The following is a 115,347-nucleotide window of genomic DNA, read 5'->3' on the forward strand; positions in this document are numbered from 1 at the left end:
ACCCTGATTGTGTTGCGAATGCCCTGGCCAGGGCTGCGAGCGGCTGCTGAGGCCATAGCTCAGAGGTTGGCTGGTACCTGAATTGGCGTTATGCCGAAGCCAGCATAAAGATCCACCAAGAGCAGGTCAGCACAACCAAACGATCCTCCAACATCCAATCACGATCCAGCGATGGTCTCCAGCAGCTCCGACGACTCGCAGGACGATCCCCGTGGTTTCTCCCCCGCCAGCACACGTCCGCTGCGTCGAACCGACAGCACTCGAGCAGAATCTCTTCCTCTGGTCCTCAGGAACTACACATATTCCGAGCCAAAAGGCAAGGGCAACCTCCCATACCAAAGGCGATTGGTCACAATTAGGTATTTAATCAGGATGTTCTCAGTTACAGGGTCTGTGACTCCTGACTAAGTGTGTGGAACTGCGACTCAACTGGGTTTGAGTCACAGAAAGTTTTGTGGTTCCATAGTGACCAGTCTGAGGAGTAGGATGAATGTGGACTGGAAATGTACAGGGATCTGGGCACTTCTTACCGGGGGCTGTATATTTGGTCGATCAAGGGAGTGAGCCGTGGCTATTTCATTGGGTGAGTCCATAGTAAAGTAAGGGGAAAGGGGAATGGGGACACAGGGAGCCACTGCTGTAGGAAGGAGAATTGTGAATTATTCAGAGTAATAGGCTGTGGGCTGTGGGGAAGGGAGTGATGACAACTGTGAAGGAAGGCAACAATATCTGTAAGGTGGGGGCAAAGTAAACCACGGATATGCATGGACTCATGGGAATGGGTGTTTGTCCTTAGTCGGTAGTTCTCTGGCTTCAGTGGGAGGTCACATATGGCTTGGGCATCTCAAATGCCAGGGCTGTGGGTGACAATGGTGGGCAGGGCCAGGCTCATATAGCCAGGTTGGGTGGGGACCTGGGGAGTTGTGAAGCCAATGAGGTTAACAAAAAGGGTGACTAGAATCTGGATATTCACGGTCTCTCTGAGGCAGAGTCTGCAGGCCACTGACCACCATCTCTTCCCATCGTGCTGAAAATCAAAAATATACAATAGGAAGGAAAATGGCTGAAACCACACTTAGAGATTGGCGAATCAAACTATGGGGGAGAGGGCTGTAAGTCCAGGCTCTTTAAAGGGAGTAACACACAGACTCATGTACTGCTCAGGACACAGCCCTGCGGGTTCCTAATTTCAGGCCTTTCTAATGCATTCTCTCCTTGCCCCATTTTTGGGCACATAAGCCAGGGAAAGTGAAGTAATTTTGAAGGGGAAACAGGACCCATTGTCCTATACATGCATTATTCATCTGGCTTCCACATGCTACAGCTCAGATATCAATCCATGGCATATCCTGTATTGACGTGAAGTTAGGTATCATGGCAGTACAGTTAGGTTTAGGGCTACAGAGAGACTCAAACACACAAATCAAAACACTGAACCTTATGCAAACATGAGAATTCATATGTAGTGCATAGTCACTGTAAGTGGCCTCAATAGGTTTTCTTCTTCCTCCCCTCCCACTATGTCTAAGTGTCATACCTAGTCCTGCAGCTGGGGTGGAGAGACACTGCTTGGCAATGGAGCACATTATCCCTTGAGGTTTGATCAGGCAGATCGCAGGGGCTTCAGTGACTGGATGTCCCAGATATACCAGGGCTCTTATCAGAGGCTAATGAAACCTCCTTGGCTATAAGTTCGAAGGTTTGGAGGGGGCCCTGTTAGTGTAGAGGTGTAGGACCTGGCCACCTAACATAAAACATGGGTGATGATCCTATTGAAGGCTATAGAAGACTGGAAGGGCCAAATGGTCTACATCTGCTCCTATTTCTCCTGTAGTTAGATACCAAATTCTGTGCTATCAAAATTGCAATGCTATTTGAATGGTGAAAAATGTAAACAGAGCTTGGGGTCTTTTTTACTTTGAAACAACTCTTACATTGTTTAATTTAACATAATGCAAAATACAGTGGAGGGTCAGTCAGCTGACCCTTGGGTCTACTTCTAAAGGTTATCTGGTCACGAATAAATCATCATTAACGTTTATAGTTAGACACCTAAAAACATCCAAGTGATAACTTATCGGCTTTTCATCAGCTAATGCCTGTTGGAAATTTAGAAAATATGTTGCTAATATCCAAACATCGAAAAAAATTCAAAGCAAGACTCTTTACTTATCAAACAGCAGCATCTAAAACTCCATAGGTATTGCAGGTCGTGGTACTCCACTAGAATAAATGTTGTATTTAATTCTATCAGCATATGCTAGAGGTATCGCTCCAGCAGAAATAATGATGGTATTCATCCTTACATTGTACAACAAGTTTATATTTGCCTCAAGAAGATAATTTTGCTCAATTAAGTGGAGGAATTTGTTTATTGAAAACATGGCTCTAGGTGCGGTTGGAAATAGTGAAAGAAATTATTCTGAGTATTATAATAGATTTGTCATAATAAAAACGTGATATTTTAAATGAGGAACCACAAAGATATGTTCTGAACGGTCATGTCAGACTCAAAATGTTAACTCTGTTTCTCTCTCCATGGATGCCACCAGACCTGTTGAACTTCTCCAGAGGCTTCAGTGCTTTTTTTTCTAACTTCCAGCATCCACAGTATTTTATTTTTATTACAATAAGGATCTCCATGCAGGCAGTGAAGAAGGAAAAAGATATGTTGGCCTTTATAGCGTGAAAATTCAATAGATGTAACAGTGTTTTGCTGGAATTGTACAGGCTCTTGGTGAGAACACAGGCGGAGCATTGTGGAGTATTTTGGTCACCTTATCTGAGGAAGAATTTTCTGGCTATGGAGGGAGTGCAACACAGGCTTTCCAAACTGATTCATAGAGTCGAGAGTGTGGTGCTGGAAAAGCACAGCCAGTCAGGTAGCACCTGAGGAGCAGGACAATCGGAGTTTTGAGCATAAGCCCTTCTTCAGGAATGGCCTGGACTTACGCCTGAAATGCCAATTCTCCTGCCTTTGGATGCTGCCTGACTGACTGTGCTTTCCAGTACCACACTCTCAACTCTGATCTCCAGCATCTGCCATCCTGTCTTTCTCCTGATTCCTAAGATAGCAGGACTGAAATATGAGGAGACTGAATCAGTTAGGATTACATTCACTGGAGTTTAGAAGAATGAGAGGATCTCCTCGAAACCTATAAAAATCTAAAAGGACTAGATAGGATAAATGTAGGAAGAATGAGCAGAAATTGCCGGAGAAACTCAGTAGGTCTAGCAACATCTGTAGAAAAAAAGACTTTTTTCCAAACCCTGGGTCAATGGACTTGAAACATTCACTCTGGTTTTTGCTCCACAGATGTTGCCAGACTTGCCAAGTTTTTCCAGCAATTTCTGTTTACGTTTCAGATTTCCAGCCTCTGCTGCTTTGTTTCATTATAAATTTGGGAAGGATGTTCCCAATAACCAGGGAGTCCAGAACCAGAGGTCAATTTAAGGATATGGTGTAAGTCATTTAGCAACAAGACGAGGAAATGTTTCTTCATCCAGACTGTGGTGAGCCTGTGGAATTCTCTGTCGCAGAAAGTGGTTGAGGGCAAAACATTGAATATTCTAAAAAAGGAATTAGACATCGTTCTTAGGGCTAAAGGGATCAAAGGGCTTGGGGAGAAAGTAGGTACAGGGTAGTGAGTTGGATGATCATTTTGAATGGAAGAGCAGATTAAAAAGGGCCAAATGGCTTACTTCATCTCCTATTTTCCAAGTTTCTATGACTACTATATCATAAATGCTGGTAAGATAAGATTAGCTATTCAGAATAATTTTATCGTGTTTAATCCTCGTCATAGATAAAACTGAGCTAGACCATAGGCAGGAAAATGCATGAGAACAATTGCAGTAGTTTATATAATATTTTGAGGCTGCTCCTTGGGTTTAACACACGACATGGTCAGAGTAGATATTTTCTCATCAGCCTGTTTGGAGATGTTATTAATCATCTCAGGAGCAGGTGGGACTGAAACCCGAGAATCCTGGATTAGGATTAAGGGATGAATTCTTGCAGCTTTTAATGCAGGGTTGCATAAAAATGGCTTGGTGGAAAACAACCTGATTTAGCCATTAGGTATTGCTGTATTAGAGAGGATGGAATCTCAGCAATACAAAATACCATAACAGCATTATGGATATGTATAAAGGGGTCTTTCAAAACAATGTAACACATCACCTAATTTTGGGACAATAGTGAGGAAGAAAATTTACAATGGATTTTAATTTGCCACAAAAATTGTACAAAGGCATGACAAAAGCTTAATCCTAGTTTTTGTCGCTTCTCTAGCAACATTCTGACTGAAGAACAATACAGTAAGAGCTGACTCAGAGTAGCAGTGGGAGGGAAGCAGATCGAACTCAGTTGGAGCAGGAGAAAGAGAGGATTGAGATCAGTTAGAGAGGGAGAAGAAGCAGATTGAGCTCAGTCAGAGAGGGAGAGGATCAAGTTCAATCAGAGAGGGAGAAGGAGAGTATCGAGCTCAGTCAGAGAGGGAGAGGGAGAGGATTGACCTTAGTCAGAGAGGGAGAAGGACAGGACCGTGCTCAGTCAGAGAGGGAGAGGAGGCGGATCGAGCTCAGTCTGCTGTGAGGATGTGGGCGTTGGAACCTTTAAGAAAGTTAAAAGCTAGCAGAACTACCTGACAGCATCAAGTGTTCTGAACAAGATATAAGTTAACATTTTGGTCCAGCAGCTTATGTAGTTGATTGTCTGGAGACAAAAACAAATTTGAATTAGGCCAATCAGTTTAAGATATATGCCAAACAAAAAAAAACCAAACTCCAATCAAGTTTGAATTTTGTATATTGACAATATTAAAAAACAATGACATAATCCGATGCTTTGGGGGTATAAGATCGTGAAAACATGAACGGTTGAGAGGAGAGGGAGAGGATCGAACTCAATCAGAGAGGGAGAGGGAAAATTTCAAGCTCAGTCAGAGCTAGAGTCATAGAGATGTACAGCCAGATGTACAGGAAACAGACCCTTCGGTCCAACTCGTCCATGCCAACCAGATATCCCAACCCAATCTTAGTCCCACCTGCCAGCACCTGGCCCATATCCCTCCAAGCCCTTCCTGTTCATATAACCATCCAGATGCCTTTTAAATGTTGCAATTGTACCAGCCTCCACCACTTCTTCTGGCAGCTTATTCCATACATGTACCACCCTCTGCGTGAAAAAGTTGCCCCTTAGGTCTTTTTAATATCTTTACCCTCTCACCCTAAACCTATGCTCTCTAGTTCTGGACTCCCCCACCCTACACCCATGCGGACCAGAGATCCCAACCCAATCTAGTCCCACCTGCCAGCACCCGGCCCATATCCAACAGTGGCCTAACCAATGTCCTGTACAGCTGCAACATGACCTCCCAACTCCTGTACTCAATACCCTGACCAATAAAGGAAAGCATACCAAATGCCTTCTTCACTATCCTATCTATCTGTGACTCCACTTTCAAGGAGCTATGAACCTGCACTCCAAGGTCTTTTTGTTCAGCAACACTCCCTAGGACCTTACCATTAAGTGTATAAGTCCTGTTAAGATTTGCTTTCCCAAACTGCAGCACCTCACACTTATCTGAATTAAACTCTATCTGCCTTTTCTCAGCCCATTGGCCCATCCGGTCAAGATCCCGTTGTAATCTGAGGTAACCTTCTTCGCTGTCCAATACACCTCCAATTTTGGTGTCATCTGCAAACTTACTAACTGTACCTCTTATGCTCACATCCAAATCATTTATATAAATAGCGAAAAGTAGTGGACCCAGCACCAATCCTTGAGGCACTCAACTGGTCACAGGCCTCCAGTCTGAAAAATAACCCTCCACCATTACCCTCTGTCTTCTACCCCTGAGCCAGTTCTGTATCCAAATGGTTAGTTCTCCCGGTATTTCATGATATTTAACCTTGCTAACCAATCTCCCATGGGAAACCTGGTTGAACACTTTAGTGAAGCCCATATAGATCATGTCCACCGCTCTGCCCTCGTCAATCCACTGTCATTTCTTCAAAAAAAGCTCAATCAAGTTTGTGAGTCATGATTTCCTACACACAAAGCCATGTTGACTATTCCTACTCAGTGTTTGCCTTTCCAAATACATTTACATCCTATCCCTCAGGATTCCCTCCAACAACTTGCCCACAACTGACGTCAGGCTCACTGGTCTACAGTTCCCTGGCTTGTCCTTACCACCCTTCTTCAACAAGATGGAGAGGGAGTGGATCAAGCCCAGTTGGAGAGAGAGAAGGAGAGGATCGAGCTGAGTTGGAGAGAGAGAAGAAGAGGGAGAGATTGAGCTCAGTTGGAGAGGGAGAGGGAGCGGATTGAGCTCAGTTGGAGAGGGAGAAAAAGAGGATCAAACTCAGTTGGAGAGCGAGATGGAGAGGCAGAGTATTGAGCTCAGTCAGAGAGGGAAAAGGAGAGGCAGAGGATCGAGCTCAGTTGAAGAGGGAGATGGTACGGGAGAGGCTCAAGCTCAGAGTGGGAGAAAGAGTGAAACGAGCTCAGTCAGAGAGGGAGAGGATCAAGCTCAGTCAGAGAGGGAGAGGATCAAGCTCAGTCAGACAGGAAGAAGGAGAAGATCGAGATAAGTCAGAGAGGAAGGAGAAGATCGAGCTGCATCGGAGAACGAGAAAGAGAGGGAGAGTGAGAGGGAGCAGATCAAGCTTAGCCAGACAGCGAGAGTGTGAGGATCGAGTTCAGTCAGAGAGTAAGAGGGAAAGGATCGAGCTCAGTTGGAGAGGGAGAGGATTGAGTTCAGTCAGAGAGTGAGAAGGAAAGGATCTAGTCAGAGAGGGAGAGGATCGAGCTCACTCAGAAAGGGAGAGAGCAGATCGAGCTCAGTTGGAGAGCGAGAAGGACAGGGAGTAGGATCAAGCTCAGTTTGAGAGGGAGAGAGAGAAAATCAAGCTTAGTCAGAGAGTGAGAAGGAGAGGATCGAGCTCAGTCAGAGAGGGAGAAGGAGAGGATTGAGCTCAGTCAGAGAGGGAGAGGGAGAGGATCGAGCTCAGTCAGAGAGGGAGAGGGAGAGGGAGAGGATCGAGCTCAGTCAGAGAGGGAGAGGGAGAGGGAGAGGATCGAGCTCAGTCAGAGAGGGAGAGGGAGAGGGAGAGGATCGAGCTCAGTCAGAGAGGGAGAGGGAGAGGGAGAGGATCGAGCTCAGTCAGAGAGGGAGAGGGAGAGGGAGAGGATCGAGCTCAGTCAGAGAGGGAGAGGGAGAGAATCGAGCACAGTTGGAGAGGGAGAGGATTGAGCCCAGTCAGAGAAGGAGAGGGAGAGGATGGAGCTCAGTCAGAGAGGGAGAGGATTGAGCTCAATTTGAGAGGGAGAGAGAAAGGATCAAGCTCAGTTAGAGAGGGAGTGAGAAAGGATCAAGCTCAGTTAGAGAGGGAAAAGGAGAGGGAGAGGATCGAGCTCCATCAGAGAGAGGGAGCGGATTGAACTCAGGCAGAGAGGGAGAGGGAGAGGGAGAGGGAGAGGGAGAGGGAGAAGCAGTGGGTTTAGCCTTAACTGAATCTGGAGGCAGAACTCTTGACATGCTGTCAGGATTCAAATGTTACATAGGGCAAGAGGATTGGCTATTTATGAACCAGTTTTAGAGACTGAGTGAGTATCACAGAAAGGGAGACAGAATAATGTCTTTACTTTTGTATTTTGTACTTTGTTAGGAATAGATAGACAGAGACAGTGGAAGAGAGAGAAGTCTGATTTTGGTATGTAGTGGATAAGGTTAAGTGATTGTTTCCTACTTTATTGTTTGTAGTTGGCAGGAACACACTGGCCAATGAAACACTCCTCCCGCAATATGTGGGAAGTCAGGAACATGACCAGTGTCCATGGTGACCGTGCATGCAGAAAGTGTGCTAAAGCTCTCCCTCTACCTCCCTCTACTGCATGGTGTAGCTGGAACTGCAGCTGGTCTCAGGATGGAGCATCTGTGATGTTGGGAATGTCATGGATAGCATGTTTAGGAGCTGGCCATGCCACAAATAAGGACTACACATTACAGAAAGGTTGGTGAACCACAAGGAAGTATGTGCAGTCAGAGCAAGAGCCCATTGTGGTCATGCCTCTCTCAAACAGATATACCATTTTAGAATAATGTTTTTTGGGGATGTGTGGGGCATTCTCAGGTGAAAACAGCAATAGCCAAGTTTGTGGTACCACAGTTGGCTCTGCTGCACAGCAGGGAAGGAGAAAGACTGGGAGAGCTTTCGTGATTGGGGGTTCAATTATCAGGGGGAACTAACAGGCCATTCTGTGACAGTAAACAAGACTCTCAAATGGTATATTACCTCCTTGTGGCAAGTTCAGGGATATCTCAGAATATCTGCACAGCATTCTGATCGAACAGCCAGCAGTCATGATACATGTCAGTACCAATGACATGGGTAAAAAAGAAATGAAGTATTAGCAGGAATTGAGAGAGTTAGCAAGTAGACTAAAGAGGAAGACCACTAAGGTTGTGCATTAATTCCATTGCAACTATTACAGCAGGAAGATAGGTCAGATGAATATGTGACTAAAGAGATGGTCGAGGAGGAAGGTTTTTAGGTTTTTGGATTATTGGGACAACTTCTGGAGTACCTATACAAGCTGGATCAGTTGCATCTGATCTTGCTGGGAGATTTGCTTGTGCTAATTGGGGAGGTTTTAAACTGAATTGGCAGAATGATGGGGCACAGACTAGCATAAAGTCAGGAGCAAGGACCAATTAGATATGAAGGGAATGTGAAGACAGCCCAGTACGTGGAGAAGACCTGGGCAGGATAAGACATATAGAAGGTCTAGAAAGCTAAATTATATCTATTTTAATCAAAGGAGCTTGACTGGTAAAGTGGATGAACTTTGAGCATTGATCAGCATGTGGGTATTTGATATTGTTGTAATCACAGGGATGTGTTTAAAGGAATGCCAGGGCTGGCGGCTGAATATTCCAAGATTTAGAGGTTTCAGGTATGATAGGGGGAGATATAATGGAGGTGGTGCATTGCATTATTGATAAAGGAAACCATCACTGCAGTAATCAGACTGGATGTCCAAAAATGGTCTTCAAATGAAGCCATCGGAGTAGAACTTATAAATAAAGAAGGGGCAATTACTTTTCTGGGATTATAATACAGGCCTCCCAACAGTCAGAGGGAGGTGTAGTAATGTAGGCACTTGGTTTTAGAGGTTTAGATGGAGTAGAATTTATAAGGAGCATGAAGGTGAGTTTTCTAGATCAGTATGTAAACAGTCCAACTCGGGAAGGGGCTATACTGGACCTGGTGCTGGGGAATGAATCTGGCCAGGTGGTTGAAGTTTCAGTATGGGATTACTTTGGGATAGTGATCACAATTTCGTATGTTTTAGAATACACATGGACAAGGACGCAAGTGGTCTTTAAGGAAGAGTGTGAAACTGGGGAAGGCCAACTATACCAAAATTCGGCAGGAACTGGGGAATGTGGATTGGAAGTAGCTGTTTGAAGATAAATCCACATTTGATGTGTGGAAGGCTTTTAAAGAGAGGTTGATTAGAGTGCAGGACAGACATGCCTTTGCAAAAATGAGTGGTAGAAATGGCAAGATTAGGGAACCATGGATCACAGGTGAAAATGTGAGACTAGCTAAGAGGAAAAAGGAAGCATACATAAGGTCTAGGAGACTGAAAACAGACAAAGCTTTGGAAAAATATCGGAAAATTAGGACCAATCTGAAACAAGGAATCAAGGGGGCCAACATGGTTAAAGAAAATTAGATTAGATTCCCTACAGTGTGGAAACAGGCCCTTTGGCCCAACCAGTACACACCGACTCTCCGAAGAGTAACCCACCTAGACCCACTTCCCTCTGACTAATGCACCTAGCACTATGGGCAATTTAGCATGGCCAATTCACCAGACCTGCACATCTTTGGACTGTGGGAGGAAACTGGAGGAAACCCACACAACAGGGGGAGAATGTGCATGCTCCACACAGACAGTCACCCGAGGCTGGAATCAAATCTGGGATCCTGGTGCTGTGAGGCAGCAGTGCTAACCACTGAGCCACCATGCTACCCATTCCCAAAACTTTTTATTCATAAATAAGAAACAAGAGGGTAGCTAGAGAAAGGGTTGGCCCACTCAAGGGCAAAGGAGGAAAGTTGTGTGTGGAGTCAGAGAAAATTGCAGAGATGCTTAACGAGTACTTTGCATTGGTATTCACCGAAGAGAGGGACATGACGGATGTTGAGGTTAGGGATAGATGTTTGATTACTCTAGATCAAGTCAGCATAAGGAGGAAGGAAGTGTTCGGTATTCTAAAAGGAATTAAGGTGGACAAGTCCCCAGGTCAATCAATCGCATGTTACTAAGGGAAGCGAGAGAGGAAATAGCTGGGGTCTTAACAGATATCTTTGCAACATCCTTGAACACGGGTGAGGTCCCTGAGGATTGGAGAATTGCTAATGTTATCCTCTTGTTTAAGAAGGGTAGCAGGGCTAATCCAGGTAATTACAGACTGGTGAATCTGACATTAGTAGTAGGGAAGCTGCTGAAAGCCTACAGAAGAATAGGATCTATTCCCATTTGGAAGAAAAAGGGCTTATCACTGATAGGCAAAATGATTTTGTGCAGGGAAAGTCATGTCTTACCAACTTTATAAAATTCTTTGAGGAAGTGACAAAGTTGATTGCTAACAGAAGGGCTGTAGATATCATACACATGGACTTCAGTAAGGTGTTTGATAAGGTTCCCCATACTCGGCTGATGGAGAACGTGAAGTTGCATGGGGTCCAGGGTGTACTTGCTAGATGGATAGAGAACTGGCTGGGTAACAAGAGTCAGAGAGTAATAGTGAAAGGGAGTTTCTCAAAATGGAGAACTATGACCAAAGGTGTTCCATATGGAACCATGCTACTACCATAGTTTGGAGATACTGGTGTTGGACTGGGGTGTCCAAAGTTAAAAATCACACAAGTCCAGGTTATAGTCCAACAGGTTTAATTGGAAGCACTAGCTTTCGGAGCACCACTCCTTCATCAGGTGGTTATGGAGGACACAATTGTAAGACACAGAATTGAGAGCAAAAGTTTACAGTGTGATGTAACTGAAATTATACATTGAAAAATACCTTGATTGTTTGTTGAGTCTTTCATCTGTTCGAATACCATGATAGTTTCATTTCTATCATATATAAATCACCAAACTTTTAAAAAAGAATTACATTCTCAGGTGAACTGTAACAATTGGTGTTAGCCAGATAATATGTTGAAGGTGTTAGGCCCCTGTGTTCTCTGTCTGTGCCATAATGTTTAAACTGATTCTAATCCAAAAAGTGAGTTAACAGAGTCTTACATGAATTCATGCAGATTTTGAGCAAAGTACAATGTAACTCTGCAAGTACAAATTCACCCCACAACACGACACTACAGATTGCTTACAGAAGCTCAGCACCCACGGTCCAGTCGAACCGGGAACATTCCTCGTCGACGTGTCAGCACTCTACACCAGCATCCACCATAATGACGGTATCGCGGCAACAGCCTCAGTACTCAACACCAACAACTGTCAATCTCCGAGCACCGTCCTACAACTCATCCGCTTTATCCTCGATCACAACGTCTTCACTTTTGACAACCAGTTCTTCATCCAGTCACATGAAACAGCCATAGTGAACAAATCTGCACCCCAATATGCCAACATCTTCATGCACAGGTTTGAACAAGACTTCTTCTCTACGCAGGACCTCCAACCAACATTATATACCAGATACATTGAGGATATTTTCTTCCTCTGGACCCATGGTGAGGAGTCACTGATAAAACTACACAGTGACATCAACAAGTTTCATCCCACCATCAAACTCACCATGGACTACTCTCGACTATCTGTCTCATTCTTGGACACATGCATCTCCATCAGGACGGACACCTCAGCACCTCACTCTACCGCAAACCCACAGACAACCTCACAATGCTACACTTCCCCAGCTTCCACCCAAAACATATTAAAACAGCCATCCTCTATGGACAAGCCCTACACATACACCGGATCTGCTCAGATGAGGAGGAACATGACAGACACCTGGAAGTACTCAGGGATGCCCTCATAAGAATGGGGTACGATGCTCAACTCATCGACCGCAGTTCCGACGTCCCACAGCGAGGAACTGTAATGATCTCCTTAGGAGACAGACATGGGCTGCAACTGACAGGGTGCCCTTTGTTGTCCAGTACTTCCCAGGAGCTGAAAAACTACGCCATGTTCTTCGTGACCTGCAATACATTGTCAATGAGGGTGAACACCTCACCAAGATCTTCCCCACATCTCCACTGCTCACCTTTAAACAACCGCCAAACTCAAACAGATCATTGTTCGTAGCAAGCTGCCCGGCTCTCAGGACAACTCCATACAACCCTGTCATGGTAGGCGCTGCAAGATGTGTCAGAGTGTGGACGTGGATACCACCATTTCACGTGGGGACACCTCCCTTGTACATGGCAGGTACTCATGTGACTCAGCCAACGTTGTCTATCTTATACGTTGCAGGCAAGGATGCCCTGAGGCATGGTACATTGGGGAAACTGAGCAAAGGCTACAGCAACGGATGAATGGGCATCGCACAACAATCAACAAACAGGAGGGTTCCCTCCCAGTTGGGGAACACTTCAGCGGTCCAGGACATTCGACCTTGGAATTTCAGGTGACCATCCTCCAAGCCGGACTTCGGAACAGGCAACAGCGAAAAGTGCCTGGGCAGAAGCTGATAGCTAAGTTCTGTACCCATAGGGAGGGCATCAATTGGCACCTGGGGTTCATGTCACACTACAGGTGACCACCATTGCACTATACAAAACACACAGACACACATACACACACACAGGCACTCCTATACACACATACACACGGACACGTATACACAGACACTCACACACACCCCTACAGACACACACACTTCCACATGCACCCCCTCACAGACTTAGACACTCTACACTCACATACACATATACACTCTCACACTCACAATTGCCCACCCCAGACAGACACACAGACAAAAACCCACATGCACACATATACATATATGCTTGTGGGGTGAATTTGTACTTGCAGAGTTACATTGTACTTTGCTCAAAAACTGCATGAATTCATGTAAGACTCTGTTAACTCACTTTTTAGATTAGAATCAGTCTAAACATTATGGCACAGACAGAGAACACAGGGGGCTAACATCTTCAGCATATCATCTGGCTGCCACCAATTGTTACAGTTCACCTGAGAATGTAAGTTTTAAAAAAAAGTTTTATGATTTACAAATGAAAGAAGTAAAACCATCATGATATTCGAACTGATGAAAGACTCAACAAACAATCAAGGTATTTTCCAATGTATAATTTCAATTACATCACATGTAAACTTTCGCTATAAATTCTGTGTCTTACAATTGTATCCCCCATAACCACCTGATGAAGGAGCAGCGCTCCGAAAGCTAGTGCTTCCAATTAAACCTGTTGGACTATAACCTGGTGTCGTGTGATTTTTAACTTTGTACGACCACAGTTGTTTGTGATATACATAAATGATCTGGAGGAAGGTATAGGTGGTCTGATTAGCAAGTTTGTAGATGACAATAAGATTGGTGGAGTAGTAGATCATGAGGGGGACTGTCAAAGGATACAGCAGAATATAGATTGATTTGAGAGTTGGGTGGAGAAATGGTAGTTGGAGCTCAGTCTGAGCAAACGCGAAGTGATGCATTTCGGAAGATCCAATTGAAAGATTGAGGTGTTCAGGTCTATTGTACCCTGAAGGTGGCAACACAGGTTGACAGAGTGGTCAAGAAGGCATACAGCATGCTTTACTTCATCGGAGGTGGTATTGAGTGTAAGAGTTGGCAGGTCATTTTAGTTGTATAAGACTTTGGTTCGGCCACATTTGGAATGCTGCGTACAGTTACCAAAAGGATGTGGATGCTTTGGTGAGGGAGCAGAGCAGGTTCACAGGATATCGTCTGGTATGGAGGGCACTAGCTATGAAGAGAGGTTATGTAGATTAGGATTATTTTCATTCGAAAGAAGGAGATTGAGGGTGGATCTGATTGCAGTCTACAAAATCATGAGAGGCATAGACAAGGTGGATAGTAAGAAGCTTTTTCCCAGATTGGGGGCCTCAATTATTTGGGGTGACAAGTTCAAGATGAGAGGGGAAAAGTTCAATGTGTGTGGAAAAGTTCTTTACACAGAGGGTAGTGGGACCTGGAACACGTTGTCAGTGGAGGTGGTAGAGGCAGGCACGACAGCGTCATTTCAGATTTATCTAGACAGATACATGAATGGGCAGGGAGCAGAGGGATACAGATCCTTAGAAAATAGGTACCAGGATTAGATAGAAGAGCTGGATCGGCACAGGCTTGGGGGGGCCAAAGGGCCTGTTCCTGTGCAGTAACTTTCTTTGTTCTTTCTTCAAATCACAGAGAGGTCTGAGAGGAACAGGTTTATATTGCGGGATACTTCAACTTTGCTAAGGTTAACTGGGATTGCCTGAATGTGAAAGGATTAGAAGGGGTGTAATTTTTACAGTGAATCTAAGGGAGCCTTTTGCGCCAGTATGTAAATAGTCCTACTGTAGATGGGGCACTGCGAGATCTAATTCTAAGAAATGAAGCCGGTCGAGTGGTTGAGGTTTCAGTGGGCGTGCACTTTAGGGCTAGTGATCATAAGTTTCAAAATCATTGTGGAATTGGTTAAGAATAGTGCAGAAGTCCTGTCTAAATTGAAGGCTGATTTCAATATCATTTAACAGGATCTGACAAACACAGACCAAGAGCGGCTATTTACAGGTAAGTCTGCATTTGGAAAATGGGAGTATTTTAAAAATAGTATAGTGAGAATTCAGGGCCAGCATGTTCCTCTAACAGTGAAGGATAAGGGCAACAAGTCCAGGGAATCCTGAACATCAAGGGATATCAAGAATTTGATAAAGATAAAGGAGGAAAAGCGTATGTCAGGTATAATGCATTAACTGCAAGGGAGGCCCTTCAAAAGTCTAGAAAATGTAGGTTACATAAAAAGGAAATTAGGAAGGCAAAGGGGGGTCATGAAATATCTTTGGTAAATGGATCAAGGAAAACCCCAAGACTTTTTATAAGTATATTAAGAGTAAGAGGATTACCAATGTAAGTGCAGGATCTATTAGGCGACCAAAGGGGAAACCTACGCATGGAGGCAAAGGGGGGTCATGAAATATCTTTGGTAAATGGATCAAGGAAAACCCCAAGACTTTTTATAAGTATATTAAGAGTAAGTGTAAGTGCAGGATCTATTAGGCGACCAAAGGGGAAACCTACGCATGGAGCCAGTGCATGTGCTTGAGGTCTTAAATGAATGCTTCACATTTGTATTCACAGAGGAGACAGACATTGTAGCCAGCAACTTCAGTTGGGATGGTGAGGTTCTACAACACATTGAGGTCAAAAAACTGTAGATTTATATTCATTCAAATTGAGATATATTTAATATTGTCACTTATGCCTAGGTACAGTGAAATGTGTATAATATTGTCACTTTTTGGTGCCATCTTGGATTACAGAATAAATTACTGAATAAATTGTACAATTGGTAAACTTCTGAATAAATTATTATTAATTGATGTTACTGAGGATGAAACAGTTTCATCCTTTCCATAGATTTCACCCTCTCTGCTCCTCAACGTTTGACATCATCCCCAGGGTCCTGACAATGTGATCCTTTCCTGCCACCACTGGCGCCACCACTTCCATTGTCTGCCACATCTGAGCTGGAGACGGTCATGCTGCACGCGTCCTGCACTGCCTCCACCATCTGAGATGGAGACACACAGTGCCCCAGCCTCCCGCCAAAGGACATCAGGAGGATTACTCAGGGTAATCAAAACCAAAACAAAAACAAAAACTTTATTGAGCTGGAAAGACAATGTGGAAGCTGTGTGTTAGATGTATCAGCAGACATACAAGTGCATAAATCCCCAGGATCTGATTGCCAGGCTGCTTTGGAAGGCAAGGGAGGAGATTGCTGGGGCCCTGGCCCCAGATACTCCATTGGCCACAGGTGAAATTCCAGATTTTTTGGAGGATACCTAATGTGGTATCTTTGTTCAAGAAGGGCAGTAGGGGTAGGCCAGGTAATTACATACTATTTAGTCTGACATTAATTTTTGGGAAATAATTGGAAATAAATCTGATGGGCAGGATTCATCGATACAGTCAGTTCTGCTATAATGCATGTTTCTTCAATGCGAATTGGCTTTAACGCGATTGAAGATTTTTAGACTGTTATTTGTGGAATGCAAACCTTCCTTACCTGTATTGGCTATAATATGATTCTGGCCCCAGTATTTTAAATGGTGTGGCTATAGTGCGATTTTCATATAATACGAGATCGCACAGAACTATCGCATTATATCAGAACCAACTGTACTCGGAAAGGTGATGATTGATCTGAGATATTCAGCATGGATTTGTGAGAGGGAGATCCTGTCTTACTTATTTGAGCTTTTTGAAAAGGTGAATCGATATATTGATGAGGGTATGCAGTTGATGTGGTTTTCATGGACTTCAGTAAGGCTTTTGACAAGGTCTCATATGGAAGGCTGGCCCAAAAGGTAAGAGTCTATGGGATTCAAAGCAAATTGGCAAACTGGATCTAAAATTGGCTTAAAAATAGGAAGTAAAGGGTGATGTTGGAGGGTTTTTTTGTAATTAGAAGCCTGTGACCAGCAACTTACCATAGGGTTCAGTGCGGGTCCCTTGCTGTTTGTTAGATACATTAACAACTTGGATGTGAATGTAGAAAATGTAACTGGTACATTTGCAGATGACACAAAAATTGATGGTGTTGATAATGAAGAGAATGGTCTCAGGCTGCAGTCAACTGGTAAATTGGGCAGGGCAATGGCAGACTTTAATCCCAATAAATGTGAGGTGATGCATTTTAGGAAGTCTAATATGGGAAGGACATACCCAGTGAAGGGTAGGTCTCTAGGGATTGTTGAGGAACAAAACGACCTTGGTGTACAAGTCTGTGGGCTTCTGAAGATGTTAGCACAGGCCGACAGGGTAGTGAAGGTGGCATACGGAATGCTTGCCTTCATTAGCCGGAGTGTAGAGTGTAGGAGAAACAAAGTCTTGTAACTACTCTATAAAATTGGTTAGGCCACAGGTGGAATATTGTGTGCAAATCTGGTTACCATAGTATTGGAATGACATAATTACACTGGAGTCAGTGCAGAGGAGTTTCACCAGGATGTTGCCTGGGATGGAATGACTCAGTTGTGAGGAGAGACTCGATAGGCTAAATTCATTTCATTGGAGCACAGGAGGCTGAGGGGGAAATATAATTAAGGCATACAACATTATGAAGCATAGACAGAGTAGATAATGAGAATCTCTTCCCAATGACAGACATGCCTAAGACATGAGGGTGTAAGTTTAAGGTGAGGAGCAAGTGATTTAGAGGAGATATGAGGAAACCTTTCTCACCTAGAGGGTGGTAGAAATACTGAATGTGCTACCTGAGAGGATGGTGGAGGCAAGTATACTCACAACTTTTAAGTTACATCTAGATGAGTACTTAAAATAGCAGGGCATAGTAGGTTTAATGGGATTAATGTAGTTTGGCGCTTGCCAGTTGACATAGTTGCCAAAGGGCCTCTTTCTTTGCGGTATGACTCTCTCTATTGCAGTGAAGTTTTATAAGTATTCATATTTCTGAACTGACAGGTATAATTATGTTTTAATGGCACATAGCTCGATTTAGTGTTGAGCATGTTGCCTTTTAGATATAGCAAATGGCCAACACCAAGTACTTTAACAATGCACAATTTCTTCATGCTTCCTACTTTCTGCCCACACAATCACTGTAGGTGTCCATCAAAAAGTCAATATGTTTGCAGTGCCACAAGTGAAATATCACAGCTTTCACCAGACGGAGCAAGGTAAACTATGATTATCTATGCTTTCCACCAAGGCAAAAATCATTTTGTGCTGCTCTCTACTCTTAATCCAAAAGTAATCCCATGGTTTATTTTCTCACCATTGCTCTAAAATCCATGGATTTGGGGAAAGTGATGGACACATAGCTGGAACATAACTCTACCACCCTCCACTCTCCTCAGCAGTTTCTCACCTATTTTATTCAATGGAAGAAAATCTGACAGCCTGTATTTTTGTGTGAAGTCTTTCCCATCAAACCTTTGTGTTTGTTCTTTGCCAAGACCATGATTAACACCTAAACAGTAAAGACTGAAAATTTCCCCATTAAATTAAAAACACAGCCCTCACTGATTTTAGTAGTGGTTATTATACTGAGAAGTAACCAATATAAAAAATCTAATACACCTATTGAAAACAATAGACAGACTTTCGGACAAAAACAAACTCTTCATGTTCACACTGTTTACAGTGCCTCACAAATTTTACAGCTGTCCAGTGTAAGGGGTACTTTAACTCAGAAAATACTTTCAAAATCAGCAAGATTGCATGCTATATTAGTCACACATTCTTGCATATTTATTATGCTTCAAGAGCAAAGCCATTCTGAAAGTGAGGCTACGAAACAAGATAGGCCTAACAGGTTTGAATAGTAACTAACTAGTAAATAGTGAAAGAACCTGTGAGAATGAAGATGCAAAATGCATATTTTATATCTTTCAGCAAGTATTTTGGTTGAATCATGATTGAAGTTGTGCCAATATTTGTTGAAGCTGAGTATTCTGACTGGATTTGTCACAGATTCTTGAAAATGCATGTTCATAAAGAAGATACAATGTTCAGAAAGGAATTTAATTCTCCAGCTTGTGTTATTAATGGCAGCCTGAGGCATTTGTGGTCATATTTTCCACTCCATGGTTATAAAAAAAAAGAGAAGTTTCCTAAGGTTTGTAAGAATAGAATTGTTAACATCACCTAAAAATAGCTTCAGGATTGTTGACTTAATTAAGTTAAATTTGTTTTGGCTTTCTTTGTTTTCTTTTCTGGTCAAGTTTTCTGCTTAGTACAGGCGAGAATGTCAGTTCTGTGAACAGGAAATCAAAACATTATTTCATTGTGGGTATTATCATGGCAGAGGCAAATAGAGTTGAAGTGAGTCGTGCGTTCGTGGAATGCCCTGCCAGTAGCAGTGGTGGACTCTCCCTCTTTATGGGCATTTAAACGGGCATTGGATAGGCATATGGAGGATAGTGGGCTAGTGTAGGTTAGGTGGGCTTGGATCGGCGCAACATCGAGGGCCAAAGGGCCTGTACTGCGCTGTATTTTTCTTTGTTTCTATGAATGTAAAACAATACCATCATAATCATGAACTTCACAGTAATTTTCCTTATTGCAACTCAAGAATACAACAAGATGCTGCCAATGTGAGTTCAGTGATGGCATTGAGACAACCTTTCTAGGAACAGAGTAAGCCATTCAGCCACTTAACCAAGTTCAATTTCATTAGGTCATGCATGATCTGGACTTCAATATTGCAGCAAGGAGTTGTACAAAAGGAGAAAAATTTGAATAAACTTAAAGTTTGTAACTGAATGTGTGAAGCATTTGGAATAAAATTAATGAATTAACAGTGCAAATAGAGATAAATGGGTATTATTAAGACATTGTTACAGGAAACCAGGTTTTGAAATTGAATATTGAAAGGTACTCCGTGTTTTGGAAGGATAGACAGCAAGGAAAACAAGGCGGTGTAGCTTTGTTTGTAAAGGATGAGATCAGTGCTGTAGTGAGAAATTATATAGGCTCTGGAGATCAAGGCATAGAATCAGTCTGGGTAGAAGTAAGAAATAGCAAAGAAAGTAATCTCTGGTGGGAGTAATTTATAAGTTCCCAAACAGTAGCTCTGCAGTGGGGCTCAGTATAAACCAGGAAATACTTGGGGCTTGTAAGAAAAATATGAAAACAATCATGGGTGATTTTAAAATTTACATAGACTGCATTAATCAAATTAACAAGCATAGCCTCTTGTTCACAGCTCCAAGTGTTCAGTTACCTGAGAACTAATCACATGAATGCTGGTAGGCTGGAGGCCTTTGTCATCAATAACTGGTCACTAGTCCATAAACCAATCAGCTTCTTGTTAACAACCAAACCTCTATTCCTTCACAACCCCCTGACACTAGCTTGTCTATAAACTGCTCTCAATTACTAGTTCACAAGCAACTGTATAAATGATGCTTGCAATGAGTGTCAGTCAGATTACTTGCTTGCAAAAATGCAAGAATCCTCCAGCCATCCTTGTTTTTAAAAGTGATTTTCTCGTTTTAGTCTACAATTAAAAAAAAGTTAAAGAAGAAGTCTTTATAACACACTGAGTATTAGTAAAAGGAGTTGTACAGTGATAAAGATAGAAAAATGAAGTGATTAGAAGTTTAAGAGTTCATCTATCATTTTGGTGGTATGACAACTTTTTCTGATCTTGTTTTAATATAACTTTCTGGAGTTGTGGTTACTGTCCTTGGCTATTCATTGTTTGCAGACATGTTGTCAATGTGCTGGTTATTGTCTTGGTGTTTTGTCACACCATCATCATTTGCTGGTGTTCTTTCATGTCTACCTTGTGCAGCTGGCACTTTGTACATTTCCCTTAACTGACTTCTCTTTCTCCTTGGCGGTGTTTCATTAGGCATCAAGATCTAGGCTCACTGCATTCTTTGAATACCTATGTAGGCAACTAAGTTCCCATTGTGGGGTGTCACAGAAATGTTACATAAAATGCCAGATATCAGAAAAGGTTGTGACAACTTATCAAGTAATCATAGATAACAGAAAAAAAGTCATCACAAGATACCCGTCTGTGCTACCAGATTAGGGTTAATGTACTGTTCATTGTTAAGCAGTTTACTTTGTTATTATTATATTTAATTAATTCAATAAATTGGAAAAATGTGATAGATCAAGTAATTGTCAGTATATTAAAAAGATAAATACTGTACTGGTGGTAAGGAAAAGTTGTTGTAAAATGATAATGAACTTAAGCAATCATTGTCTCTAATTTTTGTCTCCTCCCAAGGCTCTATATTCAGGTAATGACAATTGATAACAAGAAAGCATCTAACATTGCTCCTTGGTGTTCAATGGCAATACTGATTCTTGCACTACCAACAACTTGGGAGTTACCATTGGCCAGAAATTAAACTCTACCACCAAATTAATTCTGTGACTACAAGAAAAGATCAAAAGAAAAGTGAGTAACTCACTTCCAATCTCCCCTATGTCTTTCTACTATCCTCAAGGCACAAGTCAGGGGTATGGTGGAATATTCTCCACTTGCCAGGATGGCTGAAGCTCCAGCAATATTCAAGATGCTTGACACCATCCAGGACAAAGCAACCCACTTGACGGACACTCCATTCACCAAATTCAACATTCACTCCTTCTGCAACTGATTAACAGTGACAGCAATGCATACCATCTATAAAACACACTGTGGTAACTCCTTAAGTTTCCCTCAGTGGCACTTTCTAAACTTCTGACCTTTACCACCGAGACAGAGAAGGTAGCAAATGCATGAGAACACTACCCAATGCAAGTTCCCATCAAGTCACACCCATCCTGACTTGGAAGTATAGAATCATTCCTTCACTGTCACTGGGTCAAATCCCGGAACTTGCTTCTTAACAGCACTGTGGGCATTCCCTGTGCATTGCTCACAACAAGATTTCTAGACTCTGATCTTTTTTTGTAGTCACAAACTTAATTTGGCTGGTAGAGTTCAATAGGATTCCTTTACCCTAAATACTGCAGCAGTTCAAGAAAGCAGCTCACCATCATCTTCTCCAGGGATGTGCAATAAATGCTTGCCTAGCCAGTGATGTCCATATCTCATGAGTGATTTTAAAAAAAAGACAGAAAAAAGTCTTCCAGAAACTGATCCAAATCCACACACAGTTTTTGCATTCTGGGTGTTATCTTAAGCTGAGTAGTGCCTTGGTACAGGCCCATCAGAAAAGTAAAACGTCTAACAGTGGCTCACAGGAATATTATCTGACAAAATATGATGGCAAGCTACATGAAGAAGTATTGGGAGAGGAGGCCAAAATCTTGATTAAATGCGATAGGTTTTATCTTAAGCTGAGTAGTGCCTTGGTACAGGCCCATCAGAAAAGTAAAACGTCTAACAGTGGCTCACAGGAATATTATCTGACAAACTCTCTCTTCACAGAAAGAGCGGGAGCACCAGGGGGAAGTGACGACGACCAGAGGGGGAGCCGAGACCCGGAAGCAGTTAGTGTAAGCTTACCTGGGTAGGTTTTTTCCCCCTTTAAAAGCGCGAAGGAGAGGAACCCGAGGCACTACACGGGTAGTGCCTCCCACCCGCCCTCCTCCTCTAACCTAATAATAACACCTGTTGTGGTAAGTAGGTAAGTGCTGAATTTTGCTTGTTGTATTCTTTAGACCCAGTTTTTTGAAAAGAAAAGTTAGCTTTAGAGGGATGGCAGTGAAGGCAGTGCAATGTTCCTCCTGCAACAGGTATGAGGTGAGGGATGCCATCGACGTCCCTGCCGATGACACTTGCAGGAAGTGCACCCATCTCCAGCTCCTCCAAGACCGTGTTAGGGAACTGGAGCTGGAGTTGGATGAACTTCGGACCATTCGGGAGGCAGAGGGGGTCATAGATCAGAGTTATAGCGAAGTAGTAACTCCAAAGATGGCAGATAGATGGGTGACAATGAGGGGGACTGGGAGGAAGCAGCCAGTGCAGGGACCCCCTGCGGAGCAGTGGTGGACTTTCCCTCTTTATGGGCATTTAAGCGGGCATTGGATAGGTATATGGAGTATAGTGGGCTAGTGCAGGTAAGGTGGGCTTGGATCGGCGCAACATCGAGGGCCAAAGGGCCTGTACTGCGCTGTATTCTTCTATGTTCTATGTTCTATGTTCTAAAATATGATGGCAAGCTACATGAAGACGTATTGGGAGAGGAGGCCAAAATCTTGATTAAATGCGATAGGTTTTAGGGAATGGCTTAAAGGAGAGAGTGATCTAGAGAAGCAGAGAATTTCAGAACATCAGCAGTTGAAGGCAAAGTTGCAAATGATGGAATGATGAAAACAAGACAGAATCAGAAGAGAGCAAGATCTCAGGCAACTAGAGGACTATCATAGGTTACAGTGTTAGAGTGGAGTGAGTTCATCGAATGACATGATGCAAGTAATGGCATGGGCTGTAGAGTTTTGGATGAACTGAAGTTTAGTCTGGATTGCACAAGGTCTACTAGGATAGCATTTTGCTTATCAAGGCTGAACACAACAAAGACATAATTAAGGCTTTCAAGCTGTCATGAGTGGAGGTTGAAGCTGGAGGATGATACAAAGCTGAAAGTAAAAGGTCTTGGTAATGGAAAAGACATGGAGGATCTGTGTGGAGTCAAATGTGATGCCGAGTTTGAAAAAGTTCACAAATAATGCATAATAAGTCCACCTGTGAAACAAAAGATTGAAACTAATCTGCATGGTAAAAACATTTAACCATCTATTTATTGACACAAATTCTTTTATGATTGTGGTTTGCTTTTTTTATGCCTTATCTTTGCATTTATTTACCTATCCATACTTTTGTGTGTATTACTAGTCTGTAAATCCTTCCTCAGCCAATCTGAAGGTCTTCCTCTTTGTCTGAAGTTCTCTCTCCTTCCTGTTTGAATTTCCTCATCACTGCTTGACTGGATTCCCTCCAATTTTCCACACCTATATCCTTCATGTGAAGAACCTGTGCAGGTGGGAGTTTCATCCTCCTTCTCCAACTTCCACTAATGACACCTGAAAGCCTTAACCATGTCTTTATTGTGTTCAGCCTTGATAAGCAAAATGCTATCCTAGTAGACCTTGTGCAATCCAGACTAAACTTGAACATGGTATTACAATTTAAAAAAAAAATCATTCCACAATAGAATATGCCCAATTCAAGTGAGCTGAGCAACAAAGAACAAACTTTGCACAACTTTTCATGCTTTCAAGATATGCCAAAGCATTTTACGGTACATTAGGTGGATTTATGGTGTACTGAATACCCTAATATGAAGCATAGCAGCCAATTTCAACAGAGGAAGATTTCCCAAACAGCTATGAATATCTTAATCATCAGTTTCAGTGTTCCTGATTAATTGTCAGACAGGGAATTGGATAAGATAAATAGTACCATGAAATTACTTATGTCACCGAAGGAGCAGATATTTGGGCCTCAAGTTTAATGTCTTGAAGTTAAAGGATGGAACTTTGTCCAAATTAGAAGACAGTATCTTCAACAAGAGAGTACATACTGAAGTTGTAGCCTAGATTAAATATTTAGGCTGTGGAGTGAGACTGAATCAGAAATGAATTGGAGGTGCCAGTGTTGGACTGGGGTGTACAAAGGCTGGGATGGATAACCACCTGATGAAGGAGCAGCACTTCGAAAGCTCGTGCTTCCAAATGAACCTGTTGGACTATAACCTGGTGCTTTGCGATTTTTAACTTTGAATCAGAAATGAGTGCTATTCAAAACAATGTAACCTTTTCACCTGCAGGTGGCACTAGATTCTCTTCATATTCAGCCTGAACTATTGGAAGATACTGTATTATTTATTTTTCAACCCGGTCAGTAAACAAGTGAAGCAAAAACTTTCTAAGTTGCATATAACTGAACATGTAGCTGTACAGTGTCTGTGTGACCCACCCTGACAAAAAACTTAAACTTTATCATACAGCAATTATTAAACTTTAAAAATATTTTTCAAAATTATTGATTTCTGCTGTTAATCACAACTTCATAAGTAAATTGGATCTCAGAGATTATGACTTTTTTTTAAAAAGGTAGGACATCATAGGATCTTAAAGTATTTCTTTAACAATTACACTTGAAAAACCTTTCTTAGTAAAACAATGGACTGAATCTTACAGTTTTTTTTAGCTAAGTCTGAGTTAGATTGAGTTTTCTGGGACATTTCTGCCATGCGACCGAGCAAGTTTTCTTGCTGTATTATACCAAACTTACCTCATTAACTACACACCATACCTTTATGATGTTCCTCTTGTCTGACTGACTTCCCACTCTACCATGTATCATTTCAAATAGAGCTCACCACTCATTGAATATCCTGGAATTCACTGACATTTCTTGCGATTATGCCATCCTTAAAAGCCTTTCCTGCAATTAGACAAGCACTATCAGTCCAGAGATGCCCTGGACATGATAGACGTGGGGAAATTGGGATCCTGCTTTGCAGACAGGGACCTGGAGGTGCTGCTTGCCAGGTGTTGAACCTGCAGAGTCAGGTCCTGTTCTTGCCCCAGGACCACCAGTGGAGGCCTGGACACCAGATCATGCCAGCCTGGTCCAAGGCTGCCACTTTAATCTAAGCACTCTCAGCCATCTGCAGGAATACATAGTAATGCAGAAAAAGACCTTCTCCAGTTCGCCAGCAAAGTGCTACCATCTTCTCCCTGATACCTCAGACTCACTCTATCTCTGCCACTGTACCTACCCCACCAAGTCTCATGCTCTACCCTTCTCATTTTTGTATGCAACATCTTCCTTCACTCGCTGTCACCCATTCCAACCTCCGACATCAGTAACCCACATGCCCTCTGGGTGCTGCCTACTCAGTCAGGACACCTCTCAAGTTGCACAAAAGGTAACAGCTATGCCACAAATTTTAATTGCTCATAATAACTGTGTCTCTCTCATTCCTTGAGTACAGCTCACAAAAAATCTGATAAGTGGTAGGCTGCCAGGCATTTACCTTGTCACACTTTATGTGGACTGGATCCTGATTCTGCCTGTCCCAATGGGTTGACTGACTGCTAAAAGTCCTGGACAGGTACTGGAGGCTATCGTTAAATTACTGTGTAGGACTCCTGACCGATGGTCAACCCCTTGACTTGACTGAGACATGTTGACAACTAAAACAAGCTTCCCTCCTTTTCATCTGCACAAAATGACAAGGTAAGGCAGAAGTAATATGAGCTTGGTATCGCTGGCTGGAGAGGAAATTTGCAAGAAGTGAAGGCAAGGCAGGGATACTGTGAGCATCCACGTATGCTCAAAGTGAGCGAGTGCTGTGATAGTGATCAAAGATGCAGGCTGGTCCAGTCCATGTGCTGGGCATGTATCCCTGAGAGCACAGTACCCTTGTTGCAGCATTGCAATAACAGTTGACGTTGCAGCCTGAGATGCATATTGAAGTGCAGAAGCATCTGGTCAGTGGATCAGAAACATACCGAGAGTTTCTCAGAGGCAGGCACCCAGCGAATGCCAATGTTAATGGATGTCAGGTACACACAGCTGGTGTTCATGCAACATACCCTGAAATGTGTTTGCCCAGTGTACATTACAGAGATTATTTGAAACAGTTGGCGAGCTAAATTCATGAAGATTCCATGTTGAGTTTTCACAATGCCTGGCTTTTTTGGTGCATTTGGCACAATAGAAAGCTGAATGTTAATCAGATGAGTAAGGCTATCAACATTTGTTTACCAGGCAATAATTTGGCAGTCCGCTGCTGCCTGGAGAGATAATTGCTTCTCCATTTGTGAAAGGCATCAAAGATGGAGTGAGCTCTTGATGTTGAGATTGGCCTCGTCAGACTTCTCTGTCTGATTCTGCTGCCAATCACATCATAGCCCACATCATTCAAGCACCTGTAAGATTGATTTTGTTCAGTGTGTGCAGTGATTCGATGATATTCTGTCCACCATAGAAATCCTGCAACAAACACAGAGGAGGTCGGAGAAACTCAGCAAGTCTGGCAACATTGGTGGAGAGATAACCAGAGTTAACATTTCAACTCCATATGTTTCTTCAGACCAGTTCTGAGGATGTCATACTAGACTCGAAATGTTAACTCTGTTTATCTCTCCATGCATGCTGCCAGACTTGCTGAGTTTCTCCACCATTCTCCATGTTCGTTTCAAAGTTCCAGCATTGGCCATATTTTGCCTTCTTTGAAATCCTGCACTCTTGATGGCACAGAAAAAGGGAAAAAAGATACATCTCACCATTGCTGATAACTTTTTTGATGAGTTGATGGATTATGGTAATGTCATTGGACTAGCAATTGAGAGGCACAGGCTACCTTTATCCAGATTCTGAAGATATCAAGTGCTATGGAGATGGAGTGGAAAACAGTATTAAGGTAGAAGATCAGGAATAATCTAACTGAATGGCAAAACAAGCTTGATTGGCTGAATGGCTTTTCCTACTCCTATTTTTTATTTTCCCATACTAGCAGCACTTATCCTGATGTGTAACAGCAAAGCACCAGTAACAATTTCACTGTGGGTTTCAGATGTCCTGCTTATCTTCAGAGGAAGACTAACAATAAAACAGAGTTTCATAATTTAGTTGACTGTTAGATTAGAACTTGTTCAGCAAGAGAGATTCTTTGCTACATTTGAAATGTTTGGGAATGTGTATGAATCCAAGCAGGAAATAAGATAAGGAAAATAAATGTTGCCAGCAAAAAAGTGATTTTTTTTTGGTTGATAATTTACATTGTTGAAGTGGAACAATGATCAAAGAGAATAGAACATTTCCAGTTCAGCAGTGTATGCACTTAAATAAACATTCCTCACCCACCATTACCATCTGTTCTCTTCGGAGTGTGATACAGCATAAAGAATATTCGTCATTGCAAAGAATGATCACACTGCCAGCCTTTGGCCCACTGTTTTCTCATGTGAATGCTTTACATGTGTGAAATATGAAATGAAACAGGAAACTGTCCCAACAACAAAGCCCCTCATTCCTCTGATTTAAGCAGACTAAGTACTAGAGGATGAATTTCACATTCTCAAATTGGGTGCATCCCCCAGTCCTTATGCAAGATCAATTCACCCACCTCATATCATCATGCCCATGTCTAATAATACAGAAGATGAGCGGGTTGCCAATCTCACCAACGCAGCTGTCACTTCCAGTATGATGCTAGTTATGTGACCATACATCCGAAAGATTGGGGAATCCTATCAAATAGTACATTCCTTTGGTAGTTCAGGATAGGAAAAATACTGATCACCCCCAACCACCCAGTATTTGCAAAACTTTAAATACAGTGTCAACATTAGATGTGATTCCATGATTAGGCAGCACTGATAAAATAATCAGTGTGGGAAAAAAAACACAGAATGGATTTAAGGCACTTGTACATACCAGAAACTAAATATGCATGAACTAGAGTCTACATACGTTAATACACAGACCTCTGTCCTTTGCAGACAGAAATAACATGTACACAATGTGCACCTTTTCAATTCAACAAAATGAGTGACAACTATTCTCTAGGTCATAACTTAGGGCAATGCTTTGACTCATCACAATCAATCTTCATGGTTTAAATTTAAACAAAAGTTGGCAGTTCACTGTCAGTCATCAAATAGCTGCTGATTCTACATGGCAACACCTCTATCAAAGTAAACTTGCCAACCAATAAACTTGCATTACTTCATTCAATACAAAAATGTAATTTCCCTTTATAGTAGAATTATTGGGAATGTCCTGATAAGTGCAAGACAAATATCTTCAACAAAACATTTCTATTTTCATATATACTCAAGCCCTGATGAGATATAATCAAAATGCCCAATGCTTACTCTGGAGTTAACTTTTTCTAAGTAATTATTTACTGAGCAGCAGAATTCTTGGAATTTGCCAATTTGAATAGATACTACCAGAGCGTTCAATGTGCAGGGGAATTGCTGAACAAAAGCTTCAATCTTCTGGTCAGTTCCCATTTTCTTTCCTCATACTTAAAGAGCAAGTGACTCAAAATAGTTCAGATTGTGAATTTAAACAAACCTTATCTGCCTTTGAATAGCATTTCAGTCTACTCCATCAACTCAGGACTCTCACATGACAGGCAAAGCCTTAGCAACAGCCAAATTGGGATTTGTTTGAACTTGGCATAGATTTCAAATAACCTGTTGATTTTGAGCTTTCATTGTGTGTTTCATGTCCTGTCCTCTTCCCATTATTTCCAAAAAAAAATTGATGTGCTTCACATGTGGATGGGATTTTTTACATCTGGATCCTGCCCATCACTTAATGTCCACAGTGCCGTTCCAACTCCACAAAGATTTGATTCTGTGCTTATCTAGATTATGCCATTAGGTGCAACATGTGGGCTGGGAAAATGCACCAAGGAGAGATACTTTAGTGTGGGAGCAGGAGGAGAAACCAGTGCAGATGATATTTTTGGTCAAAAACAGATTTTTAAGGATGGGATCAGGGAAGTGCAGCTTCCCAAAATGGCTGACAGTGGTGAGGCATTGGAGAAAGATGGCTTGATTAACCACGTTAAAGGTTAAAGGCAGACACAGGGTGAGTTCACCTTTGCCACAATCACACAGGATGTATTGTGACTTTGCTAATGAGTTATTTTGATATTATGCTCAGACAAACAACTGGAGAATTCATGCACGAGTTCAAGGAAAGATGAGCATGAATTTGGGAAGAGACAACATAGTTAAGGTACGGGAGGTTGAAAATTGAATAATAATTTGAAATGATGATGAAGTCAAGAGTTTGTTTTTTGAGGAGAGGGACCTGCATGTGGTGAGCCACCAGGCCCAACTCAGCAGCCAACCAGGCCACCGTAATGGACTATTCATGTGTCGGGCTCCAAGAGGACAAGATCAGAGATGGGTTCTGCTACAGAGGATGTAGACAATGACTTGGATAGTGCAAACTGTTGTCAACTTGGCATGACTTCAATTAAGAAATGGCACCTATTCATTTGACCAATGATGTGATGGTCAATTCCACGATACCACATGTGGAGTCACCCATGATGGTATGTCTCAAGGTCTCAAATTTCTGTCACAACACAAAAGCCATCCAATATCTCAGTGTTGCAATGGAAATTTAGACTGATTTAGGACTGTGAAAGTCATTGCTTACAGTGGCACCGAGGCTTTCAGAGCAGTCCAGCAATCCGTCCTGCAAATTGCTGAAGTCTAATGGTACATGAGCCTACTTAGCCATGTTAGGATGAGAAAGTTTGTGTTCCTATTGTAAGATTTTGGGTTACACTTTAAGTTAAACATAAATCAATTACAGCTATTGACTGAGTTTGAGAGAGTTTATTAGTTCTGATTAGCTACAAGGCACAATCCAGATACAATTATATTTTCACAGGTTTTATAGAATGTATTTGTTTCAACATTACCCAGTGCAAGCCCATGTCCTGGTGGTGCAGCCCAAGGCTAAGGCCTGGGTCCAGAGCTTCGAGAGGACATCCTGCAAGCTATCTGCAGTTTCTACCAGCTATACTGCATTGGAGCATTAGGTTACCCAAATACAAAGACAGCCGTTAAGTGAGTTTTGAGAAGATTTGCAGCTCCGGTTGAGGTTCTGGATATAGGTTTGCTTGCTGAGCTGGAAGGTTCATTTCCAGACATTTCATCACCCTACTAGGTAACATTTTCAGTGGGCCTCAAGTGAAGCTTCAAGAATCAACCAATTTGGAAGTATTATGAAATACCTCCATGCCATTACATTCTAAAGTGGGACTTGAATCTGATCTTTCTCTCTCTCTCTACTGCTGTTCAACAAGACTCCCATTGAACCAGTGGTTGCAATGGAAATGTCAATGTTATACCACAGGTACAAGCAATTACAAAGATATCCACAGCACACAATTTCAAAAAAAATTAATTTCCTGATCTAATCACTGGGACAGTTGTTGAGACCAGACAAATAGATTGTTATTCGGATATGTATATAATTTGATATTGTCAGACAGTACCAATCCCTAGTCACAATCAATTGAGTTGCAACTCAGGGCCAAGCAAGTGGGAAAGGATAATTTTCCATTAATGCAATGGTCTTATTTCAGTTGTAAGTTCCAGGAGTAGTAAATGTTACATATTTTTAATCAACCTGTTCAAGTATGTCATGACACACCTTCAAAAGAAGGGAGACTTGAACTCAGACTTTCTAGGTTAGAGGCAGAGATAGTATGCCACAAGTAATAAGCAGTATTAGATCACATGCAGAAACCAACAAGATACCTGTGTCAATAATTTTAGTCACCACAACCGCATTAAATTGAAATATAGTCTCAGAATAAGATGTTGAAATATATCATACAGTGGAAGTGGCTATTTTAAAAATCTTCATTACATTCTAGTTTTGATCATTTGGATAAACAAATTTAATCAAAACAGTGCTGAAATCTAGCAAAAACAAGAGAACTGCAATCTTGAGATCTTAGAAGGTTCACTGGACCCGAAATATTAATTCTACTTTCTCTCCACAAATGCTGTCAGATTTGCTGTGTTTTTCCAGCAATTTCTGTTTTTGTAATTGAAATCTATCATGTGGTTAACTTGCGCTAATTAAATTTAATTCAATACCAAAATTCAATAAGATGAAATAACTGAAAACAAATCAATGGTTTAAAGGTTGAGATCAAATCTAGAATTAATTTAATTGCAAACTGCCATTCAGTCTGACTTCAGTCTTTGTTCTGTGGTTATGACAGCTCTCATTTCACTTGTTTCATCTGCATTAAATACACTCAAACGTCGACAGGATCTATACTGATACGAGAGCCATTAGTCCACCAACACAGCACTTACTTTAAAACAATCAAAACATATTTTTGATAAGACCCCAGGTTAAGATAGGAATTCACTTAGGTAATTATCTTAGCAGAGATTATTGTAATTCCATGTAAATTTCTCCATAGCGACCAGATATACAATAACTGGTCTGTGTCTGAAAAACAGAGGTCTTATTTATTTTCTCTGTGGTTTATTGTTGTATCACACCTGATTATAATAAAAGCATGATTAAATCAGGTTTTATTGATTTGCACAATTGCCTCACAAAAACCAGGTAGGAAAAAAGTGAGGTTAATTACACTTCCAAATATACTCTCATAACCTTCAAGACATTACCCGTGTATTAATTCTTATATTTCTCCATGCAGAAATAACATTTCACTCAGCTTCTTGTCACAATGAGCTTGACGATTCATAATTAATTGTAAAACCTATGTATTTTGTACTCCACTTTGCAAATAAATTATCTGGGTTGAAATTTGAACCTTGACAGAAATCTGCAACACAAGAGACACAGGAGGACATTTTGAAATGATATTTATTCATGAGATAAATATAGTTATGTCACAAAAGCAGCAAGGCTGGTCCTCAGTAATTTATATTGGAAGAACCTTTGCATTACCCAACAGCTCAACAGATGTCCTTCTTCGATCATACAGAGACAAATGTAATAGTTATTAATTCAAATGTCAGAAAACAAGGAAAACTAAAATAGCACATGCTGGCATCATGGAAGGTTAAAAAGAATGGTTCAGTCATGATCATACTTGCAATTCCACGGAATGTCTTATTTGGTCAGGTTAACTTTTCAGCCCCCAAAAAAGTATACTTGCCAGTCAAACACTGGCTAATGTTGCTTAAAGCGATATTTTCTTCAGCATGTGGATGGAAAAACTGACTACTATATACAATGTCCAAATTAGAATGAAAAATAATTTAATGAAAATTGCACCTTGTGAATGGGGGAAGGAAAGAGTAACAATCTTTAATGAGAATAGCACATATTGATATTGTGTACCTGTTGAACAAATGCAAAACAGGCTGTCACACAAATTCAGGAATATAGCACTTAAAAATTTGTACCAGATTCACATTTTAATAGCTATTTTACTTATAGTGAACCATGCATTTTTAACGAGTGAGGATAACGGAAATGTCAACTCTGAACATTACTTCATATCAACAAAACTAGCACATTTGGTTATATATTGCCAAGTGCATTGTGAGCAGAAACTTCATACCGTAATGTCCAAGTTTTGGAAATAGTGAATAGGAATGTTGCATAAACTGAATACATTACTCCCTCTTTAAAAAAAAACTCCTATGACATTTTCTAATAACTGCTCTGCTTTCAATGTAGATTGAAACAACCAGCAGCTCTTGTCCCTGAACCAGAAAGCTGTGGGGTTTAAACTCCATTGTACGATTCAAATAAATAATTGAATCAGACAAATCAGTCACTAATAGACATGCAGATTTTCAAATGTTTGACCAATTCATCTGATCATTTAACTATTCTGGGTATCGTTTGCAAAGTGGCATTCTCTTTGACAAATATTCCTTCTTTAGCCAATATCAACAATGGAGTAACTAGTTAGATATTTACTTAGCTGTGGCATATTGCTCAATGCAAGTTTACTATCTCATTTATCAAAATCACAAAAATAATTGGGGTTAAAGTGATTCATTAGCTGCTAATTATTTTGTGACAAATTGATACTATGAAACATTTCTCTGTAAATGCAAGTCCTTGAGTTAAGATTTGAGTTAGTATACAGTATTTGAAGCGATGCAACACTAAAAACTGCTAGCACAATCTCTAAAACAAGAACTCCAGAAAACATCTTAATGCAAAGATTAGCAGAAATGTTATAGGTAGAGTAACAGAGTGGCTACTTTACTGCAATGAGTTGAATTATACAAGGTGCTAGATTCCCAACTACCAATCTCTCTCAGCTAAAGAGTTGATGACAGTGTGCAAAAAGGCCAGCCACAGGGACCACTGGTTATAATGCAGCCATTTAATGCCCAATTGACTTAATTGTCAGGAGGTGAGACTTTTGTTCCTCAGCCAAAGTCCAGTAGTTACAACAAAAACAGAAACTGGAGAAACTCAAAGGTTTGACAACACCTGTGCAGTTTCTCTCTACAAATGTTGCCAGAGCTGTTGAGACTCTCCAGCTGTTTCTGTTTTCCAGCATCCACACAAAATAAAACAGTTCTTCATTTTGCTTTAAAGTCAAACAGCTCTTCAGCACTTTGGAACAGTGGTGTGTGGTATTGGATCTGAATTTGAATAAATGTTGAAAACGTTGCTTTTATGAAGATGGCTGGAGAGGTTCTATCATGGGAAGGTGGTGAAGGGACTAACCATGTGGGGAAAGAGATCTGGGCATTACGGAGGGAGTCTCCTGTTACTACCAACCTGCACAATGAAATCTGCCAGGCTGTATACATTACATAAATATCTTCTTCCACTAGTTAAGTCCTGGTGATGAAACTTTTAAATGGAACTATTACTCAATTTAAACATCTCAACAGGCTGGCCATGCTTTCTAATTTCTGGACCCTGTAATTTGAGAATTTGAATTCATTTCCAACATATCTATTATCAGTGGAAATGACCATAAAGCTGCTTAACTGCTAGCAAAACCTCAACATGCTCACCACAGTATTCTAAAGAAGGAAGTCTATGATTATTATGTGACTCTAGTATTACAAGAGTGAATTATTCTTAACTGCTTACTCAAGTAATGTTGCAAACAATTCAGATGCGATCAAATTCTCAGACCAAAGAGGGACAGGCAGTAAATGCTGATAATGAACAAGAACACTTTTTCTCCCACAAGTTATGAATTAATCTTATTCACAAAATTGCCTCGTTAAGGGAGTTGAGGAATTGCAAGATGATTCGATGGGATAAGCAAGGCTGATTTTATATGATTAAAAACAGAAAAGGCTGGTTGTGCGCACATGTTTACAATTTGTATGATATTATTCCAATGCCAACATCATCTTGAAACACAAGTCAGTTTATATTCACTTTGAAATAATTCAGCTAAGATTCAAATAAGTATAGCATTTATACATTCTCCTCAGCAAGACATTGCCATGGACCTATTATTTCATACAATCTGAAACATTAATGTAATGCCAAAATTTTACAGTTTACATATTTATGGACGGTTCCCTTAGCTACCAATATGAAGAATATAACATGCTGCCACAGTTATGTTGAATCTATTGAGGCTGTAATTAATATCAAAACTGAGCCGATTTAGAGGAAGCAATACCAAAGAATCTGAACATTTCCACAATAGAATCAATTACTCTTCATAAGTGTTGGTTTGTAGCTCAAGATACATCAGTATGTACTGCTGAATAGAAATTCCTAATTTATTGATCTGGTATCACCATTGAGCCACCACCAGATGTAAAATCCCTCTATGCCTCAATCCATCACACCAATATGAATATTTCATTTCTCTGTATCCACCAGCATACAGGCCTTTCTGTGAAATTGTCTTTTGACATTTATTTATTGATTTGCACTGTAGGGTCCATCATTAGTAATTTGAACTTATGTTGGCCGAACAAGTTTGGCAGCAATTTACTTTCAGTCATATGACTGTCAGTGTGAATTGACATGGACAGTTAATCCCATGAATGCAAAGTTTGCAACTTATAAACATGTTATGTTATTTTGAATTGTTTTCATTTATGATCACTAAGACATAAATGTTACCTCTGCCAGATCGGCAAAGCTACAATAATTCTTTCATAAACTGAATAGATAATTATAGCAGTCCTAAGTGGCTTATTCCCATCAACAAAATTATACCTGAAATCTATCACACTTATAACATCTTATTTATTTATGGCCTATCATGTCTTTTCTTAGACTTTCAATGGGAGAACATATTAGAGGCTGACAGAATTTCAATGAATGTCATTATCCTGCTGTTGATTAGAAAGTGAACCTGATTGAATTAGCATGGCCAATTCCCCAACCTGCACACCTTTGGACTGTGAGAGGAGAACTGAGCACCTGGCAGAAACTCAAGCAGACACGGAGAATGTGCAAACTCCAACAGGTAGTCTCCCAAGGCTAGAATCAAACCCAGGGTCTTGGCACAGTGCTAACATTCCAGAAATCTTCTTCTCTCATTTAGTGGGTAAGTGTACAATTATTTTAGTGATTTATATTAGTTCATATCCAAATTTACAATTTGGTATATACTAATATTGAAAGGAAATGGGGGTGTAATTAGACATTGATAAAAAGGGCAGACAACTGAGCATCATTTTGATTGCAATTTCTTGATTTAAAAATTACAACTGTGACCAGGTTTCAAAAAATATTTAATTTGTTGTAAATGTTTTTAGGTCGGTCTGAGGTTTGGAAGGTAACGGCACGGTGGCTCAGTGGTTAGCACTGCTGCCTCAAAGCATCATGGTCCCAGGCTCGATTCCAGCCTCGGGCAACTGTCTGTGTGGAGTTTGCACATTCTCCCCGTGTCTGCATGGGTTTCCTCCGGGTGCTCTGGTTTCCTCCCACAGTCCAAAGATGTGCAGGTTAGGTGAGTTGGCAATGCTAAATTGCCCATAGTGCTAGGTGCATTAGTCAGAGGGATTTGGGTCTGGGTGGGTTACTCTTCAGAGGCTCGGTGTGGACTGGTTGGGCCGAAGGGCCTGTTTCCGCACTGTAGGGAATCTAATAAATGCCCCTCTCTTGCTTTAATCCATCATATGGAATCGCATGCCTGCAGTGGCAGGGCACCAAAAAGTGTGTTGCTGAATGTTTTAATGTGTCCTGACCGCACTCAATGAAGTAAAGTTGGGTGACATGGTGGCTCAGTGGTTAGCACTGCTGCCACACTGCGCCAGGGACCTGGGTTTGTTGATGTTTGCACATTCTTTGTGTCTGCGTGGGTTTCTGCCAGGTGCTCCCTTCTCCTCCCACAGTCAAAAGATGTGCAGTGAGGTGGATTGGCCTTGCTAAATTACCTGTAGCATTTATAAGTGTGCAGGCTAGATGGTCAGCTGTGCTAAATACAGAATTACAGGGATAGTGCAGGGGTAACTTGCTTTTCAGAGAGTCAGTGCAGATTCTATGGGCCGAATGGCCTCTTTCTACACTTAGAGATTCTGAGAGTTCCAGTCAGTTTTGTACCATGGCTGTCTTTTCAAATCCAATGGCTGGAGCTCACTCAGCCTGAACATGAGCAGGACCATAATGTAGATCCCAACCTGCTTCCAGGAGGCAATGCATAACATCTTCTACTGCCACCAACAAAAGTACAATCTTACATCTCCAAAGCTACTGAGGTTGGAAATGTTTTCACAAAGTCAACTATTTCCCATTCTGAGGCAATCGAGAGAAAGCGAGGTCACAGTTTTAGGTGAAAGGGCAAAAGTTGTAAAACAGAAATGAGGAGGAATTAATTCTCTCAAATTTTCATTAAAATTCATTACCACAGACGGGGTGGACACTGGGAGACTGAATACATTTAAGATGGAGATAGACAGACATATTTTTAATTTGTAATGGGTTAAAAGGTAATGGGGAGCAGGCAAAAAATTGGAGTTGAGGCCAAGATGAGATCAGCCAGTATGGTATTAAAGGGTGGTGAATGCTGAAGGGCCAAAATTGCCTGCTCCTGTTCCTAGCTCTTATGTTCTACCAAATAAATTCACAAAAAATCCCAAAAGTAACAAAGAGTCAAATATTTGATAATCCAAGTATTTAAATTAGCATAAGAACTATGGCAGAAGAATCACTGAACACAAAAACAAATTAAAAAATAATTCTGTCTTTGGACAGGCAGTACTTATCAGCAATCCACAAATTCTGCTTGAAGGTGTCACAAACAGTTTCAAATTAAGGTAGCTACGTGACTCTGGTCATATCCTCAAGATTTGAAGCCTCGATTTTGTGTATTTATTTTTCCTTTTTTTTTATCCCTGCTTGACAACTTAACTCTTATTGAGTTACACTCTATGGAAAGGCGCTCAAATACAGGGGACAACACTTTAAAGTGTGAAATAATTGTAAACTGTAGGTAATGGCACACAATCAAACTTCATTTGAACAGGAGCAGGAATTGGCAACCCTATCACGCAGCTACATTAGAATTTCTCCATTAACAGCTTTTTAAAAAATCCATATTTTCTTTCCCATAACCATTTTCTCCATTGTAATTGTTCAAATCTAAACAGAGTCCTATTCTGAAAGGTGTCGGGTAACCTCAGATTTCTAATTCTCTATTCACATGTAGTTTTAATTACTCCATATTTCAAACACTACAATTTACCTGCCGGTAAATTATTCATGGCACGATATGCATGGGGATTAATCCATGCAACACCACTGGTAACAGGTCGTGCAATCAATTGGATAGAAATTCAAAGACCGGTTGAACAGGTATGCATCCAAATGTAAAATATATGGGAATAAATTGGTGTCAATGCATTCATGTATCATTACGAACAGCAGCTTGTTAATGGTTACCTTTGGTTTGAAAGTTAATACCTTATTCTCAGCTGAATGGGATTATTGGAAGTATATATTAAGGGCAGTTAAAAAAATTGCAGTCCATTTTCTATCATCACCAATCACCTAAACCCCCATCTACCTGTCCGATTCTTCAGCAAATTTACCTCTGCATCTCTGAGTAATTGGTTTCATCCTTTCACCAAGCACCATAGAAAGTAGTCAAATTCGATTTCCTAGGACACTGTCGTTCCTCTAAGCTTGAGCCCATGACCCTAAGCTCCTGAATACGTGGTAATCATGGTTGTATCATGAATCAGTTATTGTTTATTTAAGACATGTGAATAATTAAATAGCTCCAATGAGCTTTTCCTTCTCCAGCATAAACAATCCTGGAATTTTGAGAATCTCATTCAAAGGTCGTGCACTAGCCGTGAGACAGATATTAAGTGGCAGTTCTCAGAATTAAGATGCTGAGCACAGTGGGCTATTTTTGCTCATTTTATAGGTGCACAATTTTGTCAATACAATATTACTGGTTTATCACTGCTTCATACAATATGAATGCAGCAGAGTTTCATAAAATTTTTAAAATGAGATCCCTGAACACTGGAGAGACACGTCTCATTCACATGCTGCAGATTTTGGTGGAAATCTGCTTCAGAAATTGGTCTGAAGGTGTTGCACAATTCTACACTATTTAAACCTAGCTCTGGCAACTCAGCAGGGCATTCAGCTGTTCCATTAGCTTTGACGATTTGATGACTCAGCATTACTCATGGAACTTTAAGCCGAATAAAAAATTAAATCCATTGCTATTTATGTATTATTGGCATGTATATGAAATACAATAGTAATTTGTAAAATGAAATTCCTGACTCAAAGGTTAAGTAAAGAGGTAGGAAGCTTACCCTAATAGAAATGCAGGGAAACAGATGTGAGTACACAAGCAGGGCTACAAGACAGTCTAACAGTTTTCAGAAAATAAAAACATTATTTGTGATAACAGTCCAAAGTTTTATCATAACCTGAAATCAACATACTAAAAACACTATAAAATTTAACCTCAAATTGAGATATTTAAGAGTAAGTTTGCATTAAACCATTTCACAAATCACATGCAACCATAGTAAGACAATAACCTTTTCCACAAACAATGAAAGACTGGTTATTCCTTCAAGCCAAATATATGAATTTCCAATTAAGCATGCTTTAGTAAAGGAAAAGCCAATCAAAATGATTGGGACAAAAACCTTTTTATAACATCAAACAGAACAATTTCTATTTATAGTTGCATTCAAAATAATATATAAAATCACAAAATAAAAGAGCAAAGTAGATAGCTGATGCAGGTACATTTTTCTAGTCTCTGCAAAACCATATTTTTAAAAGCATTTGCAAAGTCCATGTTTGCTGACACCTTGACACATGTCCATTATCCTTCTCTTCCCAACCTGTGCATGCGCTTTTAGTCAAAAGCCCTTACAGTAGAAGGAATAATATGCTAACGTAATACGCATGAAAGCAGTGATCACAGAAACTCGTTTGTGTTGGTAGCGGATTGAAGCAGAGAGGCCATGAGGGAGGAAGGGAGGTGAGTTGAAGGTTTGGGAGGGGGGGGGGGGGGTGAAACATGGGCATGGCAAGTGAAAGGGCGCTGGGAATGGGTATATGGAGATAGAGGAGAGGGCAGGAGAAGGGAGAAGATCTTGAGGAAGACTGTTGAGGTCAGTCTAACTCCTGACCCCATCTCCTCACCATCTCATTCCCATGTAACACTCTTGCTCTGAACTCTCACCAACCTGCCTTCTTTCTCCCTTGTCTCTTCACCCCGAGTCTCCTCGCCTTTTCTATCTGTCTCCTCCCAACACCCCCTCCCTCTCTCCCCCTCCTCTTGTCCTCTCTCTGGTACCTAGCCTTCACTCTCTTGTTCCTTGCCCCTGATCACAGCTTTCGTCACTCTGTTTCTCCTCACCTGATTGCCCCCACCCTCCCCGCCTTCTCACCTCTACCTCCTGGCCCACTCTCTTCTCGTCTGCCTCTCCCTCTCTTCCCTTGAATCTCTACCACTTCTCACCCTCTCTCATCTTCCTCCTCACCCTTGCCATCCCTTTGTCTGTCTCTCTCCCCTTCTATCTCTCCTCTCCCTCCCCCTCTATCTCCTCTCCCTCCCTTCTCACCCATTCTCTCTCAATTTAAAAGTAGTTATGGAATTATCAAATAAAATGGTGTCATAAAAAACAGCAGTGCAGCTGTCAGGTGCACATTACTGTGAAGCATTCATTGATGTCAAGTTGAACAGAAATATAATTTCTTGACATGACTATCTAGTTAGTTCTCAATTAGTAACTCACAAGTAGAAAAATGAAAATAAAACAATGAAGTGGAGGAATGCAAGATCAGCTAAAATCTTCAGCTGTCATTTTATGGAAGACAGCAAATGGATTAGTACATTTCTTCATCACTACTTCTAAGTATTCAGTGCGAACACATTTGTCTTACTTTAAGAACCACTGATAGATACTTCTGAGCATATGGATGATATTTTTATCAGCGTCTCCACTATAATCAAGTACATAATACTGGTCTATCAATGATGAAAGGTTTCACCAGTGGTGATGTCCCTATCTTATAGACCTTTTTGCTGCAATTCAGCCTTCACAACACATATCACTGGCAGCCCTGCACTTCAGCCGAAGTGAGACGAGCTAGAAGGAAATAAGGTAAGGATTCAAATGAAATTGGATACAGTGATATAAATGACAAGTGCAAGGAACCTTCTTGATGAGCTGTCTATCATTTGCACTCCGTATCTTTCAATCAGCAGAAAGAAGGTTGGCAATATTGCAATACAGCAGACTGAGTAACCAGTCTCACTTTATCTCGTCATTCAATATGATATGCTCCTCTTGTGTCAAACAGCATTTGACTATGTATCTAAACATTTTTCACAAAGCTAACTACAACTTGGCTTTTATGATTAGGCACAAGGTTTTAATTTAAAATAAGTAATTGGAAAAATAAAATCTTATATTGTGCATTAGAAAAAGAATAACAATTTTAAAATATGATATCTTTTTAATGCTTCCTTTAGAAATACCATTTGTTTCAGGTTATTTTTATAACAATGCAATCTTCTTCTAGTTAAAAATTGCAAACTATTCTGAATGAATTGAAAATCTTGTACAGCTCTCTGTCCAAACTCTGCATATTAGGGTGCAATGAAACAGAATCATATTGAAAAAAATTGTAACACTTACTATGACTCTTAATACTTGTGTTCTATTACTTTGCAAAAAACCTTGTGCCATTTCGATCTAAGCTACAATAAGCTTAGCTAAAACTTCACAATCATTTACAACATGATGTACACATTATCTTGCATTTGATTTATCTACATTTATCGCAAATGATCTATCTGAACATTTTGCATCTCCCACAGCAATTTGTAACAGTCTTCTTAGATGGCAAATAGCCATAAGCAGACCAGGTTTCGTTCTGAACTTGGTGTCTGGAAGATTGATCTTGACAAATCTGAGAATTTAACAAAAAGGACAAAATCTGAGAGCAGCATTGTTTCTTCAAGAAAGACTTTCATTTGGTTGAATTGGTTATCAAGTTAAATATTATTTTCCAGCTTTCAACAATAATATATTGAAATAATCTACATCAGTCTAATTTGTCTCGATAGTAATCTAATAATGCTTACATTTATAACAAACTTCAAACATGCTTTATTCTCAAGGATGGTACATTGAGCAGAAATGGAAATTCTGGCTGATTTTCCATCCCTCCCATGGTGGTTAAAACCATCACAAAGCTCAAAGGAAGGGAAAAAAGGATTCATATTCATGCAGTCCTGTTCACAACCTCAGGTCACCCTAAAGCATTCCATGTTTTGTTCTGAAGTTTAATCACTTGATGTCAGATAACATTACAGCCAATTTGCATAAAAGCAAAGACATTCATGATCACAATTTGTTTTGTTAGTTGAAGGAAAAGTTTTGGCCAAGACACAGGAACTACTCTCTTGGCACTCTGCCACAAGCTCTTTTATATCCATCTGAGGGGGGAGGAGGGACCTCAGTTTAATGCCTCATTCAATAGACAGCACCTGCAACAATGCAATATTTCCTCAGCACTACACTGAAGTACCAGGTTGGAAACTATATACAAATTCCTACAATGGGGCTTGAATCCATGACAGTCTGACTTGGTTTAAGTATTACTAACGGTCAACATGACTGGTACCGCAATGTTTACATCCCCTTTATTGGTACATAACTAATTTTCTCTCTCCCCTTGCAACCCCTTTACCTTTGTTATATTTCAATCAAAATATTTTGGACTCCCTTTCTAGCTAACTCCCATTAACCTTTCAAACTTTTCGGTTCCTTTACCTGCTTTTGCATTGGCTCTCTGAATTTCCAATTTTCACTTGATCATCAGATTCTCTGACATCGAGCAGAAGCACTCTTTTATTACTTCATCTTACCCTCCAGCTTTTTTATCATTCAAAGCTCTTTTGGTTTTGCATGCCCAACCCTCTCCTTTTAAGAATGCAGCCTGACAGTGCTGGTGCAGGTTTTCCTGCCAACCTTACATTCCAATTTACACAAGTTTTTTTCAATGCACTAAAATTATCCCTCTACCAATTCAATGTTACTCCGGCTTGATCCCAGACAATTTATTAGCGTTAATTTTTTTTCTTTCCCTGCTGATGCTCACTGTCCTTAGCCCATCATATCCTCAGAACCAGATTCAACAATGTGTCTTGTCTTGAGCCTGAATGTATTAACTAAGAAGATTCTCCTGAACACATTCAAGAAGCTCTTTTCCATCTCTGGTGTCAGTAATACTATATCAGTGCTATTAGGATAACTGAACAGCTCCATTACTATGGAATTCAAGTTTTTGTATCTCTAACTTCCTTGCAAATTTGCACCTTTTTTCCTTCTCCATTAGTTGGCATCCTACAGAATATATCTAGATCTAAGCAAATTAATTTAGTCTTCGATTTCTCCTGCAGCCACCTCATCTTTGGAGAACTGTAATATTGTCATAGAAACGCTATAGTGTGGAGCAGGCCATTCAGCCCATCGAGTCCACACCAACCTTCTGACGAGCAACCCACCCAGACTTACACTCCCAATCCTATAATCCTGCATTTCCCATGGTTAATCCACCTAGCCTGGACACTACGGGCAATTTAGCATGGCCAATCCACCTAACCTGCACATCTTTGGATTGTGGGAGGAAACCAGAGCACCTGGAGGAAACTCATGCAGACACAGGGAGAATGTGCAAATTCTATACAGACAACCACCTGAGGCTGGAAGTGAACCAGAGACCATAGTGCTGTGAGGCATCAGTGCTAAGCACTGGGCCACCCTTTGTCCTTGAGCAATCCTGCCTCCTATGTTTCCTTTGATATCTTTCCTAACATGTGCATCTTTATTAGTGAAAGATGGATGCTAGATGTGAGAATATGAAACAGAACAAACTTTATTGAATATGAGAACGATGTAGGCTTGACTTTGCTTGAAATTTGTAAATAGAATATACATACATAAATTGAAAAGACAACAACCATTTTTCTCAAGTCTGCTCCATCATTCAATAAGGTCATGGCTGATTTGTGTTTCAAATTCCACGTTTCTACCTTTCCCAATTACCTTTGATTCCCTTGCTTAATAAGAATCTACAATCCTCGACCTTCAAAATATTATATGACCTGTCTTCATTGTCTCTGAAGAGAGATTTCCACGTTTCTACCTCTCCCAATTACCTTTGATTCCCTTGCTTAATAAGAATCTACTATCGACCTTCAAAATATTATATGACCTGTCTTCATTGTCTCTGAAGAGAGATTTCCAAAGTCTTACAACCCTCTAACAGAAATAAAAATTCTCATCTCTGTCCTAAAAGGGCAAGACCTAATTTTAAAATAGTGCCGTCTACTAGTTTTGGAGTAACTCATGAGAAGCAACCTTTCTACATCCATCTTGTCAAGACCATGAAAGATCATAAACTTAAATAAAGTCATCCCTCTTCTAAACTCCAGTGGAAATAAGCTCAGCCTGTTCAACTTCTCTTCATAAGACAACCTACCACATTCCAGCTATCAATCTAGTAAACTTCTGAATGCATTCCACCTTTAAGAGGACCAAAACTGCGCACACTATTCAAAATGTTGTCACACCCACACCCTGTAGAAGTGAAGCACAACAGCACAACAAGTGTTCAATTCCTCTTCTAATAACGAATAGCATGCAAGATCAAGGACTTACTGAAGGCTGGGATAATGTACATTGCGTGAATAACCAAAGAACCATATATTTCCAATCTAGAAACATACACTGTTTGTCATATAATTAGAGTCATAGAGATATACAGCAGGGAAACAGACCCTTCATTCCAACTCGTCCATGCTGAACAGTTACCCTAAATAAATCTAGTCCCATTTGCCAGCACTTGTCTCATTTCCCCCTAAACCCTTCCTATTCATATGCCTAACCAGATGCCTTTGAAATGTTGTAACTGTACCAGCCTCCACCACTTCCTTCCATACATGCACCACCCTCTGCGTGAACAACTTGCCTCATAGGTCCCTTTTAAATCTTTCCCCTCTCACCTTAACATTATGCCTCTGGTTTTGACTCCCTACTCTGTGGAAAAGACCTTGGCTATTCACCCTACCCATGCCCCTCATAATCCTCTAAAAGGTCACCCCTCAGCCTCCGATGCTCAAGGGAAAATAGCCCCAGTCGATTCAAGCCTCTCTCTTCAGCTCAAAACCTGCAACCTCATCAAGTTCCTTGTAAATCTCTTCTGAACTCTTTCAAGTTTCACACCATCCTTCCAATAGCAGGGAGACAAGAACTGCATGCAGTATTCCAAAAGTGGCCTAATCAATGTCCTGTACAGCCATAACATGACCTCCCAACTTCTATACTCAAAGCACTGACCAATAAAGACAAGCACACCAAACGCCACCTTCATTATCCTATCTATGTGTGACTCCACTTTCAAGGAACTATGAACCCAGATTCCAAGTTCTCTTTGTTCAGCAATACTCCGCGGACCTTACCATTAAGTGTATAAGTCCTGCTAAGATTTGCTTTTCCAAAATGCAGCACCTTAAATTTATCTAAATTAAACTCCATCTGCCACTTCTCAGTCCATTGGTCCATCTGATCAAGATCCATTATACTCTGAGATAACGTTCTTCACTGTCCACTAAACCTCCAATTTTGGTGTCATCTGCAAACTAACTAACTATACCTCCTATTCACATCCAAATCATTTATGTAAATGACGAAAAGCAGTGGACCCAGCACCGATCCTTGTGGCACATCACTGGTCATGGGCCTTCAGTCGGAAAAGCAACCCTCCACCACAGCACCACCCTACCCCCAACACTCCACCATCTTCTACCTTTGAGCCAGTTCTGTACCCAAATACCTAGTTGTCCCTCTATTCCATGTGATCTAATCTTGGTGTAACCAGTCTACCATGAGGAGTAACAATAACTGACCCTTTGGCCAAAACAGATATTGCAAAGCTGTCTGTCAAAATCTGTGTGTGCATTAATGCATACCTCACATTGTATGTGAGGCTATGTAAACTGACAATGCTAGATATTAATGATTGGTTTAGTTGTTTGATGTTTTTGATCAACACTGAGGACATAAAAAAGGTACAATTTTGTGTACTTCTGGTGTATTGAACTCTACGCTTTGACGAAATAAAGTTGTCTCTTGAAAGTATGTGCATGGTCATTACATCAACATAGTCAGATGCTGTGGTGAATATCACTAGGAAATTATATATGTCTAAACTCCCAAGCTGAGCACATCTCTTGAAATAAAGATGAATATTCTCACCTACGACATATGATTTTGTTGGATTTGCTGCTGTTGCTGTTGGAGCAGAAGTTGTTGTTGTTGTCTGCGCCGGGCAGTTCGCAGCTTCTCAAATCTTGCTTCCATTTCCTCCAACACCTTGGGCGTGTAACGAACTACCAGTTTAACACTGTTCTGAGCAGCCTTTAGTAATTCAACTGCCTTTTCATGGTGTTCCCCTTCAACACTCTGAAAGAACAAATACATTTTATTCCCTACACTCCAAATCGAAGTCCAGAAAACCTGCTTTGTGCCAATGAATAATATTGTAAATTCACAGCTATGATTATTTTAATCAACCTGCATGGAGAGGTTATTATATATATATCTGCCAGGGGTGGGGCTTGAACACAAATCTTTTGACCAGTGGTAAAAGAAAGTTTACAGCTGCATTGTTGGCATTCACAGTTCCACACCAAGACAACGGTGCAGAGTAAGCAGAGGAGGTAGTCGAGGCAAAAATAATTTCATTTCAGGGATGGCCTGAAGCAAACACATTTGTTCCCAATGGAAAATATATAAATTTCAAATATGTTGGCAGTCCCTTCTAAAAAAAAATACTTTTTTTTCAGTCATTTAGCACCAAATTGATGTTTAATGTGAAAACAATATAAAACTGAATAAAATTTCATTATGTCATGAAAAACAAATTCTTGACTAAATTCCTGAGCTTTGAGTATAGGAGTGCCAGCAAGTCAACTCAGTATATTATCATGAAATGCACAAAAAAGAAAAAAGACTTTTTGCTTTCACTCATTTTTGAAAACTGGTCAAAAACAAAGAAAGGTTTCAAACAAATTAGCATGACATGATACAATGCATTCAACAAGAGCTAACAGGCTAGAACAAAGTTACCATGACTAAATTCTGGACCAGATTCCTACCATTTGTCATTTTTGGAAAATTGCTCTATGGAGGATTTATTTGGTCTTGGTTCTGGTTTTGTTACACTTTGATACATTTAACATGATATGTTTGGAAAGGGATTGTGTACTCTACTTTTGGAATTTTAAAGCAAGCTATTAGCCCTTGGATTGCAGGGTGACCGATGGGGCATAATAATATTCACAACTTTTCACTTTAATATCAATATGGTCACTGACCTGTAACACTTTGTTATATGTTAAATGCCAGCTGTTATTTTTGCTCCAATTAATAATACTGAATTTCTAGTTAAATCAGCAAGTTGCTCATGATATATTCAGCCTTATGTTTGTTTTTCTTAATTTTAAATTAAATAAATGTTAAGCTTTTGCAACAAACAGTAGATAATAAAAATTCTCGTTGGAGGACTGATAAACAGAACTCCACAGATGACTATGTTCAGCCCTTCTTTCATACTACTCCAAAATGATAGATCTTTCTTGTAATGTAAAATTGGATGAATTAAATGGAATAGTGATGTAAGTAGTACAAAATAGACTGATCACATTGAAATTATTCCAAAAAACCGCATGACTCAAGTGTAAATGTCTACTTTAGCTGAACGAGGTCATTGACTTACCACTCCATTGACAGACAATAATTGATCACCACGCTTTAAGCCCCCATGTCTATCGGCAACACCTCCAGGAATAATACGAGAGATGTAGATTGGTGAATTTTGTTCCTTTCCACCCATTACATTAAAACCAAGACCTTCTTCAGTTTTTGGCAATTCCACAACCCGGGGGTGAGAATGACCTTCACTTGCAGCAAAAGCAGCAACAGTGGCCTGAAAGAAATTCTGAAACTCAGTTCCATAGAAACAAAATCAAATATTGACTTTTCCTATAACACACAACCTACGTCTATATTTTCACCTCTGTACATTGTTTCAAAAATGTTAACTGATAGCAATGGTCAATACTTCTAAAATCAGCCTGTGATAAGTTCAACATTTTTGTCTTGAAATGACAATAAAATATTTGTCTTTTCTTTACTAGAAAGTTCTGAAACAATAGAAGTCAAAACATGTGTCAACTTTCATAGACTGTAAAACTGACTTGAGACCTCACCTCAGTTATCTGAGACTCTGGCTTTTCACTCATCTAACTTCCATGTTGCAAATGCATAAAGTTACAGAGTGAGGAAACTTGGTTTTGGGACAGTGGGTAGATATTACCAATCGGACTGTTTAGAGATGTTATGGCACACATCTGGAGCAAGTGAGGCTTGAACCCAAGCCTACGCATTGCAGACACAGGGACAGTACCACTACACTTCAATAGCCCTTTGAATAATATTGATTCTAGCTGCTGCTCAATCAAAAAATGTGCTTTCAGTTGCTGGTAAATGTGTAAGCTGACAAATAAATTAATTATGCCTTAAACGACTGAGCGAGAAAGGCCTTTGTTATAGAGTCATAACCCATAGAAACAGACCCTTTGGTCCAACCAGTCCATGCTGACCATAATCGCAAATTAAATTAGTCTCATCTGTCTGCACTTGGCCCATATCCCTCTAAACATTTCTTATTCATGAATTATCTATATATCTTTTAAACATTGTAACTGTACCTGCATCCATCACTACCTCTGGAAGTTCATTTCACACAATTTCTCACATTTCACTCTTAAAAAAAATTGCTCCCATTGTCTTTTTTATATCTTTCTGCTCTCATCTTAAAACTATTCCTGATAGTCTTGAAATCTAAGAGAAAATCTAAGTTCTAAGTGAACTTCAGTATCGACATATTTGCAAGAGCTAAACATGATACAATTTCAAAGGCTAGGAGGTGTCATTAGCATGGGCCCAGTCTTTACATGAGATAATGCTCACAATTTCAGAATTGAGCCATAATTTTCACTTCCCCACTTTGCACTGATTTCACCATGTCACATGGCTAAATGAAAAGCAATGTCTTGTGATAACTGACATTGGCATCAATAGGGAACAGTGGGGAGATCATCTTTCAGGTTAATTAGATCTAGTACAGAGACATGTCTCAATACAGAAGTGAGAATGACAGACTTTGACTGCAAGGCAGTAGTTGACTGAATGTGGCATCAAGGAACCTCGCAAAACTGGAATCAATGGGAATTGAGGGCACACTCTCCACTGGTTGGAGTCATAACTGGCACACAAAGATGATTGTGCCTGTTGGACGTTAGTCATCTCAGCGCCAAGGCACACTGCAGGAGTTCCTCAGGATAGTGTCTTAGGTCGAGCCATCTTCAACTGCTTCATTATTGACCTTCCCTCAACCAGAAGACAAGAAGAAATAGGAACAAGAGTGAGCTGTTGTGCCCCTCAAGCCTGTTCCACCATTCAATTAAGGGGCAGGTGATGGCCTAGTGATATTATTGTTAGACTATTAATCTGGAGATACAGGTAATGTTCTAGGGACTTGGGTTCAAATCACACCACAGCAGATAGCAAAGTTTGAAATTAATTAAAATCTGGAATTAAGAGTCTAATGATAACCCATGAAACCATTGTTGATTGTCAGAAAAACCAATCTGGTTCACTAATGTCCTTCTGGGAAGAAAACTGCCTTCCTCACCTGGTCTGGCCTACATGTGACTCCAGACCCACAGCAATGTGATTGACTCTTAGCTACCCTCTGGGCAATTAGGAAAGGGCAATAAATGCTGACCTAGCTAGCAATAGCCACATCCTGTGAATGAATAAAAAAAAGATTATGGCTGCTCTGATAATCCCTACATCCACTTCCTTGTATTCTCCTTCTTGATTCCCTTGCTGATCAAGAAGTTATCATAGCCTTGCATACACTTAAGAACTCTGCCCAAACAGATCTCTGTGGCAAGGAGTTCCAAAGATTCATAAAATTCAGAAGCAATTCTCCTCATCTCAGTCTTAAATTGGCACCCCTTTCTTCTGAGACTCTGTCATCTGGTCCTAGACTCTACCACAAGGGAAGAGAGATTCTTCATATTTATCCTGTCAAGCATCATAAGATCAGAAGTAGGGGTGTTCACCGATGATCACAAAATGTTCAGTACCATTCGCGACTCCTCCGACATTGAAGCAGTCGATGTCCAAATGCAACAAGTCCTGGACAATATCCAGGCTTGGGATAAAAAAGTGGCAAGTAACCTTGTGCCACACAAATCCCAGGCAACGAGCATCTCCAGCAAGAGAATCTAACCACTGTCCTTGAGAGTCAATGGTGTTGCCATCACTGAGTCCCCCACTATTAACATCCTGGGAGTTACTGGTGATCAGAAACTTAACCGACCCCACCACCAGGGATATATTTCCCTCCTGACCCCTTTCCGTTTTCCGCAAAGACCGTTCCCTCCGTGACTAGCTGGTCAGGTCTACGCCCCCCAACAACCCACTCTCCCGTCCTGGCACCCTTTCCTGCCATGCAGGAATTGCAAATCCTGCACCCACACCTCCTCCCTCACCTCCATCCAAGGCCCCAAAGGAGCCTTCCACATCCATCAAAGTTTCACCTACACATCCACCAATATCATTTATTGTATCCATTGCTCCCGATGCGGTCTCCTCTACTTTGGGGAGACTGGATGCCTCCTCGCAGAGCGCTTTAGGGAACATCTCTGGGACACCCGCACCAATCAACCCCACCGTCCCGTGGCCCAACATTTAAACTCCCCCTCCCACTCTGCCGAGGACATGCAGGTCCTGGGCCTTCTCCACCGCTGCTCCCTCACCACCCGATGCCTGGAGGAAGAACGCCTCATCTTTCACCTCGGAACACTTCAACCCCAGGGCATCAACGTGGACTTCACCAGTTTCCTCATTTCCCCTCCCCCCACCTTACCACAGCTCCAGCCTTCCAGCTCAGTACTGTCCCCATGACCTGTCCTACCTGCCAATCTCCCTTCCCACCTATCCGCTCCACCCTCCTCTCTGACCTATCATCCCCACCTCCATCCACCTATTGTACTCTTGGCTACATTCTCCCCAGCCCCACCCCGCCTCCCATTTATCTCTCCACCCCAGAGGCTCCCTGCCTTCATTCCTGATGAAGGGCTTTTGCCCGAAACATCGATTTTCCTGCTCCTTGGATGCTGCCTGACCTGCTGTGCTTTTCTAGCACCACTCTAATCTAGAAACTTAACTGGACCCACCATATAAAAACAGTGGCTACAGAAGCTAGGAATCCTTCAGTGAGCAACTCTGAGGACTCCCCAGAGCTGTCCACTATCTACAAAACACAGGGCAGGAGAGTGATGGAGTACTCCACACTTGGCTGGATGGGTGCAAACTCCAACAACACTCAAAAAGCTTACCATCATCCAGGACAAAACATTCCCTTGATTGGTAGCACATTCACAAGCATCCACTTGCTCCATCACTGATATTCAGCAGCAGCAGTGTGTACCATCTATAAGATGCACCGCAGAAATTCACCAAAGCTCCTGAGACAGCACCTTTCAAACCCACTTCCATCTAGAAAAACAAAGGTGTAAAATGCACGGGAACTCCATCACCTGCAAATTCCTCTCCAAACCATGCACCATCCTGTCTTGGAAATATAATGACATTCCTTCATTACCATTGGGTCAAATTCCTGGAATTCCCAACAGAATGGGATCACGGATCTACCTAAAGAATCTGGGCTGCAGTGCTTTAAGGCAGCAGCTTACCATCACCTCTTCAAGGGCAACTAGGGATGGGCGATAAATACTGACCAGCCAGCAACACTGCGTAAATAAAAACAATGAGAAAATAAAGTTTGCTCAAGGAAGGATATAAAATATAAATAACACAACTGATAGGTGGGGTTGTGCTTTTGTTCCCAAGTTCTACAAACAAAAAGCTTTTAAGCAGATCCAACACTCAGATTAGTAAATTATCTGCTGCTGGAAAAGAAACAGCAAGCAAAATATTACAGCAGCCAGAGTACACCTGCAATCCTGCATGTTAGAAATACTGATCACACCCCTGCCACCATTACGTCAGGAATCAAACAAACTGTTGAACTTGGCCTCATTCGCAACTTATCAATTCTATGTTCAGCCCTTCAAAACTTTCACAAGGCAAACAAACCAAAGTAACAGCTGGCAGAATCCCATATCCCTAAAAAAAAATGCATTGTCAATAACTCTTTGCTCAACACTCAGACAACAAGCAATGTCAGATATTACCCCAGAAGGAAGCAGAAAATTCAACTTCCAATACAACAAAACAAACTGTTGTGCTAAGACAATACATACAATATTATTAAAAGAGGTGGGCACTGTGATTTTTAACATTCCCAACAGTCATTAGTTGACAACTTACCCCAAAACTTCACACTATAAGATTAAAGTCCTATCTGCATCTTCTATTATAGGCTGGGTATGCAAATTTTCCTGACTCTAAGTTGAGCTTTTTGTGTGAATAATCACCATGATTGTAATTTGCACAAATCGTATTGACTTTTCCATGAAGACAATTATGAGTCTTATAAACATACTGGTACATATTTAGGTAGCCTTTCTATCAGCAATTGTTTAATTTGCAAAGCAAGTTATACAATCAGCAATATAAAAACAAAATGAAGCTACACTACAGTAAGAAAGAAACGTCTGGAAAGCCCAGAAGTGACCAGATCAAATTTGGTGTATCTATATAGAAAGTGTGAAATTAATTTCACTGTCTTGTTCTGACAGCAAGTCATCACACATTAATTTCCATTTTCATCCAGCACTATCTGCTGCATTGCAAGGAAGTTAGTACCATTGACCATGAAAGGAATTTGTTAATCTAATCAGAAAAATCAGTGAATACTGGGTCCTATTAAAGATATTACCTGGGTAGTAGCACTGGCTCTACCTTCTGGGCTGCCACTGATGTCTAAATTCTCATATATACTCTCGAACACCTGAAATACACATGTACACAAAATTAAAACACAATTACAACACATTATCTGGTACCTCCACATGGCATACCTTTGCGGTTGCGCGAGCTCTGAATTCTGGGCAGCCACTGATGGTTATTGTCTCATGCATGTACTGATAAACCTGAAAAATTATTTGCAAATCACAGAAGAATTAATTACTCACAGCTTAAAGCAGTACAGATCTTGCTTAGATCTTGAAAATATTTTCAAGCAGTTTTGGTTTTATATTGTCATTTATCGCAATGTATATTCGAGAAGTTTAGATATTATATGCAAATAATTGGGAAATTAAGATGTTCAGCAACAGATTCCCTTAATGTAAAAAGCATTTTTCTCTTGAATTTTTTTCTCTTGAATTGTATTGTTTGTAAGGTGAGGTAATGCCTCTTTCCATCTGTGGTGAAACGGTTAAAAATTATGTCCCAATACGTGTGTGAATCTAACCGGATGCCTCTTCCCATCTCAGATAAAGAAGGGCACTCTAGAACAGTGTTAGTTTGAGAGATAAAGAATGATCAAGAAAAATTGCAAAGTGAGAGCGTTAAAAAAAGTGTGAAAGAAGATAATGAGAAAAGACAATAAAGTATGAGAAAAGATGGAAACTAAAAAGATATAATAAAGCAAACGGTGTAGAGAAAAAGTGGACGATAGTAATGCTTTTTTAGTTGGTAATGGTAAATAGACGTGGTTTACAAATGTAATTGCATTTGGGTATATGCCTGGTAGAACATTTTGTTATCCAACATAAAATACAGCTGGAAATCTGAAACAAAGATAAACTGTTGAAGATACTCATCAAGTCTGACATCATTTGGGAAGAGAAAAGCACAGTTAACATTTCATAGCTGTGACATTTCATCAGAATGAGAAAAAGTCAGAATTGCAAAAGGTTTTGCGTAAATGAAAGATGGGATGTTGAAAAGAATAAAAGGGAAACTATAAGTCAGGGTGGATGGTAGGACAGGTTAAATAGCAAAAGGTTTCACTGTACAAGAAAATAACAAATTGAGTAAAGATCATCGAATGGCTACAGACAGAGAGAAAATAAATCAGTTACTGTTCTCCTCCTGGTCCACGCCACCTAAGCGAAACCCTGACCCAAACAGTGGCACCTATGAGTAGCGCATATTGGGCTGCCTAAAGCCCTGGATACTGCTTAATGGGCCCTAATTTACTGTCCTAGCCTGGGCCTTGTCTAGAGGATGTGTGAATAGTAGGACCCTGAATAGCTGCCAATAACTAAAAGCAAAGGCAATAAGAGAAAAATAAGTGAGAAAAATAACTGCAAAGAAAAGAATAAAGGGACATTATTACCATCATTGAAAATTTTTGAACTCAATGTTGAGTCACAAATACTGAGTATTGCTCCTTGACCTTGTGTTCAGCTCTATTAGTACACTGTAACAGGACAAATAGAGAAAGGCTAGAAAGAACGCTAGGTAGAGAACGACTGAAAACCGAAAGTGATGCTCAGATTGAATAGAAGTGTTTCACAAAGTGGCCATCCAGTCTGCATTTGGTGCCATTGAATTAGAGGATAATACATCATGAGCAGTGAATATAGTGCACTACATTGAAAGCAGTACAAATAAAGTTTCAATTGAAGGGAGAGGTAAAATGAAACTGTATGTTCTGGTGAGAAAAGGTGTAGTAGGAAGCAGATGGGGTTGTAGGGGTGATTGAAGGATGAATTGTTATGTCGTAGAGAGAACAGACCCTTCAGAGTGCTAAAATGGGAGAAAATATCGGTATGTTGTGTGGCATTACACAGAAAATGAAGGAAATGTCTGAGTGGTTACTGGAATCCACCATGGGAACATGGTCACATTATCTCATGTTGGAGATGGACATCACATAGAATGCTGGTGGTGTGAACATTATAGGCTACTTTTTTTTGTTATTTAGGCTGGTTGCTTCATTGGGTGGGTCAGTATTTATTGCCCATCCCTTACTGCCCTGGAAAAAAATGTTGTCAGTTGCTTCTTGAACCACGACAGATGACTTGGTTTAGGTACATGGCTTTGGGAAGACAGCTCCAGAATTTTGACCCAGGCACACTAAAGAAATGGTGATATATTTGGAAGTAAGGATGGTAAGTGGCTTTGAGGGGAATTTGCAGAGAATGGTATTTTCAAATATCTGCTGTCCTTGTCATTCTCAATGGTAATGTTCTTGGCTTGGAAGGTGCTACTTAAGAAGCTTTGAAATTCTGCAGTGCACCACACATATAGTAGTCTGCCACAACTGAGTGTTGGTGATCAAGGGCTGAAGACCTATGGATGTGGTGCTAATCACATCTGGAGATTAGTAAACACTGAGATTTGTTGAAGTTGTATGCATCTAGGCAAGTGCACAGAGTTACATTACACTACTGACTTGAACTTTATTGCTGGTTGATTGGCTTAGGGAGTCTGGAGGTGACTTAATTGCTGAAGGATTCCTAGTCTCTGACTGTCTCTTCTAACTATACTATACAATTGGTTGGTGCTGTTGGTGCCTGTTTGATTCCGCCAATCACCAACTGCAGCTGCAGGCATGTACAGAAAGAGTCAATTCTCATAACTTCACAGGTTACTTTATTAATGCATTAAACAATGGACATATTTCTTGTATGTTTTATTACAAACTAAAACTGACATATTTTCCCACAAACTGAACTAGAACCTATTTATACACCCATTAGTTTTCTGACACTCCCTGAGTAGTCACAGCATATGAAACTAATACTCAATCAAGATAACTGCTTGTTGCTGCTGATGAGAGCTAATGCTGGCCAGACTGTGCACTCTCTCCCTCTCTCTCTCTTGAGATGTCACCACATCCTTAACATAGAGTCTGCTGCTGAGATAGTTGGTCTCCGAGGTTTTGCTGGTTGCATGCCTCGAGAATCTTCTTTTTACCTTTTTCCCTTCTTTGTCTCTCTCTAGTTGTGGTGTCTTTTTCCAGTTGGCTCAGCGTCATCTGCTTATTGCATGTCTTTACCTTCCTGGCTCTAGACCAGGGACCAAGGTAGCATTAACTCATTGCTCCTCACCCAAATAAGGCATTACTTCATTTTTCTTATTTTTTTTTGCAGAATATATTTGGTCCCAAGAAGTATCTGGACTCTGGTCATCCTCAGTCCACAAGAGATTTCCCCCAGCGTGTCAGCAGTTTTTACACTGAGCATTTCTAGCCTATCAGCGACTGGTACCTCTATCTCACTGCAGCCTCCTGGCTAGCATCTCATTTTCAGCAGTATGTCATTGACTTGTACCAATGTCTCTCTCCGTGCAGCAGCCTGACTAACAGTACAGTTCATATCTGGTCAATGATGAGCTCCTTGATGTCAATAGTGTGGAATTCAGCAGTGGTAATGCCATTGAATGTCAAGGGGCAATGTTTGAATTCTTTCTTGCTGAAGATGATCAACATCAGACGTGTTGTGAATGCTACTTTTCATTTGTCAGACTAAACGTGGATATTGATCAGTTGTGCTATTGTTGGACATGTACAGCTTCAGTATGAGTAGTTTTGAATGGTTTTGAACATTGTGTAGTCATCAGTGAACAACCCCATGGTGTGAACTGAATTGGCTGAAGGCTGGTATTTATGCAGTGAAAGATATTTCAATTGCTCAGCACTTCCAGTTGAAGATATTTGCAAATACTATGCCTTTTATATTTTGCACCAATGTGGTGGGTTACCTAATCATTGAGGCTGGGGATTTCTGTGCAGCATTTTCCTCCACTGAGTTGTTCATTAATTCACCATAATTCAAGATTAGATGTGACAAGATTGCAGAGCTTAGATCAGATCCATTGGCTATGCAATTGCGTAGCTCTACGACTCACTGCATATGCTGTCCGACATAGAAGTGTAGTAGCTTCACCAGGTTGACATCTCACTTTTAGGTAGCCTGATGCTGTTCCTGGCATAACTTCCTTTTGAACTAGCGTTGATCCTCTGTTTTGATGATAATGGAGGAATTGGGGATATGCTGAGCCATAACACTGACAATTCCCCTGCTCTGTGGATGCTGCCTGACCTGCTGTGCTTTACCAGCACCACACTTTCGAGTCATCTACGACAGAAGGAAAATCTAAAGTATTTCTGCGGGTATAGGTGATACAGACATTACATTTTGGCAAGCTGATATTTATATCAATAGTCATCTCATGAATTTCAAGTCAGTGTTTTGTGATATTATCAGACAGTGACTCATAACTACCAAAGCACTCTGAGAAAAATATAATAATACTAGCACCAATGTGCAGTCAACGGTGCATCTATGTAACAAAAACAAAAAGGCTCAGCATGTCTGGCAGCATCTGTGGAGAGAAATCAGAGTTAACGTTTTGGGTCCAATGACTCTTCCTCAGAACTGGTGGTAGCTAGGAAAACATTTTCATAATGCTGAAGATAAGGTGGTGGTGGGGGTGGTGGCAAGGGGGGCATAACGAGCAAACAACAGGTGGAGATAGAGCCCAAAAGAGACCAATAGGGATAATTACTGCCTAGCAATAGGTTCTGTGTAATAGCAGACCAAATCATAGCAAGGCCACGTGGGTGGGGGTTGGACACAGGAGAAGATGCCTCAAACCTTACAATTGTTGAGCTTGATGTTAAGTCCAGAAGGCTGCAGAGTTCCCAGGTGGAAAATAGGTGCTGTTCTTCCAGCTTGAGCTGCACTGGAGTAGTCTAGCAAGCTTGAGATCGATATTGGCCAGGGAACATGGTGGTGTGTTGAAGTGGCAAGCAACTAAAAGCTCAGGGTCTTCTTTGCGGACAGAATGTAGGTGTTCTGCAAAGTGGTCACCCAGTCTAGGCTTCATTTTTCCAACATAGAAGACATGACGTTGTGAGCAACAAATGCAGTGGACTGGAGTGAGTGAAGTGCAGGTAAAAGTACTGCTTCACCTAGGTGGCATATTTGGTCCTTGGATATTGAGGAAGGAAGGAATTAAATGGGCAGGTGTTACACCTTCTATTGCAGGGGAAGGTGCCACGGGTCTGTGGGTTATTGTGAGTGAAGGAGGAATGAACCACAGTATCCTGGATGGAATGGTACTTGTGGAAGTCTGACAGGGGAGGGAAGGGAAGGGGAGAGTGTATCTGGTGGTGGCATCCCACTGCAGATGATGGAAATGGGAGCTAATGATCCTCTGGATGTGGGTGGTGGTGGGGTGGGAGGTAAGGACAAGGGGGAATCTATTGCTGTTGTGGGAGAGAAGAAAGGGGGTGAGGGCTGAAGTGGGGGAGATGGATCAGACCCAGCTGATAGCCCTGTCACCTATGGGGAATTCTCATTTGAGGAAAAAGATGGACATTTCAGAGGTCACTTCATCGAAGTTGACATCATCAGAACAGGTGTGATAGAGACCGAGAAACTGTGAGAGTGGGATAGAGTCTTTACAGGAAGTAGGGTGTGAGGATATATAGTCAAGGTAACCATGGGGGTCCTTTGGTTTGTAGTGGATATTATTGCTTAAAAATGTGTTGCTGGAAAAGCTCAGCAGGTCAGGCAGCATCAAAGGAGCAGGAGAATCGGCGTTTCGGGCATAAGCCCTTCTTCAGGAAAACCTACTGCGAATCCTCTTGCATTTAACCTACTGCGAATCCTCTTGCAAGGATACCTTCCTTGAAGAAGCTCTCCTCCTCCCCCTTTGATGCTGCCTGACCTGCTGCGCTTTTCCAGCAACACATTTTTAAGCTCTGATCTCCAGCATCTGCAGTACTCACTTTCTCCTAGTGGATATTATTGGCCAGCCTATCCCAGTACAACTAGTGCAACAACATAATCCAGTATTCAAGGTATGAAAAATTATTCAATATAAGGAAAGCCAAATAGTAGAAAGCCTGTATGTACTTTACAATCAAGAATTCACATTTTTTACACAGAAATTTCTTTCACAACATCAATGAAATGGGAATCTGTGACTGTATGGAATGGCACAAATATTTTCCACTGCTGCCAACATTAAAGAGGGCTTTGGACTGCAATGTTTGGGGAATATTTGCAAGCAATGTATTTGACTTTACCTTCTCACCTTGACCTTCTGTTACTCGAGTCAGCAGCAAAGTGGTGTAGCTGGAGCATGCTGGGCACATAACCCAGTGGTTGATGGGTCAAAACTATTCTTCAGCTATTTGGCACTGCAAGGTGGCCATGGTTAGCATTGCTGCCTCACAGTTTCGATTCCACCCTCGGGTGACTGCCTAGGTAGAGTTTACACATTCTCCCAATGTCTGTGTGGGTTTCCTCTGGGTGCTCCAATTTTCTCCCACAGCAAAAAAGTGCAGGTTAGGTGGATTGGCCATGCTAAATTGCCCAAAGTGTCGAGGAATGGATAAGTTAGGTGAATTAGCAATGGGATATGCAGGGTTACAGAGACTGTCTAGGAGGTAGTTATGGGCTGGATGCTCTTTGGAGGATTGGTGTGGACGTAACGGGTTAAATGGCCTGCTTTCACACTGTATGGATTCTATGATTCTCAATAAAAATCCTCAGTAATTTAGGACTGAGATCATGCTAAGCCAGATCAACCTACATGGCGACAGGGATGGTGCAGGAGGGTGGGTTTCGGATACTTTGGATAATTGAGGCTTATTCTGGGACAGGTGGAACCTCTACAAACAGGTTGGTCTACAACTGAACCAGAGGGGTACCAATATCCTGGGGGCGGAAATTTACTAATGCTCTTCGGGAGAGTTTAAACTATTTCAGCAAGGGGATGGGAACCTAAATTGTAATTCCAGTGTCCAGGAGGTTGAGAGTAGTGAGATCAGAAATGAGGTTTCAAGGTCACAAGAGTTCCCGGGCAAGCAGGAAGGTGGTTTGAAGTGTATCTACTTCAACGCCAAGAGCATCCAGAAAAAGGTGAGTAAACTTAGAGCATGGGTTGGTACCTGGGACTTCGATGTGGTGGCTATTTCGGAGACATGAATAGAGCAGGGACAGGAATAGTTATTGCAGGTTCTGGGATTTAGATGTTTCAGTAAGAACAGAGAAGATGGTAAAAGAGGGGGAGATATGGCATTGACGGTCAAGGACAGTATTATGGCGGCAGAAAGGACTTTTGAGGGCTTGTCTACTGAGGTTAGAAACAGGAAAGGAGAAGTCACCCTGTTGGGAGATTTCTATAGGCCTCCAAATAGTTCCAGAGATGTAGACGAAAAGATAGCAAAGATAATTCTGGATAGGAGCGAGAGTAACAGGATAGCTGTTATGGGGGACTTTAACTTTCCAAATATTGACTGGAAATACTAAAGTTTGAGTACTTTAGATGGGTCAGTTTTTGTACAATGTGTGCAGGATGGTTTCCTGACACAGTATGTGGACAAGCCAACAAGAGGCGAGGCTGGGTAATGAACCTGGGCAGGTGTTAGAGTTGGAGGTAGGACAGCACTTTGGTAATAGTGACCACAATTCAGTTATGTACACTTTAGCAATGGAAAGGGATAGGCGTATACCACAGGGTAAGAGTTATTGCTGGGGGAAAAGGCAATTATGATGCGATTAAACAAGATTTAGGATGCATAGAATGGGGAAGGAAAGGCAGGGGATGGGCACAATTGAAACGTGGAGCTTATTCAAGGAACAGCTACTGCACATCCTTGATAAGTGTGTACCTGTCAGGCAGGGAGGAAGTGGCTGAGCGAGGGAACCATTGGTTTACTGAAGATGCTGAATCTCTAGTCAAGAGGAAGAAGAAGGCTTATGTTAGGATAATATGTGAAGGCTCAGTAAGGGCACTTGAGAGTTACAAGTTAACCAGGAAAGACCTAAAGAGTGAGCTAATAAGAGGCAGGAGGGGACATGAGAAGTCGTTGGCAGGTGGGATCAAGGAAACCTTAAAGCTTTCTATAGGTGTATCAGGAATAAAAGAATGACTAGAGAAAGATTTGGGCCAATCAAGGACAATAGTAGGAAGTTGTGCCTGGAGTCCGAGGAGATGGGGAAGCACTAATTGAATATTTTCCATCAGTATTGTCATGAAGATGTGGGTGTACTGTACCTTTTAAGAAAGTTAAATGCTGGCAGAACTACCTGACAGCACGAAGTGTTCTGAACAAGACATAATGTAACCTTTTGGTCCAGCAATCAGTGTAGCTGTTTGCATGGTGATAAAAACAATTCAATCAGTTTAAATTATACCCCAAATTACCAACCTCCAATCAAGTTTAAATTTATTGTAGTGACAATATTAGAAACCAATGAAACAATCTGATGCTTAGGGGTAGAAGACCGGGGAAAATTTGAACAGTTGGAAGAGAACTGCCAAGAGACCGACTGATGTAGACTGCTAGTCCGAACTGTCTGAGAGGTACCTGTCAGAGAAGGAGTTTGCACAGAGGAAAACACTGACACCGACTCAGAGAGCAAATCTGCTAAGAGAAGATTTGACAGCTGGCTAGTTTTGAAATTCAAATTTTCCAGTAAATATTAATCAGGGGTTTTATCGGACTAATATTATAGAAGGGAAAGTAAAAGATAGGTTACAGGAAGGAGTGGTAAATAGTTGTTTGTTAATTATTCTGTTATGTTTTAAGAAATAAATTTGTTAATTTTTACTTTAAATAGTTCCTGTCCTCTCGGATTTTCACAGATTACTGCACGGGATAAACCTTTACTGTGTTGCTGGTTTAAATTAAGCAGGAGGGTTTACCTGTGTCATAACAGTACTCACTGGGGGAAAAAAAACAATGTTGTTGAGGAGAATACTGAGATATAGGGTACTAGACTAGATGGGATTGATGTTCGCAAGGAGGAGATATTAGCAATTATGGAAAGTATGAAAATAGATAAGTCCCCTGTGCCAGATGGGATTTATCCTCAGATTCTCTGGGAAGCCAGGGAAGAGATTACAGAGCCTTTGCCTTCGATCTTTATATCAGCATTGTCTACAGGAATAGTGCCGGAAGACTGGAAGATAGTAAATGTTGTCCCTTTGTTCAAGGAGAGTAGAGGCAACCTTGGTAATTACAGACCAGTGAACCTTCTTTCGGTTGTCGGTAAAGTGTTGGAAAAGGTTATAAGAGATAGGATTTATAATCATCTAGAAAGGAATAAGTTGAATAGGGATAGTCAACATGGTTTTTTGAAGGGTAGAACATGACTCACAAACCTTATTGAGTCCTTTGAGATGGTGACCAAACAGGTGGATTAGGGGAAAGCTATTGATGTGGTGTATACTGCAATCCATGTACACCACATCAAACACTTTCCCCTAATCCACCTGTTTGGTCACCATCTCAAAGGACTCAATAAGGTTTGTGAGTCATGTTCTACCCTTCAAAAAACCATGTTGACTATCCCTATTCAACTTATTCCTTTCTAGATGATTATAAATCCTATCTCTTATAACCTTTTCCAACACTTTACCGACAACCGAAAGAAGGTTCACTGGTCTGTAATTACCAAGGTTGCCTCTACTCTCCTTGAACAAAGGGACAACATTTACTATCTTCCAGTCTTCCGGCACTATTCCTGTAGACAATGCTGATATAAAGATCGAAGGCAAAGGCTCTGTAATCTCTTCCCTGGCTTCCCAGAGAATCTGAGGATAAATCCCATCTGGCACAGGGGACTTACATATTTTCATATGTGGATTTCAGTAAGGCTTTTGATAAGGTTCACCACAATAGGCTACTGCACAAAATATGAAGGCAGGGAATTGAGGGTGGTTTAGCAGTTTGGATCAGAATTTGGCTAGCTGAAAGAAGACAGAAGGTGGTGGTTGATAGGAAATGTTCACCCTGGAGTTCAGTTATGAGCGGTTCACTGCAATATTCTGTTTTGGGGCCATTGCTGTTTGTTGTTTTTATAAATGACCTAGATGAGGGCATAGAAGGATGGATTAGAAAATTGGGATTGTGGATAGTGTTGAAGGATGTTGCTGGTTACAGAGGGACTTAGATAAGCTGCAGAGCTTGGTTGAGAGTTGGCAAATAGAGTTTAATTCAGAAAAGTGAGAGGTGATTTTCTTTGGAAGGAGCAACAGGAATAAAGAGTACTGGACTAACGGTAAGATCCTTGGTAGTGAAGATGAGCACAGAGATCTCAGTGTCCATGTATATAGATCCCTGAAAGTTGCCACCCAGGTTAAAAGGGTTGTTAAGAAAGCACATGGTATGTTAGCTTTTATTGGTAGAGGGATTGAGTTTCAGAGCCATGAGGTCATGCTGCAGCTGTGCAAAATCTGGTGCGGCCACACTTGGAGTATTGTGCACAGTTCTGGTCACCGCATTATGTGGAAACTTTGGAAAGGGTTCAGAGGAGATTTACTAGGATGTTATCTGGTATGGAGGGAAGGTCTTATGAGGAAAGTCTGAGGGACTTGAGGTTGTTTTCATTTGAGAGAAGGTGGTTGAGAGGTGACTTAATAGAGACATATACGATAATCAGAGGGTTAGATAGGGTGGGCAGTGAGAACCTTTTTCCTCAGATGCTGATAGCTAGCATGAGGGGACATAGCTTTAAATTGACGGGTGATAGATATAGGATCAATGTCAGAGGTAGTTTCTTTTTTGAGAGTAGTACGGGTGTGGAATGCTCTACCTGCAACAGTAGTAGACTCGCCAACTTTAAGGGTATTTAAATGGTCATTGGATAAACATATGGATGAAAATGGAATTGTTTAGGTTGGATGGGCTTCAGATTGGTTCCACAGGTCGGTGCAACATGGAGGGCCAAAGAGTCTGTACTGCGCTGTAATATTCTATGTTCTAACCCTCAAATAGCATAATCAAGGAAGTGAACATAGTGGTATCATAAAGACTGAATTGCTGAGGGTGAATTAGAGGAATGAGAGAGTTGAAAGCCATCATGCTGAACTAACATGGTTACCTGCTTCAGTATAAATCTACAGGCAGATGGAGAATAAACATCTGCTAATGCACATCAAAGATGTGGTGCATAAAACCCCATGGATACCACCACCACCAATGAGAACAGATGACTGATGTCCAATGATTAAAAAAAACAGCAAGGAAGAAATTGCATGTTTCAGCAGGGAAGATGTCTTCGGTGAAGGAAATCCAAGAGTGGTGAAGTTCTCCAGTATAAAGGGATCTATAAACCTCAGACTGTAAGAAGAGAATCAAAGCTTTCCATCCAGTCTTCCAAGTCCAGAAGATGTATTCTGCAGGGATTGTGAAACCTCCAGATCCTGTGTATTTGTAAAATCAGAGACCTGGTAGAGGTGTGGGTGCAAAAATGAAATTATTCATTTGTAAGTATAATGAAAACAAAAAAGAGGGTAATGTTGCATAAGTCTGAAAGTATTCATATGAAGAAATGCTGCACTTTGAAGGTCACGCAGACTAGTTTTAGATTTTGAAGGAGTGAGACTAAGGACATGACCCTCCTTAAAATCTCCAGAACAATGTTCACTACATCAATGTAATCTGTAACTTCCTCTACCACAGTAAACTAAGCAGATCCAGTGGTTTCCTACATTTAAAGAGAATGGTGGAATGAATGTTTATTATGAGCAGCAACTCATAACATCACCACAAGCTGGTCAAACAAATCTCCCAGTCTACAATGCTCCAAGACCAGTCTGCTCCTCTAGTTCTGGCCTCCTGATCATCTCTAATCTGAATCATTCCACCAAGGGCGGCTGTCCCTTCAGTTACCTAAGCCCTAAACTCTGGAATATCTACCCAAACCTCATGATTTAATTTCCTGCTTTAAGACGCTTCCTAAACTTGCCTGTTGTTACTCTTAAATCTCCTTAGGTGCTTGGTGTCATATTTTGGTTTATAATGCCTTACTATAAAATAAATGCTAAAATGTATAGGCTTTTGTTGTATATACGCATTTAGGGTTATGTTCCATGATTTTCAGGTTTTCCTTCAAGTGGTGTTCCCAGGGATCTGTGTAGGGACCCATGCTTTTCCTGAAGTAAACAAACAATTTGGAAATGGGTGAGGATGGCAAATTCTTTAAATTTGCATTTGATACTAAGTGAGGGAGAATATTGAATTGTGAAGATGATGCTAAGTGACTTCAGAAATAAATATTGACAAGTTTGTCAAATGGGAGACATCTGGCATATGAAATTCAGTGCAGAGAAATGCAAGGTAATACATTTTTGTTAAAGAAACATGGAGGCACAATACAGGCTCAATGGTACTTTGAGGAGAGTACAGATGCAGAAAAAACTCATGGTTCGAGTACCTAATTCTCAGAGGGCAACCAGGCAAGTTAAATCAGTTGTTAAGAATAGGATTCTTGGGTTTCTAAATAGAGGCATAGAGTATAAAAGCGTAGAAGTGATGTTACATCTCTGCAAGTCATTGGTCAGACAACATTTGGATTATTGCGTTTAGATCTGAGCAGCTTATTTGAGGATAAATGTCAAAGCTCTGGAATGAGTCTAAAGGAAATTTAGTAGTGTGACGATACTTTGGCTTTAAGTGGTGTATTTTGTCCTTTTTCTAAAATGTAGAAAGTTTGAGGCAGAGGTGTAGAGCAGTCTGCCCAAAGCCAATAAAGTAAACAGCTTGTCAGGCCTTGTGTTTTTTCAAGACAATGTGGAACCATAGCAGCCTGAATGGGTTCCGTCAAGAATGGTGATTTTTAATTTTAGCTTCCAGCAGTTGCTGGGATCTTGAAGCTGGCTGTGGAAGCTCTTATTCCTCTCTCTGAAGCTAAAAGCTGGGATTCTCTTCCTATTGCCACAACTGCATGTAAGACAATCTATATTACTGAATTTGCCCCTGACAAGGGTCTGTTTATGGGATGTTACTATATTGGAACAATTAATTAGTAGTGGTTAATATATATTTTTTGTTAGGCATTTTGATAAAGTTAGAGTTAAGCCAATTCTTTTATTTTTCTTTTTTATGTTACAGCTAAAATACAAAGTGTGTTTTGCTTAAAGTCAAGCAGTTTGACCAATCAAATTGCATCTGGAATGCAACATCTTACATTTAACTTTAAAATAAGAAAAAGGTCGGGTCTATGCTATCTTCTTTATATATTTTGGAAGGTTTGGGTCTGGTCCACAACTCTAACATGATACCAGGAATGAGGGATTTTCGGTACATGGAAAGATTAGAGAAATTGGGATAATTTTCTTTCAAACAGAGATTAACAGATGGTCTTAGAGGTGTTGAACATTCTGAACAATTTGACAGGATAGAGGAGGATATTCAGTTTCCAGTAGCTGGTATATCAGTAACTGGGTGGTAGGGGGCGGGGACACAATTTCAAGATTGACAGCGAGAGATTTAGGAGTAAGATGAAGAGAAATGTCTTTATTCAGTTATTAAAATTTGGAATGTGCCACCTGGGAGAGCCGGGGACAATTCCAAAGGAGGCTTCAAAAGAGAGATGGATACATATTTGGAAGTAATGAATTTAAAAGGCTATGGCCATAGGGCTGCAGAATGGTATTAGCTGAGTAGCTTTCAGGAGCCAGTACACACATGATGGGTCAAATGGCCTCCTTCTGCACTGTTCGATTTTTATGATTCTATCATTTGAAGCAGAAAGAGAAAGATTCAGAACTAGCAAAACTAAATCAATCATAATGATGATGATTATTATCCCTACTTCAATTTTAGCTTTTAAAATTAATTTTTATTGTTTAATTTGGGTTAAAGAGTGAAGCCTGGTTGCTTGCCAGAACATTAAGTATAATAAATGAAATAGTGGAATTATTCCTTATGGCACTTGTCTGTGATTCGCTGTGAAATATGTTAACTTCAAGAAGATATAATCATTGGTGTATGTTTCCTTTATGTCATCTTCATGCTGACACAGATTTATCTGTATCACATGAATGAACACCTGATTCACCAAGGATGAGCGAAATGCTTCGATGGCAGAGTTTGTGAACAAAACTTTCAAAGAAAACTGCAATTAAATCACAAATTTTAAGGCAATTTTAAGAATAAGGATTACCATCTCTAGATAATATGCATTTCTAGTGCTATTGATGAGACAGAAGAAATGCTCTTTCTTGCCAAGAATTCTTCTGTCACAATAGTGAATGTTTCATAATTCTATTTTAAGGTGCATCATACTTCTGGAATTCTATCCAACGTATTTCATTACGCTCTATTGAGAACGCCAGCTCATATTGGCTCATTCTTTATTCATTCAAAGGATGAGGGTGTCACTGGCTGGGCAGCATTTATTGCCCATCCTTAATTGCCCAGAGGGCAGTTAAGAATCAACCACGTCACTGTGGGTCTGGAGTCACATGTAGGCCAGACCAGGTAAAGGACATTAGTGAAACAGATCGATTTTTTCAACAATCCATAATGGATTCGTGATCATTAGATTCTCAATTCCAGATATTTATTGAATTCAAACTCCACCATCTTCCATGGCGGGATTCAAATCAGGTTCCCCAGAATATGATCTGGATCTCTGGATTAACAGGCCAGCGAGAATAGTATTCTGCCATCACCTCCTCATCCTCCAGTTTCCACACTCTCTGAAAGGTAATAGCTTGATATGAGTTTGCAAGATTGGCTTCCAGTTATGATTGAAAAATGTGATAAAGGTTCAAACCCCATAACAGTCCAAATCTCATGTAGAAACTTGAGATTGTACAATTACTTTATTATTTCACTTTTTGAATGAACATTACTTTGTTATTTCAGTACATAATAGAGAATGAAGTTGGAACTTTTCCCATTATACTGTTGGAGGATATATTAATTGGATTGATCCTCCCTGCTTCTAAAATGGCATATTTGAATCGAGGCAAGGAGTGAATAGCAGTTGCTCGAGAGATTCACTGGGTGGTTCTAGAGCTATGTGTTTAGATCAGAGTGGTGCTGGAAAAGCACAGCAGGTCAGGCTGCATCTGAGGAGCAGGAAAATCGATGTTTTGGGCAAAAGCCCTTCATCAGAAATAGTGTCTATTCCTGATGAAGGGCTTTTGCCCGAAACGTCGATTTTCCTGCTCCTCGGATGCTGCCTGAACTGCTGTGCTTTTCCAGCACCACTCTGATCTAAACTTTGGTTTCCAGCATCTGCAGTCCTCACTTTTACCTGGTTCTAGAGCTATCAAGAGAACAGGATTCTGATCTCAACAAACAAACATTTACTCTATGTTAAACATCAGCGGTTAAAGGTTGTTTAGATTTTTTTTCTAGTTAGTTTAATTCCAAGTTAAGCATCTCAAAAAATCCAACCTGATGACTTGCTCACCACGTATATACATCCAGTCAAGTGTTCACCTAATTATACCATAGCTAATACATAAGGATATATAAAAACACTATCTACTGTTGCCTAGTTTCATTTAAAAAAAAATCGCTTGCAGGTTGTAGACATCTCTGGCTGGCTAGTATTTTGTTTTATATTGTCCATACCCTCTGGAAAACTAAGGAGACTTGCTGTCAAACAAATCCTCCTATTTCTATACCAACATTCTCACATCTATTCTTCCTCTGTTCCTTAACTATTAATTACTTGACAGCTGCCATTGAACCACTCTCTTACTAGCTCTCTCCAAGGCAGACTTCAAGGGTTACCAGACCCCTGATTTAAATGTTGCTTCCTCAGCCACAAAACAGCAGTGTTATCCTCAGTAGGCAAGCACCTTAACCTAATTAAGAATGGGAGTGACTGTCAGTGTTATGTTTCAAGTTGATATAATGCATTGCAATACTCAATTGCCTAGCTGCAATATCAATTATCATTTGATATAACCCTGGCATGGGGACTTTAATTACATCTGTCTCTTTAATGCTGTTGATAGCCTTTCTGAGTCAGTCTGTATTTGTACTTCCTCGTCTCACTGGCATAGATTGAATATCATGCCTTCATGCACACAAAAGTGTACTGGCAAAGAAGTCATACAGTATAACCAAGCACTAAATTCCAACCCCCAGCACAGCAGCCTTTTGATGCATGGAACTTGCTGTTCAGGAACAGTCAACCCTGTACTGTTGCTTCCCTGTCAGGAATGTTGTTTTGATTAATACAACACGGTTTTATATTTATTGATGTCAAACAACCAGATAGGATTTGTTATTGTACATAGATCTGTTGATATTTACAGATGTAAAAATCACAATGGGCAGTTCAACTCTTACAGACACATGTACAAACACTTCCTATTCAAGACTTTGAAAATGTTAAGAGAGCAGCACCATCGGTAGAGTTTGTGCAAGTGTTTTAGATTAGATTAGATGCTCTACAGTGTGGAAACAGGCCCTTTAGCCCAATAAGTCCACACTGACTCTCTGAAGAGAAACCCACCCAGACTCATTTCCCTACATTTACCTCTGACTAATGCACCTAACACTATGGGCAATTTAACTTAGCCTATTCATCTAACCTGCATATCTTTGGACTGTGGAAGGTAAACCCACGTAGACACGGGGAGAATGTGCAAACTCCACACAGACAGTCACCCAAGGCCAGAATCGAACCCGGGTCCCTGGTGCTGTGAGGCAGCAGTGCTAACGACTGAGCCACTGTGCCACCTTTAATTGTAACATATTTAACCTCTTACATTTCACAACCTCTTGGCCTTTTCCAAACCTTAGTTAAGAACAACAATACCGTATTGAACGACCCACTCTGCAGCTGTCAGCAAACCAACATTTAGTGAGAGCAGATGTGCTCTGCTGACATCATTACTGGGAGCTGTGTACAATTTTCATTTCAATGTGCCTTTTATGTCCAATGATTCATTTTGTAAAGTGACAGAGACATTTTGCTTTTGCTTGGTTGAGAACACAACAGCACTTTGATGCACAGATTTACAAATCAGACTATGGCTCATAAACGAGCATCTTGCAATCAAAGCTCTACAGCGTTCAATTGTTCCTGGAGGGCATTTTTATTTTCCTGCAGTGATGTGAACACAGTCACTACACACTATTGTATTGTGTATTAATTACATATTAATTAAATGTTTAATTACATTTCAGTGATGAGCATTAGCAAAGGGGTCACCTGTGAGCTGGCAGTTGTTAATTTGGTTTAATGGTTTGGAAACAGTATGAAAAGGAGCAAGTTTATGGTATTGGAGGGCATGATATGAAATGCATAAATAGAAACATGCCAGTGGAAAAACACTAGACTTCAGTTCTGTTCTCACTGCTTGACTATATGACTTGCAACACTACAATATGTTATTACATCCACATGTGGCATAATAGCAGCAAGGGGCACAGATTTGATCTCCTCCTACTGATATCAGACTACTCTTATAAAGGATTGTGTTCTTTTACACTATTTTACAATCCAGTTAAAGAAATGCACTTGAGAAAAATAGGATAATAGTACAAAGATCTGAAAATGCATTCAAAATGACCCCAGAGTGGAATACTAATGGAGTTCTGCTGTTAAAGATGTCACTTGGAGGTAAGACTTCAAACCAAAGATCTTTGTCCATCCTCATGAGAAAGTCTTTACTTTAACACTCAGAAAGCCAAACTAATTCAGCTGCAGTATTCAGTAATAAAGAGGGTTCTCTCTGTGCTCTGGCCAACATTCCTCTCTAACATATCTATTTAGTCATTGAATCATAGAGATTTACAGCATGGTAACATGCCCTTTGGTTGAACTTCTCCATGCTGACCAGATATCCTGAATTAATTTAGTCCCATTCACCAAAATTTGGCCCATAACCCTCCAAAACCCTTCCTATTCATATACCTGTCTAGATGCCTTTTAGATGATGTAATTGTACCAGCCTCACTACCTCCTCTGACAGCTCATTCTGTATACGCACCACACAGTGCGTAAACATTTTGCCCCTTTGGTCCCTTTTAAATCTTTCCCCTCTCACCTTAAACCTAAGACCTCTAGTTTGTGACTCCCCCAAGCTGGGTAAAAGACTTTGGCTATTCACCCAATCCATGTCCCTCATGATTTTATAAACTTCTATAAGGTCAACCTTCAGCGCTCCAGCTAAAATAACCACAGCCTACTCAGCTTCTCCCTGTTTCTCAAAATCCTCCAAACCTAGCAAGATCCTTGAGAGTATTTTCCGGACCCTTTCAAATTTCACAACATCCTTCCTATAGCAGGGAGACCAGAATTGCATGCAATATTCCAAAAGTGGTCTGACCAATGTTCTGTAAAGCTGCAACATAACCTCCCAACTCCAATACTCAATGCATTGACCAATAAAGGTAAGCATGCCAAAAGCCCTGTTCACTATCCTGTCTACCTTTGATTCCATTTTCAAGGAATAAGGCACTCCAAGGTCTCTTTGGTCAGCAACATCCCCAGGACCTTACCACAGTGTATTACTTGGGCCCTGATATGCCCATCAAAATGTAACACCTCACACTTATCTAGATAAACTCCATGTGCCACTCTTCAGCCCATCTGATCAAGGTTCCATTGTACTCTGAGGTAACCTTCTTCACTGTTCACTATACCACCAATTTTGGTGTCATCTACAAACTTACTAACCAGATGTTGGCAAGGTGCTATGTTTGGTAGCTTGGAAGAAAAAAATGGATCTCTTAATTTCTGCTACCAAATAAAACTCATCGCCAATTTATTTAACTTTGTTTAACATTATTATTATTTCTTTTTTCTTAGCACAGAACAGGCCCTTCAGCCCATGATGTTGTGCCGACCATTGATCCTCAGGTGAGGTAAACCTAATGTACGAACTCTCAAATTTCTGTGACCATATGCATGTCCAGCAGTCTCTTAAATATCCCCAATGACCTCGCTTCCACAACTGCTGCTGGCAACGCATTCCATACTCTCACAATTCTCTGCATAAAGAACCCGCCTCTGACATCCCCACTGTACTTTTCGCCAAACAGCTTAAAACTATGACCCCTCATGTTTACAATTTCTGCCATGGGAAAAAGTTTCTGGCTATCAACTCTATCTACGCCTCTCATTATCTTGTACACCTCATTTAGGTCCCCTCTCTTCCTTCTTTTTTCCAATGAAAAAAGTCCAAGCTCAGTCAACCTCTCGATCTCACGGCTCTTAAACTCAATCCCCCTGTTAATGAAAGCCAAAACACCATATGCTTTCTTAACAACCCTGTTCACTTGGGTTGCAATTTTAAGGGATCTATGTACCTGCACACCAACATCCCGCTGTTCCTCCACACTGCCAAGAATCCTGTCTTAATCCTATACTCAACTTTCAAGTTCGACCTTCCAAAATGCTTCATTTCGCATTTATCCAGGTTGAACTCCATCTGTCACCTCTCAGCCCATCTCTGCATCCTGTCAAAGTCATGTTGCAGCCTACAACAGTCCTCTATACTATCAATGACACCTCCAACCTTGGTGTCATCTGCAAACTTGCTAACCCATCCTTCAATCTCCTCATCCAAGTCATTAATAAAAATTACAAAGAGTAGAGGCCCAAGAATAGAGCCCTGTGGAACACCACTCACCACTGACTTCCAGGCAGAATATTTTCCTTTCACTACTACTCGCTGTCTTCTGTCGAGCAGCCAACTCTGTATCCAGACAGTTAAATTTCCCTGTATCCCATTCCTCCTGACCTTCTGAATGAGCTTACCATGGGGAACCTTATCAAATGCCTTACTGAAGTCCATATACACAACATCTACCGCTCGACCCTCATCAACATGTCTAGTAACATCCTCAAAGAACTCAATAAGATTTGTGAGGCAAGAGCTGCCCCTCACAAAGCCGTGCTGACTGTCTTTAATCAAGCCATGCTCTTCCAGATGGTCATAAATCCTATCCCTCAGAATCCTTTCTAACACCTTGCAGACGACAGACGTGAGACTGACTGGTCTATAATTGCCGGGGATTTCCCTATTTCCTTTCTTGAAGGGAGGAATTACATTTGCCTCCCTCCAGTCCTCAGGTACTGGAGAGCGAGGATGCAAAGATCTTCGCAAGCGGCGAAGCAATCACATTTCTCGCTTCTCAAAGCAGCCGAGGACAAACCTGGTCTGGCCCTGGCGACGTCAATCTTAATGTTTGTCAAAATTTTCAACACATCAGCTTCCTCTATTTCTATCTGTTCCAGCATGTTTACCTGCTCCTCAATGGTTTCATTCACTACAAGGTCCTTTTCTTTAGTAAAGACAGAAGCAAAACATTCATTTAGGGCCTCCCCTACCTCCGTAGACTCTATACACAAGTTCTCTATGCTATCCCTGATCGGCCCTACTCTTTCTTTGATCATTCTCTTATTCCTCACATATGTGTAAAATGCCTTTGGATTCTCCCTAATCCTTCCCGCCAAGCCTTTTTCGTGCCCCATCTTGGCTCTCCTCAGACCATTTTTGAGCTCCTTCCTCGCCTGCCTATAATCCTCTAGAGCTGAGCAAGACCCTTGCTTCCTCTACCTTACGTAAGCTGCCTTCTTTCTTTTGACGAGTTGCTCCTCTGCTCTCGTCATCCAAGGTTCCTTCTTGCCTGTCTCAGAGGAACACATTTGTGCATCATTCGCAACAACTGTTCCTTAAACAGTCTCCACATGTCTATAGTGCCCTTTCCATGGAACAATTGCTCCCAGTCCATGCTTCCCTACGCACGTCTGATAGTATCAGTTTCCTTATCCCCAATTAAATATCCTCCCATTGTGCCTGCTTCTCTCCTTCTCTATAGCTATATAGAATGTGAGGCAGTTGTGGTCACCATCACCAAAATGCTCTCCCACCGCAAGATCTGACACCTGCCCCGGCTCGTTGCCGAGCACCAAATCCAAAATGGCCTCTCCCTTCGTCGGCCTGTCAACGTACTGAGTTAGGAAACCCTCCTGAACACACCTTACAAAAACAGCTCCTTCCAAACCATCTGCTCGAAGGAGGTTCCAATCAATATTGGGAAAGTTAAAGTCACACATTACAACAACCCTACTATATTCACACTTTTCCAAAATCTGCCGACCTATGCTTTCTTCAATCTCCTTGTTGCTACTGGGGGGGCCTGTAGTAAACCCCTAATGAGGTGACTGCTCCCTTACTGTTCCTAATTTCCACCCATACTGACTTAGTAGGCAGACCCTCCTCGACAATGGAAACTTCTGTAGCTGTGATTCCCTCTCTGATTAGTAGTACTACACCCCCTCCTCTTTTTCCCCCTCCCTATTCTTTTTAAATGCTCTAAACCCTGGAACATCCAGCAACCATTCTTGCCCCTGAGAAACCCACGTCTCTGTTATGGCCACAACATCATAGCACCAGGTACTAATCCATGCTCATTACTTTTATTCCTGATACTCCTTGCATTAAAGCAAACACACTTTAACCGATCCATTGACTCATTCCCAGGAAATTCCTTCCCACTGGCTGCGCTACCTCTTGCTATTGCCTCATCTCCATCAACTCTCACCACCGGTATATAGCTCATGTTCCCACCCCCCCTGCCATACTAGTTTAAACCCTCCTGAACAACTCGAGCAAACCTTCCACCCAGGACATTGGTCCCTTTCCAGTTCAGGTGCAACGTCCTTCGTGTACAGGTCCCACCTTCCCCAGAAGGCATCCCAATTATCTACATATCTGAAACCCTCCCTCCTACACCAGCTGCGCAGCCACACGTTAACCTGCGTCTGCTCCCTGTTCCTCGCCTCGCTATCTCATGGCACCGGTAGTAAACCCGAGAACACTACTCTGTTCGTCCTACTCTGCAGCTTCCCCCCTAACTCCCTGAAATCACTTTTTATATCCTCGATCCTTTTCCTGGCTATATCATTGGTGCCATATTATGCTGTGTTGTGCAGCTTACCTCGTTGATTGCGATCAATCCCTGGAAAATACAGACCATTTTCTATATCTTGGGAACTTCAACTTTGAAGGCCAACACAGGCCAAATAATTCATCATTGCCTCCAACTGTCAGCTTTGCCTTTGCCCAACTGAGGAAACATGATTCAAGAACCTGGTTCTTAATTCAAGATTAAGGTTATAGTTAGATATACATCTCCAATATGAAATGGAGACTTGGGTAATGTTCCTTGATATCAAAGTATCATTTGACCAAGTGTGACATTAAGGAATCCTGGCAAAGCCTGAAGTCAATGGGAAATGGGGGAATACGATCCACTGGCTGGAGTCACAGCCAACACGAAGGAAGGTAGTTGTGGCTGTTGAAGGTTAATCCTCTCAATCCCTGAACATCACTGCAGGATTTCTTCAAGGTAACATACCAAGTTCAAACATTTTTATCTACTTCATTGACAATCTTCCCTCCATTAGGTCGAAACTGCGCATATATATTGGTGATTACACAATGTCCAACTCCATTTGCAACTCAGCAGACACTGAAGAGGTCCTAATCTATATGTAGCAAGACCTGCACAACATCAAGGTTGCAATCAATATTCACATGACAAAAAACAGCAAAGGACATTTCCGATGAGAGAATCTATCCATTCTTTTCTAATATTTAATGGCATTACCACTGCTAAATTCCTTACCATCAACATCCTGGGGATCAGCGTTCATCAGAAACGTAACTGGACCTACCACATAAGTACTATGGCTCCAACAGCAAGTTAGAGGCTAGATAGTCTTAGCCAATTAATTTAGTTCCTGACTTCCCAAAATCTCTGCACTATCAATAAAACAGATGTCAGGAGTATAACAAAATAAGCTCCACTTGCTTGAATGAATACAGCTCCAACAGGACAAAGCATCTTGCATGGTCGGTACCCCATTCACCAGCTTAAATAGTCACTCCCTCTACCACCAGCTTAAATAGTCACTCCCTCTACCAACAGTGTACACAATAAACAAGATGCTCTGCAATGACTGACCAAGATTTCCTCCTTCAAAAGCACCTTCCAAATTTGTGAGAATGACCAACTAGAAGGACAAGAACAGCAGGTGGGTGGCAGTACCATAACTTCTATGTTTTCTCCAAGCCACATACCCTCATCACTTAAAACTACATGGCTCTTCTTTCACTGTCATTGGACCAAAATTGTGGAACTTTCTTCCTCATAGTAATGAATGTGTATTAACATCACACTGAACACAGGATCAGCAGCCCTTCAAGTTTGCTGTGCCATTCTAAATAATGGTTACTCCCTCACCTTAACAACCTTCTGATCTTTCCAAGAACATTACCTTGAGGAACCCCTGAAGCAATGTCCTGGGACTTCCCTCGGTTTACAGCAATAAAAAAAACACCATTTTCCAGCCCCTTTCAGTTCTGAAGAGGAGTCATATTGAACTCATAACATTCCTCTTTTACTCTGTCCAAAGGTCGTGCTAGACTTGCTGAGTTTATTCAGCAATTTGTTTTTATTTCAGTTCTGTTGAGAGGTATGTCTCTAACCAATGAAATGTTTACCTCCTGATTCCTAAAGAATTTGCCATAAGTTGTCAAAATCTAACTTGATGTCCAGGTCAGTCATTCGTCTCTACTTGTACTCGGCTCATTTTCCCATATTCGGACAAAGGCTGTAAAGAGACCAGGAACCTGGAATAACTCAATTTGAGTATCAATGAGCAGATTATTTCTTCTGTGGAAGTGTTACTTATTAGCACAACTGGGAGAAGAATGATGGTGTAGTGATTAGATTCCTCCTGCTTTTTTGTAGTTGAGATATAGCTGACCAATTGTTTTGGGGGTAAATGCCTGCATTGTAGCTGTACTGAAATAGCTTGGCAGCAGCACAGCAAATTCTGGAGTGCAAATCCTAGTTACTATTGGCAGAATATTGTCATGGCTTGGAGTCTCTGCAATATCTTTCAGGTGTTCATTAATATCATCTGAACCAAACAGATTTGGCTGTAAAATGGCATCTGTGATGTTGAGGAGTTCAGGAGAAGGCCAGGTTGGAACATCCACTGAGCATTTTACTGAAGGTGGATGTAAATGCTTCTGCTTGGCCTTTTGCACTGATATGCTGGGCTCCTCCCCCAAGGTGGATGGGGATATTTGTGAAGCCTTCTCTTCCGCAGTTTTTCTTAACTACTATCATTTTCTGGATGTCGCATGACTGCAGAACTTTGATTGGATGTGTTGTGGGATTGCTTAGCTCCCACCATGGGTGGCACAGTGGTTCAGTGGTTAGCACTACAGTCTCCCAGCACCAGGAACCTGGGTTCGATTCCAGCCTTGGGCAATTATCAGTGTGGAGGTTGCCCATGTCTGTGTGAGTTTCCTCTGGGTGCTCTGGTTTCTCCCACCGTCCAAGGTTGTGCAGGTCAGGTGGATTGGCCATGTTAAATTGCCCATAGTGTCAGGTGCATTAGTCAGAGCGGAATGGGTCTGGGTGGGTTACTCTTCAGAAAGTTGGTATGGACTGGTTGGGCCAAATGGCCTGTTTCCACACTGTTGGGAATCTAATCTAAACTCTTAGATCTATTATTAAAATTTGTCTATGGCAGGTCTTGTTTTGGTAAATGAGGTCCTTTGCTCCACTGGAATTATACAACAATTTACAATCTAAAAGCTATACACAATTAAAAAGTTATTATTTGCGGTTACTGCAACACATTTCAGGAAGTTGTATGAATGCTCGACAAGATGAATATTTCAGTACAAATATAAAAAAAGAATAAATGAAATAATTTAACTCACAAGTAAAATTATTCAAGCTATCACCAAAGTAATGTCTGTAGTATAAATTATCATTTACACCTAACCATCCAAGTAATTACATTTATTCGAGTTAATTGCTTCATTTTAACAATTACTGGATGCTCAAATAAAGGTAATTGCCTGCTTGATAAGTCAATCTATTCTAAAGCGCTGAATGTATTTTGCTTTACTATAATGGGCCATATTAATTTATATGGGGCAGGATTTTAATTCAACCGTGGGTTGGTTGGCAGGCATCCACCCAAAGGATGTAAATTTGGCATGGATACCTTTCCCAGTGCCTACTCACCTGTTCCAATGACATTCCAATATTAAGGGTGGCAGGCAGCCCACCCATTCTGGGTCAGTTAACTGGCCACAGAAGTGGAGGTCGCAAAGTTTGAAGTTTCGCAGGTGTCACTCTGCAGGATATATATGGGAAAAGGGTTCAAAAGTCTCCTTTAAAGGCTTCCTCCAGCTCTAGCGCCTGACCTATTCTACCATTACCTTCCCCTCCAAACCCTTTGCTCTTTGCACTCCAACTCTTCTCCCAGTCACTTCTGATCAGCCCTTGTCACAGCCCCTCAGTTACCTCTCCATCCAGATTGATTGGTAATCTTAATTGAGGTTGGGTTCAGACCCAACGGTGGCCATCACTCTTGGTGTCATTGCTGGGATTATGAACTTGTTAGCCATATGATTGGCTGGCAGATATTATAGGCAAGACTTTGAGGGGGACTTGAAATCTTATCCTGAGCCAATTAATGTCACTGTAATTGTTAAATGGCAATGGAGCAACTCGCCACAGTGAACATATCAATGTTTTAACTGGCGTCAGACCCTGTCGAGATGCAAAATCCTACAAGTAGTTGTATTTGACAACTGTACTAAATCATGACCTAACATATTTTGAATGAATTGCAATTAAATCAAAATTGCAGTTCTGGACTCCTGACTCACATCAAATCATCACTGTGATACCGTAGTAAGGTGTTGGATCATGAATCTCTTATCTGTTTATCCCTAAAAAAAAGTCAATGCCAGTTAAAAGCATGCAAGATAATTACAATTCACACCATGATCAGTGACTTGAACTTAAGCTAATAATTAATGTTTAAAAGAAAGTTTGCATTGTGATAAATTAGTGACGATAAATTGCAATTTTTACAGATGTAGCAAATCATTTACAAAAAACTACTATGAATCCACAACCCCAAAACTGGCTGGCCCAATTAGGCCACACCAGTACTAAATATTCCACAGAACACCTCACTCTAATTATTTATTCCATTCTGCCCCGTATTCTCCTGCTGCTTCTATCCCACATATGCCATCTACTGTGCCTATGCCCCATAACCATTGACCTGTCCACATTTGCAGATGAACCGAAACAATCTGGGCAATTTGAAAAGAGCATGGAATTTCTTATGTTCTGCCCAATATTAACTCCTCACACAGTTTTACAGAAGCAATTTATTCATCTGTTAATGCACTTCTGATGGTTGGAAATTCCTGCATGCAACCTACTGTATTTCCCTCTTAGGGCTGTGACTACCTTTTATAAAGCATTTTGTGGTGCAATGTAAATGCAAACAGTTTATTTGTGATTCCAACTCTGTCACATATAATAATCACTCAAATTATTTGAGAACACATGGGTAGAGAAGAATAAATGATTAGAGTAAATGGCGGCTCAGTGGTTAGCACTGCCGCCTCACAGTGCCAGGGATGCAGGGTTTAATTCCAGCCTCAGATGACTGCCTATATGGTATTTGCACATTCTCACCATGTCTATGCGGGTTTCCTCTCACAATCCAAAGATATGCAGTTCAGGTGAACTGGCCATGCTAAATTGTCCATAGTGTTCAGGGATGTGTAGGTTAGGTGCATTAGTAATACTGGAATGGGTCTGGGTAGGATATTCTTTGGAGGGTTGGTGTGGATTTGCTGGGCTTAAGAGCCTATTTCCACATTGTAGGGATTCTAAGTTAAATAGAGTGAGAGGTCATGTGGAATATTTTAGACAAGAGTTGTGGAAGGGTAAGTACATTTTTACAGAGGGAATGATAATATCCTGGATTTTGCTGCCTGAGAGGATGGTGAAAGCAGAAGCCATGATTTCTAACAGGAAATTGGATAAATAATTGAAAGAAATAAACTGCAGGGTTACAGGGATTGAACAGGGCAAAGTGTGACCAACTGGTTTAATCAAAGATGGGCTGACAGGGATTTAATGGGCAGAATGGCCATCTCATGTGCTGGGAAGGAATATGACTACAGTAGGAATTTACAAAAAGCCCAGATCATGGAGCTGTACAGCTTGGAAACAAATTCTTTGGTCCAACTCATCCATACCGCCCAAACATCCTAAATTAACTTAGTCCCATTTGCCAGCATTTGGCCCATATCCCTCTACACCCTTTGTATTTATATCATTGATCACTCAGAGACTAAGACAAATGGGGTACCTGGATGACTGCTAAGGTTAATCTACACCCAGAGTCTTCTGCTGCAAATAAATTGAATACCACAAGCAATTGAGTTTGAGGAGCTGTTGGCTCTGGATTTCCTCCACTTGTACTTTCTTTCTGCCTCTGATATACATTTGCTTTCAAAAGGAGGCCATACCTTTTTTTATTTGGTTGTGCTTGGAGCAGAAATCTTGGGTAAGCTACTCTCAGGATACAAAGTCAAGATCAAAGGTTCCAGTGAAACCTTAGGAGTGTCCATCTAGTGCTTCCTTTAATGGTCTTGAGTGAGCGTCCCAGACAAAATTCACTTTGTTAGACAACTGTCAGGCATTCTGGCTACATGACCAGCCCATTTCAATTATGACTGTCTCAATATGGTGTTGATGCTTGGGATGCCAACTTGGAAAATCAACTATGTTTGGCACTTTGTCCATCTGATCTAGAAGCCTCTGAAGGTAGTTCAAATAAAAGCTGTTGAACATCTTGGCATGTTTGGTCGACAATCTAAGTCTCATATTGCCTTGAGCAGAGTAGGCAGGACTACTGTCAACAGATATGCAGCTTGGGAGGCAGACTTACTTCTCCTCATTCACAGACTGCTGTTTGAAGCCTGTCAAAGGTTTTGGCAATTCTTACATGTGTCTTGTGGTTAGAGACAGTACAAAAACTTGAGTGTGTTGCTGAGATTAGTGAAGTTATCCATTGCTAGCAAGTTCTGGTTATGAACTGAAAACGCGGGTTTGAAATAGGAATTTTCTCAAGCAGGCTGGTATATTGCTTGAACTTTCTTTGTGCTGGTCATAAAGATGAAATTGCCAGATGTATTGGAGAACTGTCTATACTACATTGCACAATCAGCTTTGAAGAGGTAGTTAGTGCACAGTTATTGGTAAACAGGAACTCATGTACAGTAGTTTGTCCATAGAGACCTTGGCCTTTGCCTCTCTCTCTTTGCTCCATCTGTACTTCTCTTGTTTACTACAAACCTCAATCATAATCTAGATTATACATTAACATCATGGACATGAGACTTTGAGTACTGCTTCTATTTAAACATGCCATGTTTTCCCCATAAAATCTGGATCCAAAGCCATTTTCCAATCTACAACTGAGTGCATGATGTACAGAATTTATATATTTCATACACCAAAACATTGCAAATCATTTTTAGAGTCATACCTATGAAGCACTATCCGCATACAAAGTGAATGCTGATTTTCATAGAGAGTCCCATTTATGCAGTTATTTGGACAGATCACTGGACCGTACTTTTTCAAAAATTTTGTCCCTGTCCTAAATAAGGTATCACGATTTTATTCCAGTTGAGACTTTAAAAAAACACTAAGATTGATTTCAGAGTACAAAATAATTTCTCCATAACAGAATCCAAATGAAAAAGTAAATGTGTTGATGGATTTTAAATGTTAATCAAGTATTAGAGGTGCTTCAGAATGCTTGTTGCTTTGAAAATTCAATTTCAATTGTGCTTCAGGGGCTCTCCCACTGAGCTCATTGTTGGTGCATTTACTGATTAGCAATGTACAGTGGATGACTTGTACCATTAACAAACATAAGCACTTGCAGTGCACTTGGACTCTGACGCTATTGTTAGTTCATATTTTATTTGCCTTCTCTTTGAATTAAGAGTACTCTTTCAGGTATTTTAAACTCTTTGAATCATTAATTTATTACCTGAATTACTTACAAGCACCATTCTTGAGCATTAAAATGCAGTTTAAAAAGAAAATGAATTTGGAGGGAAAACAAAATCACAGGATCTATAAGTAAACGCATGATGTCCGTGAAACTATTGATTATTGTTGAAAATACCCATTTGGTTCACTAATATCCTTTCGGGAACATCACTAGTCACAGATCTGTAGTTAAAAAATACCCTTCTCTGTTTTCTATGACCAAGCCAGTTTTGTATCCATCTTACCAGCATACAATGGATTCCCATGTGACTTCACCTTCACTATCAGCGTCCCAGGAGGGACATTGTCAAAGGCCTTGCTAAAGTCCATGAAGACAATATCCACCACTCTGCCCTCTTAAATAGTCTTTATCACTTCCTCAAAAAAACGCAATCAAGTTTGTGAAACAAGACTTCCCCTGCTGTACTACTATTGCTTTGGTGTTCTTATCCAACCCCTCACACAGACTGCTTACCTCCAGCCCCTCACACAGACCGCTTACCCCCAGCCCCTCACACAGACCGCTTACCCCCAGCCCCTCTGCTTACATCCAGCCCCTCACACAGACCACTTACATCCAGCCCCTCACAGAGACCGCTTACGTCCAGCACCTCACACAGACTGCTTACATCCAGCCCCTCACACAGACCACTTACATCCAGCCCCTCACAGAGACCGCTTACGTCCAGCACCTCACACAGACTGCTTACATCCAGCCCCTCACACAGACCACTTACATCCAGCCCCTCACAGAGACCGCTTACGTCCAGCACCTCACACAGACTGCTTACATCCAGCCCCTCACACAGACCACTTACATCCAGCCCCTCACAGAGACCGCTTACGTCCAGCACCTCACACAGACTGCTTACATCCAGCCCCTCACACAGACCACTTACATCCAGCCCCTCACAGAGACCGCTTACGTCCAGCACCTCACACAGACTGCTTACATCCAGCCCCTCACACAGACCACTTACATCCAGCCCCTCACAGAGACCGCTTCCGTCCAACCCCTCACACAGACCGCTTGCCTCCAACCCCTCACACAGACCACTTACATCCAGCCCCTCACAGAGACCGCTTCCGTCCAACCCCTCACACAGACCGCTTGCCTCCAACCCCTCACACAGACCACTTACATCCAGCCCCTCACAGAGACCGCTTCCGTCCAACCCCTCACACAGACCGCTTGCCTCCAACCCCTCACACAGACCACTTACATCCAGCCCCTCACAGAGACCGCTTCCGTCCAACCCCTCACACAGACCGCTTGCCTCCAACCCCTCACACAGACCACTTACATCCAGCCCCTCACAGAGACCGCTTCCGTCCAACCCCTCACACAGACCGCTTGCGTCCAACCCCTCACACAGACCACTTACATCCAGCCCCTCACAGAGACCGCTTACGTCCAGCACCTCACACAGACTGCTTACATCCAGCCCCTCACACAGACCACTTACATCCAGCCCCTCACATAGACTGCTTACATCCATCTCCATAAAATTGGCTGACTCCGCCCCTACCAAAGCTTGCTTGTTTTTGAAATCATCCATGTCTTGGTTAGCTCTAGACTGGATTATTTTAATGGACGACTGCCCAATTTTCATCAACATAAACATGATCATGACAAACTTTGTCCAATACGGATTGGAAAGTCACATGCACCCATCACTCATTTACTTGCATTAGCTCCCAGTGAGTTAAGACTTTGATTTTAAAGTTCTCATTCTTCCTTTCAAGCCTTTTTACAGCCTCAAGTTCCCATCTCAGTAATAACTTCCAGCTTTAGAACCCTCATAATTGTTGAGCTATTGTAATTTTATCTCTTGTGCATCTCAAGACATAAATCACAAACATTACTGGGCAATTTTGTCTTCAAATGCCTCATCCTTAACTTGTAAAATTCCTTTCTATCTCTCTCTAAAAGGTGTTCCTTCCAAACTATGTAATCTACCCTAATATTTTATATGATATTGTACTTTGCTCATCAGAGCTTGAGGGGTAACGTTATAGAGATTTATAAAATCATGAGGTTCTATCTCTCTCTAAAAGGTGTTCCTTCCAAACTATGTAATCTACCCTAATATTTTATATGATATTGTACTTTGCTCATCAGAGGTTGAGGGGTAATGTTATAGAGATTTATAAAATCATGAGGGGCACAGATAAGGTGAACAGCAAAGCTCTTTTCCAGAGGGCAGGTGACTCCAAAACCAAAGGGCATAATTTTAAGGTGGAAGGAGAAAGATTTACACAGAGGGTGGTATGTTTGCACAATGAATAAGTGATAGACGCAGGTACAATTACAACATTTCATAGACATTTGGAAAGGTACATGAATAGGAAAGGTTTAGAGGGATATGAGCCAAAAGCAGGTAAATGGGACTAGTTTAGTTTGAGAAATCTGGTCCGCATGGATGAGTTGGACTGGAGGGTCCGTTTCTGTGCTGTATGATTCCATGACTTTGTACTTTTTCAACTTTTGAATGGCATTTTCAAATTCATTCTGAACCGGAGGTATTGTCAAGACAGTCAGATCAGATACTGAGGAACAGAATTGTGGATTTTTAAGTTGAAAACAGTTTTAATCTAGGAGTTCTTCACAATATCCTCTCCAACAAAAGACAATGGTCTCCTTGCCCTTAAAGAGTTCCACTTCTTGTTTGCCTGAATTGGAGGGGACCTTTGTGTGTTTGTGCCATAGATCATTTGATAGCCAGGAAGAAATCACGCATGCCACTGTGTTGCACAAATGTAGGATCTCCCATGCTCTTCCTATCCATCATTTGTTTTTAATTTTGCAAGTTTTATGCTATAATGTTGCTGTCAGCCAACTGTCAAAGTGTTCTTTTCCTCAAGATGTAATGAACCATTCAGTCCACAGTTGCTTTGTGTTTACACTCAATGAGATTCTCTCTCAATATTTTCATTCAAACAGACATGATGTTAAAAGACCTTTTCATAGATGCTTTTAATGTGGCCTTTAGACTTGACAAAGCACTAGGGGCACACTGCAGCTCCTGTTGGATGGAGGTTGGCCATGAGACTTGAATGAGAAGACCACCTTAGTGGATTATTTGAGGCCTTCAATGTTAATATTCTAACATCCCTGCTTCTGGCTCAAAGATTGGTGTGGATGCAATGGGATCTCATTCCTCGGCAATGATACCAGTGAAAGAAAGCTGTTCCAGTGTGAAGGCTTCACTAGAACCATGCTGGGATTAATATCCTGGTGAACTAAATAACTAGGGCTGTTAAGGTAGACTGACACACAATGAAGTTAAGGATAAGGTATTATTACAGCTAGTTAAGTGATAATATAGCATGGGAGAGGAGGAGACAGTGTACAAGCATAAAAAATCCCAGTATTAGGGTTAAGGGAGAAGAAAAAATTAAAAAGGCAAAATTAGTGGCTCATTACTTGAATAGATATAGTATATATAGTATATATATGGAACAAAATAAATGAATTAACAGCATGAATATTGGTTCATGGCTATGATCTGAAATCCATTAGATAGACATGGTGAAATGCAATCAATTTTGGGAAATAATTATTCAGGCATATGTGATTATTTCAAATAACTAAACAGTCTAGGGGCAAGAAGGGAAGAGAAAATAAATGCAATAATGATAGTAGAGAAAAATTAGTAGAGAAATTAATGGGGCTAAAGACCATAAGTTCCATGTACCTGATGGGATACATTGTAGGATTTGAAAATAGTACCTACAGAGATTGTACAGGGCATTGACAGTGGTTTTTCAAGAATCCTTAGATTCCAGAAATGTAACATCTTTATTTAAATAGAAACGACAAAAACCAGGTAGCACATAAACTGGACAATGTGGACACCTCTGTGATCCCGTAATGGTGTGTTACTCGAGGAATTCCCAGTCTTTGTTCCATGAGGTTTGTGTGAGGTCTTGTGCTTCTTTCACTGGCAGAATGTGGTGTTGGTTATGACATGGTATTCTTTATAGATGTATCATTAAGATAACTGATAAGAGTTTGCTTTCTTTATTCCTCTCTTGCCCATTTCATCTTTCCAGAAAGTTGTGCTCATTGCCAATAGGTTTCAGGATTCCATGTTCAAAAAATTGCAATTTTTACACTGCTAAAGGAAGAAACTTGAGGTTGAGAATATAAGGTGGAGGAAATTTTGTTTAAGCTGTAAAAAGGTTTGAGCACATCTGAACCGTACACAGCTCTGGATATTGCATATTAGAAAGGGCTGTTAAAACATCTGTCAAGAACTTACTTCATGTGCTGAAGTTCTCCTAGTGCCTTGGCCATTAGTTATCCCTCAACCAATAACCAAATAACAATAAGTTCATTATTTATATTACTACTAGTTTGCTGTGCGCAGTTTGGCTGCTCTTGTTATCATTTTAAAAATAGAGTGAATATTACAAAGTTTTTGCAAAATTGTATGGTCATGAAACCTGCCACATAAATGCAAGTCTTTTTCTATTTGCAATAGGATAATGACTTCCATACCTCTCTGACAGCAGTACAAAATTCACTCTGTAAAACTCTCTGTAAAGACTGGAGTTTGTGGATTGGCACTGCTCCACTTTCTTGAAGCTTCTCCAGCAATTCAATAGCTCGAGCCACATCTGAGAAGAGAAATACGCAAAAAATAAATGGCTTTTATTTCTATTTAGAATGAGCAGATAAGACATTAACTTGTATTTAAAGTTTTAAAAGTCCTCCTCCTGAATAACAATAGAATATCAATTTAAATAACATGGAGTCACTCAAAATCACACTGGAATTAAAAGTGCAAAATGTACTTTAATTTTATAGTTGGGCAACCAAGTTTTTCAGATTATGAAAGAATTGATCAGAGTCCATTAAGGATTGCGCAATCTGTAACAAAGTCTTTCATGGTTTGTGTTAATATGATTTGATTAGATTCCCTACAACATAAAAACAGGCCCTTCGGCCCAACCAGTCCACACCAACCCTCCGAAGAGTAACCCACCCAGGTCAATTGCCAATTGGCCATGCTAAATTGCCCTTAGTGTTAGGTAATAAGGGGTAAATGTAGGGGTATGGGTGGGTTGCACTTCGGCGGGTCGGTGTGGACTTGTTGGGCCGAAGGGCCTGTTTCCACACTGTAAGTAATCTAATCTAATAAAAACAGGCCCTTCGGCCCAACCAGTCCACACCAACCCTCTGAAGAGTAACCCACCCAGGTCCATTGCCCCTCTGACTAATGCACCTAACACTATAGGCAATTTAGCATGGCCAATGCACATCTTTGGACTGTGGGCGGAAACTGGAGTACCCGGAGGAAACCCACACAGATAGTCACCCGAGGCTGGAATTGAACCTGGGACCCTGATGCTGTCAGACAGCAGTGCTAACCACTGAGCCACTGTGCTGCCCTTGTAATGCAAGACAAATTCCTTTGTTAAACTGATACTTCACTTGTCTTCAGTGATTCTAAATCCATATACCTCAATCTCTTGGTTGCAGCCAAATAAATGTACACCACCTGAAATATTCAAGATGCTGACTGAGTTATTAAAAACTTGCCTGTGTTGCTGATTAACAGGTAAAAAGAGTTCCTTAGAAATACTTAAAACTACTTAAAGACAGCTATTTTGCTTTTACATGCTCAGAATAAAACTATCCTTTTCTTGCTTTGCTCACTCTACAACATAAGAAAAAAAGAATGTAATGAGAAAGACCATTTGATGCATCAAGTTTGTTTCTTCCACAGTTTAAATGCAACACATCATCAATGAGTATTCAACTTCAACCCCAACCGCTCATGTATTTGATCTTAAATATCCTTTCTTATTAATCTGTGTTGGATCCTATTTGTGACAGTGACTGTTAGAAATTACTCACGAGAACTTAAGTTCTAAACGTAAGCATTTTTCCTTCCTCTCAGCCAAATCACTGATGGAAATGGTGAAAAGCTGAGAGTACACTTGACGTAATTGGGGAATGCCATTTGTTTCATACCACCAGTTTCAGTGCATTCCCTTATAATATGTATACTGACTCTCTGCCTTCTGCCACTCAACCAATTTATAAACCAAAGTTATCTCCAATTCCATGCAATCTTACTTTTCCTAGCAATGTTTGGTGAAACCTTACTAAATGTATACTGTGTGTCCAGCTGTAATTCTTGAATCTCAAGTTTTGAAAAGGTGCAAATACATCAGCCCAGCAAGTACATAAAGTCATTTGTACTGGCTTTATAATAATGTTGAGATCCGCAAATCAGATACGCACATTAAGGTATCTATGGCACACAGCTCCACTTGCTCATTAGAATAGAGATAAGAGGATAATAGAGAAAACAAGTAAATAGTGTTCAGAGTACTGAGGACCATAGGGGCTAGAAGTAGAGGGACATTGATTGGCATGGATAGGGTACAGGGTGTGAGAGCAGGAGAATATTTTCTTTTTAAAACTTTAAAGTTTGAACATGGTGCTGGAGCCTTAAGACAGGGATTCGATCTAATCCACCTTAGGAGCTAGCCAACCTCTTACACTCTTCCGGTGTCATTTGGCTTGACTCCAAGTTCAATCCTCTGGACTGAAAATCTGAAGTGCAGACATTGCTTTTAACAGTGAGGTTTGTGGAACTGGAATTTCTCTTGCTTCTATGCCCTTGACCCAGGAACAAAAATTGGTATCTTCGGGTTTGGTAGCTTTAATTGTTAGTTAATTATCATTGATGCATGGAGTGTTATTTTCAGACAGTAAAAAGTCTCACAGTTCAATAAATTTTTATCGTTATTATATTGAAATTGAAGTCTTGTATTAATGAATGAATATTTGAAGCCATGCTGAATATTAGTTTCAAATTCAACTATAGACTGTTACCATATAAGTGTATTTCAATAAAACCTTTTTTTTCCCCTTTACTCTACCACAAGAGGCTATAAAATACCATCTTAAGTAATTAATGCTCAGATGTCAGCAATTGTCAGCATTTTAATTGTTCTGTGCAAATGTCAGCAATATCTAGGATCCTCACTCATAACCTTAAAAGGCAAAACTCTAGAAGTTTATGTGATTGATTCCTTGTTTTAAGCACTGAAGGCCTTAGAGAGGGAAATCAAACAATAATGATTTATTTTACACAAACTTTAATTATTTAAACTATTAGTCTCATTGTAGAAACCCTTAGAAAAGTTGTGCCTTATTTTATGAGGTACAGTCACACTCCTAACAGTGTATTAAGTTAAATTCATTGCTAAACAACATCTCTAGCCCTGAAAAACTAAAGTTATATATACAGAATGTCAATTTTTTGCATTCTACAATAAGAGTTCCAGATATTTAAGATAATCAAACTTTTTTTTTCTGATGATTCAGTTTGTACATGAACTCCTTGTCTATGTCCCAAACATTATTTTATTTTCTGTAAAATAAGAAAAAAAGGGAATGGCTAAACCGACTTGTAATTTATAAAACTTGTTGCTTTCCTTTCCATGAGAATTCTTCAGTCCAATTGGTTGTGTGGCTTGCTTGATAACTTCACTATTGGTGGCCAGAGATCCCATTATAGCTGGTACCAGAATTAAATTAACATCGGAAAAGAGAAAAATTAAATAGTTTACTAAATCCCTGTGGTCAGCTTTCCGAGTGTGGAAGGGGTATCATCAGCTAATAGGCAATTATAAAGTCCAAGCTTAGGTTTTAAGGCATTTGTACACACAAACATTCCAAAATAGTAAGAGAGAAATAGACACAATTTGAGAATTGTAATGTGCAAGTGTCTGAATTATCAATAGCCCTGTTAATTGCTTTGAAAATTAATTCTATTAGCCTTTCATAAAACTAAAAAATCTCTAATAGAGCTCAAAACAAATGTGCTATATCAATATGCTAACAGACCAGTAAATCTGAAGTTCAGCTAGGCACTCATTGTTCCACTACCAAAACAGTTCAACAGTCCACATGCTGACCTCAATGTTCAGTTAGTCATTTGGTTCAAATATTCTTGTGCTTTTGTGTTTTATGTTCTAATTCAAATATCTCTATCTTTATATGATTAATTTGAGGTGCAGTTTCCAATACATCTTGTCCAAAATTTGCAGGATGCATATGATCCTCTGGTTGGGTTATATCATTATTAGTGTACAAATCAATCAATTAGTGGAAAGGAAGACAGGCCCATGAAGTCCACTCCCCAAAGCTTATGAGTTGATTTGCACCAGTCTCCTATTAGCTTCGTGAAAACAGTCGTGAGCTCAATGTTCATGATTTTCATAAACTTACTGCACTTGAATTATCCATTAAATTCACCACAAAGATTATGCCTGTGACTATCGATGATATAAATATCTCAGCAAGGGGCTCAGCAATCACTTCCCTAGCTTCCGACAGAGTTCTAGGTTACACCTGATCAGGTCTTGGCAATTTATCCACTCTTATGCGTTTCAAGACATGCAGCCCCTCCTCCTTTGTAATATGGACATTTTTCAAGATGCCACCATATATTTCCCCACATTCTATATCTTCCATGTCCTTCTCCACAGTAAACACTAATGCAAAATACTCATTTAGTATCTCCCCCATCTCCTGCAGATCCATACAAAGGCTGCCTGGCTGATCTTTGAGGGGCCCTATTCTCTCCATAGTTACCCTTTTGTTCTTATTTATAAAAACCCTTTGGATTCTCCTTAACCCTATTTGCCAAAGCTATCTCATGTCCATTTTTTGCCCTCCTGATTTCCCTCAAGTATACTCCTACTGCCTTTATACCCTTTTAAGGATTCATTCCATCTCTCCTGTCTATACCTGACATATGCTTCCTTTTCTTAAAAAATCCCTCAATTTCTCTAGTCATCCAGCATTCCCTACACTTACCAGGATTTCCTTTCACCCGAACAGGAATATACTGTCTCTGGATTCTCGTTATCTCATTTCTGAAGGCTTCCCATTTTCTTGACCTCCCTTTACATGCGAACATCTGTCCCCAGTCAGCTTTTGAAAATTCTTGCTTAATACCATCAAAATTAGCCTTTCTCCAATTTAGAACTTCAATTTTAGATCTGGCAGCTTTTAAAGGTTCTTGTCTAATACCATTGAAATTGGCCTTTCTCCAATTTAGGACTTCAACTTTTAGATCTGGTCTATTCTTTTCCATCACTATTTTAAATCTAACAGAATTATGGTCGCTGGCCCGAAAGTGCTCCCGCACTGACACCTCAGGCACCTGCCCTGATTTATTTCCCAAGAGTAGGTCAAATTTTGCACCTTCTCTAGTCAATACATCCACATTCTGAATCAGAAAATGTTCTTGTACACACTTAACAAATTCCTCTCCATCTAAACCCTTAATACTATGGCAGTCCCAGTCTATGTTTGGAAAGTTAAAATCCCCTACCATAATCACCCTATTATTCTTACAGATAGCTGCGATCTCCTTAAAAATTTGTTTCTCAATTTCCCTCTGATTATTAGGGGATCTATAATACAATCCCAATAAGGTGATCATCCCTTTCTTAATTCTCAGTTCCACCCAAATAACTTCCCTGGATGTATTCCCAGGAATATCTTCCCTAATTACAGCTGTAATGCTATCCCTTATCAAAAATGCCACTCCCCCTCCTCTCTTGCCCCTTCTTTCTATCCTTCCTACAGCGTTTGTATCCTGGAACATTAAGATGCCAGTCCTGTTCATCTCTGAGCCATTTTTCTGTAATTCCTATGATATCCCAGTCCCATGTCCTAACCATGCCCAGAGTTCATCTGCCTTCCTTGTTAGGCCTCTAGCATTGAAATAAGTGCAATTTATATTTATGCAATTATGCATTCAAATTTGCATTGTGAACTACTTATGTTTAAAATTAATCAAATGAATGTGTCATAACCATTTAAGCTGTAACTAGAGTGAAATCATACTTTTGGGACATCTTAGAGACTTCACAAATCTTCACAGGGTTCACAAATCACACTTTTAACTGTAATAATTCAAATGGACTACACTCAAGACTTGAATTATGCAGATCATTTTTCTTAATATTAGTTATAGATTGCCTAGGATCAGAACATCGGCGATCTCTCTTTGTAAAGGTCACCAACTCCTTACCTTACTCACCTCCTTTAATATGCTTAATCAATCTAAACTTTGGCTCTTTGACAAAGTTTTAAGTCATCTGCCCCAACATCCCTTGTAGCTCAACATCAAAGATTTTCTTTGAACATCGCTGTGAAGTGCACTGACTCTTTAATAATGTTAATGGCACTATAAAAATACAAGCTTTTATTGTTGAATTAAATTCCCAAACTAAAACAGACAAAACTCTTAACTTTTTTTAAATGGTAAGCTTTCATGGAAAGTAAATAGCTTCCAACTTAGAGAGCTAGCTAACCAACAGATGTAACATGTGTGAGATACTACACAATATACTTCACAAAAACTTTTTTTTTCCATTTAATATAAGCATGGAATCCAAACAGGGCTGAAATTTCTGAAAGGAAAAGCACAACCCAAAATGTAAACACATGGGTATTTTTTACCATAGCTTGTGATTTGCTCGAAGTTGCCTAAAGAGTATTCAACAACTGGAAAAACATCCTAACTTCCTTTAAGAACTAACTGAGTGTTACACTCAGTGGACACTCTAGATTAATTCTGGATGGATAAACAGTAAGATAAAGTGCATCCTTCATCCATAAGCTACTCATGTTCCTACTTGATTTGTCTGAGTTAACATTACATACCAAGTCTTGTTTCATTTTCTTCTGCCTTTTTTCACTGTTTTCCACCAAATATAAGCAAGCAAAAGTATAAACTGTGTACAACTGCATATTGTACAAGAATGCATTCAGAAAATCAATGATACACAGCCTTCCTGATGGATGGGGTTGGTTAGCACAGCTGGCTAGATGACTGGTTTGTAATGCAGAGTGATGCCAGCAGCACAGATTCAACTCCTGTATTGCCTCACCTGCACTCCTCGCTTGAGGTGTGGTGACACTCAGGTTAAACTCACCACCAGTCATCTCACTCTAAGAACGTAGGATTATGGTGACTTTACAATTACCTTAATGCAAAATAAAGTTTAAAAGCGTGGGCTTTCAAACCTGCCTGACCATATGGCGCCACAAGTAAATACTGGAGTATCATTAAAGCATTTTGGATGACAAGATTTTTTCAGACAACTTTGATCATTTAAATAATTAATGCAGTTTTGTATATACAGTACATCTGTACTTTTCTCAGCCAGTCTTGATTTTCTTTTTTGTTAAATACGAACAAGGGTCAGAAATAGGCCATTCAGTTCCTACAGCCTGCCCTGTCAGTTAGTAAGATCATTGATATCTTTTCACCCTTTTGCTTACCTATGAATCTAGCTCTGTCATACAAATATTCAGATTCTGCTTATCTTTTTAGGAAGAGTGTTCTAAAGGCCCTTTGTAATAAAACCCTGTTGATGCTGCCTGATTACCTTGAAGTCCTCCAAGTGTCTTGCCATAACATCTTTGATAATAAGAGTTTCTAACACTTCTAGTGACGATTTTTAAGCTAATTAGCCCACAGTATTTTTTTTGTCTTCCTCTTGATTAATGCAGTTAGATTTGCTATTTTCCAAACTAAGGGACCTTCCTAGAAATCGGGTAGTTCAACAGTTTCACTTCACACCTCAAGACGCTAACTCCATCAGTACCGTGGCATTTGTTAAATTGCAGCTCCAGTACTATTTCTCTGATTGTAATTTTCCTGTGTTCTTCCCTGCTTTCATTTCCTGATTAATGATTGCTTCTGCTTCTTGTATCCTCTATAGTGAAAACTAGTGCAAAAATGTGCTCAACTTATCTGCCATCTCTTTGTTTTCAATGATTAATTCTACAAACTCACTCACTGTATAACCAATGGTCATGTCCTTAACATTTTAAAAGGATAGAATCTCTTACTGTCTATACCTGGCTAGCTTTCTACTGTAACCTGATTTTTCCCTCATTATTAAATATTTTTAGTCTTTTTTTTAAATACTGTGCCCTGCCTGCTGGTTTGCCACTTTTCCTTGCATAATTATATCTTTAGCATTCCTAGGGTAAATATAGAAGGTGGGTCAATTTCATTGCAATGTTTCTATTCATTGTATTCTAAAGCCTCCCCTTAAATTGCATCTCTGGTGACTTACCTTTTAATATAATTTGCCAATTCACTTTAGCCTGCTCTACCTTCATGCTCTCATTATTGCCCTTAAGTTTTTAAAAATAATCCCAGACCCACTTCTCTCAACCTCAAACAAAGTAAAATTCAATCATATTATGATTGCTGCTACCTAAGGAATGGCTTCACTGATGAGATCATTAATTAATCCTAAACCAATGCACAATACCAGGCCTAGTAATGCTTGTTTCTTGCTGAGTTCCAAAACATGCTGTTCTAAAAAGAAAACATTCTGAAAACATTCTATGAACTCCTCATCTAGGCTACATTGCTTATCTGTCTCATCAGTGCACTGATTAAAATTCGGCATGATTATTGTTCCGCTTCCTGACAAGCTTGCACCATTACTTCCTTCATACTCCATCCTGCTACAGTACAGTATTAGGGATGGAATGTGTACCACTGCCACAAGTAACTTCTTGTCATTACCATTTTTAAAAAGGTCTCTGCACAAATTCTTCCACATCTTGGTTTCCTGAATTTGGGCCTTCTCTCTATTGTGCTAATACCATACCAAACTATCAAAGTCACCCTGTTATTCAAAGTATTCTGAAATAACTTTAATTCTTCCTATAAATTAGTAAGATATTTATACAAAAAAAGCTGACAAATGTAGTGGCCACTGAACAAAGGAAAAAAAGTAGTATTCATATTAAATTATAATTTCGATATCAAATTTCAGGCAGCCTTGCATTAAAATATACATTATTCATCACATCAGAGTTTCTCTTCTCTTATAATACACAAGTTTTATCTGCCATTCTCAATTCCAAAGGTTTGTAAATACAAATGTAAGTTAATTACTTGTTTCATGCAAAGACTCCCATGTAATATTTACTAGTTAAGATATCTCTCATTGGAATTTAAAGTGTAAGTAAACTTTTAATTTCAACTGGTTAAATAATAGTTCAGTTTTGCTAAAAAAATCTGCTTTGAATATAACAAAGGATCCTGTACAGTTTGCCTTGTTTCGAGATTGGATTCATTGCTATTTTTAGATATATGAATAACTGCATGAATAATAAAACCATGTATTTGTCAAGATTGCACACAAGTCACACCTAAATGAAATTTTTCGCTACCTGTATTATTTTGAATATTTGCATATTTTCCTGCTATTACTTTTCTCAGCGATATTTCATGCAAGATTTTTTTAATTCTATGGGACAGCTCCAAAAGGCACTTGTTGCCACTACACCCACACGTGGAGATTCAAATGCAACACCTATTGGTGTTATACCAAGCTGTAACATCATAGCAGTTTCCTTTACTTCAGCCAGGATATCCATTTCTAAATTCTTGACAATTTGCAGCCTTCCACAAGCAACTTTGTCATAGGTTTTCTGGAAGTCTTGATACACATTATAAAGTTTTCTTGGGATGTCATTGTATTGGGTGAATACAGTGCAATTTATCAGGTAAGACTGAACCTTTTTACTGATTGTTAATTACTAGGCAATATACAAGTAACCTTCATTACTCTAGATAATTTATTCAATTATTTTGCTTGTTCTTTCAAAGAAAACTAAGGTTGTAGTTTCTGCATTCAATTTGTTATGAATTTTGCAGTACCACCACAGTGTTAGCTGGTGTAATCTAAAAACCATTCACAATGCTTTTCGGATTACCTTTACTGAGTTGAGTAGAAGTTGCCTCAACTGGTTTCCATTATGCAGTAAGCCATGTAGCAAATAAACAGCGCATTGTGCAATTATTACACCAACTCAGAAGTCAGACAAAATGCAACAACATTAAGTTCATATAGATCACAGCTAAATATCCCCAATTTGAAGTAGTCATGAACTGAGGTAATGAAATACAAAATTATTTCCACATGCAGAGGTACTCTGGCTCCATGACTGTTCATGTGTTGCTGGAAAAGCACAGCAGGTCAGGCAGCATCCAGCGAACAGGAGAATCGCCGTTTCGGGCATAAGCCCTTCTTCAGGATTCCTGAAGAAGGGCTTATGCCCGAAACGTCGATTCTCCTGTTCCCTGGATGCTGCCTGACCTGCTGTGCTTTTGCAGTAACACATTTTCAGCTCTGATCTCCAGCATCTGCAGACCTCACTTTCTCCTCCATAACTGTTCAAGAAAGCAAAAAAGGAAATGTACTGATTTGGTCTCTAAAAGGTATCAATGTTTAGCCTTGGATCAAAGGAAGCAGCTAAACTTAAATATCAATTGAGGTGCATTTTAAAAGAAAATTGAACTTTGCTCTATTTCCTCAAATTCTTCAGTATCATAAAAGAAAATGACTATATTAAATAATTCTACAGTCCATTTCATACTTCTAATAACCTCTCAGTGAAATTAACCTTATTGCAAAAAAAAGTTTTTGTTACAATATTGTTCTAAAAATTACAAAAGCTGATCAGCAGTCTCAAACAAAAGTGACTCTTCAAAAAAACAATCCCAAATGCAGACTACGACACGTAAAGATAAAGTTTCATAAAGAACAGTAGTCAATGATTTGGCACTTGAAGTGTTGGTGCACAGAACATACACAGAAGTCCATTTACAATCATGGTTAATGTAGAAGTTACAGACTGAAGACAGAATGAAGGCAACAACCACCTTTAGCATGTCGAAAAATTAGATTTTTGACACTTCATTTGTTGCAAACATTACATTTAAAATTAGCAATGTCACCTATCAGTCAAAATTAACAGATAGAAATACAATAGTTGTTTCAGTTCCCATATTGCTCCACAAGCTTTGCTGCACTGTTATCCAGATAACAGACAGGCACAGAAATACATGAAAAAATGTAAAGATGCTGCAGTTAAGTGATAACTATCCACTAAACACAACAGAAAAAGTTGCATTAAGAATTTTTGAATGGTGTGGTTGTAAGAATGCAATATGAACACACGAACAAGAAACAAGAGTAGATCACCCAGTCCATTGAGGCTGCTTTACCATTCAATAAAGCCATGGCTGATCTGATTTCAACCTCAACTCTACACATTCCTGCATATTCTCAATAATCTTTCATCTCCTTACTAATCAATAACCTATCTACATCAGCCTTAGAAATACTTAAAGATTCTGAATCCACTACCTTTTGAGGAAGGGTGTTTCAAAGACTCAGAGGAAAAAAATGTTTCACCTCCATTTCCTCTCATTTAGCTATAGCCCCTAATTCTAGACCATCCTTTTGAAACATTTTGTTTCAACATTCAGTCAGTCTAGTCACCTCACAATCTTGTATGTTGCAATGAAATAATCTCTGACTCTTCTAAACTCCAGAAGGTCTAGCCTTTCTTTATAAGGCAATACGTTCATTCCCAGGTATTAGTTTAGTAACCTTTCTCTAAACACTTCCAATGCATTAACATCCTTCTGTCAGAATGGTGACCTGTACTGTATGCACTTCTCCAGGTGCATCTCACCAATGCCCTGAATGGCTAAAGGATAACTTCTAATCTTGCATTCGATTCCAATAAGCCATATTTTATTAGATTAGATTTTTTTTTTAGAATAGATTACATTACAGTGTAGAAACAGGCCCTTCGGCCCAACAAGTCCACACCGACCCGCCGAATGCTTTCCTGATTAACTGGTGTACCTGCATATTAACCTTCTGTAAATCAAACACAATCGGGCACCCACATCTCTTTGCACCCTCCTGGTACTTAGAGTTTTCTTTCTGTCGAAACAGACAATTGTATGGTTTCCATCGTTATAACCCATTTACCAGATCTTTGCCACTCACTAAACCTCTCTAGATTCTTTTGTAGGCTCGTTAAGCTTTCACAACTCACTTTCTTACCTATGCATAATCAGAAAATTTCGTACCTTCAATCACTTATCAAAATCATTTATATAAATTGGAAAGAGTTAAAACCCCAGCAAAAATGCCTGTGGGGTACCATTCATGACACACTGCCATCCTGAAAAAGACCCACTTATTCCTACTGCCTGCTTCCTGTGAGCAAGCCAAATTTCTAACCAATGATGATATGTTACCCCCTACACCATGAGATTTTACTTTCTGCAATAATCTTTGATGTGGCACCTTGTTCAATCAAATGCTTTGGCAGGAAAAACATTGAAATTCAATATGAAATAGGGAGTACAAGTCTAAGTGGAATACAGAAGCAGAGGGATGTTGGTACATACATGTATAGATCATTGAAAGTGGTTAGACAGGTAGAGAGTAAGTAAAACATGCAATATCCTCAACTTTATTAATACAGACATGAATTACAAATGTAAGGAGCTGATATTGAACTTGTTACATTATCAAACGCTTGCTAGACCTCAGATAGGATATTGTGTACAATTCTAGGCATCATGTTACAGAAACGTTGGGAAAGCATTAGAGAGAATGCAAAAGTGGTTTACAAGAATGGTTTCAGGGATTCAAATTTCAGTTATCTGGCTGGATTGAAGATGATCTCCTTGGAGAGAAGAATAAGAGGAGATCTGATGGAGGTTTTCAAAATCATAGAGTAGATAGGGAAAAACTGCTCCTACTCATAAAGGGTACAAAAGGGCTTGGATTTAAAGTAAATCTACATAAGAAGCCATAGTGAAGTGCTGAAAGCTTTTTCACTCAGCAACTTGTTAGTGTATGGAATGCACTGCACTGCCTGGAAGTATAATGGAGCAGACTCAACTGAGGTATTCTAAACTACATTAAATGGTTACTTGGATATAAATAACGTGCAAGGGTTTGGGGAGAAAGCACGAGATTGGCAGTCAATAGTAAAGCTCATTTACAGGCCTGAATGGTCTCCTTCTAGGCCATAACACTTGTGAGAGTCAGTGATAAAAGAATTTTAATTACTAACAAACAATGTCTTTACTATAATGTGCACTGATTGTTAATACCACATTTCACATTTCCCCTTTTGATGCTGACTGCTTGAATACAAGGGGTGTCAAAGTGTCATCTGATTACTGAAATAATCAAATAACCTCCAGTCAATAAACAAGTTAGGTTTCAAAAACACCTAAATGTTTACAACAGTGTGCCCACAAACTTGCCAAAAAATCCAGATTACCGTCACAAAAGTTCCAGGTAGGGTGATCATTGTAATTTTTTTTAGAAACGATGATAATAAACATCATGATTCCAACTGCAACACCATTTTATTTCCAAACCATGACAAGTACAATGACAGAAATGCTCAAAATGAATCTATTTAATAAATTCATTTCAATATAATATTAACAAAACCTATTGTGTTATCTAGCAGAAACACTCAGAATTAAGTAACTGTTTTGATGTACTTCTCCATTGGTCAGAGGTGGTCAGGCATCTACAATAATGAAATTGTCATTCCAATGGGCACCAGCTAATTTTGTTGCAACCAAAAGGTGGAGAAATTACTTATTCTAATGTATGTAATTACATAGTTGTGGCACAGAATAGAGGCAAAACTATACAACTATCAGAAGTCTAATTGTTTGTGCAATAGTTCATCAAATCCATGAGTTTCTTCATTTGGTAATTATACCAGCAAGAGGTATACAGAAAGTAGTTCTGAACTACTGTCTTGTGGAAAAACACAGTAGACAAACAGGAGGCTGGAACACAGCAAGCTAGGCAGCATCAGGAGGTGAAGTCAACGTTTCAGGTATACCATTTCTTCAGGGAGAAGGATTATACCCACAGCATTGACTTCTTCACCTCCTGATGCTACCTGGCTCGCTATGTTTTTCCAGCGTCCTGTTTGTCTACTTTGGATTCCAGCATCTGCATTTTTTTGACTGCATGGAAAACACAGGCTAACTAAAATGGACACAAAGAAAGAATGGGAAATACAATTAAAATCAAAAACTCTTCGACCAAAAATGCCGAAGAACCATGCATATGGTTGACCTAAAGTGCATGATCACAAACCATTACTGTCAACTCCTTCAAGGAGTGTGGTGTGGTCTGTAATGCACTGCCTGAGGCGGGAAACAGGCAGTGCATTAGAGACCACACCACACCACACTCCTTGAATGTATTTGGGTGAGCACTTGAACTGTCATAAAATTCAAGGCAATGGGCCTAGTATAGGAATGTCTGACTGACATAGGTAATAGTATATTTTTGACCATACAAACTAGATAGGTCAAAGGGACACTTCTGTACTTTATGAGTCTATTCTTGTTTCTTGCCATTAAATTTTTCTCAATTGTCCAGTTGTCTGGCTAATCTCCACCATCACCTCACCATCCCCCCCCAAAAAAAAAACTCACTTTAAAAACTTTACCTTAGACAACCTAAATTGACAACATTGCTTCAGATTGATTCTTCATATAGTTCATTGGAACATAATGATTCTCAAATCCACCCACTTTTAAGTTTTACTTTGTTAACAAGTTTGAAAAATTATAATTCAATATTTTGACACAAATTTTAAAAAATGCTTCTCTAATACATATAAAGCTTCAAATTATCTGCCATATTTAATTCTATGCAGCTTAGCACACTTGACTAAGTATTCAGTGCCTTTAAGAATTTGTTGTTCCCATGGCATTCATACTCAGCATTGCTAACCTATAAAAGTGATTTTTGGCAAAAGCTTCAGTAATCTACAGGCTTAACTAAACATAAAACAACCTACTTTCTTGTCTTTTGGACATTGTTGACAAGATCTTGCTGAAAAGGAAAATAAGCCTGGAATGACAGATATGAAGCATGAACATAAAGGTATAGTTAGAAAGTCCAGGTTCAAGTAGCACCTGCCCCAGAGGTGCGTCATAAACATGCATGAAATCAAGTTTGAATAAAATAACTGGAAAAAGGATTAGGTGGCTATATTTATGTTACTGGTACATTAAGAAAATGCAGCTGCTACATGGATGAACAATAAACAAGAGAATACATCCCTGAAAAATATGAAACATTGAGCACAATGAATAGGAATTATCTACTATAGAATAACAAGTGCATGTCATTTAACTGAAATTGTTACAACAGAGCCTGGAAATTGCTCTGTTGTTCCAGTCCCATTACTCAGGTCACAACATCAAAATGTTTTTTTCCCCAGTTACTAAGATGACCAATTAAATATCTTAACTATATCAGGCTTTAATCAACAAGATCGAACAACCAGGTTTCTTAATAATTGGCTTGTCAAAATAAAACCTATTCAATGAAGATGCACTAATTGGTTAACACATTGTCATACAGAAGTATAAATGCTATCCCTCTAAACATCCCCACGTCCCCGCTAAACAATTCCACTCCAGGGAAAAAAAGGGAGAAAAAGACAAACATTATCTGCAGAGATTGGCTTCCTGAAGAAAAAACACTGACCAATTGATTATTATTGATGTGTGAAGGACAAAGTAAAGGATGTTCTGGAGTCTGAAATAAAAAGGAGCGAATTGCTGGAGAAATTCAGCAGGTCTGATAGCATCAGTGGGGAGAAAGGGACTGCAGACACTGGAGATCAGAGTCCAGAGAGTGGTGCTGGAAAAGCACAGTGGCTCAGACAGCAACCTGAGGAGCAGGGGAATCGCCATTTCGGGCAAGAGCCCTTCATCATTGAGGTATTTGTGGGGAGAAAACAGTTACTGTTTCGAATGGATGACTCTTCATCTAAAATGATCGCTAAGAAAAAGTGGATCTCTCCTTCACTGTCTAATGAAAGTTGAAATAAATTCCTTTTCTCAGTCTTGAAAAACTTAATTGCTCCAAGCAATATTAATTATAAAGCATCTTTATAACAATATAAAAATAACTATTCACATCGTAAATGAAATATAAGGCTGAATTTTAAAAGAATTTGATTAAATGAAAACATTCTAATTTTGTGTAGGTCATCAGTGAGACCAGCTCAGAAATGTGATGTTCTAATTTAGGACTTTAGTACTTGGTGCCACTGAAGTCTCCCATAAACAAGTTTCACACTCCATCTGCCCGATAAACATAGTGATCCCTCTAAACCCTCACGATTGTACTTACTGGATATTTGATCTAACCACATAAGCAGTTTACCTGTCTTCATAAATAGAAGATCAGATAATTTGCCAGTCCATACTGTGTTTATAAATTACTACTGACCTTTCTTAAATAATCCAAGTACAGATTTACAGTAACTATATACTTAATTGTTCTCAACCAAAATTTTAATATATTTCAAATGATACAAAACTAATTTGTCATATTTTAAAAAAACCAAATGTGAAAGAAGGGGGTAGTATCATGATCATTGACGTAGCAACAGACAAATATCTTGAATCCCCAGACAGCTGTCTACCCATACGAGGTATGTGAGGTATTTTTTCTAGCATTTTATATGTCTTCAAAGGGATTTGACAATGTTATTAAACTATTTGATCTGAACTATGTTCCAAAACCTGGGGACAAATTTTACAAATTCTGTCAACTCGTATAACTAGATTTTTGACATCACAAACAATATTTAGCAACTTCACAAAAAAAAGGCACAACTTTATAGCTAATGGTAGGAAAACAACAGACTCATATTTGGATCTCTTATTACTAAGCTTAAGAGGAGGCATGGTTGCTGGAGTGGTGCCACTTGAGATTAATTAGTATAGATGGGAGAGATAACCTGCCTGTCTGCTCAAATGAGGTCAAGAATGGTTATCAGAGGCTGTTCTTAAGGGGATTAAATGAGTAAGATTCTGAACAACAGCAAGATTCATGGAATGATAGTCCTCAGCTTGTGTATGTACTATTCTGTACAGCAATAACACCACTCAGAAATCTGACACCATTTGCTTAAATATTTATTGTTCATGATACAATTTAATTTAAACTAACTGGTTAAAAAAACTCACTTGCTTTATGTAAAATTAATCTGCACAACTGGACTTTTATTGTTAAACATACAATTATACATATGCAAAATTCCATATTCTGATTAGCTCCGGATCATGCTTTTAAACTGATCCAAGTATTATGTGTACTAAAGGAAATGACCAAATACATGACCAAAGGAAATTGTACAGTGTAGGACTTGCCATGCATTGTACTGCTCATAGGCTGAGCTGGAACATTAAACTACTCTTTCTTTATGAAGTCACCTTCAATATTTTCAATCGGAAATGGCACACATGCTTTTATAATGTACAGTAAATTGAGGGGTCTCCAAATGATTTAATTTTCATAAATATTCATTAATTTTTTGGTGCTAACACTATTGATGAATTTTAAATAAATGGGACAATTCTGAAGGGAATAAAGAAAGGTTATGTACATAAACAAATCTTTAAAGCTGGCAGGAGAAGTTGAGAAAATGAGAAAAGCCTAGAAAAAGAGGCAAAGTCCCAGACTTTCATGGAGGAGCAAATTACTGCAGATGCTGGAATCTGTACTGAAAACAACAAATGCTCAAGACCACAGTGAGTCAAGCAGCATCCACGGAGAGAAAGCAGGCTAATGTTTCGAGTCTACATGACTCTCATCAGAACTGAAGTGCAGAGGAGACAGACTCCGCAGGCCATGAAACTGATGGGCAAGATCCAACCACAGAAATCCCACCCCAATATCTAAGAGATCCATTTTTTGCCAGGGAGAGGGTTTGGGCCATGATTCACAGGAGAGAAACCTGAAATTAGCATCATGATTTGGACTCCATGCAGAACTCAAAGTGATCTCATTTTCCCTGCTGCAAAGATCATAATCCACAGAGTAGATCAAAACACTCTTGAAGTGTGGACAATGTCTATTTAACTATCATGACCTGAAATTGTTTAAATTCCCAAATATTTAAAGATAACAGATTTTAAAAATAGGCTGAATGTACCAGTAACGATTAAAAATAAATCTGAATTATGTTGCTTCAGGTGCTCGTTGATGTAACACCTCTTCTTGCAGTTTCAATAGTAACTTATTAACATTCCCATAAGGTCCTTATATGGCTATCTTCCAAAATCTAAGAGATCTTATGAGAGAGTTTGAATTCACAGTTTTATTGACTAACTAATGAGCAGATTAAAGGATTAATTGTGTTTGACATGGGTTATGAATAGAAGTTTGTTATACAAGAGATGAAGCACTTCAACTGTATAAAATGATTTGAATGGGCTTTCATGAAGTGGACTTTTTAAAAAAATAGTCAGTCATGAATTTTGTATGCGACTTTTCAAATTTTATTTTATCTCATTGCTATACGGAGGTTTGAATACGATAGTTTCTGGGTGAGTTGCCATATGACATTTAAAGAGTCTTGGGGGGAGAAAGGATGGGGATACAAGCTGAAGGGAAGGCATACATTGTCATGAAGACTGGGTAGATGAATAGCCTGAACTGGTATAAAGTGACATGGGGGCTATAAGGGGTCATGGGAATAAGCATGAGGCCAAAATGGTGAGGGGGTGCTAGGAGTTAAGGCCAGACAGTCTAAAATTATATAACATCACTGGACCAAAATCTCAGAACTGAAGTGGCTGATCTAACCAGTCTGATTCATCATTCAATCGTTTCAATGGCTGCTTGCATTTCGCATCTCACAATAACTGACAGCATGCCACCTCTCCCAAGTGAAGCTAACAATATTCAGGAGCTTTTTTTAACCCATGAAGAAGGATTTTGATTTAGCTACCCGCTGTGGTGGCAAAAATCAGATTCAAATGTTACAATACTAAAGACCACCATGCAATCATATCATATCTGCACTAGCTCAACTAAGGGACATAGCCTTAGACATTCTTCTGCCTTTACACATTGTGCTTTCCTATACACTTTCCCATTGCTCCATTATGCCTCAACTGAACCTGTCTCCATCATAATTCCAGGCAGTATATTCCAGACCCGATCTACTAATTGTTTCTCTCTCATCATAGTCATTCACTGCCAGATCTGGCTGGGCCACATAAACCACTATAATCTACTGCACAGTAGAAAGATAAACCACAACCTCTTTGTTCTTTTGCAAACACCCATTCTTACCGATGTGCATTGTGAAGCTTGTGGACTTCTTTGTCGCTGACATTAATTGAATATATCACTGCCATCCCTCCCCAGATGAAACTCCCTTGAAAGTCCCCCTCCCAAATTTGAATGTTTCTAGTTTTTCATCTATTTGCTCTTTCTCCAAATACTCTCTCCAAGCTCGTCTTCCCTCAACCCTACTTCCACTAAATCTTGGCCAAGCACAAATTCCTGCCTACCATGTTAGCTGATATTGTCAAATGTTTCTCTTTCCTCAAGTTCATCGCCCAAATACACACACATCTTCCAGAACTTCATGTTTAAATTCCTCAAATCAATACTTCTAGATATTACTCTTATCAAAGTCACAAATTGCATCATGCAGGACTGTGACAAAAGTAAACTAACCCTCATCCTTCTCCATCTCTCTGCAAACTCAGACATAGTTGCCCACAAACCTTTTCCAACACCTCTCCAAAGACAGCCGGATGGCTGGGTCCGCAGTCAATTGCTTTCATTCTTATCTATCCAGTTATAGTCAGAGCATCACTTACAATGGCTTCTCTTTGAGCTTCTGCATGTTGGGTTTCCTTGGCTCGTAGCTCTTATCTATATGTTGTCCTTTGACAACATTATACAAAAGCACTGCCAGTTTCCACATACAGAGTAGTCATCTGTCACAGAATGTATCAACTTGCTCAATCATTACATTGCCTCATCACTAATGGACTACTTGAATGACATCCAGAATCAGATGAGGAAAACTTCCTCCATTAAGTATTGACAAAACTAAACCATCAATTATGTCCCCACTGAAATTTCTGCTCCTTCACCAACCAACTGAGCTCACAACTTTAATGTCATGCTTGGCACATAGAGGTTTCTGACCACAGACCATTAAGCTGCCTATTGCCACCTCAATAAAATCATGTGATTCTGACCTTGATTCGCCCTTGTGCCTTTATCACATCTAGTCTTGACTATTCCAAAGTCTCATTGGCTGGTTTCCTATGTTCTACCCTCTTAACTTGATTCTTTCAAAATATCTGCTGCCCATGTTCTCAGTTGCACCATGTATCATTTATCCAAAACTCATGTTTGGTGATCTACCCTGGCAATTGGTTAAATGACATCTTGAATTTTTTTTTGTTTTTAAACTAGTCCATGTCATGACCTTCCCTGTCCCTTTGATTTCCTCAGTCCAACAATGCTCCAATATATCCCCACTCAGCTAATTTTGGCCTCTTCAAGCCTTGCCAAATTTAATTGCTCCATCGTTGGGGTCTGCCTCTGGTTGCCTAGGTCACCAACCCTCGAATATCCTGTCCATCTACCTCATGTTCTTCCTTAAAACCTACTTGAGGAAACTTTTGGTCATCTAATCTAATAATATTTCTGAAAAAAAAACTGTGGCTTGAAACTTTTATTTCACAATGTTCCTGTTGGGAGTGCAAAATTGTATTAACGTGAAGTGTTACATAAACAAGTCAATACTGCTGGTTGTAACTAGTATGAGCGCCAGGGCTCCTAGTTTGAGACTAATCTAAAATAGCAACTTCAAAGAGCGTGCAAATCGGATGAACCCTTTAAATTCATTTCTAATTAAAGGTCAGCGGTTATTCGCCCTCATTCCTGAATTGCTATTTCAAATATGCCCCAATCTGTCTAGTTGAAACACACAGCTAACCTTTGCAATTTCACACTCCTCCTTAGACGCACTAGAAAGTATTACATGTAATGAGCACATAGCGCGAAATATTTAATCGCAGCTTAAATATTAGAATCCTGATTTTAACAATTGAACTTGGCAGGGACATTCTTTCGCAGTAGAACAGTCCAGGGTGTACTGACGGAAAACGCCGATACCTCCCAGTTCTAATTTTACTGTCGGTCCAGTTATTAAACAAACCGACTGTAATTATCACCAAGACTCGGCGTTTCTTAAAGACCACTCCGTCCTCCATCAGCCGCAACCTCTGCAACTCTGGGGGGGGGGGGGGGGGGAGAGAAGGGCGAAGAAAATGTTCTTTTTCAATCTGTTTCTTTTCAAGTCTTGCAGTAAGCAAACGGGAAATTGACGTTAAAGAAAATGTATTGCGAAATGTAACCTATCAGTAGCTTCTGCGCGCGTTTAACATATTCACAAAAAAAACACACTGCCGTCCCCAGCATCAGCAGATCTCTCGCCAAACCGTCACTGTGGTCCATTAACGCTACAGGGAACATAAATACTGAAAAGTAAAGACCAATCACACTTCAAGCCGCAAGCCTTCCAAACTACAATTTTATTTCTTTTGCGACAGATTGAGGAAACACTCGGGAGGATTGTGCGGATAGATTAAGACTCTTGCCTTACCTCTTTCCAGCATAAGCGGCTGCAGTGTTGTCGCCATGTCTGCAGCAGCCTCAGAAAAGGAGGAGGGAGATCGCAGGGAGTGTGAGAAAGAGAGCACCGGCTGGAGTGACGCGGCTCACACTGCAGCCACGAGGGGCTTACAGAGAGAGAGAGAGAGGAACAACGTTCATCAGACACACACACACACACAACCCACCCCCCAAAGCACCTCACCCAGGGTGGCCTGAGCGAGGCACTTCCTCGTACATTACTATGTAACACTGGAAATGTGAACGACCTGAGACGCGCTGCTCAGTATCATGCATTTCCACTGCAACACTCCTTGGCCGATTAGAAATTGGCAGCAGCAGAGACAAGTTCAGATATTCAAATCTGTTTAAAATTTCATAAGTTTGTGACGGAATTGAGAGACTGAAGAACTGCTAAGACATACAAAATATCAATTTCGAGACATTAAATTTAGTGAATTTACCAAGAGGTCCCTTCTCTCCACCTGCCCAAAATCAAAGCCAGTGAAAAAAAACCTCATCGAGGGAAATGAGAAGGAACGACTACCTTCTTAGACAGAGATGAAGGTTGAAACGTCAGATGTCTACTCAACATTGAAGAATACAGACACCATCCCACTGGGCCAACCAAGATCCTTATTCCATTGGTTCATGCAGCTGTCCAAACCAACATCAATGTTCTCAATAAGAATTATGTAATATTGCATCGTGACAACACAAAATGGGAGATCCACCAAATATTTCTTTAAAGCTGCATTTCAAAAGTGCTTGGGCAATTCAATGGGCTTCATCAAAATTTTCTAAACTTATTTTCCATAATAAAGTACAGCAGAACTTTCAATCATGGCCAATATATTCCTCAACACCATTCTCCTGCCTTCTCCATACAATCATAGATCCCCTTATTGATAAGAACCTATCAACCTCTGTAATAAATACACTCATGTATTGACTTATGTTTGAAGTCTATAATTTATATATTGCCTTTCATGACCAATGAACATCTCAGAGTGATTTGCTGCTAATGAATTACTTTTGAAGTAGATTGGAATTGGAAATTGGAAGCATAGCTAATTGGAAACATAGCAGATTGCAGTTTGAAGGGTTTACTATGCACAATGTGTTAATCTTTGAGGAGAAAGTGAGGTCTGCAGATGCTGGAGATCAGAGCTGAAAATGTGTTGCTGGAAAAGCGCTTTTCCAGCAACACATTTTCAGCTCAACAATGTGTCAATGACTAGATAATCTGCCTTTGTGATGTTCACTCAGGAACAGACATTGGCCGAATACAATGGATAACTCCCCCTGCTCTTCCAAATAATGCCATCATTAAATATTTGATTTCCAACTCGGAAAGGGCTTTTGGTTTAATGTCTCATTTGAACAAATCTGTGTCTGATGATCCTACCCCATTAGCTTCCTGACAAAGGAGCAGCTCTCTGAAAGCTTGTACTTCAAAATAAACCTGTTGGACGATAACCTGGTGTTGTGTGATTTTTAACTTTGTCCACCCCAGTCCAACACCAGCACCTCTACATCATTTGAAAGAGGCACGTTCAACAGTGCTGAACTCTCTGGGACTTCACTGGAATATCAGCCCAGATTTTTGAGCTCAAGACCAGGAGTGCAAATTCAAACCAGACTTATCACTGAATTCAAGGCATTATCACATAACTCCATATCCAGCTATCCCATTAAGTTTCCTTAAATCATTTCAATCTGGTTTCTGCTCACCCATTTTCAAGATCATCATGGCTAAAGCCACTAATGATTGAACTTACTGAATGCTAAGGTTGAATTTAGGAGTCATTGAATACTCCAAAATAGTGATCAATGTCAATCAATAGGTTCATTCAAATCCATAATGATAGTGAGGACTGTAGATATTGGAGGAGTCACAGTTAATAAAGTGTGGTGTTGGAAGAAACACAGCAGGTCAAGCAGCAGCTGAGGAGCAAGAGAGTCGATGTTTCTGGCTTAATGATGAAGGTTAAGCCCGAAACATCGACTCTCTTGCTCTTCAGATGTTGCCTGACCTGCTGTGCTTTTTCCAGTGTCACAATTTGTTGTCCCATAATGTAATTAGGAGAAAGTGAGGTCTGCAGATGCTGGAGATCAAAGTTGAAACTTTATTGCTGGAACAGCAATAAAGTTTCCTGAAGAAGGGCCTGTGCCCGAAACGTCGAATCTCCTGTTCCCTGGATGCTGCCTGACCTGCTGTGCTGTTCCAGCAATAAAGTTTCAACCATAATGTAATTAGACAGGGAAAGCACACAAACGGGTGACAGCAATTTACTGGTTCCAGAAGGCAAACAGATTGATGAAGCTAATCTGTGCAGCTGGAGGTATCAGCTTCTTTCATCTTTCTGAAGTAACTGAGGTGCTAAGAAGCTCTTATTTTGGTCTTCCTCCATCTGAAAAACCCAATGCTAGACAAGATTGCATCGTTTATTCCTGAGTACCTATTATATGTTTTGTGGGGCAACTTGCTTGAATAGCTTTGGCCAGTGACCAAAGGACAAATGTCCAAGGTGCCACCTCCCTGCTGTCCATCAGTTTGGCTGCAGTCAACTTCAGCTTTTCTCATGCTGGAAGCCATTAATTAACACCAAATAGACACTCAAATATAAAAGGGGTACACAAAGTGCCACAGAATTCTCTGGAGTAATATCAATATAGTTAATAACTTTGCCTCATCTGGGCACTTTGTATTTTTCCAATGACATAAAAGAGGTAATTGTTCTGCCAGTGATCTTAGGTCACGCATATGAACACCATAAGAATTCTATAAATTTTAATGAAAATTATCATTTGAGTATTGTTGGAAAAGACATGTAACAGTATAATTGTTGGATTCCCCTTATATTGGCATTCTTGCAAATCTTCCGATGAGTACAAGATGAAAGTTTTAAACAAAATGTATCTTTTATATCAGCAATACTCAAGTTCTGTATTACCAAATGACTAAAATTACAATGCAAAATGTTATTACAAAGATCATGGAATGTTATTTTTTTCATCCTTGAAATTACTACTCAACAAAATCAATTGTTCAATTTTCATCCAATAGCTATCTTATCCCTGTGGTAGTGCTCCAACTTGATTCCACTCCTATTTACTCCAGTTAAATCAGAACATTTCTGTAAGGACTTTCTCTTGCCATTACACAATCTTCTTGATCATGCAACAAAGATTCATCCTGGGCTCCAACCTTCTTCTAGTCTATGTGTGCCCTGAGTGATATCATTTGGAGACATGTGGTTTGTGAATGGGAAAAAAAATCAGTAAATACACCATCATCCATGGCATATGCAAGCATACTGTTATGAAGCTGTCAAACCAGTATGGGGTGAATTTCTCTACCAACTTCCAAAAGCCTTGTGATTGACTGTGTAGAGTCCTTGGTCAGGTGAACAGGCCTGGTGTTGAGGTTCTTGTTTGGTTATTGTCATTTCTCCTAGAGTTATATAAATGCAAACTATATCAGTGCTTCCTCAATCATTCCTGAAACTGTATTGAATGTCCGACAACATGTCCAGGATGAAGTACTCCACTAATTAGTTCAGAATGATCCCCAACAATGATTTTGCTGGTGCTGGAGAGGAATAAGATTCCTCAATGATTGTTGCAAAGTTAGTCAGTCCAATGCCCCTTCTACAGATGGATAGTGGCAGCATCTTGGTATTCTCATGGGATGGCTCCTTCCTCCCATGTAAATTAAAATAGTTCAGAGAATTTCTTTACCAGGTGTTAACCTCCAGCTACATAGCCTCTGCCTGTTATAGTATTAGAGTTCAGCTCTACATAAGCAACCTTTGGAACAATGTATCTGCGTCATGCCAAGATGTTCAACCACTTTTCTTCAACTGCCTTCAGAAGCTTCTGAAATTCGGATGGCAATACAAAATACCAGTAACTGAGGTGATCAACTCAGCTAGCACACCATATGGAGAAAGCTACAACTGAGTTGGGCTGGTCTTGTAGTCAGAATGCCAGAAACCTGCTCACCAAAACAAATCCTCTGGTCTCTGGATTGTCAGAAGCTAGACATATGACCCAAGACACACATTGGGAATCCTTGAAGACCCTACAAACTGTCCTCCATGGAAATTGCTTACAAGGGGTAATTGGTCTCCTTCCTGAGGCCTTCTGCAAAACACTTTGACTCAATTCCACAATCATTACTTGGATAAGTTTTGAAGGAAATATCAGACAATTTGACCCCCAATCATTACACTGACTTCCCCAATCCCGAGTCTTCATCCCAATACCTCCTAACACCAAACACCACATCAACTAATCCTCAGCTGAATCTTACACAAACTAACTACTCCTCTGAATATGCTGCCACCCTAATTTCTTACCATCTTCTGACTAGTCCTCCAATCCAACCCAATAACCCCTAACAATGTTACTCCTGAATACCTAACTACCCTAACATCTACCAAACAACAGCCCCTGACCTGACTTTTCTATCTCCTGAGCTCTTGATGAAGGGTCACCTCTACTGCTCCTTACATGCTGCCTGCTGTGCTTTACCAGTGCCACATTTTTCAACTCTGACTCTCCAGTATTTGCAGTCCTTACTATCTCCTTGTTTAGTTCATGATCTATCTATGACCTATCTATAACCCACCCATCCCCTTATCCAAATATCAGTCTCACACATCTACCACCTCACCCAGCAGCCTCCTAATCACCTACTAGCCTCCACCTCAACCAAAATGCTATTCTATGCAATTTCCAAATCACTCACCTAATACACCCAGCTGTCATCTGGCCCACCTCCCACTTACACATCACTTGTATTCATCCATTTACCAATATTCATACTGAACATTTAAATAACCAGATGGCAGGAAATGTCATAAAACGTCAACATATACTTTCTTACCCCAACTCTGCTTTGCTGCAGCAAACTTCTCCGAGGTACACTGTATTCCATATTTCTGGGACTGTAAGTGCTGGAAAAACTGCAAAGCAATGTGGAGCAGTGTCAAGGTAGGTGAACATTTGAGTGGAGTGACAATCCAACAATGATTGCCACTTCTTGGAAGAATGAGGCCTTTGAGGCTGAGGTGCATTGGAATTGAAAAGTTGGAATATTTCGTCCTTTTCTCCCTTCTCATTAAAGTTAATTGGCCTGAAACATTAATTCTGTTCTTTCTCTACAGATGTTGCATGACCTATTGAGTATTTCAAGCAATTTCCATTTTTACTTAGCACCTTTATTGGTTCATGAAGTCTTTGGCATATGCTATTTATACATACAGAGAAGGGATGAAATAATTATCATGTAGGATGTCAAATATTGGTGCATTACGAGGCAATTCAGCTTTTTATATCAGATTTATTAAATGTTATTGTGATTAAAATACTTCATTTTGTTTTTTGTACAATACAAACACAGATGCCATAACCCAAGATCACAGAGCTGGGTCTACAAATATTTTGTACAGTCAATTCATACTGGAAATACACAAAATGTTACAGGGCACTGACAAGAGTGGAAGATCTATCAATCAGTCTATGAACTTTATAAGAAATATGTTTTCTTAAAACAGTTGCCTGTGGTTGAGCAATGGGTCACAGAAATAAAAAGTAGATACGGTTAACCGGAAGTCAATTCTCTTAAAAAATGCTAGGTCATTATTGCTCAAGCCCACAGTGAAAAATGTTCATAATATTGAAGAGAAGGTGCCCACATTACTAAGGAAGGTTCTGGCCTAGCCAGGGAGAACACATAATCCAATTTGATGACCTTTATTCATTATATGCAGATTTGCGCAGTCTGAGAAGGATCAACAGCTCCCACTGTGAGCTATTACTGACTATCCTGCAGCCAACAAAAGAATGATTATATATTTCACAAAGCAAACTGGATAAATAGGTCTCCTTTAAATCTAGTAAACTTTTTAAAAATAATGACTTCATGTTTTAATGGTAATGGTTTAACGTATTTTTCAAATTTGCTGGATTTGCAAATGTATGTAATGCAATTAATTTAGGGTAATACATCCTTTCTACGTGTCCCACAGAAAAGATTTCTTGCAAGTTCTTGCAGTTCCCTTATGTTGTGATGCTTAAAACCTAAAATCATTACATTTGTTCATGACTTCAAGGTGCATTTCTTGCTCTTGTATCATATAGTGAAAACATTTTGTGCACAGACACTATAAATCATTTTTGTGAGAAACTGAAGTAAATAGGTCAAATGTCAAAACATAATTTCAGTTCTTTGCTTTTTATCAAATACATTTAGGGTTGACTTCCCCAAAATGGCCTCTAGCTTGTTTTGGCAAATGTAATACTTTCTTCTATTAACTTTGACAAATGACGCAAAGTTAAGAAAAATGTGCGGAGTACAGTTTTGTAGCTTTTAATGTGTCTGTGACCAGGAAGATTCTAATATTTGAAGTTGTTCCACTGTTTTTTTTGTCACACAGGAACAGTCTCTTGTTCTTACAGCACTTAACATGGATGATTCAGAAAATACTGCTAAAACATGCTGGAAATATACAAAATGTAAGGGCATACCATGTTCACAAATCATAACTTAAGATTTTCTAGCACTCCACTATTGGCTTGTAAGAAAAATCAACATGGATATTGGAAAAGTATGTCTGTGGGTACTATCAAAAATGTATAAAATTCTGATTTCATATGCACAATTAGCCAACATCCAAAGTTATTTCATAATTATAGCACCCTTGAAATGCCCCAAATATCTTTGCAGTAAATTAAATATTTTTGAAATATTGTCACCATTGTCAACTTGGCAATCAAAAGAAAAAAAAAGTACCTTTAATTACTTTAAGCCACTTTGCAGCCTGTTGTAATGTGGAAAAGACAGTAGATATGAGAAAAAATTACCAGTTAAACAATTTTTGGTCTCTGGCTTGAGTGATAAATATTGGCCAGGTCAATAGGAGAATGCTTCCTATTTCCTTTGACAGGTTTCATGTAATCTTGTCAATTCAACTCAGAGAGCAGACTGGCCTTTGTTTTAACCTCTCTTCCAGCCAGAACAGTTTTTTTGCTCTTCCACACTCCATGAAAGTACTGTCAAGATTCAGACTTGAATTCCTGCTGTTTGCCCTTACCTGATCACCTCTCCACATCCACCTCTTGCCCTGTAGCATTTGCTCAGGGATCAGTTCATCATTTGAGCCACTTGACATTGATGGCTTCAAATGTTATGAACTACTTCTGTAGGTGCAATCAGCATGTACAGCTCCTGAAACAGTTGGATTGTCAGCTATTAAAAATAGCTGAGTATTTAGAGTTCAGGAGGAGCATGTACCTGTGAAAATGAATGATAAGGATTGCAAGATTTTGGATGACAAGTAAAATTGAAAGCTTAATAAAAAGGAAAAGGAGGCATAGGAAACCGAAGATAGACAGAGCTCAAAGATAGCAGGAAAGAATTCAAACAGGGATTAAGGAAAGCTAAAAAGGGCCATGAAATGTCTTTGACAAACAGGATTAAGGAAAATCCCAAGGTGTTTTACATATATAAGGAGCAAGAGGGTAGCTAAGAAAGGGGTAGGATGACTAAAGGACAAAGGAAGGAATGTATGCTTATAGCTGGAGGAAATAAGTAGGTCCTAAATGAATACTTTTCATCGGTATTCATAAAGGAGAAGGTATGGTGGATGGTGAGTCTTGGAAAGGGTTTGTAGAACTTCTAGGGTATATCAATATAAAAAAAGGTGTTGGATGTTTGAAAAGTATTAAAGTAGACAAGTCCCCAGACCTGATGGATCTATCCCAAAATGCTGAGGGAGGCAGGTCAGGAAATTGCTGGGGCCTTGTATAAAAAACTTTGTATCCTCTTTAGCCAAAGAAGAGGTCCCAGAGGACTCGAGAACAGCACATCTTGTTCCTTTGTTTAAGAAGGGCAAGAGCGATAATCCAGGAAATTAGAGGCCAGAGAGGCTTACATCAATGGTAACTAAATTATTGGAGAAGATTCATAGGGATAAGATTTACTCTTTTTTTGGAAACACATGGTCTTATTAGTGATAGACCTTGGAGTGCCGATTCATAGCTTCTTGAAAGTGGAGTTGCATGTAAATAGGATAGTGAAGCCGTTTGGTATGCTTTCCTTTATTGGTCAGAGTATTGAGTACAGGAGTTTGGAGGTCATGTTGCGGCTGTACAGGACATTGTTTGGGCCACTGTTGGAATACTGCGTTCAATTCTGGTCTCCTTCTTATTGGAAAGATGTTGTGAAACTTGAAAGGGTTCAGGAAAGATTTACAAGAATGTTACCAGGGTTGGAGGATTTGAGCTATAGGGAGAGGCTGAACAGGCTGGGGTTGTTTTCCCTGGAGCATCAGAGGCTGAGGGGTGACCTTATAGAGGTTTACAAAATTATGAGGGTCATGGATAGGGTAAATAGGCAAAGTCTTTTCCCTGGGGTCAGGGAGTCCAGAACCAGAGGGCATAGGTTTAGGGTGAGAGGGGAAAGATATGAAAGAGACCTATGGGGCAACTTTTTCATGCAGAGGGTGGTATGTGTATGGAATGAGCTGCCAGAGGAAGTGGTGGAGGCTGGTACAATTGCAACATTTAAGAGGCATTTGGATGGGCATATGAATGGGAAGGGTTTGGAGG

At 40.1% G+C, this 115,347-nt stretch overlaps 1 protein-coding gene across 3 annotated transcripts; it reads right to left on the bottom strand.

Moving 5' to 3' along the window:
- Positions 1-41,089: 41,089 nt before the first annotated feature.
- Positions 41,090-107,043, bottom strand: lin7a (lin-7 homolog A (C. elegans)). Of its 3 annotated transcripts, none has more exons than XM_043709671.1 (6): positions 106,721-107,039; positions 85,859-85,977; positions 52,642-52,713; positions 47,440-47,649; positions 45,918-46,124; positions 41,090-41,565 (listed from the first exon to the last, which is right to left on the bottom strand). In XM_043709671.1, the coding sequence occupies exons 1-5, from the start codon at positions 106,755-106,757 to the stop codon at positions 45,918-45,920; spliced, it is 645 nt and encodes a 214-aa protein (XP_043565606.1). In that variant the 5' UTR covers positions 106,758-107,039; the 3' UTR covers positions 41,090-41,565. The 3 variants fall into 3 exon arrangements, with proteins under 3 accessions (XP_043565606.1, XP_043565607.1, XP_043565608.1); XM_043709672.1 differs by lacking the exon at positions 52,642-52,713 and adding an exon at positions 52,784-52,855 and having other exon boundaries at positions 106,721-106,926; XM_043709673.1 differs by lacking the exon at positions 52,642-52,713 and having other exon boundaries at positions 106,721-107,043.
- Between the last annotated feature and the right edge of the window lie 8,304 nt (positions 107,044-115,347).

The sequence above is a fragment of the Chiloscyllium plagiosum genome, chromosome 19 (assembly GCF_004010195.1).
Source record: "Chiloscyllium plagiosum isolate BGI_BamShark_2017 chromosome 19, ASM401019v2, whole genome shotgun sequence".
In the NCBI taxonomy this organism is placed as follows: Eukaryota; Metazoa; Chordata; class Chondrichthyes; order Orectolobiformes; family Hemiscylliidae; genus Chiloscyllium; species Chiloscyllium plagiosum.

Bases quoted from the DNA above. Each gene is read 5' to 3' on its own strand.
- lin7a (XM_043709671.1), bottom strand. From the start codon at position 106,757: ATGGCGACAACACTGCAGCCGCTTATGCTGGAAAGAG. The intron at 52,714-85,858 runs GTATGGAAGTCA...TGTGTATTTCAG, and splicing joins TTTGTACTGCTGTCAGAGAG to GTGTTCGAGAGTATATATGA. The intron at 46,125-47,439 runs GTAAGTCAATGA...TTGTTCTTTCAG, and splicing joins TATTGTCTGTCAATGGAGTG to AGTGTTGAAGGGGAACACCA.